This window comes from Impatiens glandulifera, chromosome 1 (assembly GCF_907164915.1).
Source record: "Impatiens glandulifera chromosome 1, dImpGla2.1, whole genome shotgun sequence".
Taxonomy (NCBI): Eukaryota; Viridiplantae; Streptophyta; class Magnoliopsida; order Ericales; family Balsaminaceae; genus Impatiens; species Impatiens glandulifera.
The window spans coordinates 41,647,568-41,791,746 of NC_061862.1; the positions used below are offsets into that span (position 1 = coordinate 41,647,568).

General features: G+C 28.9%; 7 protein-coding genes, 1 long non-coding RNA gene and 2 pseudogenes across 10 annotated transcripts; 5 read left to right on the top strand and 5 right to left on the bottom strand.

The window, feature by feature from the left end:
* The first annotated feature begins 8,122 nt into the window (after positions 1-8,122).
* Positions 8,123-12,195, top strand: LOC124921272 (transcription factor bHLH154-like). 3 transcript variants are annotated; one of them, XM_047461906.1, is made up of 6 exons: positions 8,123-8,237; positions 8,329-8,389; positions 8,547-8,612; positions 9,332-9,385; positions 9,505-9,713; positions 11,865-12,195. In XM_047461906.1, exons 1-5 carry the CDS (start codon positions 8,215-8,217, stop codon positions 9,643-9,645), a joined length of 345 nt encoding a protein of 114 aa, XP_047317862.1. In that variant the 5' UTR covers positions 8,123-8,214; the 3' UTR covers positions 9,646-9,713; positions 11,865-12,195. The 3 variants fall into 3 exon arrangements, with proteins under 3 accessions (XP_047317862.1, XP_047317860.1, XP_047317861.1); XM_047461904.1 differs by having other exon boundaries at positions 8,129-8,237; positions 8,329-8,394; XM_047461905.1 differs by lacking the exon at positions 11,865-12,195 and adding an exon at positions 10,431-10,728 and having other exon boundaries at positions 8,129-8,237; positions 8,329-8,394.
* A 16,300-nt stretch (positions 12,196-28,495) lies between these two features.
* LOC124922502 lies at positions 28,496-29,884 on the bottom strand (annotated as a pseudogene).
* A 5,890-nt stretch (positions 29,885-35,774) lies between these two features.
* On the bottom strand, positions 35,775-37,350 carry LOC124922503 (stearoyl-[acyl-carrier-protein] 9-desaturase, chloroplastic-like). Its single transcript, XM_047463237.1, has 3 exons — positions 37,301-37,350; positions 36,657-37,149; positions 35,775-36,347 (listed from the first exon to the last, which is right to left on the bottom strand). Exons 2-3 carry the CDS (start codon positions 37,140-37,142, stop codon positions 35,775-35,777), a joined length of 1,059 nt encoding a protein of 352 aa, XP_047319193.1. The 5' UTR covers positions 37,143-37,149; positions 37,301-37,350.
* Positions 37,351-43,003: 5,653 nt separating this feature from the next.
* LOC124920344 lies at positions 43,004-44,340 on the bottom strand (annotated as a pseudogene).
* Positions 44,341-55,277: 10,937 nt separating this feature from the next.
* On the top strand, positions 55,278-56,844 carry LOC124925702. The gene is made up of 4 exons (XM_047465778.1): positions 55,278-55,486; positions 55,600-56,036; positions 56,082-56,167; positions 56,305-56,844. The coding sequence occupies exons 1-4, from the start codon at positions 55,278-55,280 to the stop codon at positions 56,842-56,844; spliced, it is 1,272 nt and encodes a 423-aa protein (XP_047321734.1).
* Positions 56,845-84,938: 28,094 nt separating this feature from the next.
* LOC124925711 (pentatricopeptide repeat-containing protein At2g29760, chloroplastic-like) lies at positions 84,939-85,916 on the top strand. Its single transcript, XM_047465790.1, has 2 exons — positions 84,939-85,322; positions 85,476-85,916. The coding sequence occupies exons 1-2, from the start codon at positions 84,939-84,941 to the stop codon at positions 85,914-85,916; spliced, it is 825 nt and encodes a 274-aa protein (XP_047321746.1).
* Positions 85,917-86,833: 917 nt separating this feature from the next.
* LOC124922391 lies at positions 86,834-87,552 on the top strand. Its single transcript, XR_007097802.1, has 3 exons — positions 86,834-86,941; positions 87,014-87,219; positions 87,403-87,552. It is a non-coding gene; the product is annotated as an uncharacterized LOC124922391 (long non-coding RNA).
* A 4,471-nt stretch (positions 87,553-92,023) lies between these two features.
* On the top strand, positions 92,024-92,976 carry LOC124925721. The gene is made up of 3 exons (XM_047465801.1): positions 92,024-92,641; positions 92,786-92,861; positions 92,969-92,976. The coding sequence occupies exons 1-3, from the start codon at positions 92,024-92,026 to the stop codon at positions 92,974-92,976; spliced, it is 702 nt and encodes a 233-aa protein (XP_047321757.1).
* Positions 92,977-116,223: 23,247 nt separating this feature from the next.
* On the bottom strand, positions 116,224-118,730 carry LOC124922508 (stearoyl-[acyl-carrier-protein] 9-desaturase, chloroplastic-like). The gene is made up of 3 exons (XM_047463239.1): positions 118,275-118,730; positions 117,870-117,965; positions 116,224-116,717 (listed from the first exon to the last, which is right to left on the bottom strand). Exons 1-3 carry the CDS (start codon positions 118,716-118,718, stop codon positions 116,247-116,249), a joined length of 1,011 nt encoding a protein of 336 aa, XP_047319195.1. The 5' UTR covers positions 118,719-118,730; the 3' UTR covers positions 116,224-116,246.
* A 22,472-nt stretch (positions 118,731-141,202) lies between these two features.
* Positions 141,203-142,988, bottom strand: LOC124922510 (stearoyl-[acyl-carrier-protein] 9-desaturase, chloroplastic-like). Its single transcript, XM_047463241.1, has 3 exons — positions 142,852-142,988; positions 142,224-142,716; positions 141,203-141,987 (listed from the first exon to the last, which is right to left on the bottom strand). Exons 1-3 carry the CDS (start codon positions 142,962-142,964, stop codon positions 141,415-141,417), a joined length of 1,179 nt encoding a protein of 392 aa, XP_047319197.1. The 5' UTR covers positions 142,965-142,988; the 3' UTR covers positions 141,203-141,414.
* Positions 142,989-144,179: the final 1,191 nt, after the last annotated feature.

The following is a 144,179-nucleotide window of genomic DNA, read 5'->3' on the forward strand; positions in this document are numbered from 1 at the left end:
CATAGCCAAAAAAATATATCCACAGACAAATTGGAGACTTCATCTCCTTCATTGTGAAATCCTAAAATATGTTAGAGAAGAAGATACACAACATCTCTTGTACATGTTAGAATTAGGTTGGGTTCTTCAATACCTCGAATTAGGTTGGGTTCTTCAATACCTCAACTTGATGTAGTTATCCTTTGAAAGAGACCTACAAACACAGTTATAATCTGTGTATTCAGCTGTATGAGAAATAACTGTTTATTGAGAAATTTATATTTTCTAATTTATAGTTTGCAGAATCCTGTTTCAAGGTTCAACAACTTGATGTGGTTGCAGGACTATATGAGTGCATATATTTAATTTCTCAGGCAGAAGATGAGAGTCTTAGTTATATACTGTCAAATAAATCTCTTATTGTTATTGAAGGAAATGTGTCCTTTAATTTAATGTCCAATGACTAAACCTGGATAAGACAATTAACAGTAATAATTTAATCCGATTATGTTAGGAGTCGCAGTGCTTTGCTATAAGCCAACTACGATTAATGAGGTTAACTCATAACTATTATAATTGGGTCCTATGAGGTCACACACTTAGAGTTGGCAGAATAGATTAATGAGAATGAAATTCAATTATGAATAATATATTATATATTATTAATAATTAGAAATAAAATAATTAACCATGGTAAATTAATTATGAAAACATGATACAAATAATATTTTATTTATGAAATAAAACAATATTTTATGAGAAATGATTGGGAGAGAAAATTTGAGGGAGGGAATGATGTGGCTCAATTTGATTAGCCAAATAAATAACAAAATTTCTCTCTCTTCTCTCTCTCCTCACCTTTTATCCTTTTTCCAACCAGTGATGTAGTAACATCTTAAATAGGGATCTGGGAGAGAGAGAAGCGGTAATCGAAAACCTCATTCTTTTCCCAGAAGCAATTAGATTGCTTCTGTTGTTCTCTTGTCCTAGCAGTCGAAGTCAACTGAATCTTGACGAGCTCGTGTGGACCAACTAGAGGAGCAACATGTGGGGTTATCATCATTTATACTACAAGATATACCGAATTCACGCATCAATGGTATCACCTTTTCGATAATACTTTTAATCGCTATATGCATGAACATCCTGAATAGATGTTAAGATATGATCTTATTTTCCGCAACATAAATCTAATGAATTTCAACAGTTATCGCAAAAGAGATACTTACCACGACAAAAATCTTGCACCATACAGTGGGAGCTAAGTACATTGAAGTTGAATCAAATCTTTGTACACTGGTTAACATTATAAAGCATTCCTTTAAAAAAGTTTATGCATTCAAAGCTGTTGTGGAGTATTTGAAGGAGAAACTTCTTGCAATACAAGTCATACTGAATATAAAGTTAATGGATGATTCTCAAATCCCTCATGTTGAATTTGTTGCTGCCACAACCAAAACTATAGGAAATCATGATAGTTCTAAATCTACTCTAATAACTGATTGCTCTAAGGTCACTAATGTTAGCAAAATGGGAAAAGGAAATGAGTTGGTGAGACATGATCAAAGTAGCATTATGAAGAATAAAGAAGATGAAACATTTATCAAGTCTGTGCAAGAAGTTCAATTCAATTCTACTTTGCAGACTGCAACCAGAGCAACTGTTCAAGTTCAGAAGAAACATAGTTATAGCTTTGGAGCAATGTTGAGAATTCCTCAACAAAATGGAAACTTGATTCTTGAAAAAGAAGCTAAAGTGAAATTGTTATGATAAGAGATCAGATTCTAATCGATATGGACACCGATTCGTCAAAGGAGGGAGTAATGTCACAAACTGTACTTGGTCGGACAGAAGAGGACGTGCCACATGGAGCCATATGATCTAGATTGTATCTCTTTTTATTATTACCGTTATATTGATTTTCTATTAGACATTTCTTTTATGTTAACCTCTGAACTCTCTTTTTATTTTGTATTTTGGCCCTATCCTTTTGGCCACCTCGCCAAATGATTTTAACAAAATTACATCATGAGGTTCCATGGAGGTTTATATCTTTAGCTGTATTCATCACTTTGAATTTAGGAAATGTCTAAGTGAACATCTCGTTTTTCTTTTCTCTCATCTAACCCTTGAATATCCTATCGATATTTCTCGTTCATCCCATCGATGTTGTATTCTCTTCTCATCTATTTCTAAAACGTATCAGAATTCAACTAGGTTTCGATTTAAAACTTATATAGTATAGATAAGGATCTCAATGGAAGAAAAATACACCATTGTTCTTGAGCCAAAGCTCAACAACAAGGCCAAACTGAGTTTTTACACTTTTTTGGCCGAAAAACTCAAATTTAGGTAAGCTTCTTTTTGTTTGATCTAACCTACCAAATCTTACTCTAAACTAGCATCTAGGGTGTATCAATCAATAATATGCAACAATAATCAACAAACTAACCAAGAATGGATGGAAAACCTTAAAATTAAACTCAAAACAAACAAAATTCCAAAGTTAAATTGCCAAATGATGATACAATGCCTCTAGGACTTCAAGAACATACCAAATATTACCTAAAAGTGTAGAATAAGAGGATTGAATGCAGAGAAATGAGAAGAACAAGCTCTTGGCCGAAGTTCCTTCGTCGAAAATTGAAATATCTTCCCTCGATTGATCAGAGCACCTAGGGTGAATTCAGGGATGGAACTCTTGGAGCAAGTGGTTATTTCTTCTCCTCCTTTTTTTTTCTCAGTTAGAATTGAAATCCACAATTTATATTGCTCGGTTAAGGGCAATTTTGGAATTGAAGTTTTAAGGGGTAAAATAGTATTTTGACAAATTGGACCGCGTCCCTGACCCATTCGAATTGTTCTTGGCTTTTTGGAAATCCAAATACATGAACTACAACTTTGAAGTTGTAACCTTGGGAATTCGTTCATCTACCAAAAATAGCTTGTTTCGTGTAGCCCCACGGTTTTAGCTCTCCTAATTGACTCAGGATGAATTAGGAGCTCTGGTTGGTACCATTGGAAATGTAATTTATAGGGGTACAACTTTGGTAGAAATCCCATTGACTGAGGTTGGATGTAGGTATGTAAATCTTTAGTTGAACACAAGCTGCCCGTTTCGGCGATACCTCAGTACGGGCGACCTCATGTGGGCTGTAGGTCGAACTAGATGATCTACTTGATGTAGAAAAAATAAAATAAGAGAATAAGATTTCCAATGGTAGGTCATAGACCCAAAATGGTTCAGTAGATCAAAAGTTATGACCAAATAAATCAATACAGCATATCTTAGATTAGTTCCTGGGTTGGCAACCTGAACATGCATCACTTTGTTTTTGATGGTTCGAACCCTTAACCTAAATATGAGATGTTGGCACCGACTCCATTAGAAAGGTATGGGTGTTAGCTTGCACCATGAACTGAAATCACCTATTTTCATCAACTACAGCCTCGATAATCATTTTGGGTCTCAACTATGCAACCTCCACTATTTTTAAATGACGTTCAATTTAAAATTCGAATTGCTGATCCGTTTTCTCAGGGAGATAGAGGACTCCAGATTTTTAAAACACCAAAGAACATCAAATTCCATTAAGTATTGAGTTCTCTAGAGCCATTTGAAGTTGGTGCACTTTCTACACAAATTTTAGAATTTTCAATACCAAAGCAAGAACACCTCTTGTCTCCTTTGAAGATTCCAGAAAAGGCGACTGGCAAGGGTCCGACGAGCGCGAAAATTTGAGTTTCTGCCAAAATTCAAATTATTATTACTTTTATTTTTTGGTCTTGGGAACGTTTTTCTACAAAATAAAAAAATGACATATAGTCAATTTTTATTATCTCAAAGGCTCTTTCCATCGTGCATAATTTTTTATTAGTTTTTACAAATTTTGTGTTTTACAAGTACTTAATTTTAAAGAACGACTTTCGGGGAGACTTTTTCGTCGAAAATGTCCAATAATATTATACTCAAAATTCCACATTTTTCGAGCCGGTCCTCATGGAGGCGTCCGTTCGTCCGAATTTCGAGTATTTTTAAAAATTGCCGTTTAAATTAACCTAAAATAGGCCCGAAAGTATCGATTTGCAAAATAATTAATTATTTAAAATATTCTAGTCTAGTTTTCGCATATATATTGGAATAAATGAGAGCTAACATGACACTCGCACAACCATGACTCCCCGCTTAAACTCAAAATGCTTTTAGATAAAATCGAACCCGTGATAAGTATTCGCGTATAAATATTATACTAGACCAAATATATTTATTTAATTATTTTTTGTGCAAAAATGGGGTATCTACAAAAGTTAATATGTCGAACTTATATTTTATTTTTGAACTGATTTTTTTTATTTAGAAAATTAAAATGCCGAACCGATATTTTAATTTTTAGAATTTTGGAGGTTAACGTTTCAAACCAATATTTATTTTTTAGTTTAGTAAGTTAAAATTATCGAACAACTATTTTTTTCTTAACGAGAAATTACTTCGAAACAAAAATTCTTGACATCCCATCTATTATAATATGTTGTGTCAAACTAATATTTTAATAATATAGATAACATATATTTAAATTATTTTTATTATATATTATTTTCAAACACAAAAATTGTAATGAAATTATAATTACAATTTCAATTTAAATGCCAAATCTAATCTTAATTCTATTCATCTAAACATAGCATTATATACCATTATAGTAATTTACAAATTAATCACTCAACAAACATTTTTTTTTTTTTATAAAACGAAGTTTTTTTTTTTTTTACAAAACTCATTTTTTGTTTTTTTGGTTTTCACCTAAATATCAAATCTCCTATATTTTCATCAATCTAATTAATATATTTCCTTAACAAAATACTAAATTTCCCTTCATTTAATTATTTTTATATTCTTATTACATAAAATAAGAGTATTTATGTAATATATGATTAAAAAATCATTTTTTATAAATATATCAAACCGTGTTTTTTCTTCAAAAAAATAATCTTTATTTCAAAAAACCCAACATCAAACGAGCTTATATAGAACAAGCCCTTGAGGTGTCAATACATGTTATTAATATTGACTATTTTCACACATTTGTTTTTTTATATGTTGATATGTATATCAGTATATGTTAATAAAATGTAAGGTTTGGTTTAGTTTTCTATATTCTATAATCTTTTATAATTGATTTATTATTATTAAATTATTAGAATAGTTTATAGGTAAAAGATCCAAAGTTAAAATATAAAAAAATTGTATTAAATGATATATAAAGTTACATAAATTATGGTATCGGAATAAAATAAGAATATCAACATAATTTAAAAAAATATATATATTATTCAAAAATATATTAATAAAATTTTGAGAATCGTACCGTGAAAACACTAAGAACGGAAAAAAGGCTTTAATACCCTATTATAATTTATAAAATTGTATTAAATGACCTATAAAACTCGATAAATTATGTTTAATATATATATATATATATTATATTATATTAAACTTATAATAAAATTAATAATATAATAATAATATTATAATATTATAATATTATGATAATATCTTATTATATATTATTTTATATTATAACCGATCAACAACTTAAAAAATTATTAACATAAATTTTATTAAAATAAAAATAATAATAAAATAATTGAATTATTGAAATAAAAATATATTTATTAACAAATAAAAGAAATGCAAAGTCATTTATTCTCAAAGAAACATTTCTCTCCCAATTTATTCACATATCTATAACCTTGTAATTAAATTTCAAAATTCATCTACATTTACTTAATTAGATGAAAATATAATTGTTTGCAAAAATAAAAGGTAGGATAATCCATTTACACTTACACATTCATTTTACTAAATTAAAAATTCAGCAAATTCATCTTTGGGATTATAACGTAATTACAAATTTTATAAAGAAAAACATAATTTACAAACATTTAATAAAATTAAAGAATAAATTTGTTTTAATAATTAATTAATACAAAGACAATGAAGCTGTTTACATATCGAATCAAATCGAAATTATTGTATCCTCATGCATTAATTTATTAAATAATTAATACAATAGTAATAGAAAGCGCGTGGGTCCCATATACATGAATCGTATAAAAAAAGGACTTTTTGGCGCACGGTCGGGATTAGTAATATTAATATTTCTAATATAATATAAAATTTCAGTACCGCGTTTGGTTGGGAACTTAAAATACATGTTAATTTCATTTTTACTTTATAAAATCATAACAAATTGTATATTATATTCGTACTGCCAGAAGTAGTAACCAAACAGCACTTAGCAATACGTAACAATGTCTTTATACGTGTTTTGATGCATGCTAGATGGAAAGAGTGGGGTCCACACATGGAAGAAATCGTTATCTGAAAGCAGAAATTGCTTTGACAAACGATCTCGCGCCGTCTCAAACTTATAAAATAATAATATTATTATTTTATTATTTTGAGTGTAGAAAAAAACATATATATCTATATTTTTACTTTTAAAAGATAAAAATATATTATTGAAAACTTATAATCTCACATTAGGCCAATTAATTATTGGGTTATTTTTTTAATAAAATTAATTGATAAAAAAACAAATTATTTGAACTTTAAAGTTAAGTTAAATTATTGTAACTTTTTTATTTAAAATTTAATATATATATATATATTTAGGAAAATAGCACCATCTATTTATTATTATTTTTTTTATTTTATTATTTTTTTTTAGTATTGTTAGAATTTTGTCTAAAAAAATAGTTATTTAAAATTTTAATTTATTAAATTATTATATTAAATATATTTTAGTTAATAAAATAAGTGATTTAGTTATTAGAATAATTATAATGCATAGAGAAAATAATTTATAAGAAATGATTTAAAATCTTAAATAAATTTTAAAAAGAGAAATGACCGGAGAGGAAATTTAGAAGAAGGAATTTGAGAGGGAATGACATGACAATCTTAAGTTGAAACTCTTCTTCTCTCCTTATTTATTTTTTTTTTGGCCAATAATGTAGTGACACATTATTCCTGTAAAATATAATTTTTTTAATACTTTAATTAATAAAGTGAATAATTTATTGTTTAAAAATATTTAAACTTTATATAAAAATTAACAAATAACACATTTTTAATTATTTTTTTTGAATGTTTTTTACATAAGAATAAAATTAATTTTTTAAATATTTGAAACACTTATTTCTACTACTTAAATTATTCTAATTACTCTAATAAGTTACTACAAAAAATTTATAAGTTTATAATGAAATTATGTTAATTAATGTTTTTAAATAAATTTGCTTACAAAATTTTCCATATCAACCAATAATTTACAACTTGTTAAAACTTGTTTAGTTAGGTTTGATTTGAAAGATCCCTATCATCAATTATTATGTTATATTTTTATTATAAAAAATGTCATAAATTTAATTAGAGATTAATAGAGTGGGTGGTTATGTTAACCTAGTATAAATAAATGTGATAAAAAAAACAATATATTTGTTGACAATTAAAATTATAAATATTATTATTTAATATTTTCACACATATATTTAACAAGAAGTCCGCATAAACCACTTTACCTTTTACACTTTCTCTTCTCTTTTTCCTCGATCAGGATTTCTGCAATTCCGTCCGGCGAGCTACTCCGGTAAGATTTCTGCAATTCTTCTTTTCAGACGTTGTTTTCCAACCTTCTAGAAACCTATTCAAGAGTTATTCGTATTGTCAATCTTTCAGCCGAGTTTCCTGCTGCTTCAGGAGGACCGGCAATATCTCAATCGTTTGACTTCTTTGTATAAACATTGAATTCCGCTTTGTTTTTACTGTTTCCAGTCTAGATTCGTATCTTATTTAACAGAGATTGTAATTTCTCCATCACTACTGGCTATTGCTATCATAAACCACCCCTGTGCCCCAACGTGAGGAGAGAAGTTTCGTCTTCGACGCGACATTTGATCCGAGTTTCTAGAAAACCTCTCAAGGATTAAGGCGGTGTTCATGTTTTCGGTACGTATTGGATTATGTTTTTCGTTTTCTTTCATGTTCAAATGATAGGTTAATGCGTAATAAGAAATTTTAATGTTTTTTTTTCCATAGCTTGCATTTATATATACTAACTTTCAATTTCTTTATCTAATAGATAAGTGAGAACAGAATGGAACGAAAGAGGAGTCCCATCTCTATTGAACAAGGTCATTTAGCCTCTTTTGTACCCAAAAGATCAAAGCCAGATGATCTATGCAATTCCTCCAAGGTCTGTCTTAATCCGATTCCTTATAGTTGATTGATTTTAGCTTCATTTTCTTTCTATCTATGAGGGTTTTCTCATACATATTGCTTGACAGGAGAGAAAAGAGAACCTTGGGGCAAAAATTTCAACACTCCAACAACTTGTTTCACCCTTTGGTAAGGTATGTGATCTTAGTAAAATCATGGAATCTATGGAATAATAATAATAATAAACTGGATTCACATTTAACTGCATAGTGAATTTGGCATGAAAAAGAGAAGAAGAATGTTTTGTGCTCACTCATGTAATCATTTGAAACTTTGGTTGTTGCAGACTGATACAGCTTCTGTGCTTCATGAGGCAATGGAATACATTACATTTCTCCATGATCAAGTTAAGGTATATTTTTCCTGCTCATTAGCTCCTCCAATAGCAGCTTTGCTGTTGGCTTATTTAAAAAAAAAAAACTTCTAAACAAAACAATATAAACAAGCCGAACAGATTTAAAGATAAGAAAGGTGACAAGTGGGTCTCTCAAATTTGCTAAATCATGACAAGAAATTAACTGGATGGGTTGAGTCTTTAGTCACTACCCATCCCTCATTCTTTGCACATAAGCCAAATTAACTTGATTGTTCGTATATTTATTCTAGCTTATACTTTAAAAATTGCAGCACGTCACATTCGCTTTCCAGATTTTCCCTTATTTTTCTCTTGCATTTCTTTCAATCCAGATCTCAGATTAATGAAGCAAAAGAAGAACATATATTGATCTTTGAATAAAAAGACTCTTTCCTTTAGCTTTTAGAATGGTCTATTCTTTAACATTGCTCCACAATTTCAATAATTTCTTGATCATAGTGCATTTCATTATTCTCTTCCATATAGATAGATAGAATGAAAATCAAACTAGAGTTGATCATTATTTGTTTTCCTCATTCATACCAAGAGGGCATAAATTATTTATCAATTATCAAATCCTATCCTTATTTAATTTTTGAACTATCCATAATGGGACATCATCTGTTTTTATTGTTCTAAGAAATTTTGTCACTGAACTCAAATTAAATAAAGAAAAAGAAAACATTTTTTATGAATATTTTTTTTAACGTTTTCAGGTGTTAAGCTCCCCATATCTCCAGAGCAATCCAATTCCAATGAATAAGTTACAGGTGCTTCAATTGTTATAACATCTCGTTTGTATGAAGTTGTTTAAATATCTAATGTTACTCGCATATATTGTTAATTTGTAACAAACTTTAGTTTAATGTATGAATGTTATTCTTGTAAGGAAGGAGATGATGAATTGTACAACTTGCGAAGTAAAGGCTTATGTCTTGTACCAATCACATATGCAGCTGGAATTGCTGGGAGCAATGGTGCAGACATCTGGGCACCCATCAAGACTACTACTACTACTTCCAGATATTGAAAAGGCTTCTCGCTCAAACTGCTTGAGACCGACCTGACAAAAAGGGATTTGCAGCTGACAAATTACAGGTAAACAATCCTAAATGTGAGTAAATATTTAGTTATGTCATGAGGATGCTTATCTTATCCCCATGAGTATGAAAGATCAAGCTCAAAAGTCAGTTGGAAGAATATATGCTGATAATTCTTGTTGGAATATATGATTGAGTGACCATTATTGACTCAAATGGTTTTGAAGGGAAGACGAAGATGCCTCACATTATGTACATATGAGGTATCTTTGATCGAGAGGGGTGAAGTTGAGGAACAACAACGAGCCCCCCTCTCAATACCCAATATGTATAGGATCCTTTCATTAAAAAGTTGTGAAAATGGTTTTGACTTTTTGTAGTTTATCACAACAATTTATATTCCTAAGAAGATTCAGTCAAAAGGCATTTTAGCCCAAGCAGTGAGTAACATAATAGAATAGAAGAAAGAAAGTAAACATGGCGTTTTTACTACTTCTAATCTCTGTCTAAGAATAATCAAGAAGAAAGAAAGTAAACAAAGAAGAAGATGAAGACGTTGAATTATTACAGGAGAGTAGATAGAGAATTGGAAAATTTGATTTCCATGCAATCTAATTTTACAATTAGGGTTTGGATCCTATTTATACCCTTTAGTACAAATATATAAATAGATCCTAAAAGCTTATGTTACAATTTAAACTTGAATTTCAAATTAATATTCCCTTTCTCTATATGAATTCTCATGCATATATTTCTTGTTCATCCTGTCAAGCAGTTTGTAATAATGAGAGCCTTCCAAGGATTTGTATAGAAGTCCACCACTTGAATCCCACCTCCATTAATTAGTATCCATATGTTTTGTATTTCATAGAACACTGGATTTTGTGTAATATGTAATTATGTATAACTGTCTTATTGTCGCACCAAAACGAATATAAAGTGACACTCCAATTTCTAGATTCTTCAGTATATAAGATAATTGTTGAAGTTCAGATATTCCAACCGTCAAATTTCTGTGTTGTGTTTCAAGTTTCAACTGTCATCCAGACATTGTGGTCTGCTTCTTTGTCTTCCATGACACTAAGGATGTTCCAATCTTCACATAATATTTTGTAACTGATCTACGAATATCTGCACAAGTGGCATCTGGATATCCTTAAACTCTTGTCTTATTCTTCGAAGAATAAAACAATCCTAGCAAGTTGCATTCCATTGTGTCGATCTTTTTTTCTTGTAAAAAAGTAAAAATAAAAGCAATGTCAGGCATTGTGAAATTAAGATTAATCATTTTACCTATCAACCTTTCAGAATAATAGGTCACAACAACCAACTTCTGGATTCTTCTAGCTAGCTTATAGAACCGTTTCTTGTAGCTAGTATATATATATATGTATACATATTTTGCTATTGAGATGAAATCTGGTAATTCATTCAATTCAATAAAATTCCCTACAATTCTCTCTACTATTATTATCTCTCTTTAAATCTCCTCTAGATCTTCTCTAACTATATGAAAGATATAGAAACATAGTTTGATGAGTTTCTTCTAACAAATAGACAGTTATCATCAAAGATATTTTTAAACCATATTGCAACAGACATTTAAAGAACTTATTGTTCTATTGTCTTGATGCCTAATTACAAATTCTTAAGTAATCTGCAAATCTGTCCACTTTTAGCAATGGGGACTCGTATATCTCTTCTTCTTAGTATCCATGAAAAAACACATAATTTGCATCTTGTTGATTCATTCTTAGTTCTTCCTATAATTTCTCTACTATATGTGCTTTCCTGATTTTGAACAGTTGTCCCATTTTTATTTATGTTTCTTGTTTGGCAAATAAACACATATTCTCATGAAAGACTATATCTACTGTCATGCATTCATTTTATATCCCTTTTGTACCATTGAATATCCTAGCAGTATGCACTTTGAGGCTCTTGATTCAAACTTTGAATTATTTGGAATGTTATTTGAAACATGGCATAGACAACCAAATGTTATGAGGATTGCATAATTGGGATATAAAACAAAATAGGGAGTCTTCCAGTTTAATACCTCGGTTGGTAATATACAATTTATTGGTCATAGAAATTAGAAAATCCTGATTCTAAATGTTACATCACCCTTGATACATATGAGTGCTCATGTTTCATTTAAACATGAACCCCATTATACCTTTATTTAAAAATTGATTCTTTATTGTAGGGACCCCAATATCAACATGAACAATGTCAATCAAGCATCAATTTTTGGATTAAGAATGAAAAAAAGGTAAGATGTTTTGCCCTTGGTACCCTTGTGTTTGGGTATAGAAATCTTGACAAGAGTGGTCTAATCTCCAATGGCAGTTCTCATACTAAGATAAATAGGTAAAAAAACTATTCAAACTAGTTTCATCCAGAAAATACAAATTTTTGAGTTCTAGGATTTCAGTCTCAATAGTTTCTAATTTGTTTTGGTCCTCTACAAGATACATTTGTTTAGCATAAAATATGTATTGATTGTTTCTTGATGCATTAAGAGCTTGTTTAATCTTGTCTGTTTTGGGTTTTGTTAAAAAAAAATTGTTCTATAAAAAAGGAGAAACTAGCTAGGTTATTTTGGTTTTAATTAATTTAATTACTAAATGTCATTTTGTATTTAAAATTTAAATTTAATAAAAATAAAATATAAGTATTTTGGTCAATTTAAATGGTACTAACTGATTCTGAAATAATTTATAAGAAACTGGTAAAAGTTCAATACAAATCTCTAGAATTTCAGAGATGTTGGTTATTGGAATTTTATAAGGTTGTAGAAAAAAAAAGACTTAATTTGATAAAAAAATATGATATATGTATTTAATTAGTTTGTATTTTAAGTTTAAATTTTATAAAAATAAAATGAGAATATTTTAATTGATAAATTGAATTGAAATTTATAAAATAAAAAAAATAAAAAATGAAGTCAAATTTTAATATATATAATATTTAAATTTTATTTTAATTATTTAATAAAATATTATTAATTTTAATTATATATATTATGTTTATAAAATTAAGTAATTATTAAGATTAGGAAGGAAAGGATATAATTAATGGGTTAATTAATAAGATTAGTAAAAGAATATAGGTATTTTAGAAAAATGAATATATAAACATACTGGAAAAGAGTAAGTGAAAGATGGGTGGACAGAGAAATAATTCTCCTTAAGTTGGGCAGCTTTATTTATTTGAATGAAGAATTATTGATTTTTCAAAAAAGTGTAAGCATGCAGTCAGCACGCCTCTTATCACAAACAAACAAAATTTATAAGTTTTTTTTCTTAAATAATTAATAAATTATTTGAAAAAGGTTAGATTGATATTAATTTTGAGAAAATAGTTTTTCTTTTATAATTTTGTTTAGTAAAAATATTAAAATTATATTAATATATAATGATAGATTTTTTTTTCTTCTTCTATTAGCATGGACAAAATATAATAATAATGTTTTTTAATCATAACAGAGTTAATCAAAATAATATTTGATTATATAATTATTGTTTAAAAAAGTTCAACCAAAATGACTCTTATTAAGTGAGAAATCAAATCGACCTTTATAACATAATTTTTTTTTTTTTTGTTGTTGAAGGATTTTTATTGTTAAAATGATAAATAATTGTTATATTCCTTCATTGAGACTAACCAATTTTAAAATAATTAATAATCAATATTAATATAAAAAATACATAAAAAAAATATAAAATTAAAATAATTAATAATGAATGCTTATACATATAAAATAAAATTAAAATAATCAATAATAAATATTCGTATAAAAATAATAATAAATTTATAAAAAAGATAAAAATGGAGGGTTCATTTATTAATGAGAAGGAAGGATTGAGAAAATATATTAATATTTAATCAATAAATATATAAACTTAAAAATAAAAATTAATTTACTAAAAGAAGCTAAATGAGTCAATTTTTTTTTTATAATATATATGCTTAAATGACATTTTATTAGTATATATAAATGACATTTTATTAGTATATACGTTTAAGCGATTTTTTTTCTATATTATATATATATTATAGAAAAGTTAATTACTTATATTTTATTTTGTATTATATAAATATATAATATTAGTATATGTTTTTTTTTATTAGATTTTTTTAAATTGAAAATTTATATATATATGATTTAATAATTAATATATTTTTAAATTACGATTTTATGATTCGATTTTAATTTACAAGTTTACAAACCTTTAACGATTTTACGTAAATTTTCGATTTTATCAGTTTAACCCATTCTAGCCGGTCTGAAAATATACTTTTTATACAATTTATATACTTTAAAAAAGAAGTTAGAATTTCAATTTGATTAGTGAAATCTTACTATTTAAAGGTGTTTAACGATTTGATGAATTTGTGTAATTAATTGATTTTACAATTATAATTTTTATTATTGTCATTTGTTTATGAATAAATATGATTGTTTATTATTGTCATTTTTTAATTATGTAATTAATTATTCATGTAATTATAATTTGATATATATAGATGAATATGATTATTTTTAAATTATTTTTATATTTAATTATATATATATAAAATAATAATAATTTATAATTAATATTATTGTAAAATAAATTATTATGATTTTAATGTAATTTCTCATTTTTATGAATTTACAAATGTCGATATTATTATATCGTTTTTATGAGATTTGCTCCGAAAATACGTCGATCATGAAATTAATTATTTTTCTTAAAACCTAGGAACTTGATAAAATATTGGACAATATGTTTGTATTTTTTTCCTTCTTATTTTCATGTTGTGTGATTCTCAATTTACCATTTTTATTTTTGTTTTAATTGTATATGAACCATTTAAAAAAGTTAATAAAATAAAAATATAATTTATTTAACATGAATTTCTATAAAAATTGAAATTGTTAGCAAAAAGTAACTTTACAATTATAAACCGTCCTTTAGGAGCAAAATTTTTTCGAAACAAACGGGATGATATTTGTGTTCTCCGTCCAATCTTACCTCATTTCTAGCCCGATCACTAATAAACATAATTAAGTATATAACATTATAAATATATTTATTTATTATTCATTTTTTATAAGAATTTTAAGTTTATTTTTTATAATAATATAAATTAGTAAATATGGTTGTTCACCGTCGCTAAAGTTCAACAACTACGGAAAAGTGACCCGTCGCTAATTGTTGCTATTTGTCCGTTGCTAAATTATGGCTACGATAATAAGTCTCGTCGCTAAAGGGTGCCCGCATGAATAAAATACTGTCGCTAATAACTGGAATAAATTACATTCGGTATTACTATTTTTTTTATTTACAAAATCTAAAATTTCAAATTAATAATACAAAAAAATAAATCTTAATTTTGTCAAACCCATACAATAAAAAATATTTTATTTCTATAATATACAAATATTGATTGTATAAAATACTTCTAATAAAAATTTGATCTTTTATAACATGTTAAAAACTAAATAGGAGAAATTTGTGAAAACTGATCAACTCTATTAAAAAAAATACAAAATATAAAAATATGCTAATATTAAAAAAAGATTAATACAAATTATAGAACAAGTTTTCACATATTTTCTTAAGCATCCGCATCTCCTCTTCTTGCTCCAAAGTTTGCATCTTTTTGTCGTCTTCAAAAATGATATATATTCACCTAAAATGTTTTAAACCAACTATAGAAAGAAATAGTAAAAATATTAACAACAATTAGAATGAATTGCAAAGTATACTTAGTAGAGGAGACAAGTTGAACAACAATGGATCATATTTTTTGAACCATGAATCTATCTATGTAAACTTTTTAACACACATCCCAAACTTTAATGAAAATATGAATCCATTATGAGTTTAAGACATGTGAATAAGATTGAACAATTAATAAACGAATTTATATTTACTGATTTGTCGTAGTAAAATTTTTCAGATTAAAAATAATTACTTTCCTGTCCACTAGCTATAAGAATTCTGCTATCCATGAAAATATATATAGATAGTCATGAAATATGAGACCAAGAGTTAAATATGATGGAGATTTCTCTATAGACATCTCATACATTTATGTTTTTGCATTGACAAATGTCGCAAAGTTTTTAAACATTTTAACTGCTGTAACAATTGTGAGGTCAATATATAATTATTAATGGCACAAAAATTGTGTGAAGAAAATAAAATCATTCTCCAAATGGTAATTCCCTGTGAAAAGTTTTGTAGTCTCCTTTGGGCCACTAAAAAAGTGTAAATAATTCATCACATCTGAAAATTACATCTGAAAGAAAAAAAGAAAAAAAAAGAGGAGAGTATATGAACTGAAAGTATATTATCTGAATATTTTGTTAGAATTTTTAAACTAATTTTATAAATTTTATTAATAAATGGAAATTAGAATGTGTGTAATGAAATCAAATCAAATTCACATTAAATTCAAACGTGAATTAAATGGTGAAATTGGATCCAAATGTATAATTTGAATCAATTAATTTAAATTAATTGATTTAAAATGACTTGATGACCAATTAACAAAATGTTGTTAATTTGTAATTTAACTTATATGAGTTTGTTATTATTATTATTATCTGTTATGATAATTAATATTATTATTAACAAATTGAAAAACCATGTAAGTGTTATTATTGAATTGTAAATACCTTAATTATTTTGGTAAACAATTACTCTATAATGAAGAGAAAAACGTTGGATCAAATAATGATTTTATTAATGGTTTAACTTTTCAACAAATAAAATCTCTCAACTCTAATTCAAAAAACTCACTTCATCTTCTTATATTTTCTCACTCTAGAATTTCAAAAGATCTTTTCTTGTTTTGTGAGCGTTCTTCGAGTTCTTTGCTCGATATTTTCTGTTGAAATTCGGTGATAGTTCAGGTAATTGATCAAGTTCGATGCGTAGTGATTCTAGTGCAAAATCACTACTAGATTTGTTGTACCCTGAGAGACAGTCATATGTGATAAACTCAAGTACAAACGGGAGACGGTGTAACTGTTTTAAGGGAAATGTGTTAAGCAAATGCTCAAATCAACATCTCAATCGGTGATTTTGTTCTTCATATATTTTATTTATTTGTACATCATTTTATATATATTTCTGTAATTTATTTCAAAACAATATTTTTAACCTATTTAACCATACATCTGCCTTTCCTCTTCAAAGGTTTTGATTATTCCATACAAACAAAACCATAAATTTAATAAATAAATTGGACAATCAACAAGATTAACTTTATATTATCTTCTCCATTGAAATTTTAACCTTATATAACAATTATTTTTTTTCACAACTTTTTTCGTCCAATACATATATCAAATGTTACAAAAATAAATAAATAAATAAAAGTTTGATCCTAAGAATAATCACGTACATCAAATAATGTTCTAAATTCACACATTTTCAAGCTGGTGGAGATAATCAAACACCATTTGATAAAAGGCTTTGAGTCCATCAATATTAAATTACCCCAAAAATAAATAAATGAAATTAAACAAGCATAATTACAAAATTTTGTTTATCCAAATACATTTCTTAACTAATTTATTTAGACAGATTGACTACCATCAACTTCTTATTGTGCAGAACTCTCCTCGACTCGCTTGACTTGTTCTATAACACAGAAACTTCAAATTCAAAATTGAATGTAAATGTATAGATGTTTATAATGATTAATGCGATATTAAAAAAAATATAGATTAATGAAAATAATTTTACTCTTTAGAAAAGGTCATCATCACACCAAGCACAATTTGTATCTCTCTTGTCGTTAGTTTGAGTTCGGAAATAATGGATATGCTCGTCTTCACAATCTCTCGAAAAATTTGAATAGGATTAATGTCAGAAGAAGCCGCATCCCGCATTAATCTAAAATAGTGACATTAGTTTTGCTTAGAATTTGGATTACATAACGAAGATAATGTAAATATTTGAAAATTTAATCAAATGAAAATGATTAGCATTCATTTTTTTCATATTCATACATTCTCAAATTAGACCTCTTGCAAATATGACTGATTTTGTAAATCCATACCTCCAAGATCATTTACTTTTGAAAATGGTTCATATAATTACAAAATTGTTTAAGTATAACGATAAAAACATAGCATAAAAAAGTTAGGTATAAATTAAATATAATAAAATAATTAATTGACTTGAATATTTTAAAAAAAGCAATAAGATCTCTAAGATTTTTTTTTGCTGCAAGTAATCTCATTATTCCAAAACAAAAATAAGATAATAATAAATTTTCAACTCACATCTATGTATTATTGCCACAAACAAATAACAATTTAAGTTAATTAAAAAGATAAATAGGGGTGCTTGGTACGTGGTTTTTGTACTCAGGATTACAATGTTTTAAAATACGCGGTTCGACCGGTGGTCTAACCGATCCAACCGCGAAACGGTTGATTGGGCGGTCTGGATTTTAACTTCAATACGGTTACCTTTCAAACCGGTCAAAATCCGGTCCGACCGGACGGTTCAACCGGAAAATCAAACCGGATATTTCCGGTTCGTAAGGTTTTATTTTTCCTCTAGAAGGGGCTCTGATCTACCAGTTAAGGATGTTGAAATCTTCTCAAGCCAGACAGATTGACTATGAATACGTGTGCCTTCGTGTCTCCTTCCAGTTGATCTTGCATTGGGGAACGAGAAGAGGTCTTAAGGACAGAGGATGCAATATTATTGATTTGTGAACGGGGGAGAAACTAGAAAGGGAAACCTCGAAGATGTCATAGAGTGGAAAATGAGTCGAAGATGTTTCTTGCCGCTGAAAATGCTTGATATTAGCATTAATGTATTGGATTCGTTTGGATGATGGCAAGTAATGTGTTCAAATGTTGATAACCCATTAGAGAGATAAGGATTAGAGAGATAAGGAGCTGGTAGATAGTTCTAGAGCTTTTTATTATTATAATTTATTATAATCTTATTATAATCGGCATAACCCTATATTATACGTGTCCCTTTATTATATATTAAAACTTGATTTTTTTTTTTTATAATTTTCTAACACTTCCTATTTCATTTTATTGATCATCATTTAATTTTAAATTTTGTCAAATTTTATAAAATTCCCATAAAGATTGCTTCAGATAAAGAGAGATAAAGAGTTATGAATATGATTAATTATTAAGTTTAATTAGTATTTATTTAATTATTTTTCATATGTTGATTATATAATTTGTGTACTAATATATTTAAATTTATTTAAATAAAATTAAAATTCGGTTCAACCGGTCGGACCGAAGTACGCTCGAAAAACCGGGTTGATGACCGAAACGGTTTTCAAAACCTTGCTCAGGAATGGGAAAAAGTTTGGTTTATGGTTTCATTCCAGAACATTGATTTAATTCCCCAGATACTCAAGAATCATCCACTCCTCACTAAATTGGGAGGAATGAATCTCATTCCCTTGTAATGTATTTTCTCTCCCAAGATGTCCACTCTCCCACGTTTTCTTTCATAATTATAATTATATTTTTTCTTTTATAATTATATATATTAGACGTTCTTTTATAATTAAATTAATAATAATTTTTTTTAATTTATTTATTGAAATAAATTATTTTAATTATTTAAATAATATCAATAAATTATTTAAAATAAAATATAATTAATAAAATAAAATAATTTTTTTAATAATTATAATAACCAATAATAATAAAATTATTTTATATAATTAATTTATATATTAATAATAAAATTATAATAAATTAATTAAAATATAAAAACTTAAAAATAAAATAACAATTTTATATAAAATAAATATTTAAAAAATATTAGAAAAAATAAATATGAAATATTTTAATAAAAAATGTTATTAAAAATATTATTTATTGTTATAGTATATATTATTAGGTACAATATTATATTATATTTAATTTGATTAATTATTAATATATAATATTCTAAAGATTTTATCTTGTTTGATTTATTTATAAATAAATAAAATGAATTATTCAATTAGTTTTTTTTACAAGTATTTTAAAAATTATATATATAATTAATATAATAAAATATTAGATGTTTATACTTTATTAAACTAGAATACACTTCAATATTTTATATATTTTAAACAATTATAATATAAAAAAATAATATTTTGTATTTTCAATTAAATAAAATATAATAATAAAAAAATAAAAGTATTAATTTAATTTCAATTAGAAAATAATATTAATAATTTTTCTCTAATAAATCTAAACATTATCAAATGGAATGGAAATATTCAAACGTTATCAATGGGATTGAGAATGATTAATACTCATAACCAAACACTACACTTCTATAAATCATACCCATTTCCATTTCCATTTCACACATTTATCAATCCCATTTCTATTCTGATTCTCTTATAATAGGAAAATAATCTAAAACAATATGATACAATTATCAACATTCGTTAACTTAATACTCAAAATAACATATAGATTCTTCAAGATTTTTTTTTTAAATTTCTCATACTCAAAACTAACAAAGATATTTTGGACAACTAATTATTTATACGAAAGAAATTAAACAAACATATATTGCACAATCTCATAATTTATATATCTCAATTAGGTTATCAAAATATAGTAGTTTCATCTAGTGGCTTTTCTTTGAGTATCAAGGATGAATCTTGATCATCAAAGTCAAGTTCTACATCGAGTATAATTGTACTTCTAGTTTCAAAATTATTCTACAAAGCAAGAATCGATTGATATAACCATTATTTATTGTTCCTTGTTAGATTAATAGGTCTTCACAATAAAAAAGATAAAAATAATCTCAATTTATCTTTCCCATAAATTTTGTCCATAAACACCATTAACATAAGTAAATTAACTCAAACTAGATAGTTGAACATCAATAATAATAACTTTTTTTAAAGTATAGAAATTGAAAGGATATGACATCAAAATAAGTAATTGCTTATTCATGAAATAGACATGTATTTCAATCAAATTGATGAGAAGCAGAGAAATTCAAACCTGTTGTTTAGTGTAGGCAAGAATTTTCCTTTATGCTGACTTTCTTCAAGTATTCATAATACTGACTTCTACCAGATGATCTGTTTTGCTAGCTTGTATTGAACCAGATGATCTGTCTTGTCTTGATATGCAAATAGAAAAAAGTTATTAATTACTTGAAATGATTGGAACAATTAATTATAATTTCTATAGTTATAGATTTGAAAAAAAGATCACACAATAATACACCTTTTCTCGAAGATTGACAATATACTTCAGTGTTTCGCACATTTTACATCTCCCGAACATGAGATTTGATGATAGAGGAAGCTGTTACGACTTGTTTCGTAAATAGTGTTTTTGGGTTCTTGATTTCAAGAATCGAGTTCTTGATCTCTAGAACCGGGTGAAAATCTATAATCAAAGTGCAGCGGAAGGATTTTGTAATGAAGAATTTGGGATGAGGGGAAAGAAGAATCAATGATGAGAAGAAAATACTGCTGGTCTATACCAAACAGTCTAAAATAAATAATCAAAACATAAAATACAATGGGGGTGAAGAACTTTCACAAGTAATTTCATATATTCATTATTCAATTCATGAGTCCTTGAAGAAAAAGGATCAACCTTTTATAGGTGATGTCTTGCCCCAGAATATTCAGTTACAAAAACTACTAGAAGTAACATGATTCAGTTTGAAAAACAGAAAGGAAAAAGCAAAACAAAATTATTAAAACAAAAATTAGAAATTTAGCCCAAGTGCACATTAGGACCATGAAGGGTGCTGAAATTATTTTGGGACCGCAACCTTTATTTCTAGACCGTAGCAGAAGCTTATTACCACATCGAACGCTAGACGACACTGGTAAGTCGTCTTTATGTTCTTCAATCTACTACTAAAATTTGATGATAACGAGAGGTTAAATGCGTCTTTCTGTTCTTCATGCTAGAGTAGAAAACTTCTTCAACTTCATGTCTCTCTAAAAAATATCGTCTCTTCAACTTAAAAGGGATATAAACTCAAAAGGGATATAGAATAGAAATTGGTATTAGGTTAGAAAATACATTTTGAATATTGTGAATATGAAATATAGTGAAACTATGTAAGTAAGTCAAAGTCTAGGTTAAATAACACTAGAGAAAAATAATCCTAGGTTAAATAGCGACAGTTCAATTATAATGTCTCTGTTGGCGGATATATAATGTAGCTTTATTTATTTTATTAATTAATAACGACCGACTAAATTATACTGTCGCTGTTGACCCAACTTTTACTAATGAATTATATAATTTTATAAAATATTTTATTTTTTAGATAATATATATAGTAATAATAATGCTTAATTTCAAAGTTTCCGGATTGCCAGGGTTAAGAGTTGTGGTTAATTTGGATATATATGTGAGAGTAAATGAATACTTGAGTCGGATTTTGGGTTAACCCGTGCATAAATTTAAAACGGTTAAAAATATAATTAAAAATATTATATGCATGTTTCGAATTTGCAACATAACAAAAACAAGTACAAATTTTAACAAACATTTTAATTTATATATATATATATATATATATATATATATATATATATATATATATATATATATATATATATATATATATATATATATAAAATAAACCTTAATAGTAAAAAAGAGAGTTTAGTTAATTATAAAAGAAATTATCACATTTCTTAATTTTTATTTTAATATTAATTTAAATAAATAAAATGAATAATTCAAAATTTATTTGACACAATAATAAAAATTCAACATTAATAGTAGGATAATAATTCATTTATATATATATATATATATATATATATATATATATATATATATATATATATATATATATATATATATATATATATATATATATATACGATAAATCTCAGTGAAAATAATAATAAATTTTAAAAATACAAACTTAATACAAATATTATATATATATATATATATATATATATATATATATATATATATATTTATTTATTTTTTAATTGTTAGTCATATAAATTATATATGCATATACAAAATTATAAATATAAATTAACAAATTTAAATGGTATAATGGTTGAAGTGTTAATACTACATAATAGAGACCATGATTTAAATTTTGTTAGGCATAATTTTTAAACTATTAAAAAATATTGATGGTTAATATGTGAATAAAAACTTTAATTTATCGAAGTAAGAAGATGGTTGTATGCAGATGATATTAGTTAAAATTTGTGATGAAATTGGTAGGTGAGTAAATGATATTAAAAAAATTAGAGGTCAATTGGGATGGATGGTTAAAATATGCGATGAAATTGGTGATTGAGTAAATGACATTTACGATATGGAAGAAAATTGTTTGTTGTTTGTTGATTTGACCGAAGTGAAAGTGGAATGTTACAAGATTAGAGGTCAATTGAAGTGGATAAAAATATGGAATGAGATGGTTGGTTAGTAAAAGTGAGTATGCCACAGGATGAGAGATCGATTGGAGATTGGTGGGCCAAAGTGAGGGTAAAAAAGATTTGATAATGTACAAAAGTGAAAGTTTAAGGTCATGGTATAAATGTCCGATTAGGGTGGATAAATGTGAATGAGATGTGGGTTGGTCAGTCGAAGTGAGGTTAAGTAAGTTGAGTTGTTTATTGTAAAATATATGAGTTGTTGGATTGTTTGACCGAAATGAAAGTAAGGCTCGAGAGGAGAGGTCGATTGAGATTAGTGGGAAAAAAATGTGAAATGATTGTTTTGGTTAATTGAAGTAAGTAAGGTAACGCTATGAGAGGTCGATTGGGGAATTGATAGATCAAAGTGATGGTAAAAGAGATTGGTAACATTGAAGATGATTGATTTAACCGAAATAAAATTGTGTAAGGTCACATAATATGAGAGATTGATTAGAGTGTGGATAATGTGGAATGAGATGATTAGTTATACGAATTGAGCATAGAAAACTCAGGTTGTATATTATAAAATATGTGAGTAGATGGGTCACGAGATAAGAGACCAGTTGGGGATTGGAGACCAAAATGAAGAGTAAAAGAGATTGGTGATGTTGGAGATGGTTGATTTGACCGAGTGAAAGTGTAAGGTCATATATGAGAGGTCGATTATTGTGGTGGATAAATGTGGAATGAGATGGATGGTTAGCCGAATTGAGAATAAAGAATGTTGGATTGTATATTGTAAAATATGTTAGGAGATGAGTTGTTTGACAAAGTGAAAACAAGGTCTCCAGATGAGAGATCGATTGTGAATTAGAGGATAAATGTGTAATGAGATGGTTAATTAGTTAAAGTGAAAGTAAGGTAACGAGATGATAATTCAATGGAGTTGGATAAATTTGGAATGAGGTGTATAGTTAGCCGAAATGAGGATATGTCGGGTTGATTATAAAATATGTGAGAATATGAGTTGTTTGATGAAGTGAAAAAATGTCTTCGAGAGAATAGAAGTCAATTTTGATTGATGGATAAATATTGAATGAGTTGATTTTTGATTAGTCAAAGTGAAATTATTGTAAAAAGATAGAGGTTGATTAGGAAAGAAATTTTTGTGATGAGAATTGGATTTTGAAATGAATTAAATGTGATTTAATTCAAATCACTTCTATGGTATGACTCCTAGAAAATTAGTATAGTATAACGATGTACGGAGTACTTTTCAAAATCGAACGGGATGATAATAAAATATTTCCAAAATAAAATGAACGAAATGACACATTGTTCACCCCGATTTGACCGTTGAGATCTTATTAAATGAATGTTTTCCTATAGTGACACTTCAAACTCAGGGGCATGTTTTCTACGTTAATTGTCCAATTAATATTATTTATTACACATCTTAATTAGGAAATCTCTCTTCCCCATATTTTCGTTTTGTAACTATTTAATTTCCTAAAATACACATTTTATAATATGTAATATTTTTAACTATATTTTTTAATTCTTCTTTTTGTTAGTTAATATTTAAATAAAAATATTCTTTTATATTTAAATTAAATATTTCACATAATTTATTTAAGTTATAAATTAAATATTTCACTAAATATAATTAAATTTTAAATTAATAAAAGTTTAAACTATTATTTTTTTTTAAAATTTATAATTATTAAATCAATTTGCATTGACTTGCCAATTTTATTTTTGCACTATATTATAATATTCAACATTTTAATATTTCATATAAATTTTATTTTATTGTTAATTCAAATTATTAATCATATGGTGTCAATTTTTCTATAAATAACTTTCCAAAATTGAGAATTCAAACAAACTCAATTAATTTAGATTTTTTAATTTTTTTTCTGCAAATGTAATGTATATTACAATTTATCATTAACAAATGTAAAAGATAAAACAATTTTTTATTCATTTATTTATATATAATTTTTTAAAATAATTGTTTATTGCACCACACCACACCACACACCCTTATTTTATTAAAGTAAACGATTAAAAATATAACTTTTTAACCAACTAAACTAATAAAATTTTATATCTTAAAATTAACATAGTGTTTCATAAACTTGTAACATTACATTTATATATTTAAAAAATTTGTATTAATTTTTTATAAAAAATATTAAGATCTAAACTGTCTTTTATGAGTTAAATAATCTATATATTATATATATATATATATATATATATATATATATATATATATATATATATATATATTTTAGTAACGAGTGTATGTAAATAAATTTGTATAACATGAATATTTTAAATTAGTTGGTCAAAATATTACCCACAATAAATAAATATATATATTTTGATCAATATACTTATTAACTAATTGGTAAAATTTAAAATACTTTATGATTTAATAGTTGGTCAATACTTTTTGATATAAATACTTATATATTAAATTAAATAAATAAATATGTAATATTATATAATTATTATATATTGACAAATAGATTTGGAGATAATAATTTTTTAATTAGAATAATATATATATATATATATATATATAAAAGAAAAACAAATAAAAATAAAAAATATTTTTATTAAAATATTTATATAATATATTGAGAAAACTTAGAATATTATAATAAAAAATGAGAATGTAATACAAACATTGGTAAGAAAACATAAAAGTCTACTGAAGGTGATTCAGGTCTAACATCATGCTGAAAGGTCAAATGTTGTGAATGTCGACTTGAGTTAAACATTTTAATAAATACTTGTAAATTCACGTGGAATATACAAGAAAAAGATAAAAACCATTTACAATAATTTTAAATATGTATTTAATATGTCTTATATTTAATAAATAAAATTAGAATAAAAAATGTAATTATTTTTATTATAGATAATGTTATATATATATATATATCATTATATATATATATATATATATATATATATATATATATATATATATATATATATATATATATATATATATATATCATTATCAACATAATTTTTATTTAATATTATGATAAGATATAATTATTTTTATTATATTCTTTTGGTATTAGTATGAAAATTTTATAAAATATATATAGTTATTAAAAATATAAAATTATAAAATATACCTACATACACAAAATTATAAAATTATTTCAACAATCATAAATGGTCGTATTTAGAGCTTAAGTCATGCTAAAAAGTTTAATCAAATATTAAGAATGTCGTCTTTAGTAAAGCAAATATTGGTAAGAAAACCTAAAAGTTTGTCAACAAAGGGTGATTTAGGGCCTAAAATAATGCCGAAAGGTGTAATCCACTGTTTAACAACGTCAACGTGACCGTAAAGTTCTTTCAGGGTGAGTCAAAGCCAAAAAGAATAGTCGAATGAGTATGAGTATATATATATAATTCATAAAATAAAATAAAATAAATATTTGTTATTTTAATTTATAATGTTCAAGTATATATAAAAAAAAGATATGAATTAAAAAAAATTAATAATATATTTAATTAAATATTTTAAGTTTTTAAATTTATTGTTTTTTTTAATATTTTTATTATTATAAAAATAAAATAAGTAAATATATTTAATTAATTTAAAAATAAAATATATTTAATTGAATATGTTAAGTTTTAAATTTATTGAGAAATGTATTTAAGGATGCTTGGTTAAATAAAGGAATGTGAATAAGATTATGATTGATAGATGTGTGGAATAAGAATGAGTATGATTGATAGAAGTGTAGTGTTAAGAGAAAAATTATAAATATAATTTTGTTATTAAAATTATGATTAATTTTAATTTTTTTTATTAAATTAAAAATATAAAATATTATTATTTTTATAATATAATTGTTTAAAATATTTAAAATATTTAAGTGACATAATTTAATAAAATATAAACATCTATTTTTTTTTCATATTAATTATATTTTTTCAAAAAATGTTGATTGTTTTAATTTTTTACTAATTATAAATAAATAATTATTTATTAAATATAAATAATATAAGATAAAATCTTTCAAATATTATATATTAATATTAGATAAATACATTTAAATTAAATATAATATTTTATTTAATAATATATTATAACATGGTATAATTTTTTTAATAATAACTTTTATTAAAATATTTTATATTTAACTTTTTAAATATTTTTTTATATAAAATTGCTATTTTATTTTTAGTTTAATATTTTTATATTTTAATTAATTTATTTTAATTTTATTATTAATATATAATATTTAAACTTAATTATATAAAATTAATTATATTATTATTAATTATTGTAATTATTATTAAAATTTTATTTTAAATGATTCTTTAATATTATTTAAATAATTTAATTATTTAATTATAAATAAATAAAAATTTATTATTATTTTAATTATAAAATAACGTATAATATAATTATAAAATATATATGATATTATAATTATAATTATGAGAGAGAAAATAAGAGAGTGAAGATAATATGAGAGAAACTGAGAAAGTGTATCGCTTCGGAATGAAATTCATTCCTCCCAACTTAGAGAGGATTGGATTATTCCTGAGTATCCGAGAATCAAATCAATATCCTGGAATCAAAACCACCAACCAAACATCTCATTTCATTCCTTTTCTCATTACTGAGTACAAAAATCACTTATAAAAAATAAATTAAGTTACCTCAAATAATAATTTTTTTATTACATATCTTTTTAATTAATTAATTTTATATATTAATTTTAAATTATTTTAATAATTTATTATTATTAAAAAGGCATTATATACAACCATTTTTTTTATCAAATATTTTTTAAAAATTTATTTATATATATATATGTATATATTAATTTCAAATATTTTAGATATTTTTTAATTATCTATTATAATAATTTATTTATTTTTAATAATTTATTTATATTTAATTTTTTATTTGCTTTTTTTTTTTTTTAAAAATGTCAATACTTATTAAATTTGGTTATTAAATAATCAAAATTATTATAAATATAAAATATAAAAAATTAAATGATCCGTAAATTAAATTTTTAAATAAGTATATAATAATAAATAATATTTAGACACAATAGAACTTTATATAATTTGATCCATAATTTCATTCAAAATTTAATTTTTGATTAATTTTTCTAAACTATTTTTTTCTGACGTGGATGGTTAATTTATATAATTGGTGTATACATTATATATATATTTTTAAATTTTTTTTAAAATTTTATATACTCGATAAGTTTAAAATTATAAGTTTAAAACGCAAATATATGATAATTTTATATTTGTGCATCCCAAATCAAATATATAAATTAAGTGATTGCTGATAACTAAAATTGAAGAAGAAATAATAAAAGGTTTGATATTTTAGAAAATTAAACACAAAGATAGGTTACTTTAATAGAAAAAAACTGAAACATGGAAAGATATAGGGAATTCTATTGATTACCCTCAAACCACTACTTCCCTTTTGAATATCCAACTAAAAGGAAAGGCTATTGTTGTTCCCGATCTTGATTTGGATTTGGATTCTGCTCTTTCAGCTAACCTTCTAAACCTTGGTCCTAATCCACAAACAAATTCTTGAGCTTCCCTTCCTTCACTAGAAAGCCCACAAAGCTTCTCCACCTCCCATTTCTTCACCAAAAACTCCAATATATCAGCATAGTCCTTAGCAGTGTACACTCCTAATCGCTGAGCCACAGCCGAAAAGCGGTTAAAGAGTTCTTCATCGTACCCATCGTACATCAAATGAGCAGGCATCGTGACTTTCTTCTTCATCATGGCAGCGAAAGCCAAGATCGTTTCATCTGGATCAATCTCAAACAACTTTCCCACAATCTTCGTGTATGCGGTTTCGTGTCGCTTTTCGTCTGAAGATATGAACCGCATATTTTAGCTAGGTTTGAATCACCATACCCATGGGCTAACTTGGCTGTGTTGGAATGAGATATGAAGGTGGCCCTTTCTTGGAATGATGTGTAAATAAATCCCAAGTAAGGGTTGTTCTCCGTTTGGATATCCTTGTACGACATCATTCATAATAAAAATAAGATTAGTAATCTTAATTAAATTGTTCGGCATTGCACATTTTCCTTTTCTCCCTATAGTTGGTTATCACGACGTCACTATAGTCTATGATGTCCACTTCAATCAAATGTTTTAAGTGACCATCAAATCTCTTTAAAATAAATGTATAAAGTATCACGGAACTCATTTAAATCGGAACATTTGTAGTGAAAATGGAATATAAAATATTAATTAATCTCAAAGCTTAAAAATGTTTCATTTGATCTATCTGAATTGGTGAAAAATGTGTAATATATACGTACCATTCCAGAGCCGATAAGATACTGAATAGTCTTTTCGACACTCTTCATGTCGACACGACCGGAGAGGTAAAGATACTTGTGGAGAAGATCTCCATGTCGGTTTTCCTCAGCTGACCATGCCCTAATCCAGACGGCCCACGAGTTTTGGCTTGAGCCAGTGTCATCGCGTATACCTTCGTAGCCATTGAGCATAGATTGGTAAGTGGGGAGAGCCTCTTCGGTGATCATATCACCGACCAAAACCACGAAATAGTCATCTGGAATCTCTCGAGCCATCTGTCTAAGATCATGGACATGGGCTAGGAAATCATCCGACGAAGGTTGGGGCAAGAGGTCTTGTGGTTGCCAACATGTTTCAACCGGTTTGAGGAGGGTTAGGACATTGGTCTTAGCCCAACTTTCCATAGATTTGAAGATTTCTTTCTTATGGGGTGGAAGTGGCATCGAATGAGTTATACCCACACTCAAAGATTTTTGCACATCCATACGAGCCCTATATTTTAACTTAGAAAGTTACATAACAAATTATGTAAAATTGATGACATGATGAAATTACTTTTTGTAGTGACAAATAATTTATTGGAGAAAAAAATTGTCAATTACAACCAACATTCATTATGAAGATGATGAGATTCATTACTTACTTGATATTGTAGCTTGGGGAAGAATTTGATTCAAATAATTTAAGATTTGATTTTGCTGAAGATTGTCCAAATGAACCACTAATACTTCCATGGTTGAAGTATCTACAAGTAATGAGATCCATATTTATGTATAATAGTTACAAACAAAATCAATCAATCAATCATGCTCTAAGACTGAATGAGGTGTTTGATTTATAGTAGGTTTTCAGATTTTAGTAATTAATGATAATAGCAATGAGCTTTCATTTAATTATGAACTTAAATATTTTTTAAAAATTTGAAGATAGGAATGACATCCACTTAATGACTCGTTATAAATTAAATTGTTATAATTTATAATCTAACTCTTAAGAAATAAGTTCTATTAGTCCCCTACATATTAATCCCCATTGAATTATGAATTCATTACATCAATATATGGTTAGGTTGAGAATTGAAATGGGACAACTGGTAATGAATGCATTTATTTAAATGGGTGGAAGAATATCTTTAAAATTTACAATAATTATGATAGTTAACATATAATAATAATAATAATTATTATAATAATAATAATAGTGTGTTAGGAGGGTTTTTTTTAAAATATAAACATGTATTCATTTAAGTTTTAAAAAAAATTATGATAGTTAATATATGATAATAACAATAATAATAGCATCCACCTAAGGACTCGTTATAAATTATAATCGTACTCTTAAGAAATAAGTTCTATTAGCCCCCTCACATTGAATTATAAGTTCTATTAGCCCCCTCACATTGAATTATGAATTCATTACATCAATATAAGGACTCGTTATAAATTATAATCGTACTCTTAAGAAATAAGTTCTATTAGCCCCCTCACATTGAATTATAAGTTCTATTAGCCCCCTCACATTGAATTATGAATTCATTACATCAATATATGTGGTTGAGAATTGAAATGGCGGATAACTAATAACTAATAATGAATGCATTTATCTAAATTAAAACATCTTTAAATTAAAAAAATAAAAATAAAAATAAAAATAAAAATAAAATAATAGTGTGTTAGTTTTTTTAATATAAGATGCTAGCATGACCATATATAGTCACGACACTTACTTAAACTTAAGACGTTCTAAGTAGGAATCGATCCCATGAACTTTGGTTTCCTAATAAACAGTTTTGTTACTTAAGTTACTTTAGTGGATTAATAATAATGTGTTCGGAAGATTTTTGTTCCGAACATGGTCTTGTGCATAAGAGATATTTGTTTTTTCTTTTTTTTTTTTCCGGGAAAATGGCAATGTTCATGAGATTTTGTTACGAACATGACAATGTTCGGGAAATTTTTATTATTATTTATCTCTTCTACACAAGTGAGAAACAATGTATTCCTACTTTCATGCACCTAAATCAAGGCAATTTCGGACATATATGCAGAAACGCTAGGGTGCCTATCTGACCCGATCATTGAAAAGGTTGATAGAAAATACGGTCCTACGGTCTCGGTCCCTCCTTCCACACACATCTCCAACACCACGCTTCCGCTCCAAATCTTCCTTCACCTGTCATAAAATCCGCTGGCTGGATTCCTACACCACACAAGCATAGTGAGTCTAAGGACCCAGCAAGCATTTATAAGAAAACCATTTAAGTCATTGCATCCATGAGGGTTTTTAAGGGTATCTCATCAATCAATCATGTATAGTTACATACTGAGCACATATTCGGGTCCTTAGCCCGGAGAGCTGATCCTCCGGGATGGGCATCCCTTCGTCAATTCCTCCAGCCATATTTGAGAGCATCGGACCACCAGAGCTCATCCTGCGTGGCCATCGTAGTTTTGCTTTCGTTCCAAAATTGTTGCCCTATCACTATTAATTTAAGCAAATTGCTTTTTCCACCCCTGTCCCACTCCTTAATTAACTAAAAAAAATTACTTATTTATCTATATCATTTTTATATATTTACCTTTCTTATCTTATTTATTTTATTTATTTTATTTTATTTAATTATTAAATTTTTATCATTAAATATAATTAATTAATTTTTAATATTTTTCTATTTTATTTATTTAATTAAAATTCAAAATATTATTATTTTTATATTATAATCATTTAAAATATATAAAATATTAAAGTGTGTCTTGATTTAATAAAATATAAATATTTAATATTTTATTATATTAATTATATATATATATATATTAAAATACTTATAAATTTTGAATGATTCAATTTTTTTTTATAAATAAAATTATCTATTAAATAATAATTTGTCTAATCATAATATTTTAATTAATAATATTATATATTAATAATTAGTCAAATTAATATTTTTAACCAACTAAACAAATAAAATTTTATATCTTAAAATTAACATAGTGTTTCATAAACTTGTAACATTACATTTATATATTTAAAAAATTTGTATTAATTTTTTATAAAAAATATTAAGATCTAAACTGTCTTTTATGAGTTAAATAATCTATAATATATATATATATATATATATATATATATATATATATATATATATATATATATATATATATATATATATATATATATATATATTAGTAACGAGTGTATGTAAATAAATTTGTATAACATGGATATTTTAAATTAGTTGGTCAAAATATTACCCACAATAAATAAATATATATATTTTGATCAATATACTTATTAACTAATTGGTAAAATTTAAAATACTTTATGATTTAATAGTTGGTCAATACTTTTTTGATATAAATACTTATATATTAAATTAAATAAATAAATATGTAATATTATATAATTATTATATATTGACAAATAGATTTGGAGATAATAATTTTTTAATTAGAATAATATTTATATATATATATATATATATATATATATATATATATATATATATAAAAGAAAAACAAATAAAAATAAAAAATATTTTTATTAAAATATTTATATAATATATTGAGAAAACTTAGAATATTATAATAAAAAATGAGAATGTAATGCAAACATTGGTAAGACAACATAAAAGTCTACTGAAGGTGAGGTGATTCAGGGTTTAATATCATGCTGAAAGGTCAAATGTTGTGAATATCGACTTAAGTTAAACATTTTAATAAATACTTGTAAATTCACATGGAATATACAAGAAAAAAGATAAAAAACATTTACAATAATTTTAAATATGTATTTAATATGTCTTATATTTAATAAATAAAATTAGAATAAAAAATATAATTATTTTTATTATAGATAATGTTATATATATATATATATATCATTATATATATATCATTATATATATATATATATCATTATCAACATAATTTTTATTTAATCTTATGATAAGATATAATTATTTTTATTATATTCTTTTAATATTAGTATGAAAATTTTATAAAATATATATAGTTATTAAAATATAACTTTCAAAATATACCTACATACACAAAATTATAAAATTATTTCAACAATCATTATAAATGGTAGTATTTAGAGCTTAAGTCATGCTAAAAAGTTTAATCAAATATTAAGAATGTCGTCTTTAGTAAAGCAAATATTGGTAAGAAAACCTAAAAGTTTGTCAACAAAGGGTGATTTAGGGCCTAAAATAATGCCGAAAGGTGTAATCCACTGTTTAACAACGTCAACGTACCTTGAAGACCGTAAAGTTCTTTCAGGGTGAGTCAAAGCCAAAAAGAATAGTCGAATGAGTATGGGTATATATATATAATTCATAAAATAAAATAAAATAAATATTTGTTATTTTAATTTATAATGTTCAAGTATATTTTAAAAAAATATATGAATTAAAAAAAATTAATAATATATTTAATTAAATATTTTAAGTTTTTAAATTTATTGTTTTTTTAATATTTTTATTATTATAAAAATAAAATAAGTAAATATATTTAATTAATTTAAAAATAAAATATATTTAATTGAATATGTTAAGTTTTAAATTTATTGAGAAATGTATTTAAGGGTGCTCGGTTAAATAAAGGAATGTGAATAAGATTATGATTGATAGATGTGTGGAATGAGAATGAGTATGATTGATAGAAGTGTAGTGTTAGGAGAAAAATTATAAATATAATTTTGTTATTAAAATTATGATTAATTTTAATCTTTTTTATTAAATTAAAAATATAAAATATTATTATTTTTATAATATAATTGTTTAAAATATTTAAAATATTTAAGTGACATAATTTAATAAAATATAAACATCTAATTTTTTTTCATATTAATTATATTTTTTCAAAATAAAAATAAAAATACTTATAACAAAAAAATGTTGATTGTTTTAATTTTTTACTAATTATAAATAAATAATTATTTATTAAATATAAATAATATAAGATAAAATCTTTCAAATATTATATATTAATATTAGATAAATACATTTAAATTAAATATAATATTTTATTTAATAATATATTATAACATGGTATAATTTTTTTAATAATAACTTTTATTAAAATATTTTATATTTAACTTTTTAAATATTTTTTTATATAAAATTGCTATTTTATTTTTAGTTTAATATTTTTATATTTTAATTAATTTATTTTAATTTTATTATTAATATATAATATTTAAACTTAATTATATAAAATTAATTATATTATTATTAATTATTGTAATTATTATTAAATTTTATTTTAAATGATTCTTTAATATTATTTAAATAATTTAATTATTTAATTATAAATAAATAAAAATTTATTATTATTTTAATTATAAAATAAAGTATAATATAATTATAAAATATATATGATATTATAATTATAATTATGAGAGAGAAAATAAGAGAGTGAAGATAATATGAGAGAAACTGAGAAAGTGTATCGTTTCGGAATGAAATTCATTCCTCCCATTCAGAGGATTGGATTATTCCTGAGTATTCGAGAATCAAATCAATATCTTGGAATCAAAACCACCAACCAAACATATCATTTCATTCCTTTTCTCATTAATGAGTACAAAAATCACTTATAAAAAATAAATTAAGTTACCTCAAATAATAATTTTTTTATTACATATATTTTTAATTAATTAATTTTATATATTAATTTTAAATTATTTTAATAATTTATTATTATTAAAAAGGCATTATATACAACCATTTTTTTATCAAATATTTTTTAAAAATTTATTTATATATATATGTATATATTAATTTCAAATATTTTAGATATTTTTTAATTATCTATTATAATAATTTATTTATTTTTAATAATTTTTTTATATTTAATATTTTTTTGTTTTTTTTAGAAATGTCAATACTTATTAAATTTGGTTATTAAATAATCAAAATTATTATAAATATAAAATATAAAAAATTAAATGATCCGTAAATTAATTTTTTAAATAAGTATATAATAATAAATAATATTTAGACACAATAGAACTCTATATAATTTGATCCATAATTTCATTCAAAATTTAATTTTTGATTATTTTTTTCTAAACTATTTTTTTCTGACGTGGATGGTTAATTTATATAATTGGTGTATACATTATATATATATTTTTAAAATTTTTTAAAAATTTTATATACTCGATAAGTTTAAAAATATAAGTTTAAAACGCAAATATATGATAAATTTATATTTGTGCATCCCAAATCAAATATATAAATTAAGTGATTGCTGATAATTAAAATTGAAGAAGAAATAATAAAAGGTTTGATATTTTAGAAAATTAAACACAAAGATAGGTTACTTTAATAGAAAAAAACTGAAACATGGAAAGATATAGGGAATTCTATTGATTACCCTCAAACCACTACTTCCCTTTTGAATATCCAACTAAAAGGAAAGGCTATTGTTGTTCCCGATCTTGATTTGGATTTGGATTCTGCTCTTTCAGCTAACCTTCTAAACCTTGGTCCTAATCCACAAACAAATTCTTGAGCTTCCCTTCCTTCACTAGAAAGCCCACAAAGCTTCTCCACCTCCCATTTCTTCACCAAAAACTCCAATATATCAGCATAGTCCTTAGCAGTGTACACTCCTAATCGCTGAGCCACAGCCGAAAAGCGGTTAAAGAGTTCTTCATCGTACCCATCGTACATCAAATGAGCAGGCATCGTGACTTTCTTCTTCATCATGGCAGCGAAAGCCAAGATCGTTTCATCTGGATCAATCTCAAACAACTTTCCCACAATCTTCGTGTATGCGGTTTCGTGTCGCTTTTCGTCTGAAGATATGAAACCGCATATTTTAGCTAGGTTTGAATCACCATACCCATGGGCTAACTTGGCTGTGTTGGAATGAGATATGAAGGTGGCCCTTTCTTGGAATGATGTGTAAATAAATCCCAAGTAAGGGTTGTTCTCCGTTTGGATATCCTTGTACGACATCATTCATAATAAAAATATTATTAGTAATCTTAAATAAATTGTTTGGCATTGCACATTTTCCTTTTCTCCCTATAGTTGGTTATCACGACGTCACTATAGTCTATGATGTCCACTTCAATCAAATGTTTTAAGTGACCGTCAAATCTCTTTAAAATAAATGTATAAAGTATCACGGAACTCATTTAAATCGGAACATTTGTAGTGAAAATGGAATATAAAATATTAATTAATCTCAAAGCTTAAAAATGTTTCATTTGATCTATCTGAATTGGTGAAAAATGTGTAAATTATATGTACCATTCCAGAGCCGATAAGATACTGAATAGTCTTTTCGACACTCTTCATGTCGACACGACCGGAGAGGTAAAGATACTCGTGGAGAAGATCTCCATGTCGGTTCTCCTCAGCTGACCATGCCCTAATCCAGACGGCCCACGAGTTTTGGCTTGAGCCAGTGTCATCGCGTATACCTTCGTAGCCATTGAGCATAGATTGGTAAGTGGGGAGAGCCTCTTCGGTGATCATATCACCGACCAAAACCACGAAATAGTCATCTGGAATCTCTCGAGCCATCTGTCTAAGATCATGGACATGGGCTAGGAAATCATCCGACGAAGGTTGGGGCAAGAGGTCTTGTGGTTGCCAACATGTTTCAACCGGTTTGAGGAGGGTTAGGACATTGGTCTTAGCCCAACTTTCCATAGATTTGAAGATTTCTTTCTTATGGGGTGGAAGTGGCATCGAATGAGTTATACCCACACTCAAAGATTTTTGCACATCCATACGAGCCCTATATTTTAACTTAGAAAGTTACATAACAAATTATGTAAAATTGATGACATGATGAAATTACTTTTTGTAGTGACAAATAATTTATTGGAGAAAAAAATTGTCAATTACAACCAACATTCATTATGAAGATGATGAGATTCATTACTTACTTGATATTGTAGCTTGGGGAAGAATTTGATTCAAATAATTTAAGATTTGATTTTGCTGAAGATTGTCCAAATGAACCACTAATACTTCCATGGTTGAAGTATCTACAAGTAATGAGATCCATATTTATGTATAATAGTTACAAACAAAATCAATCAATCAATCATGCTCTAAGACTGAATGAGGTGTTTGATTTATAGTAGGTTTTCAGATTTTAGTAATTAATGATAATAGCAATGAGCTTTCATTTAATTATGAACTTAAATATTTTTTAAAAATTTGAAGATAGGAATGACATCCACTTAATGACTCGTTATAAATTAAATTGTTATAATTTATAATCTAACTCTTAAGAAATAAGTTCTATTAGTCCCCTACATATTAATCCCCATTGAATTATGAATTCATTACATCAATATATGGTTAGGTTGAGAATTGAAATGGGACAACTGGTAATGAATGCATTTATTTAAATGGGTGGAAGAATATCTTTAAAATTTACAATAATTATGATAGTTAACCTATAATAATAATAATAATTATTATAATAATAATAATAGTGTGTTAGGAGGGTTTTTTTAAAATATAAACATGTATTCATTTAAGTTTTAAAAAAAATTATGATAGTTAATATATGATAATAACAATAATAATAGCATCCACCTAAGGACTCGTTATAAATTATAATCGTACTCTTAAGAAATAAGTTCTATTAGCCCCCTCACATTGAATTATAAGTTCTATTAGCCCCCTCAAATTGAATTATGAATTCATTACATCAATATAAGGACTCGTTATAAATTATAATCGTACTCTTAAGAAATAAGTTCTATTAGCCCCCTCACATTGAATTATAAGTTCTATTAGCCCCCTCACATTGAATTATGAATTCATTACATCAATATATGTGGTTGAGAATTGAAATGGCGGATAACTAATAACTAATAATGAATGCATTTATCTAAATTAAAACATATTTAAATTAAAAAAATAAAAATAAAAATAAAAATAAAAATAAAATAAAACATCTTTAAATTAAAAAAATAAAAATAAAAATAAAAATAAAAATAAAATAATAGTGTGTTAGTTTTTTTAATATAAGATGCTAGCATGACCATATATAGTCACGACACTTACTTAAACTTAAGACGTTCTAAGTAGGAATCGATCCCATGAACTTTGGTTTCCTAATAAACAGTTTTGTTACTTAAGTTACTTTAGTGGATTAATAATAATGTGTTCGGAAGATTTTTGTTCCGAACATGGTCTTGTGCATAAGAGATATTTGTTTTTTCTTTTTTTTTTTCCGGGAAAATGGCAATGTTCATGAGATTTTGTTACGAACATGACAATGTTCGGGAAATTTTTATTATTATTTATTTCTTCTACACAAGTGAGAAACAATGTATTCCTACTTTCATGCACCTAAATCAAGGCAATTTCGGACATATATGCAGAAACGCTAGGGTGCCTATCTGACCCGATCATTGAAAAGGTTGATAGAAAATACGGTCCTACGGTCTCGGTCCCTCCTTCCACACACATCTCCAACACCACGCTTCCGCTCCAAATCTTCCTTCACCTGTCATAAAATCCGCTGGCTGGATTCCTACACCACACAAGCATAGTGAGTCTAAGGACCCAGCAAGCATTTATAAGAAAACCATTTAAGTCATTGCATCCATGAGGGTTTTTAAGGGTATCTCATCAATCAATCATGTATAGTTACATACTGAGCACATATTCGGGTCCTTAGCCCGGAGAGCTGATCCTCCGGGATGGGCATCCCTTCGTCAATTCCTCCAGCCATATTTGAGAGCATCGGACCACCAGAGCTCATCCTGCGTGGCCATCGTAGTTTTGCTTTCGTTCCAAAATTGTTGCCCTATCACTATTAATTTAAGCAAATTGCTTTTTCCACCCCTGTCCCACTCCTTAATTAACTAAAAAAAATTACTTATTTATCTATATCATTTTTATATATTTACCTTTCTTATCTTATTTATTTTATTTATTTTATTTTATTTAATTATTAAATTTTTATCATTAAATATAATTAATTAATTTTTAATATTTTTCTATTTTATTTATTTAATTAAAAATACAAAATATTATTATTTTTATATTATAATCATTTAAAATATATAAAATATTAAAGTGTGTCTTGATTTAATAAAATATAAATATTTAATATTTTATTATATTAATTATATATATATATATATATTAAAATACTTATAAATTTTGAATGATTCAATTTTTTTTTATAAATAAAATTATCTATTAAATAATAATTTGTCTAATCATAATATTTTAATTAATAATATTATATATTAATAATTAGTCAAATTAATATTTTTAACCAACTAAACAAATAAAATTTTATATCTTAAAATTAACATAGTGTTTCATAAACTTGTAACATTACATTTATATATTTAAAAAATTTGTATTAATTTTTTATAAAAAATATTAAGATCTAAACTGTCTTTTATGAGTTAAATAATCTATAATATATATATATATATATATATATTTTAGTAACGAGTGTATGTAAATAAATTTGTATAACATGCATATTTTAAATTAGTTGGTCAAAATATTACCCACAATAAATAAATATATATATTTTGATCAATATACTTATTAACTAATTGGTAAAATTTAAAATACTTTATGATTTAATAGTTGGTCAATACTTTTTTGATATAAATACTTATATATTAAATTAAATAAATAAATATGTAATATTATATAATTATTATATATTGACAAATAGATTTGGAGATAATAATTTTTTAATTAGAATAATATTTATATATATATATATATATATATAAAAGAAAAACAAATAAAAATAAAAAATATTTTTATTAAAATATTTATATAATATATTGAGAAAACTTAGAATATTATAATAAAAAATGAGAATGTAATGCAAACATTGGTAAGACAACATAAAAGTCTACTGAAGGTGAGGTGATTCAGGGTCTAATATCATGCTGAAAGGTCAAATGTTGTGAATATCGACTTAAGTTAAACATTTTAATAAATACTTGTAAATTCACATGGAATATACAAGAAAAAAGATAAAAAAACATTTACAATAATTTTAAATATGTATTTAATATGTCTTATATTTAATAAATAAAATTAGAATAAAAAATATAATTATTTTTATTATAGATAATGTTATATATATATATATCATTATATATATATATATATATATATCATTATCAACATAATTTTTATTTAATATTATGATAAGATATAATTATTTTTATTATATTCTTTTGATATTAGTATGAAAATTTTATAAAATATATATAGTTATTAAAATATAACTTTCAAAATATACCTACATACACAAAATTATAAAATTATTTCAACAATCATTATAAATGGTAGTATTTAGAGCTTAAGTCATGCTAAAAAGTTTAATCAAATATTAAGAATGTCGTCTTTAGTAAAGCAAATATTGGTAAGAAAACCTAAAAGTTTGTCAACAAAGGGTGATTTAGGGCCTAAAATAATGCCGAAAGGTGTAATCCACTGTTTAACAACGTCAACGTACCTTGAAGACCGTAAAGTTCTTTCAGGGTGAGTCAAAGCCAAAAAGAATAGTCGAATGAGTATGGGTATATATATATAATTCATAAAATAAAATAAAATAAATATTTGTTATTTTAATTTATAATGTTCAAGTATATTTAAAAAGAAATATATGAATTAAAAAAAATTAATAATATATTTAATTAAATATTTTAAGTTTTTAAATTTATTGTTTTTTTAATATTTTTATTATTATAAAAATAAAATAAGTAAATATATTTAATTAATTTAAAAATAAAATATATTTAATTGAATATGTTAAGTTTTAAATTTATTGAGAAATGTATTTAAGGGTGCTCGGTTAAATAAAGGAATGTGAATAAGATTATGATTGATAGATGTGTGGAATGAGAATGAGTATGATTGATAGAAGTGTAGTGTTAAGAGAAAAATTATAAATATAATTTTGTTATTAAAATTATGATTAATTTTAATCTTTTTATTAAATTAAAAATATAAAATATTATTATTTTTATAATATAATTGTTTAAAATATTTAAAATATTTAAGTGACATAATTTAATAAAATATAAACATCTAATTTTTTTTTCATATTAATTATATTTTTTCAAAATAAAAATAAAAATACTTATAACAAAAAAATGTTGATTGTTTTAATTTTTTACTAATTATAAATAAATAATTATTTATTAAATATAAATAATATAAGATAAAATCTTTCAAATATTATATATTAATATTAGATAAATACATTTAAATTAAATATAATATTTTATTTAATAATATATTATAATATGGTATAATTTTTTTAATAATAACTTTTATTAAAATATTTTATATTTAACTTTTTAAATATTTTTTTATATAAAATTGTTATTTTATTTTTAGTTTTATATTTTTATATTTTAATTAATTTATTTTAATTTTATTATTAATATATAATATTTAAACTTAATTATATAAAATTAATTATATTATTATTAATTATTGTAATTATTATTAAAATTTTATTTTAAATGATTCTTTAATATTATTTAAATAATTTAATTATTTAATTATAAATAAATAAAAATTTATTATTATTTTAATTATAAAATAAAGTATAATATAATTATAAAATATATATGATATTATAATTATAATTATGAGAGAGAAAATAAGAGAGCGAAGATAATATGAGAGAAACTGAGAAAGTGTATCGTTTCGGAATGAAATTCATTCCTCCCATTCAGAGGATTGGATTATTCCTGAGTATTCGAGAATCAAATCAATATCTTGGAATCAAAACCACCAACCAAACATCTCATTTCATTCCTTTTCTCATTACTGAGTACAAAAATCACTTATAAAAAATAAATTAAGTTACCTCAAATAATAATTTTTTTATTACATATATTTTTAATTAATTAATTTTATATATTAATTTTAAATTATTTTAATAATTTATTATTATTAAAAAGGCATTATATACAACCATTTTTTTATCAAATATTTTTTAAAAATTTATTTATATATATATGTATATATTAATTTCAAATATTTTAGATATTTTTTAATTATCTATTATAATAATTTATTTATTTTTAATAATTTTTTTATATTTAATATTTTTTTGTTTTTTTAGAAATGTCAATACTTATTAAATTTGGTTATTAAATAATCAAAATTATTATAAATATAAAATATAAAAAATTAAATGATCCGTAAATTAATTTTTTAAATAAGTATATAATAATAAATAATATTTAGACACAATAGAACTCTATATAATTTGATCCATAATTTCATTCAAAATTTAATTTTTGATTATTTTTTTCTAAACTATTTTTTTCTGACGTGGATGGTTAATTTATATAATTGGTGTATACATTATATATATATTTTTAAAATTTTTAAAAAATTTTATATACTCGATAAGTTTAAAAATATAAGTTTAAAACGCAAATATATGATAAATTTATATTTGTGCATCCCAAATCAAATATATAAATTAAGTGATTGCTGATAATTAAAATTGAAGAAGAAATAATAAAAGGTTTGATATTTTAGAAAATTAAACACAAAGATAGGTTACTTTAATAGAAAAAAACTGAAACATGGAAAGATATAGGGAATTCTATTGATTACCCTCAAACCACTACTTCCCTTTTGAATATCCAACTAAAAGGAAAGGCTATTGTTGTTCCCGATCTTGATTTGGATTTGGATTCTGCTCTTTCAGCTAACCTTCTAAACCTTGGTCCTAATCCACAAACAAATTCTTGAGCTTCCCTTCCTTCACTAGAAAGCCCACAAAGCTTCTCCACCTCCCATTTCTTCACCAAAAACTCCAATATATCAGCATAGTCCTTAGCAGTGTACACTCCTAATCGCTGAGCCACAGCCGAAAAGCGGTTAAGAGTTCTTCATCGTACCCATCGTACATCAAATGAGCAGGCATCGTGACTTTCTTCTTCATCATGGCAGCGAAAGCCAAGATCGTTTCATCTGGATCAATCTCAAAACAACTTTCCCACAATCTTCGTGTATGCGGTTTCGTGTCGCTTTTCGTCTGAAGATATGAAACCGCATATTTTAGCTAGGTTTGAATCACCATACCCATGGGCTAACTTGGCTGTGTTGGAATGAGATATGAAGGTGGCCCTTTCTTGGAATGATGTGTAAATAAATCCCAAGTAAGGGTTGTTCTCCGTTTGGATATCCTTTGTACGACATCATTCATAATAAAAATAAGATTAGTAATCTTAATTAAATTTTCCTTTTCTCCCTATAGTTGGTTATCACGACGTCACTATAGTCTATGATGTCCACTTCAATCAAATGTTTTAAGTGACCGTCAAATCTCTTTAAAATAAATGTATAAAGTATCACAGAACTCATTTAAATTCGGAACATTTGTAGTGAAAATGGAATATAAAATATTAATTAATCTCAAAGCTTAAAAATGTTTCATTTGATCTATCTGAATTGGTGAAAAATGTGTAAATTATATGTACCATTCCAGAGCCGATAAGATACTGAATAGTCTTTTCGACACTCTTCATGTCGACACGACCGGAGAGGTAAAGATACTCGTGGAGAAGATCTCCATGTCGGTTCTCCTCAGCTGACCATGCCCTAATCCAGACGGCCCACGAGTTTTGGCTTGAGCCAGTGTCATCGCGTATACCTTCGTAGCCATTGAGCATAGATTGGTAAGTGGGGAGAGCCTCTTCGGTGATCATATCACCGACCAAACCACGAAATAGTCATCTGGAATCTCTCGAGCCATCTGTCTAAGATCATGGACATGGGCTAGGAAATCATCCGACGAAGGTTGGGGCAAGAGGTCTTGTGGTTGCCAACATGTTTCAACCGGTTTGAGGAGGGTTAGGACATTGGTCTTAGACCAACTTTCCATAGATTTGAAGATTTCTTTCTTATGGGGTGGAAGTGGCATCGAATGAGTTATACCCACACTCAAAGATTTTTGCACATCCATACGAGCCCTATATTTTAACTTAGAAAGTTACATAACAAATTATGTAAAATTGATGACATGATGAAATTACTTTTTGTAGTGACAAATAATTTATTGGAGAAAAAAAATTGTCAATTACAACCAACATTCATTATGAAGATGATGAGATTCATTACTTACTTGATATTGTAGCTTGAGGAAGAATTGATTCAAATAATTTAAGATTTGATTTTGCTGAAGATTGTCCAAATGAACCACTAATACTTCCATGGTTGAAGTATCTACAAGTAATGAGATCCATATTTATGTATAATAGTTACAAACAAAATCAATCAATCAATCATGCTCTAAGACTGAATGAGGTGTTTGATTTATAGTAGGTTTTCAGATTTAGTAATTAATGATAATAGCAATGAGCTTTCATTTAATTATGAACTTAAATATTTTTTAAAAATTGAAGATAGGAATGACATCCACTTAATGACTCGTTATAAATTAAATTGTTATAATTTATAATCTAACTCTTAAGAAATAAGTTCTATTAGTCCCCTACATATTAATCCCCATTGAATATGAATTCATTACATCAATATATGGTTAGGTTGAGAATTGAAATGGGACAACTGGTAATGAATGCATTATTTAAATGGGTGGAAGAATATCTTTAAAATTTACAATAATTATGATAGTTAACATATAATAATAATAATAATTATTATAATAATAATAATAGTGTGTTAGGAGGGTTTTTTTTAAAATATAAACATGTATTCATTTAAGTTTTAAAAAAAATTATGATAGTTAATATATGATAATAACAATAATAATAGCATCCACCTAAGGACTCGTTATAAATTATAATCGTACTCTTAAGAAATAAGTTCTATTAGCCCCCTCACATTGAATTATAAGTTCTATTAGCCCCCTCACATTGAATTATGAATTCATTACATCAATATAAGGACTCGTTATAAATTATAATCGTACTCTTAAGAAATAAGTTCTATTAGCCCCTCACATTGAATTATAAGTTCTATTAGCCCCCTCACATTGAATTATGAATTCATTACATCAATATATGTGGTTGAGAATTGAAATGGCGGACAACTAATAACTAATAATGAATGCATTTATCTAAATTAAAACATCTTTAAATTAAAAAAATAAAAATAAAAATAAAAATAAAATAAAATAATAGTGTGTTAGTTTTTTTAATATAAGATGCTAGCATGACCATATATAGTCACGGCACTTACTTAAACTTAAGACGTTCTAAGTAGGAATCGATCCCATGAACTTTGGTTTCCTAATAAACAGTTTTGTTACTTAAGTTACTTTAGTGGATTAATAATAATGTGTTCGGAAGATTTTTGTTCCGAACATGGTCTTGTGCATAAGAGATATTTGTTTTTTCTTTTTTTTTTTCCGGGAAAATGGCAATGTTCATGAGATTTTGTTACGAACATGGCAATGTTCGGGAAATTTTTATTATTATTTATCTCTTCTACACAAGTGAGAAACCATGTATTCCTACTTTCACGCACCTAAATCAAGGCAATTTCGGACATATATGCAGAAACGCTAGGGTGCCTATCTGACCCGATCATTGAAAAGGTTGATAGAAAATACGGTCCTACGGTCTCGGTCCCTCCTTCCACACACATCTCCAACACCACGCTTCCGCTCCAACTCTTCCTTCACCTGTCATAAAATCCGCTGGCTGGATTCCTACACCACACAAGCATAGTGAGTCTAAGGACCCAACAAGCATTTATAAGAAAACCATTTAAGCCATTGCATCCATGAGGGTTTTTAAGGGTATCTCATCAATCAATCACTTATAGTTACATACTGAGCACATATTCGGGTCCTTAGCCCGGAGAGCTGATCCTCCGGGGTGGGCATCCCTTCGTCAATTCCTCCAGCCATATTTGAGAGCATCAGACCACCAGAGCTCATCCTGCGTGGCCATCGTAGTTTTGCTTTCGTTCCAAAATTGTTGCCCTATCACTATTAATTTAAGCAAATTGCTTTTCCCACCCCTGCCCCACTCCTTAATTAACTAAAAAAAATTACTTATTTATCTATATCATTTTTATATATTACCTTCTTATCTTATTTATTTTATTATTTTATTTTATTTAATTATTAAATTTTATCATTAAATATAATTAATTATTTTTTAAATATTTTTCTATTTTATTTATTTAATTAAAAATACAAAATATTATTATTGGGGAGAATACAATCTTTTGATGGCAATTGGAGCGATACTAGACCCTAGGTTCAAAATGAGGTTGATTGATTTTGCTTTCGGTAACATATATAGTAAGGTTGAAGCACTTACAAATGTGATGAAGGTTCGAGAAGCATTATATAACTTGTTCTTTGAGTATGTTGAAGTTGATCAATCAAGATCCCGAAAGTCTATTACTTCAGTACAATGCTCTTCTATGTGTGCGAACTCCACGTCTAAAGAAAAAATTGTGCCTTCTGGTTTGTCTATGTTTGATCGGTATTTGGATACTGTTGAGGTTCATGATCATCTGAAGTCGGATTTGGATATTTACTTGGAGGAAGGGGTTTTTAGAACTCAAGACGAGGATACAAGTGTACAGTTTGATGCCTTTGCTTAGTGGAAATCTCAAGAATTAAAGTTTAAAATTCTATCCAAGTTAGCTTCTGATGTTCTAGCTATCCCTATTAGTACAGTGGCATCAGAGACTACATTTAGTGCAGGAACACGAGTGTTGGATCCTTATCGATCAAGGTTAACATCTGATATGATACAAGTGTTGATTTGTGGAGCCAAATTGAGTTCGTCAGATTCATGAGATCAAGAAACCCCTTATGACATATGTGAGTTCTCTATTTATTTTATAATTTATTTGAGTTATATGCATGTTTTTATAAATTAATAAATTTTTAATTGATTTTTATTTTTGTTTAGGAGCAAGAACAACCGATCAATATCATGTTGCAAACCACTTGATTTGCAAGCCACGAAGGATTCGAATATTGATTTATAAACCACTTTAATGAAATGTTCTTTTGATAACTATTGTTTATGTTATGTTACGCGGAAGTTTTAATTAATGGCTTGCATTGCATTGTATTGGGAGTTGAATATTGAAATCGTAATTTGAACATTATTATTTAATTTTTATTAGGTAATTTTATTGAATATTGTTATATATTATGTAAAAATATTAATTTTCAAATTTTCGAATAAATTGTATAAAATATGTTTTAAAAAAAATCGAATCGAATCGAATAATACGAATATCAATTTCAAATTGAATACGAATCACATTAATTATTCAAAAAAATTTCGAATACGAATACGAATATTCGAATAGTTTCACGAATACGAATCGAATACAGTAATATTCGTTTCGAATCGATTCGTTTACAACCCTATACACAAGTAACAGACTACGACAGATTCATGACCTTGTTTTCGTTCTTAAATTTGTTGTCCTATCACTCTTAATTTAATATATTTTTATTATAAAATAAAATTGATGAGATATGTGATTATGACAATGAAATATCAAGTTGAGAAAAACAAGTTTTTTATTTGATAAAATTAACCATATGTATGTGTTTAAGAGTAATGATAGAAAATAAAAATATGGTGTAATGAAGGTGTCGGGAATGACGTGGTAACAAATGCGTGAATTTGAAATCTAATATGAGAGAAATTTTATTTTTCAAATCCATTCACGTATTAACACATTATTACCGATACGATTTATGACATCCAATTTTGCATATTCTTGTTTTAACCTGTCAAACATTAAATTTGGATTGCTGACAGCTGTACTTCCCAAAGGTCACAACAATACTATCCTAACTCAAGGACAAATTTACATAATGTAAACTTTATGTTTCAAATTTCTCAAAACAGAATAAATCAAAGGGATACATATCTTATCTATTTTTATTAATTCATTTATGGATTCCATAAATGTAAACATATAATAAGAATTGTTTTATACTCAAATTTGTATTAAGATCTTTGTAATAAAAATAAATTTTCTAATAATACAAATAATATTTATGACAAATTTTGAACATAAGACAAAAACTTTGTTAATTCAATCATTGAGTAACGGTATATTCAAACATTTTTTTTTACTGAAAATCAATTTTCAATAAAATTACTTTAAATATGCATGTTAATGGTGCAAGGCATAATAAATTATAATTAGAAGGTATAAGAGCATATGCATCGCATGATCTGTGCCGACGACAGGTCATTACTTTTTTTAATTTTATGCGTTGTATGTAAAAGTAAAAAGAGGGCCGCGCCGTCTATTGACATGCCCAACTCTGATTTTTTAATTATTATATAATATATTATACTCTATAATATAAATATTAGTTATATATTCAATTAATAAATATATATTTTAAATATATAAATATATTTTTTTATTAACATTATAATATACATATTTTTTTTCCTATTGACCTCAACTTCTCAAATTTTCTTATAATATAGATATACTAGTTATATATTTAATTAATAAATATATATTTTAAATAAATTAATATATTTTTTTATTAATTATATTAACACGTTTTAATTTTAAGAGTTTAAATTCTTAAATAGTTCAGAGAAAATGAGCGGACTGAAACTGTTTTGACCAAGTACAACATGCTCGTTTTCAGATCTGAGGTGAAGATTGATTTCACAAAATAAATTGGCAAAGGTGTGCGCTGGACATGCTCTAATAACTATACCAAAAAATCATTTCATAACAACAACCAACAAGTAGATTTCATGTGCAAATTCCCATATGACATTTGCATAAACATTAATTAGGCAGGCTCTAGCCTAAACATTAGGATTGTAGTTATGATTAAAAATAACACAAACTTTTAAATACTTACATTTTACTTAAATTTTTTTTCTTGCAATATGGTTTTAAAAGAACCATTCTACTGCAACTAATTATAATTTTTTGAAATGTTCCAACTTATTTGATTAAAACACTTAATCGCATCTAAATATTAAAAAACTAATAAAAAATAATTTCTTTTAAATTATGACATTATTTATAATAAATTATCTATAACTAACTCAATCATCTATCCAAAAATCAAATTAACTATATTCAATATATATATATATATATAAATAAAATAACGCTTAAAATATATATAGTTTTTGCAAAATTTTTCTCCAAACCAAAAATCCTAGACCATGGTATGTTTTCAGATCTATTTATACAAAATTTTTATTTTTTAAAATTTTTTATAACGAATTTTTCATATTTAATGTCCAGGAAACCAACAAAGACAACATTGCAGTAAATGAACAATAACAAATCGTGCATTGAGATCGAAATGTACTGATTATTGCCGAAAACCTATTTTAAAGATTTTATTTCGAGATGTTGATGCAAGTCCGGTAATGCTGCAATGTAATATGATGTTTGGGGAGATTTTCGGTTGGAAAAGTCTCGAATTCTACCAATTATGTCCCGAAATGTCCCAAATTATACCAATTCTATCCTAAATTCTACCAATTATGTCCCAAAAATGTACATTTCTAGACAATTCTATCTTGAAAATTTACATTTCGATATGGTTATATGTCTTTTATGTTACTCTAAGACTCTGATGATAAGATGGTTAACCCTGGTTATAGAAACTTGTTGACTCTTTCGTAATCAAACGTTCATTCATTAGGAGCATGTTTGCATGATGTTGATATAATTAAAAAAAATGACGATTGTGTTTGTACATAAATGTGAATTTGTTTCAAAATAGAACTCATAACACGAACAAGCAATTTAATCGAATGCTTGTTCATTCAGGATCTTCTATTCGTTCACCACGACACCTCGAAAAGACCCTTCAACTGGACGGTTCACCAAGTCTACAAGCCCAATTCCCGAGATGGCTAAAACTCCCCATTCGAGTCCCCAACCTCTTACTGCCGCGGAGTCGCAGGACATGCGTGATATGATGAAGATCATGATGCTGGTGGTCACTCGACTCTCCGAGAATGTGGACGTCATCAGCGCTAACTTTCTAAGAACTACAACCGATCCTACTTCAGCCACGGTGGCCCAACCCGTTGCTCCTTCACCTCAGGGTGCACGACGAGACGTTCCCCCCACAAATCCAACCCCACTGGAGGAGCAACCCCATGGTATGCGTCACGACAACACGCGAGCAATGAATCGTGTTCGTCATCCCTCCGTTGTAGGCTATGGTTCCCATTCTGAGGAGGAGAAAGAAGAGGAATCGTCATGGTACGAAGACATTGACAACCATAGTCGTGCCTCGCTGTCCACCAACAAAGAGAGTTTTTCTTGCCATAAAAAACAAACTCGAGTTGCTTCCGCTGTGAATCATACCGCAACTTTTCAATACCCGCCGGAGTACCACGCTATGATGTCCAAGCTCGCCGACAATTAGGAAAAGATGCAGGTGCAACTGAACCAGATTTCTCAAGGGGGTGCCCAAAAGATTGTTCACGACTGGGAGAAAGGTCTCCGCGAGGCCGAGAAGGGGAACGTTCCCCATGACTTACTACTGCCGGACATCAGTAAATTCACTAGAACCGAAGACCCAACCCTGTTCTTCGATAATTACATTGATGCAATGGGTCCTCTACACTTAGACACGCAAACCCTGCTTCGTCTATTCTCTCGATATTTGACCGGGAAGGCATTGAGGTGGTACCTGCGGAACCGAATCTCACACTGCATGACTGTCAAAGAGCTGGGGGACGCCTTTGCGGAAATGTACAAGATGTTTATTTCTCAAGAGATCACAGAAAGGGATCTAATGTACATCAAGAAAGACGAGAAGGAGACGTTTGAATCATTCCTCAATAGGTGGAGGGCAGCGGTGTCCGACATTGACACCCCGCCTTCGGAACAGGCCCAGATCGACTTCATGCTTGAAAACCTAAATGACGTGTACAACAGCGAGCTAGCTTCGCACATCTTCACCAGTATGGTCACTCTTATAAAAACGGGCAATAACATGGACCGATCGAAGGCTTGCTTGAAGAACAAAACCGTCGCTTCCTACCCCCCTTCTCGATCATATCCTGTGCCTAAACCGAGGGCCCCTGCTACCCATTATGTGGCTGGCACTTGGGCTAGCTCAGAAGTGAAGATGGAAGGTCCTAAGTGCGTGTGTCTCCCTACCCCGCCTCGCTATCCCGCGAACACTTCCCGCAACGCGCCTAATCGTACCAATACCTTTCCCCCCTCGCCAATATGATGATTTAGGCATGCCTCTTAGTAAAGCTCTAGAAGTGGTAATGTCCCAGAAACTCGTCACCCCGTTGACTCCTCGGCCCGGAAGGGAAATAGCTGGAAAACACCCGAAAGACTTTTGTGAATACCATCAGGCCTACGGTCACAAAACAAACCATTGTTATGCCCTGAGAGCTAAATTGCAAGACTTAATCGATGCAGGGATCATGGCTAAGCCTAACGTTGTCAAGAACCCTCTTCCTAATCACGGGGTCAATGTCATCGAAACTTTTGAAGACTCATTCTCTGCTGATTTCCTTCTTTCCCTCATTCATGCTGACCCTATGGAAATTGCGACGGTGTCATCTGATGCTAAGCAAAATAAGAAGAAGGTTAGTGCCGCAAGTGTTGTCCCATGGGATTACGCCGCTGAGAAAACTACCCCGGTCATCTCTGCAACGGTAGGGCCTCGTGCATGGGAAGTGGTGCCAAAATTGTCTAATGTCCCTGATGCTATTGCTTCACCCTTGTTTCCTCTATCTGAAAAACAACCCATCCGATCTGATAAAGTCGCCCATCCTTGGGTGATTCTACCAACGAATAACGACTCGTCGAGAGAGGATGCAAGTGTCAACCTCACCAGGTCTGGCGTTGATTACAGAGATCCTTCATGAAAGCCATGGATGCTAACAAACAGAAAGAAGCAGAAAAGGAAGAAGACGTCCGAAAGCCAACAAATGCGACTACACAAGTCCCTCCTCCCAACAACATCTTAGCTCAGCTCAAGAAAACCAATGCTAACATCTCTCTTTGGGAGCTGTTGATGTATTCTATAGATCATCGCCAGGCGTTGTTATCCGAATTAGGTAAGAAGTCTGTATCCTTCGATACCACCCCTGCGGAAGTTGTTACTATGATGTCTGCGCATGCGTCATGCTACACTATCACTTTTGATGACTCTGATCTCCCATCTTGGGGCCCTAGTCATGCTAAAGCCCTATACATTTCCATCTATCTTGAAGGGAATGTTGTACCTATGTCTCTAATTGATAATGGGTCGGCCCTGAATATTTGCCCATGGCGTACCTAGCAAGGATTGGAGTCACACAAGGATCGTCTTCTTCCCTCTGACTTGTGCGTGCGAGGCTTTTGATAGCTCTGAGCGTGAAGTCATGAGAAACCTCAAAACTATCATCAAAGTAGCTAATATCCCGTTCGAGATAGAGTTTGTGGTGCTTAATATACAACCCTTTACAATCTGATCCTCGGAAGGCCCTTGGTTGCACCAAGCCAAGACTGTTGCTTCGACGTTGCATCAAAAGCTGAAATTCATGCATCAGGGGCAAACCATTGTGGTGAATGGGGAGAACTGCACAACCGTCGGAATGACTTCGTCGCATATCACTCAAGAAGTGGAACTCAATGGGTTTTAGGTTAACGTGATCGAGGAATCAGGTACCTTTTTACCTGAACTAGATTATCGCATTTTTGGGCCACCCATTTTAAACATGATGTATAAGATGAACTACTTTCCCGGTATGGGTTTAGGCCCATATGAGACGGGTAGTAAGACCCCTATTTCTGTATGGGGTCAAAATAATAAAATGGGTTTAGGGTACGTCTGTACCCAAAAGCAAAAATCTAAACATAATCATTCACTTGCTTTGTCTAAGACATCTATGAATGGTCGCTTTGTCAAGGCAGGCGAGAATACACCGTTTTTAGGGTTCCCAGAACCTTTCTTTTGCCCTGTGGCACAAAAGTGTTTTCCAGGACTCGAGATATTCTCTGATTGTTTTCTCCAACCTGATGTTTTCATTCTATCTAGTGGACAGTCCAGGAGAGAAGAGCCAGACTACATGGGAGGACTCAAGAAGCTCTTCGAGATCCAGAGATGTCCACGCAAAGTCAAGAGCGATCAAAGGGTACAATAGGGTCTTGCTCGATGGAGGCCAGCCCCAACATACTAATCTTTTCTGACTCGGATGATTCAAGCGATAATGAGGGGGTCGCACCCGCATCCAAGTCGATCTCTAGGTCCACCTGGGCGCGTGTCTTTGATACCGGGAAAACCATAGTTGAGGAAGTTATATCTGAGAAGTTCACTAAGCAAAAGTCTTTTTCTGCTGCTTCATCTTCTCTTTCTACATCCCTTCCAAATCCTGTTAAAACTCTAGTTGATCCTCCTTCTCCTTTCGTTTCCGAGTCGGATGTTGTTGTTGAGGATTTTAATGTTCATTTTAATGCAATGCATGATGTTACTTTGAATTCAAATGATATGTTTGTTCATAGAGATTTTCCGTTTGAAATGAAACGATTTTTAGAAAATGAGAATTAAGTCTCTTCTGCGGAAGAAACTATTGAAATTAATTTGAATTCAGGAGAGGATCCACAAATTGTCTTGATAGGCCAAAGCTTAGATGAAAACGAGCGTCATCATCTAGTTGAGTTGTTGAAGCGTAACAAAGACGTCTTTGCATGGTCCTATAAAGACATGTTGGGAATTGACCCCGAAATTGTCCAACATCGTATTCCGTTGTACCCGGATGCCAAGCCTGTCAAGCAGAAGCTCCGGCGTATGAAACCCGACATGGTCGACAAGATTAGAGAAGAGGTGCAGAAACAATTGGAAGCCGACTTTCTGGATGTTGTCGAATATCCAGAATGGATCGCTAATGTGGGTCCCCCATGGCTAAGAAAGATGGAAAGTCCGTGTGTGCGTGGACTACCGTGATCTCAACAAAGCTAGCCCCAAAGATAATTTCCCACTCACACACATTGACGTGTTGGTTGACCACGCGGCTGGTCATGAGCTCCTATCATTCATGGATGGTTTCTCAGGATATAATCAAGTTTTGATGGCGCCTGAGGACAAAGAAAAGACTACTTTTATCACTAAAGTTGGCACATTCTGCTACCGTGTAATGCCTTTCGGGCTGAAGAACACTGGAGCCACGTATCAGAGGGCGACCACCACTATTCTCCACGACATGATCCACAAAGAAGTCAAAGTCTACGTCGATGATATGATTGTCAAATCCAAGAATCGAGCGGGACATATTGTAAACCTAGAGAAGTTCATTCAAAGGATTCGGAAATACCAACTTCGTTTAAATCCAAAGAAATGCACATTCAGTGTCACTTCCGGTAAGATGCTGGGATTTCTAATTACTCAAAGAGGAATAGAAGTCGACCCTAGCAAAATTGCAGCCATCACGGCCATGCCAACATCCCGGAACGAGCGAGAGGTTCGAGGATTTCTCGGGAAAATCTAGTGTATTAGTCGCTTCATTAGTAAGCTCACTTCCACTTGCGATCCTCTCTTCAAGCTTCTGAAGAAGGATCAAAAATTCGTCTGGAGTGACGCTTGTCAACACGCCTTTGATAAGGTGAAAGCTTATTTACAATCCCCTCCTATCCTCATGTCTCCGAGGCCACGAGTTCCTTTGATTCTTTATCTCACCGTCACCGAGTCATCCATGGGGAGCATGTTGGCCCAAGAGAACGAGAACAAAGAGGATGTAGCCATCTACTACCTCAGCAAAAGGATGACCGGTTACGAGTTGAACTATTTTTCTGTGGAAAAAGTCTGTTGGGCACTAGCCTGGGTAACGAAGAGGTTGCGCCACTACATGCAAGCCCACCCAATCAAGCTAGTGTCAAGACTCGATCCCATTCGTTTCTTGTTTCAAAGAACCGCGTCTTGCTAAATGGATGATGATGATTTCAGAATATGACATCACATATACCGTGCAAAAGTCAATCAAGGAGAGCATAGTGGCTGATTTCCTAGTTGATCAACCAATCACCATTGGAGACGATGACGAAGAGATGATCTTTCCAAATGATGAGATCATGGTTGTTCAATCCGAAAACGTGGAAGTTAATGTTCGATGGCGCGTCGGGCAGACATGGTTACGACATTGGTATCCTTTTGATCGATCCTGCTGGCACGTATAATCCTACTTCTTTTAAGTTGAGTTATAGTGTCACCAACAACGAAGCTGAGTACGAATCAGCATTGATGGGATTAAGTTAGCCAACGAGAGAGGATTAACAGATTGGAGGTTATTGGAGACTCGAAACTTATAATCTTACAAGGCAATGGAGATTGGCAGGTCAAAGACGACAATCTTAAACCTTATAATTCTTTCCTCATGCGTTTAATCGCCAAATTCGAAAGTGTCGTTTTCATCCATGCTCCAAGGAGTCAGAATCGTTTCACTGACGCCCTTGCAACTCTCGCGACAATGACTCAGATTCCCGAAGGAATCAAGATCAAGCCCCTCAAAATCCAACAGAGGTGCAATCGCATCTATGAGAAACTAGTGGTTGCTAACACTAGTATCTCAAGCAAACCTTGGTTCGAGCCCCATTCACTCATATATCGAAAGGAGGAATACCCTTCCCCTTTTCAGAAGAAAGAGCGTCGCGCTCTCCGTCAGTTTGCCACTAGCTATGTGGTTGTGGCAGGATGTCTCTATCGACGATCTTTTGATTGACAAAACATGCTTTGTGTAGATCAGACGGAATCTACTACCATCATGGAAGAATTGCATGCTGGGAATTGCGGTTCCCACATGAATGGCATGGCTCTTGCTAAGAAAGTTCTTCGGCTAGGCTAGTTTTGGCAGAACTTAGAACAGGATTGCATGTGTTCGTCAAGAAGTGTCACCAGTGTCAAATTTATTCTAATCTAAAGCATACTCCCGCTTCTCTCCTCTATAACATGACTTCTCCATAGCCATTTTCTACATGGGGAATTGACATCATTGGGAAAATCCACCCTCACGCGTCCAATGGCTATGAATTCGTATTGGTCGCTATCGATTATTTTACCAAGTGGGTTGAGGCTTCTTCATTCAAAATCCCCAAATCCTCCCACGTGGCAAAGTTCATTCGCAATAATATCATTAGTCGATACGGGGTTCCCCATTCGATGCTTTTTGATAATGGACGGCACTTTCAAGGTAATGTGCTCGAACTTTTAAGAGAATTCAAAATCGAGCATCATAAGTCTTCACCATATCGACCGCAAACCAACGGGGCAGTCGAGACTGCTAACAAGAACGTGATCTCAATCTTGAAGAAAACCACACAAACATATAGGGATTGGCATGAGAAGCTACCCTATGCTCTGTGGGGTTACCGAACCACCGCTCGGACTTCCACAAGAGAAACTCCTTATTCGTTGGTATATGGCATGGAGGCAGTTCAACCCATTGAGTTGGAGTTGCCTACTCTCAGGGTTCTTTTGGAGAGCCACGTCATCGAGGAAGATTGACTGAAGTCTAGATACGATCAACTATCACTCATGGAGGACCGGAGGCTAGATGCCCTATGCAAGACACAAGCTTATCAACAACGCATGGCAAGAGCGTTCAACAAGAAGGTCAAGCCTAGGCATCTTGTTGTAGGAGACCTTGTTCTTAGAAAGACCTGAGAGCAGAGGAAAATTTCAGCCGCCATGGGAGGAACCTTTCATCATCAAGCAGATCTTTTCAGGAGGAGTTGTTCGCCTCGCCACTCTCAATGGCGATGAGTGTTCATCACCCTTTAATCTTGACACGCTCAAGAAATATTGTGCCTGAGATAAAGAAATCAGCGAGATGGTTTTGATTTGTTTCGAAAAAAAAAATCAAGGGGGTTTTCTCATTTCACGTGTTCCGTGATTGTCAAAGATGTTCCAAATGAGGTGAATGCCTAAGCCCATTTTCTTTCTACAAAGGGCATGTTTGGAAAATGCATATCATGAGTTCAACATCTTTTTTCTGCATTTGCATACAAGCATGCATTTCATGTCATTGTCTTCGAACCCCTAGTTTCCATACTAGGGGCATTTTTGCAAATGCATTTAAAAATAAAAACGAAAAAAAACTTTCAACGTGATTTTTAAGGTCAAGTTTCTAAAAAAAACATGTTGAGAACCTGTTAGCAAGCGCTGAGAGAATTTCTTTCATTTTCCTTTCAATCCATTGCACTCAGAATTGAAGGAAGAACTATTGAACTACCTTTGGACCTGATTCCCCATTCTCAGGGGATAGGTAGGCAACCTATCAAATAGGTTCGGTCAAAATCTTTCAAAACATTTTTATCCTTAGTGTGAAGAAGACAGTGATCTCTATTATCATGAACCAACGAGGACATTATGAAATGAGTAAGCGTTAAGACCAATTCTTAACCGAGGACTGTTTCCAAAAGCGATTTCGAAGTCTTTCTAAAAGACTCACGTAGGGAAGTCTTGTCTGTCAACTGCCTTCAAAGATACCTTGCGATTGTTGAAAAATCTTTGTTTTCAAACCCTTTGAGACATAGTAGAACCCGAACCTAACCTGAAAGCTGAGTGGATTAGGAGAATTGTCTGGCTTCGCGAAAAGAGACATGCTCAAAAGAAAGAAATCAAGGAACAAAGTATTCATCAAAAGGTTGAGACCTTGAAATCACCGCTGAGCGATCTTGTTAGGCGTTATCGATTCGGTCAGATATACGATGATGCTAAAAAAAATCAATGAGAAAAGTATTCATCAGAAGGTTGAGATTTGAAATCACCGCCGGGAAACCTTGCTAGGCGTATCGATTCGGTCAAATATACCGATGATACTAAAAAAAATAAATCGATGAGCAAAGTATTTATCAAAAGGTTGAGACTTTGAAATCACCGTTGAGCGACCTCGCTAGGCGTATCGATTCGGTCAGATGCACCGATGATACTAAAAAAAATGTTGTGAGGGAAGTAGATGAAACTCCGAAACACTCGGCTCAAGATGATTCTAAAAAATGAATACCAAAGCCCTACCCCGAGCCAGAAATTCGGTCACTTGATAACCATTTCACAACAAATCGTTTATGCAAAATGCGGGGTTTTATCAGTCAAATCTTTCTGCGTTGAGAGGAAAAGAAAGAAGTCAGATTTCGTCTTAGCTGAGACAGTCCAGAACCTTCCGCAAGTCTTATCCGCTGAAAATGTTTCGGTTCAGAGCTAACCACGCGACATAGAGATTGAAGTCTTCTTTCACTGTTTGTGCATCATTTTAATAAAAGGCCCTAGTCTTCACTAGGGGCATTTTTCTAAAAAAAACAAAAAAAAAAAAACATGCATTCACATTTTCAAAGCCCTGTGCAAGCTGCTTCATTGTATTTGAATCACAAAGGTTAAATGCCCTCGTCTTCACTAGGGGCATTTTTTTTAAAAAAAAAACAACAACATGCATTCATATCTTCAAGCCCCGTGCTGATTGTGTCCTTATCTTTCACATCATGTGGTCAGAATACTCTAGTCTTTGCTGGAGCCATTTTCAAAGTTCCAGGCCAATACTAGTCTTCCGTTTTATGAGTTTCTTTTGTAATCCTTGGTTTAGAACCCAGTCTCCGCGATTCAGATGTTCTAATTCCTTTACTCGAGAAACTCCTATTTCGACTGTTCTTATGGTCATGAGACGTTGCTCTCTTTACCCTTGTCCATGAACTCCATCTTTTGGGTGTTTACGCATTGTTGTCCTTGAGACTCTACCATTAATTGGAGGAGACCCAAACTCCTATCTGCTCTTGCAGTTGGAGGGGCGATTGACTTCCTCATAGCCATTCATTGGAGAAAACCCCTACTCCGATCTGCTCTCGCAGTCGGGAAGGCGATTGTTTTCTTCATCGCCGTTCAACAGAGAAAACCCATGCTCCGGTTTGCTCTCGCAGCCGGGGTGGAGATTGTTTTCTTCGCTTCCATTCATTGGAGAAGACCCAAACTCCGATCTGCTCTTGCAGTCGGAGGGGCGATTGACTTCTTCATTTCCGTTCAACAGAGAAAACCCCTACTCCGATCTGCTTTCGCAGTCAGGGAGGCGATTGTTTTCTTCGCTATCATTAATTGGAGAAGACCCAAACTCCGATTTACTCTTGCAGCCGGAGGGCGATTGACTTCTTCATAGCCATTCATTGGAGAAAACCCCTACTCCGATTTGCTCTCGTAGTCGGGGAGGCGATTGTTCCCTTCATTGCCGTTTAACGGAGAAAACCCCTGCTCCGATCTGCCCTCACAGTCGAGGAGGAGATTGTTTTCTTCGCTACCATTAATTGGAGAAGATCCAAACTCTGATCTGCTATTTCAGTCGGAGGGGCGATTGACTTCTTCATAACCATTCATTGGAGAAAACCCATGCTTCGATCTTCTCTCGCAGTCGGGGAGACGATTATTCTCTTCATTTCCGCTCAACGGAGAAAACCCCTGCTCCAATCTGCTCTCGCAGTCGGGGAGGAGATTGTTTTCTTCGCTACCATTAATTGGAGAAGACCCAAACTCCGATCTGCTCTTTCAGTCGGAGGGGTGATTGACTTCTTCATAGCCATTCATTGGAGAAAACCCCTACTCCGATCTGCTCTCGCAGTCGGGGAGGCGATTGTTCTCTTCATTGCCGTTCAACGGGGAAAAACCCCTGCTCCGATCTACTCTTGCAGTCGGGGAGGAGATTGTTTTCTTCGCTACCATTAATTGGAGAAGACCCAAACTCCGATCTGCTTTTTCAGTCGGAGGGGAGATTGACTTCTTCATAGCCATTCATTGGAGAAAACCCCTACTCCGATCTGCTCTCGCAGTCGGGAAGGCGATTGTTCTCTTCATTGCCGTTCAACGGAGAAAACCCCTGCTCCGATCTGCTCTCGCAGTCGAGGAGGAGATTGTTTTCTTCGCTACCATTAATTGGAGAAGATCCAAACTCCGATCTGCTCTTTCAGTCGGAGGGAGATTGACTTCTTCATAGCCATTCATTGGAGAAAACCCATGCTCCGATCTTCTCTCGCAGTCAGGGAGGCGATTGTTCTCTTCATTTCCGCTCAACGGAGAAAACCCCTGCTCCAATCTGCTCTCGCAGTCGGGGAGGAGATTGTTTTCTTCGCTACCATTAATTGGAGAAGACCCAAACTCCGATCTGCTCTTTCAGTCGGAGGGGCGATTGACTTCTTCATAGCCATTCATTGGAGAAAACCCCTGCTCCGATCTACTCTCGCACTCGGGGAGGCGATTGTTCTCTTCATTGCCGTTCAATGGGGAAAAACCCTGCTCCGATCTGCTTTTGCAGTCGGGGAGGAGATTGTTTTCTTCGCTACCATTAATTGGAGAAGACGCAAACTCCGATCTGCTCTTTCAGTCGGAGGGGCGATTGACTTCTTCATAGCCATTCATTAGAGAAAACCCCTGCTCCGATCTGCTCTCGCAGTCGGGAAGGTGATTGTTCTCTTCATTGTCGTTCAACGGAGAAAACTCCTGCTCCGATCTGCTCTCGCAGTCGGGGAGGAGATTGTTTTCTTCGCTACCATTAATTGGAGAAGAACCAAACTCCGATCTGCTCTTTCAGTCGGAGGGGCGATTGACTTCTTCATAGCCATTCATTGGATAAAACCCTTGCTCCGATCTGCTCTCGCAGTTGGGGAGGCGATTGTTCTCTTCATTGTCGTTCAACGGAGAAAACCCCTGTTCCGATCTGCTCTCGCAGTCGGGGAGGAGATTGTTTTCTTCGCTACAATTAATTGGAGAAGACCCGAACTCCGATCTGCTCTTGCGGCCGGAGGGGCGATTGATTTCTTCATAGCCATTTATTGGAGAAGACCCCTGCTCCGATCTCCTTTCGTAGTCGGAGAGGCGATTGTTTTCTTTATCATCGTTCAATAGAGAAAACTCATGCTCCAGTCTGCTCTCGCAGTCGGAGTGGCGATTGTTTTCTTCGCTTATATTCATCGGAGAAAACCCATGCTCCGGTCTGCTCTCGCAACCGGGGTGGCGACTGTTTTCTTCGCTTCTTTTCATTGGAGAAACCCCTGCTCCGATCTGCTCTTGCAGTTGGGGATGCGATTGTTTTCTCTATCCCTAATCGTCGCGAATGTCATCGTTTCGGTGTTCACGTGAAAAAAAAAATAAATAAAAAAATAAAAAAAAACGAAAAATTTTCTTATGAATGTTTGAAGCCACAAGGATCCTCCACGGATTTTGGCATGTTGCCTTCTTCATCGAGACTATCTAAGACTCGATGATTTCAATCCTTTGAAGACGAAGGGTTGTGTTACTTTGTTGAAAAGTACCCTTAGAGGGGTATATGGTTCTAGAAGGTCTCAACGAACGACTATTTTGTCGATCGGTGAACCTAGGAGATTACGTTTTGAGTCGTAGGGTTCCTTGATGAGGATATATGACAGAGACTTGTTAACTGATTCTTAAACTGACAGCCTATTGGCTTTATCATTGTGTTTCTCTTGTTTTGTAGGTTTTACTTGTGAACTTTCACTCGACAAGAATTCACACGAGATCGGCTGTGAAAAGATGACTCATGACAATCTATTGTTGAATCTGATCATGACAAGATGCTTTCTTCCCAAAATTCCTATGTAAACTTTGATACGAAACTTGTTCTAATGTCTCATTCTCTCTTACAAGTACGCCACGAGGATCGTTACATGGCTCATGCCTCTGGTTTCTTCACATGTGAAAAGGGCTAAATGAGAAAAATCAATGAAGAACACTGTCAGGTTGTATCTTTCTTTTCTCTTTCATTCATTCAGCTCGGGTTAAAAAAAAAATGCGGCGCCTATTTGGTCAGGCTTGGACACACGTTTTATGACAATAAGAATTTTTTCTCCAAACTCTGTCCAAGAGGGGCATTCTGTAGACACCCCATTTTTACACCCTAGATACCTAATAAAAAAAACGGCCCGAAATAATACTCATGTTTGTTTATTGTACCGGGAAAACAAAAATAGAAACACCTCGTGGAAAATCGACCCAGAAAAAACTTAAAAAATAACGATCCAAAGGTCGAATTTCATAACGACTCTGTTTTCTCAACCCGTGACACGTTCATGTTGTACGTTTTGAAAAATCTTAAATTTTGAGTATAATACTACTGTTTGCAAATTTGTGCAGAAAATGCTCAAAAAGAAGGAAAACAAGAGAACGGGTCAACCCGAGTCAACTTGCCAACCGACGAGTCAACCTTGGTCAAAATGGGATCAAGCATGTGTCAAGAAGAAGTGGAAAAGAGTAGACTGGTCTTCTAAAGTGGGAAAATCGGATTATTTGAAAAGTGGGTTATTTGAAAAGGGGATTTTTAGAAAAGAGAATCAAGAATCCTTAAGTTTGAAGTCTCCATTGAGCTTCCATTGGAACCATAGACTTCATAAATTTATCCCGCCTTCAATACTGGATGAAATTCAATGATCTTGGATGTTTTGAAAATAAAAATTAGTCATCTTTCATATGGTGTAGCCCGATCTCCCATTGGTGCCGTATATCTCGACGAAATCCAGTCATGAGTGGAAGGTGTTCCTAAGAGGTTTAAATCAAACACCCTTTTCCTTAAAAATTCGTAACTTGATGGTTTTGAATAATTCAAGTTGGGTTGGAAAGATAACTCGCATATCTTTCCAATGGTACCATCCCCAAACCGTGATTCAAAGGTTAAGGCCCTCATTCGATCTATACAAGGGAAGCAGTACTACCGATTCAAATCCTGGGAGCTAGTTGAAACTATGCCACACTTTTAAGCATCATAACTTTTGAACCAATGATCCATTTAGAATGAATGAGATACTGTTAGAAAGCTCTTTGAATCTTCTATCCAATGATATCAAGTATCTCTCCCAATTCGTTGCATAACTCATCCCAGATCGCCCGTAGTGAAGTTGGTACAAGAACCGAAAGGATAAATAGTTGGAGACTTTGAAAAATCATAACTCGAGATACGAATTACTATTTGAGCTGATTCAAAAAGGAGGTTCATACTTATTATGTTGGAAATTTGTAATAAAAATTTTAGAGCCATTGGATCCATGATGCGATTGGGGTGATTCATTTAGTGTGAAGGTGCAAAGAAATGAAAAGCTGGAAAAGGAAAAACGAAAAGAAAAAAAAATATATATTTTTTTTATTCCGAGCGTGCCCTTGAATTTTTCCAAAAATTCCAAATATGTCCTTGTACAAAAGAAGAAAGAGAGCCGGCAGTTTTTTGGGGGGCGGTTTTTTTTCTTGTTTGGCAGTTTTGGGGGGAGAAAAAGAAAGAGGCTCATTTTGAAGAGAAAGGGGAGAGTCCAATCCAGTTTTTGGAGAGAGGAAAAGATCGGTTACTGGCGAGAGAAGGAGAAGAAGTAATCCGAGCTCACTGCCTGGGAGGATCGGATCGACAAACGCGAAGAACGGCAGAAACTTTGGCTGAAGCTTTTCCGAATCCGGCTGATTCATTTCGTTTCTTCATTCTGTTTCATTTCCCTTTGCTAATCAGGTAATTACTTAACCAATGTAGACTTGTATTCAATGATTGATGCATCGGTTCTGTACACCGATGCCGTTGTTTTGTTTAGTGTTTATCTTGTTTTTGTTTGATGATTAATCTGTTAACTGTTGTTTTCTAGAGATTTGAATTAGAACTGACTTAGTTTAGGATTAGTTTTGATTAGGTTTGTTAGAATCTGGTGAAATTTTAGGGCATGATTAGGATGAGATTTATTCGAAAACTGTAGATGTGTGTCGATGAAACTGTAAAAGTTCATCTGTCGAAAGGAAGAACAGACGAACAGTCTTCTTTCGTTTTCATTTGGCTGAAAAGAAGAATAGGTGGATCGTCTTCTTCCTGTTGTTCTTCAAACGAGATCCTTTCTCCAGTCGTCGGATGATGACCTTGATGTACAGACGAATCGCGTTCGGTCATGGCGATAGCTTCTTCGAGCAGAGATCGGCCGCGGACGCAAGACACGCCGAAAATCGCCCTCGCCGGAGTCGCTTCATCAGCGGGAGGTTTCATTTATTACTTTTCTTTTATTTCAATTCCTTCAACTTCTTGTGAAGTTGCAAAGAGGCCCCTGAGCCTCTTTTATTTTTAAATAAGCTTGAGAACTTTAATTTCGAAATAATTTATTAATTCGAAATTAAAGTAGTCCCTGATCTCCTCCTGATGTTTTAATTGGACCCATAAACTTTCTTTTCCTTTTATTTTAATTTAAAACTTTCAAAAAAAAAAACAAAATTAAAATAAACTTAGGTCCTGTTTGTTTCCCAATTTTAACAAACCACCTTAAAATGATGATTCTAACATTCAAACCACTTTCAAACATTCTCAAATTTTCCCAAAAACTCCAAAATATTATTTTCTTTGAAAATAATTTTTCCCGGAATTTTTAAGGCCCGTTTGGAAAAATGTCTATCTTTGTAGTGTCATATCGAGGGTTCTATAACTCCGAAAATTCCAAACTCAATTCCTATGAGCTTTTAATAATATTTTGAATATCATATGAAATTTTTGGGAATTTTGGGAATTATTTTTGAAAATGACTCATTTTAATGTGTTGTGTTCGGAGTTCTCTTTAACTCTGAAAATTTTAAACTCGTAAACACTTGGGACCTTAAGTTAATCCACTCTCTTCTCTCCTCTGAGCAAAAGAATAAAATTCTATTTATTCAATCGAATTGTTATTCTCCTCATCTATCCTCATTTGATCTTTCTCGGGAATTCTGATTCTCGTTTTTCTTTGACAACGTTGCTCTATGCCTTGCAATGCTCTTTGATGTCTTTCAATGCCTTTTAATACTTTTCAATGCCTTATCCTTGTCAAATACCCCATGAATAGGACTAGCCCCTTGCAAAAATGATTAAGATTTTCTCACACAAGCAAAAGAGTTCTGAACTCAGAACAAAAACGTAATAATCTTTCAAACATCATATGGTCAATTACTTAGGAGTAGAGACTGTCTGTAAAGACAGACGTATAGGACATAGCGCCGTAGGCCCATTCCTAATACGTAACCAAACACCGGACTCTTAAAATGAATCTCTGATTTTTCTTTTCTATAGTTTCTTTGAGAAGTAAACTAAAGTGGCGACTCTAAAGTCAATTAGATCGATACATTTGCGAGTGTATCAATTTAAAACCTGTACGGGCCAATTCAATTCGAAAAAAAGGGAGCGTATGCCAATTAATTAGAAAAAAGGAGGGCACACGCGCCAGAAAATTGAAGGGGACAGTAATGAACGCGTACATAAGGCAATTACAAAGCTTCTACACTCAAAATATATTTAGGTTGGTCCAAGAACAAGTTAGAGGGATATTATTCCGCAACATCTCATTATTGGAAGAGGAAATGACAAATTTAATATTTCAAGCCGAGGAACACATTTTGGGGGTTAATGGAGAACATTTAAGAGATATTTCTTACAAAGTTCACTATACCGAATTGGACTATAATGTTAAATATTAATGTCAAATGTTTAAATTCAGAGGTATTTTGTGTAGGCATATCATGACTGTGTTTAAAAAACTAAGGGTGAATGAGTTACCAATATGTTATATCATGGACTAATGTCGTAAAGATATTAAGCGTGAGTATCAAACTATCACCAATATTTACAATTCAGATATGTCCTTGGAAGAAAAAATCGTTACAATAGTGTAACCCCATTAATGCAAGAGGTTCAACACCTTTGATCAAAATCTTAAAAAAATGTTTTTTTTGCTCAACGACACAAGTATATCAATGAACATTTATGTCTATGGAGCATAATCATGAAGAAAAAGGAGCAAAAGAATCTACAGACAAATGCACATAAGTATCTCTAGACAAAGACACAAAAACATCTCCATCAACTTTGATACACTTTACTGTCAAAGTTGGAGCTCGAAGATGACCACCAACGAAAAGAAAACAATCTTTCATTGAGAAAATCTCGAAGAAGTCATCATTGAGATCACGATAGAAGGTTTTACTAACTGCACTATTCATTGTCCTAATTATTTACTATGTTATTAAAGTTTTGTAATTGTTTTTTATTTCTGTCCATTATAACTTCAACTCTAACATAAGCTCCATAACATCCGAATTTGAGTATGCCTCTTATTTTTTCACCAATTCCTCCTTCAACAACCATTGTGGGTGTTTTTTCACCACTAACCACCACAATTTCTAAAGTATTTTCTACAATTTCTTCAACGTCCAACCACCACAATTTCTTCAACGTCCTTCGATGGTAGTGGAGGTTGAAGGGCCCGTGAAATTTTTGTCTTCTTCTTAAGAAATTTTTCTTATTGGGGTGTTTTCTCACCAAGTTCTTCAACCTCCAATACAAGTGTATTTTCACCAACTTCTTCAACCATTGTGGGTGTTTTGTGGGTATTTATACCACAACTACGGGTGTTTGTACCACCACTTTAGGTGTTTTTGTGAAGAATCTTTGGAGGACAACCCTAATATTTTCATCTTTGCACATAACATCGTATAATACTTTGATGGAGGTCTTATACAATGGCCCTGTGTCCATTTGTTTTTTTTTGTTTTGATGACTCTCTTACATCTTCCAACATTCGTGTGGCTTTTAAAAGATTCCATGTAGAGTTAGCAATGAGTTTGGATGCTTCATTGACAATCTGCCCTAGCTTCTGAGGCACTACCCTAAAGTCAACCTTTTGAGGGTCTTCCTTTTGAGGCTCTGCCATTTTCTCAAGCACCACCCCCATCTCCTACCTCATACTAAGGCACCCCTCAACTCCCCTTACCTCATGCTCCTCCTCATTTAAAGGTGGAAGTAGAATGCGTCCACCATCGCTTCCACATCCAAATTCTCTATTTTCCAACTCTTTGTCCAACATTTGGCAAGAACGGAATGCAAGGGTATATGACAGAACCCGCAGGAGCATTGACGAGTTATGGAAAGATAGTGTATCGGATTGCAGCGCCCTCGCGGGAACGTGGAGAGGAATTCCAAGCACGGAGCAGAACTGGAATATCTGCAGGAACTGGAATTTACCGTTTTTTAAACTCACTAGAATTGAAAGCATTGTAAACAGATAATTCATTTACGTTTTTAGCTTTTATTCAGAATGTTACGACTTCAAAATCATTCTAGGCTTGTCTAGAATGATCTCTTAAACTCGTGGTTTTTTTTCCCGTTTTTGGGAATTTTTAATGAAATGACGCTAAGTCGTTTTCCCAAAAAAAAAAAAAAAAACTCTTTGTCCAACATATTCTTCAACTTATTGTCATTTCAACATGATTGTATCAAAAATGGGCATTCATGAGGTATTTGATGTCCAGGATTGCAGACCCTATACAAGTAGCATAACTGAATACATATATATATATATATATATTCAATATGTTGAAAACATTCACATATGAATAAACCACCAAAAATAAAGTATTGATGACAAAGAATGGGATTAACTCTATACCTAGATTGTTGACCCAAATGCATTATCTAGATAAAATAACTGACAACATATAGTACAAAGTCTATCTTAAAATTATTGTCACATGTTGTGTTCTTCAATATTTTGTCCGACATTCAGGCACTTTAGGATCGACACTTGTATTTCCCCATCGACTCCTAAACTCCGTAAACTTGTAATCAGAGCACCTGGTCTCATTTACTTCGTATTCTACAATATCTATCTCCCATCTAGGGAGAACCAATACATAATAAACATCCAATTCTTCGAGTTTTACTTCCTCGCCACTATGTAGGATGATCATACACGTACTAGTGTCAAACGACTTGACAAGGTATCGAGAGAGTTCGCCGAGTCATTTAGAAAGGGATAGTGACAAAAGACTTCCAAAACCTATGACCTTCACTGCCTCTCTTTATTGATCAAATAGTTATTGAATAAGATGGTAAATTCCATAAGATGAGGTCCTATTGAAGAATATGTTGTGGACAAATTTTTTTTTTGGGGATGGGTTAACTGTACTCTCTATTGTCTCGTTTTTTGGGAGGGTTAGCTATTGCCTTCCTTTTCTTTTTATATACTCTATAAAGGAATGAACCATGAAGATTAGCATGATTTATATACTCTAAATAGATAAACAGTTATACAAATAACAGATAAAATAAGGCAAAAAATCACCCCAAAAATGTTTTTTTTGGGAAAAATCGTGTAGAAATATCAATTTCCAGGAGAATAAAACTCCTCGAAAATGTATATTTTAGGAGTAAAAACTTCCTAAAATGTACATTTTGGGAAAAAATCGTCCCAAAATATTCATTTTCGGGATAAAATGTCTCGAAATATTTATTATCGGGAGAAAATGTCCCGAAAATGAATCTTTTGGAAATAAATCATTCGGAAAGATTCATTTTTAGAAGAAAATGTCACAAAAATGTAACTTTCAGGGGAAAATCGTCCCGAAATATATATCTTTCGGGACAATTTTCTCCCAAAAAATAAAATTTCAGAAAAATGTCGTCCCGAAAACCAAAAAAAACAGATTTATTGTTCGCTTGTTTGATTTCATTTTCTAGGACATTTTAATCAAAAAAATCTTCTTAATCGCAAGACCTTAATCAAGAAACGTTAATCGCAAAACCCTAATAAAAAAACGCTAAACCCTAACATCAAACAAGTATACAAATATATTGGGATCAAAACATCAAACATGCATACAATATTTCGGGATCACAAAATCATAATCAAGAAACGCTAATCGCAAAACCCTAATTTAAAAACGCCAAACCTAAAATCAAATAAGCATACAATATCGGGATTTTACCTTAATGACTTGGTGGATGCAAAAATAATCCTATCATGAAAAGAAGACAAAGAGACATATATTTAGGCACAAAATGAGAAACGAAATCGAATAGTTATGAAAGATACTATATGACTTACCATTTCACTTTAAATCTGAAGAAGAAGGAAGAAGACGCAACAAATAAGAATAGTCGAAATCGCTAACTGAAGAAGAAGAAAGAAGACACCGACTAAGAGGTTTCGCCTGAGAGAGAACTGAATGGGAGAAGAATGAGAGGTTTTGCCGAAAATGAAGAGATAAAAATGGGAAAAAACAAAAATAATATTAAAAATATATAATATATTTCTTTAAAATGGTCGATGTGGGGCGATGTGGCAGACTGTCGTGGCCCCTATTATTTTTCATATATATATATATATATATATGAGAAAAAGAATTTGTAAGAGAAAATGGGTAAGAGAATGACGTTCCCTACAATATGATTGGTTGTAAAAATAATAAATTTTTTCTCTCTACTATCTTTTATACTTTAATTTTTCCGACCAATAACATGATATCACGTCACTTCATCACCCAATTTCCCTCCATCTATCACTCATATATATTCTCTTTCTTCATTTATTTTATTATATATATATATATATATTAATTTATCTTTTTTCATCACATATATATATATATATTCTCTTTCATAATTTATTTATTGTGTTTATATATATATATATATATATATATATATATATATATATATATATATATATATATATATATATATATATATATATATATATATATATATATATTTTCTTTTCTAATGAATTATTTTATTCATGTTTTTAAAAATGCGGGTACCGATGATTTTACTTTGACTTTCTTCAAAAATACGTGGACCTTCCTTAAGGGGATGTTATGGCGATAATTGAACACTTTTATCGTTTCTCCACTTTTGACAAAAGTTGAAATTCTATCTTGATTGTTCTCATCCGCAAAGTTTTAGGTAGAATCAATTAAATATGTTAACCAAATGACGTTTATTAAAGGGCGTCAAATCTTTGATGCGGTGTTGTTTTCCAATGAGTTCATTGATTCATCTAACTCTAATGGTGCTCAATGCACCTTCGTTAAATTCGATATTGAAAAAGATTATGATCATGTTAACTGGGACTTTCTCTTCAATGTCATGGGTATGATGACAATGGGCAAAAAGTGGATCATGTGTATATAATTTTTCATTTCCACAACTAAATTTTCTGTTATAGTGAATGGTAGTTCTCAATGTTTTGTCGAGAGTTCGATGGGATTAGACAAGACGACTAATTCCCCCTTTTTGTTTTTCATCGTCATGGAAGCTCTTTCTAGGATGATGATCTTCGCTAATAATAATGGACTTATCCATGAGGTTGATTATGGATCGAAAAAACCTTTATTTTCCATTTCTCACTTATTTTTTTTGCTGATTATACACTCGGTATGATCCATGCTTTCTATAGAAATGTCAAGCACCTTCGTAATATTTTGTGGTTATTTGTTGCTTTCTCGGGACTTCATGTTAATCTTGACAAGTCTGAAATATTTTTCTCTAATTTTACATCGGCTAGGAGAAGATCTCAATTGGTGTGTATTTTGGGATTTGGAATTGGATGTTTTTCGGCGACGTATCTTGGTCTTCCAGTAGGTGCAAAAGCTCGATCTAAAGTCTCTTGAGATTAAATTATCTTTATGATGAAATAAATTCCCTATTTGGGAAAGCAAGTTGATCTCTAAGGGAGGTCGTGTGGTTCTTATCAAGATCGTGTTGGAATATATGCATACTTACATGATGCTATTATTTGTGATTCTTAAAAGCGTGTTAGTAAAAATGGAGAGATTGATGTGTAAATTTTTATGGGAATATTCTAAGACTTCGTTTTCACATCTTGTTATTTTGGACAAAATAAAAATACCCAAAGATGAAGGAGTTTTGGGTTTTCGTGATCTATGTACTTTTAATAAGGCCTTATCAAATGGGTGCTCATTTTGGTTTGGAACATGGAAATCTCTAGGTAAATATGATCATAAGCAAATATGGGTTAAATTGGTCTGATTGGATTACAAAAATATCCAGTCGCTCTGTGGGATGTAGCCTATGGAGTGACATATCAATCACGTGGAAAATTATTGTGAACATTCTTCATTTACCGTGGGTGACAATTCATCTATTCATTTTTGGGAGGATGCATGGTGTGGGGGTACGAGTTTTGTTGTTCTCTTCTCCGAGCTGACCACTATTACTATTTATAGATATGCTACAATCAAAGATATGTACGACCATCGATCCTAAGGTTTTGCGCATAGTAAATATAAAAGGAGGTTATCATTTGAGGAATGTTATTCTCATGATAGATTAATGCCAACAAAAGGGGCTCTCGGTTGAACCAGGATACAATGCGATGGAGAGATTTGTATAAGTTTGATGTGGGACATTGTTATTATCTCTTTGATAGAGTTGTTCCAACTAAGTTGTGTTAGGAGAAATTCCGGGAGAGTAAGATTCCCACTAAGATCTCTTTTTCGGATGGAGTGTGATCCATAGTGGTATTCTAACTAATGATAGATGTATGCGGAAAAGTCTTATCTAAGTTAGTCGATGTCGTTTGTGTCTTAAGGATTTGGAGACATCCCCTCATCTCCTTTTACATTGTAAATGTGTCGCTAATATTTGGAGTATTCTTTAAAGTATTACTAGTATTCATTGGGTTATGTCGGGAATCATTAGTGCGTGTTAGGAAACGTTGATTGATGTAGTTAGATTTGCGGGCCTGAAACAATGGGGTTATATCTCTATTATTTTATGGTGGGTTATTTAGTTGGAGATAAATCGTAGAACTTTCAACGATCTCAATCGACCATTGTGGATCCTTCACAATGCTATCATCCTAACATTATATGAAGTTAGATGTGAGAAACCGACAAATTCAGGCAGATAGGTCATTGCCCTTTTGAAAGATCTCTGCATATGTTAATTTTGTATTATTTGTGTGATTTTTTACAAATTTAATGCTTTTGTCGTTGTGTTCTTAAATGATTATCCATTTTATAGTATAATTGTATGGATCATTTAAAAAACAATTCTAATAGTTTTTGTAGGGTTGTTTCATTCCAATTAAATTTGAAAAAATGTGTTGCGTTGTTTACCACAGAAGTTGAATACATTGCAATCACTGAGGGTTGCAAAGAAACTTGTGGATGAGAAAATTTCTCAAAGAGTTGGGTTTGAACCAAGATAAATTTGTTGTGCTTAGCGATAGTTAGAGTGCTATCCACTTCTCTAAAAACTCATCATTTCATTTCAGGTTTAAACATATTGATGTGAGATGCCACTGGATTTAATAAATGCTTGAAACAAAGTAATTACACTTTGAATGGGAATGAATTTAACATGTTGACGAAGATTTTGTCGAGTGAAAACCTTGAGGCTTATCGACGAAGTGCGGATTTGTTGGAGCCCACCATATGAGTGGGAGGGGGAGTTTGTTGGGGGTGTTCGTTCCATTGGCTTGAACTAATAATATATTATTATATATTATGTAGTTGATAACAAATATTTTCAAACAGCCAAATACGAAACAAGAAATAGACGAATGTAATTGTTAAGAAGAAAAAAATGTTTTTCTTTAACAACGAGAGAACGCTTCAGATAATTTTCGATTTAGTGAGATGATTACTTTAGGTGTATTTTATTTATATGTACTATCTGATGATGTTGTTTTGAAGGTTTAGGTAATCTAATTAGATTGTAAACCTTGATTTGTAAAAATATTGTGTGACTGATATAATGGATGATTTAAACGACATAAATGTCCGTGAATTTTAATTTTCTTGAGGTTTTCCACGCTAAAGTCGCATGTCTTCCTATTCTATTATTTGATTAATTGATTGAATATTCATAGTTCATAAACGTGGCACAAAAATTTTTATTCTATTCTAGTAATGTGTTTTTTTTTTATCAACTACTACTTCTTCCAGATTTTGAAAAGGTTTCTCGCTCAAACTGCTTGAGACCAACTTTACAAAAAGGGAATTGCAGCTATCAAATTACAGGTAAAAGGTACTAAATATGAGAAAATATTTAGATATGTCTTGAGGATGTTTATCTTATCCCCATGAGTATGAAAGATCAAACTCAAAAGTCAATTGGAAGAATAAATGCTGATCATTCTTGTTGGAATATATGATTGAGTGGCCATTATTGACTCAAATGGTTTTGAAGGGTATTATGAGGTATCTTCTATGGAGAGGGCTGGAGTTGAGGAACAACAATGAGCCCCTCTCAATACCCAATAGGTATAGAATTCTTTCATTAAAAGTTGTTAAAATGGTTTTAAATTTTTGTAGTTTATCACAGCATTTTTGATTCCTAAGAAGATTTAGTCCAAAGGAATTTTAGCCCATGAGTAACAAAATACAATATCAATGTGAAACAAGGCGTTTTTACTACTCCTAATCTCTGTCTAAGAACAATGAAGAAGAAAGAAAGTAAACATAGAAAAAGATGTTGAATTAATCTAATTTTACAATTAGGGCATGGAATAGATCCTCAAAGATTATGTTACAATTTAAATTTGCACTTGAATTTCTAATAATTCAACTATTTCCTTTCTAAATATGAATTCTCATGCATATATTTCTTGTTCATCTTTCAAGCAAATTGTAATAACGAGAGCCTTCCGATTATTTGTATAGTAGTCCACCACTTGAATCCTACCTTCCATTAGTATCCATATGTTTTGTCAATTCAAATAACATTGGATTTTTAAGTAATATGTAATTATGTATAACCGTTTTATTGTCGCACCAAGACAGAATATGATACTCCAATTTCTAGATTCTTTAGTATATAAGATATCTGTTAAAGTTCAGCTATTGTAACCGTCAAATTGTGTTTCAACTGTGATCCAGACATTATAGTCTGCTTCTTTGTCTTCTATGACAATTAAGATGTTCCAATCTTCACAGTTCACATAATATCTTGTAGCTGATCTACGACTTTCTGCACAAGTTGCATCTTGATATATCCTTAATATCTTGTCTTAATCAATCCTAGCAAAGGTGTTCCTTTAAGTATTTGACTACATATAAAGCTGCATTCCATTGTGTCGATCTTTTTACTTCTTTTAAAAAAGTAAAAATAAATGCGAGCTAGCTTATAGAACCGATTATTGTAGCTATATTTTTCTATTGAGTTGAAATCAGGTAATTCATTCGATCAACTCAATACAATTCCCTACAATTCTCTCTACTATTGTTATATCTATTTAAATCTCCTATAAATCTTCTCCAACTATAGGAATGATATAGAAACATAGTTTGATGAGTTTCTTCTAACAAATAAACATGCAGTTATCATCAAAGATTGATTTAAACCATATTGCAACAGATATTTAGAAAACTTAGTGTTCCATTGTCTTGATGCCTATTACAAATTCTTAAGTATCCAGGAAAAAACACATTATTTGCATCTGGTTGATGCAAATGACACTGTCTAGATGCAATTACGGATCGTGATACTTTTGTTCTTGTTTCATTCTGTAATGCATCATTAATTCTTTTTCTTCCTATAATTTCTCTACTATATGTGCTTTCCTGATTATGAACAGTTATCCCATTTTTATTTATGTTTCTTGTTTGGAAAATAAAAACATATTCTCATGAAAGATTATATCTATTGTCATACATTTTATATCCCTTTTGTACCATTGAATATATCCTAGTAGTATGCACTCTAAGACTCTTGATTCAAACTTTGAATCATTCGGAATGTTATTTGAAACATAGAATAGACAACAAAATATTCTATAATTGGGATCTAAAACAAAACAGGGAATTTTTCAGTTTAATACCTCGGTTGGTAATCTATTTATTGGACATAGAAATTAGAAAATTATGATTCTAAATGTTACATTACCCCTGATACGTGCTCATGTTTCATTTCTACATGAACCCCATTATACCTTTATTTAAAAATTGATTCTTTAAACTTACATACGAAGAATTTACCTGGTCAAAAGCGTGGTAATGAGAATCATCGGTTACTGGTCGCAACAACTCGTGCTCCCGAAGAAGATAATAAAAGAACTTGACGCGCTAATGAGAAACTTTATTTGGGGAAGCAGCGGGAGAGGGGGGAAGAAGGTTAAGTGGAACGCACTTTGCAAACCAAAGGAAGAAGGCGACATAGGGCTTAAGATCTGTGTTGAATGGAATAAAGCGTTGATGTAAAAACACCTATGGGTCATCGAGAGCAAACAAGAATCACTCTAGATCAAGTGGGTCCACACCCAGTTTATGAAACACGAATGAAGCGTTTAGACATTCAAAATAAGCGAAGGTATGGGATGGTTATTAAAGAAAATCCTTAAGCTAAGAAACAATATTGCATTACTTTTTGATTTTAGCTGGGGAGACGGCAAAAACACACTGTTTTGACATGATTTCTGGTATGAAGATCAACCGTTAATCAATAAAGAGGAATTTTGAAACGTGAGGATCAGACGGGACTGACTAGTTGCAAAGGTCAGAGACATTAAAGAGGGGATATGAAATTCGCTCCTTAGAAAAATATCGGTGGGGCGGCGCATTCTCGAACATATCAGTAACATCAAATTCAACGAAAGAACAGACGTACACCGATGGAAAGCCGAGAAAATGGGAAGATGATTTCAAGTAAAGTGTGGAACACCATCCGAGAGAAGGAGCAAACAGTAGATTGAGCTAATCTGGTCTGGTTGTCAAAGGTTATCTCGAGACACTAATTCATGCTCTAACTTGTATTTCGGGAAAGGCTAAACACGAGAGATCGCGTCAAGACTACATGGAAATTCCGAATTCAAGTTGTCTTTTGTGTGAAGAGAATGAAGAAACAATTGATCATCTCTTCGGGAATTGTTATTTTGCCTCGAAACTTTGGAACAAATTTGCAAAAAATATGGAGATAATCAGATTTCCGAGAGACTGGAAAGAAATCAAGGAAGTGGCTGTGAAAAAAGCGAATGACATAAAGTTTAAGTCAAAGATTTTCAAATGCGTATTCGGCTCAACAATTTACAACATCTGGTGAGAGAGAAACGTGAGGGCATTCTCGAGGAATCGAAGAAGTCTCAAGCAGACCTGGGATGATATTGTAATTGACTGTAATGTGAACATCCAAACGTGGAGAAGTGCTCCGAAAAACGAACAAAATTGGAGCCTCTGCATGAACTGGAAGGTATCATATCAAGAATTCCCCAAATACGATGTTTTTTAGCGAGATAAACGCAATTTAAGTTTGTTTGTAATTCCGATGATTGTTTGTAATTTATTTGTTTTTAGACCGTAACGAATTTATGTTTCCTACGCTTGTCTAGAAAAACACATAAACTTATTTAATTTTTTTTCCGTTTTAAGGAATTTTTAATAAAATGTGGTTAACTCGTTTTTCCAAAAATAAAATAAAATAAAATTATCAACATGAACAATATTGTCAATCAATCAATTTTTGGATTATGAATGAAAAAAGGTAAGATGTTTTCCCCTTGGTACCCTTGTGTTTGGGTATAGAAAAAATAGACTTCTATGATAAAAAACAATATAAATTTAGTTAGTTTGTATTTAAAATTTAAATTTATAAAACTAAAATGAGAATTTTTTAATATTTTATTTGATAAAAAAATAAAAAATGAAATGAAATTTTAATATATAATATTTGAGTTAAAATTCGTATAATAAAAAAATAAAAAATAAAATCAAATTTTAATATATAATATTTAAATTTTGTTGTAATTATTTAATAAAATATTATTACTTTTATTTATATATATTATGTTTATAAAATTAAATAATTATTAAGTTTACGAAGAGAAATATATAATTAATGACAAATTTTTGGAAAGTGAAATTCTTGCTTGCTGTTTTAGCTTGATTGCGCTGACTTGGTTGATGTAAAAGTTGAGTACTAAAGTTTGGCAGCTTTATTTATTTGAATGAAAAAATTCTTGATTTGTCATCTGCACGCCTCTTATCAATAATTGTAGGCATGATATCACAAACAAACAAAAATCACAAGTTTTTTTTTCTTGAATAATTAATGAATTATTTGAAAAATGTTAGGTTGGTGTTAATTTTAATAAAATAGTTTTTCTTTTTTAATTTTATTTAGTAAAAATATTAAAATGATATTAATATATAATGATAGATTTTTTTTTAAATAAATAAGTTGAATAATCATAAGAGAGTTAATCAAAATGAGGTTTGATTATATAATTATTGTTTAAAAAAGTTCAACCAAACTGACTCTATTAAGTGAGAAATCAAATTGACCTTCCATACAAATTAAACCATGCAAACAAACAGCGTGTGACATCTGAACTATTTCCTGTTCTACTCACCTTTCAAACAATTTTTCTCAAACTACCCACCTTTTCATTCACATTCCCAAACTACCCATCTTTCTCTCTCTAAATCATTAATCAACCTTTTAATTACACATCTTTCACATTAAATTCATTAATTACTTTACTTTATAAATACAAATATATATATATATAAATATATATTTTAATATATATAATTAAAATTAAACATTATAAATATAACTCAAATAAATATTATAAACTAAAATAAAATATTATACACTAAAATAAATTAAATTACATAAAGTTTTAATATTATATTATTTATTAAAATAAAATATATATTATATAAATACTAAAATAATACATATATTACATAAATATTAAAATAATACGTATATTTTAAAGTTTATTGTAATTTATTTTATTTTAAGTTTTTTTAAATTAATACTTTTATAAATATTTTAAGATTTAGGTAATTTATTTTAAGATTTAGTTTATTTTATTTTATTTAAGGTTTATGTTATTTATTTAATTTTAGTTTATAATATTTATTTTGATATTTAATTTAGTATGTTTAGTTTTAATTATATATATTATATTTATAAAATTAAGTAGAAATAAAATATATGTGTTGTTTTAATATTTAATGTAGTATATGTGTTATTTTAATATTTATAAAATATAATATATTTTATTTTAATATATAATATTAAAGGGTTAGGTGATGATTTTTGTTTTAGTTTATAATATTTATTTGTATTATTTAATTTATAATGTTTATTTTTAATTATATATATTATAATTATAAAATTAAGTAAAAGTAAAATATATGTGTTATTTTAATATTTATGTAATATATATTTTATTTAATATATATTATTAATTTTAATTATATATATTTATATTTATAAAATAAAGTAATTAGTGAATTTAATGTGAAAGATGTATAATTAAGAGGTTGATTAATAATTTAGAGAGAGAAAGGTGGGTATTTTGGGTATGTGAATGAAAAGGTGGTTAGTTTGAAAAAAATTGTTTGAAAGGTGGGTAGGAAAAAAAATGATTCGTGACATCTTATCCCTAAACAAAGAAAAAGAGCACAAGTGACATTCAATTGCCATCACTTCAGCATCATTTATTTATTGAATGATACAATTATTTTATTGGTTAAAAGACAAATTCACAGCACAAAAGTCCAATGTGATACTCAATCCAAAATACATGGATTGGGTTGGAATGTGCTTACAAAAAAAATTAACACTTTTTCTTTAAAACAAATAAATAAAGGTAAGTTTATTTTATTTTTTTAATAATTAGATAAACAAATCGTAAATTACATTGATTTTTAAAAAAAAATTAAAGGGTGACTTCAAATTTCTACCGTAATTTTTTTTTCGTGATGGGTTTTAACATACCCGAGCCCTTACATATATTCGTCCCTGAATACAAGTCAAAATTTTAGACATAGAAATCTCTTTTTGCCTCATATTTCAAATTATACTTTTGATACAATTTAAATATACTTTAGGAAAAAAAATAGAATCTCGATTTGATTAGTGAAATTTTACCATTTAAAAAATATAACGATTTTGGTTTTAGATAAAGTTTTAAACTAGTTAAATTTTTAAAATTAATTTGATTTTTTGATTTTATAAAAATAAAGTGAATTTATATTTAAATATTTGAAAAATAATTATTATTTATTCAAATAAATAAAATTATGTAATTATAATATTTTATAATTATAATTTTTATTATTGTCATTTGTTTATGAATAAATATGATTGTTTATTATTGTCATTTTCTAATTATGTAATTAATTATTCATGTAATTATAATTGATATATAGATGAATATGATTGTTTTTAAATTAATTTTATATTTAATTATATATATATATATATAAATAATAATAATTTATAATTAATATTCTCGTAAAATAAATGATTATGATTTCATGTAAACTCTCATTATTATGATTAATTTACAAATGTCATATTACGTAAACTTTTTTAATTTTGAATGTTTTGCTTTGAAATAATATTTATGAGATTTTTAAAACTTTAAATGATCAACAAATCATAACATAACATTGATATAAATAAATTAAGAAAACATAGTCTGTAAGTGGTTACAACAGTATTAAAAAGATTATTATTTGATAAAAAAGATCAAAATATATTATTCTTATCTTCTAAGATTTGAAATATAAACTCAATAACATAAAAATAGTAATAAATAATTGTGTTCATGCTATGTAGATGATTAAGATCGATTTTTTTTTTTTTTCATGTGAGCACAATATTTGTTTTTTTGAAACAATATCATTGTTTTAGAAGAATGATGTGTTGAAATTAAGAGATGGATTAAATTCTTAAACCGGAATCTTTTGCGGACATTTTTCTTATTTGAAAAAAATGGAATGGAGTGGTCTTTACTATCGATATCAATCAATGAGTTGTTTTATTTAGCAATTCATTTTCATTTTACTGTTTTAGGATCATGACTTGTGGGGATGTAAGACCCCGGCGTCTGGGGAATCACATGTCATTATTTTGATTGTGAGAAGGAAGTTGAGTTTGATTATGTCTAGAGGAAGATCGTCCTTGTTTTGATTGTGAAAAGTAAGTTGAGTTGATGTCCTTAGGAAGAGGTTTTCATCGGTTCAGGAGAGGAAATGCATAAAATGAAATAGTGTCCCAAATTAGTCGAGTTAGATATAGAAAAAGATTAAACATTAATAAAACGTTTTTCTTATATCAGAATTTTGCTTCTAGTATGACGCAAACAACTATCCCGTCTGAAATAAATATTATGCGTCTATAAAATATGAATTGTTTTCACGTGAGACATTGTTACAATTTTTACGTAGAGATGATTCATATGATTTTCATTGGGATAAAAGATTTGAGAGCCAAATATTTCATTTAAGATCTCATTTTTTGGACGAAGTGCTATTAAGGTTAACATTTTACAGATGATGTGCATGAAAAAAGTTATATTATGGTAAGTCGTATGTGTCATAAGGATGTGAAACCGGTGACTTGCTTATTTTTGCATTGTCGATGAGTGACTAGTATATATGAATTCTTTTGTAGAGTATGACTGAAATTAATTAGGTGATGCCTAAGGATGACAATTTGAAATCACTCGCACTAACCGAACATAATTGTCCCATTTGGGGAGATTTTTCTCCAGTTTAATCGGTAGTTGACTGGGGATAGGACGATGATGATATTTATGTCCCCGCTCCGATCTCACACCGATTCTACCCGAACACTATAAACACAATTAAATATATAAAATCAACAATATATATTCATTCAATATATTTTATAAGAATTTTAAATTTATTTTCTTTATAATAATATAAATTTTCAATATATTATATTTAAAAAATCGTTTATATAATTTAATAATTTTTTTATAAAGAATATGATTTAAACGGTGCCCTACGGAGATTCCTCAAAACTGAACATGGAGGGATGCTAATAAAATAAAATCCCTGAATTAAAACTTATAATCTATTATTATATCGCTTTCTAAGATTCGTTCCGAAAAATCAATGGAGTCAATCGAGAAATTAATCGTTTTTCTTAAAACCTACGAACTCGATAACGCATTAGGTAATAAGTTTATATTTTTTTCTTCTCAATTTACAATTCTTTTTTGTTAATATATATGAACCATTTAAAATATAATAAATTTATAAAATAATATAATATACTTAACACGAATCTATAAAATTTGAAATTGTTAGCAAAATGTAACGTTACAATTATAGACCGCCCCTTAGGAATGATTTTCCCCCTAAACAAACAGAAATAGTATTTGTGTTTCCCGCCCGAAATTATTAACCCAATTTAAAGTTTTTTTTTAATAATATAAATTTTTAATATATTATAATATATAATATCAAAATATCCGTTTACACCAGTAAAATAGTTGACAACAACCACGGTAAACAGTGTTGCTATTGCTCAGCTCACCGTCATTAAATGCAATAACAACTGTAAAGTGACACGTCGCTAATTTGTTAAAAACTAAATATGTTAAAAACTAAATATGACAAATTTGTTAAAACTGAACTCTACTAAAAAAAAATACAAAATAAAAAAATATGTTAATATTAAAAAAATGATTAATACAATTATAGATCAAATTCTCAAGTCTTTTCTTAAATATCCGCATCTCTTCTTCCTCCAAAGTTTGCATCTTCTTGTTGTCTTCATAAATGAAAGAAATACCAAAAATCAGACACGTTGAACAACAATAGATCATATTTCTTTGAACCATGAATTTATGTAAAATTTTTAACACATACCAAACTTTAATGAAAATATGAATCCATTACATGCATAATGAGTTTAAGACATGTGAATAAGATCGAACCATTAATAAACAAATTTATATTTACTGATTTGTCGTAGTAAAATTTTTCAGATAAAAAATAATTACTTACCTGTCCACTATAAGAATTCTGCTTTCCATGAAAATATATCTAGATAGCCATGAAATATGAGACCAAGGGTTAAATATGATGGAGAATTCTCTATAGACATATATCTCATACATTTATGTTTTTGCATTGACAAATGTGGCAAAGTTTTTAAACATTTTAACGTTTGTAACAATTGTGAGGTCAATATATAATTATTAATGACACAAAAATTGCGTGAAGAAAATAAAATCATTCTCCAAATGGTAATTCCCTGTGAGAAGTTTTGTAGTCCTTTGGACAACAAAAGAAAGGGATATTATCTGAATATTTAAACATATATATATCTGCCTTTCCTCTTCAAAGGTTTTGATTATTCCCTACAAACAAAATCATAAATTTAATAAATAAATTGGACAATCAACAAGATTAACTTTATATTATCTTCTCCATTAAAATTTTAACCTTATATAACAATTTATTTTTTTGCACAACTTTTTCCTTCAAATACATCAAATGTTACAAAAAATAATAATAATAATTTGATGCTACGAATAATCACGTACATCAAATAATGTTCTAAACTCACAAATTTTCAAGCTGTCGGAGATAATCAAACGCCATTTGATCAAAGGCTTTGAGTCCATCAATATTAAATTACCCCAAAAATATACAAATGAAATTAAACAAGCATGCATAATTACAAAAGTTTGTTTATCCAAATACATTTCTTAACTAATTTATTTAGACAGATTGATTACCATAAACTTCTTATTGCACAAAACTCTCCTTCAACTTGCTTGACTTGTTCTATAATACAGAAACTTCAAATTCAAAAGTGAACGTAAAAGTATAGATGTTTATAATGATTAAAGCGATATTAATTTTTTTTTTTTATAGATTAATGAAAATAATTTTACCCTTTACAAAAGGTCATCATCACACCCAGTGGCGGACCCAGAAATATTTTCTCGGGGGGGCCAAATACATAATAACATGCATTTTTTGGCTATCAAATAAATGCATTTTTTAATTAAAATATTTACTCGATAATTACATAAAAATACTAATAAGCACAATTACTAAATTATTCTTGTCCCTGAGTCGGTACAAAAGAAGACAAATATCTTCATTACGTTGCCTATACCAATCAATCAATTCAAGAATTTTTTTTTATTTGATGAACTACTTGACTCATCATGTCCTCGAAAAGGTAATCCTTGCCTCAATAGAAAGCGTGTTACATCAAATATTGTCGTTAAACATGTGTGATAATTTATTTCTATATCACAACCATGTGTACGTAAAACGTTTCTCACGTTATGTCTTTGATCTTAAAATGATTCAAATTGAATTCTAGCTTCATTATGACAACTATTTGAAGTTCTCATATGACGATTGAATCTTTCTAATGCTCTTTTTCAATTCTTGTACTCATCTCCTATAAATGTATCATCTACGTTTTCTCTATTTAAAGGTTTGAAAAGATAACAAAAAAACAAAATGATGCATCTTTTGATATGCTATATTCTAACCATGTATATTTGATCAGTAACATTAGACTCATTATTAGACTCATTAATTGATGTAGAAGTACAAATTCGTTTATAGAACATCTTCATTATTCTATATCCTACATAAAATAAATGATTAAAAATAAATATGTGTCACAACTCTTAAATAAAATCTAACAAATACATTTATTTGTTGAAATAATTTAAAAATAATTTAAAACTAAGAAATATAAAATAATATTTTACCTTTATATTTATATAAATGGTTATTTTACCCTTATATTTATAAGTAATTTGTATTATTAATTATATTAAAATTAATAATATATATATATAAATAAATTATAATATAAATATAGTTTTAAAATAAATAATAATATTATATGATTTTCATTATTTTATATATAATTCTTTATATTTTAACTTATATAAATAAATGTTATTTATATATTAACTAAAATTTATGTATTATTATAAATATTATATTTTAGAAAATATTTTTTTTTGTATAAAATAAAATATTAATAATAATTACTTTAATAAAATTATATTTGAAATTAGAATACTATAATTATGAATTAGTTTTTTTTATTAATTTTTATAAAAGGAAGGGTTAGTTTATTATAAATATTAGAAAATAGTGTTTGTATAAAATACAAATTTTATAAAAAGAAATGTTAGAGGAATTGTTTGATCACCTGACCTCTACTATACATTTCAGCTCCAAAACCATTTGGGCAAAGCCTTATTTAATAAACATATATATATAATATCTTAAAAGTTTTACCCTGGTTGGGGAAGGCCCGGGCCTCCCAAGGCCCCCTTGTAGGTCCGCCACTGATCACACCAAGCACAATTTGTATCTCTAGTCATTTTGAAGGAATTGTGTCCTTTAATTTAATGTGCAATGACTAAACTTGGATAGGACAAATGAACAGATATAATTTATTCCGATTATTTTAGGAGTCGTAGTGCTTTGCTAGAAGTCAACTACGATTAATGAGGTTAAACCTATAACTATTATAATCGGGTCATATGAGGTCACACACTTAGAGTTCACTACAACAAAATATACTTTTCGCAACCCTTATATGCCAACCCATATTAAGCGTCGACAAAAGTTAAAAGAAAACAAACTTTTGCCAACCTTTATATATATTCAACAACATTTATTATTATTATTATTTTTATATACCTACTTGACATCCTTATAATTTAATTATTTTTTTATGTTTTATTTTATAAATATTTTATTTCACTATTTATAAATTTTAAATTAAATTTGACTTAAAATTTTATAAACATTAAAATTTAATTGTTATTTTTTATAACATAATTATTGATTTTGTTTATAACATTATTAATTTTTTTATTTAAATTAATTATCATTTAAATTTAATTAAAATAAAGTAAAAAATTTAATATAAAAAAAATTAAATTATTAAATATTATATTATATTTAAGAATAAAAATTGAATTTATATAATGTTAAAAAAATATTAATCAAAATTATATAAAACTAAAAATAAAAAAAAGAACGAAAAGAGAGAAAAAAAAAGGAAAATGAAGAAGACGAAAAGCTTCCAGTCCTCTAGCTTCGGCCATGAAGTTAACCGTCTATTCTCTACTTCTTCATCTGCTTTATCCATGGCGAAATCTTCTACAAATAATCATCAACCTCAAACTAAACCATATATCCACGAACCAATCTTCAATCCGATTCGTCATTTCATTGATACACTCCTAAAATGCAATAACCTTGAGCAAATCAGACAAGTTCATGCTCATATTACTATCTACGGTTTGTATCATAACCTAATTGTTGTAAACAAGCTCCTTTACTTATACACATATTCAAAATCACTTAAAGACGCTCACGCTCTATTTGGTGTAATGAAAGAAAGAGACGTCGTAACTTGGACTGTCATGATTGGTGGTTTTGCAAAGGTTTGTGATTACTTCAATTGTTTCAAAATATTTAGAGATTACATTAGATCATGATTAGTTCCTGATAATTATACTTTACCTTCTATAATTAGAGCCTGTAGGGATGATAAACATCTTAGATTTGGAAAGTTGATTCATCAAATCACTTTCAAGTTCGGTTTGCAATTGGATGAATTTATAGTAGCTGCACTTGTAGATATGTATGCTAATTGTGATGTTCTTGATGATGCACGCCAACTGTTTGATAAAATTCCAAAGAGAGATTTAACTACTTGGACTGTTATGGTTAGTGCATTTGCTAAGTCTGGAAACCTTAGTGAGTCTCTTGTATTGTTTGATATAATGATAGATGAATGTTTTGTTCTCGATAAGATTTCTATGGTGACGATTGTTAACGCTTGTGCGAAAACCGGGGCTAAGAATAAGGCGAGATTAGTTCATGATTATTTGTTGTGGAGGATTTTTTCGATTGATGTAATTCTTGGCTCGGCGATAATTGATATGTATGCTAAGTGTGGGAATGTTGACTATGCTCGGGTGATATTCGACGAGTTGAGTCGAAAGAATGTGACCTTTTTGATTTATTTAGTATAATCGTACTGATCGGTGTATGAAATCCGTCATTTTTTCTATCATGTACTTTTCCTAGGGATAAATTGAATTGCAGGTTTAACTTCGGTAGAAATTGTGGAAAACATAGAAGTTTTTCTTAATATGCAACTGCAAGTTATAATTAGTGTGCTCATTCGCCTGGATCATAATGATTTATCTAGTGTTCCGATTTAGTGATTATACAGAGTGTTTGCACAATACTAGTATCTGAAGTTTCAAGAAACTATAATAATAAAATCTTACAGTTATAAAATTAAATCTAGTGATTATTCAGCCAGATGATGTATTAATCTTGTGGTTTCAGAGTTGTTTAGCTATGAGATATGAGAGATTGATTTTGCAAGATATTGTGTCCAGCAGTAACCGTTCATTACAATTGTCACAAAAAGAATGAGTTACATTTGCAGGACATTCAATGAAAAAAGGGTTCTACTGCTAAAAAGGTTAGTCCCTTCTTTAGTCTACTTGAAATAAGTTGTTAATCATTTGTTATACTCAAATCAAAATTGAAGAAAAAGTCACAAGTTCATAATATTGTATGTTCTACTTAGACTTAGAATTGACAAAGTCACAAATTCATGTTATAATTGCTGACATATCTAACTGTAATTTTGCCCAACTATTTTGTTATACTCATTATTTGATGCCAGGTTTGATTTCAAATAATGTTATACTCATTTCTTGGTCTGATCTATTGGTGTCGGTAGACTTGACCCTTTTCACAAACCAAAAGAACTTTTGATCTAGTCACATTTTCCTGCAATGCTTAGTATTTATCTGATGATCATGTTATAGGGAAAAAAAGATACTAGCCCTGTTTTAGCCTTTTAAGTTTGATAAAAATATGAACCTATAGGTAAAAATAAATGATCTTTCTGGGTCTTAGCTCATGTTATCTTCTATATTTGCATATTAGAACACACGCTATCAGGAGAGCTCATGAGAATATTGATAAGACATTGAAGGCATCAGAAGTTATATTGTCTCAATTTGATATTTCTCGTCAGGTTAGTTTGATATAAAATAGTAATTGGTTCTGTTTATACAGGTTTGATAGTATGGATATTGTAACAATGCAGGTAGAGTCTAAGATACTTAGAAGTCCGCATGAAGACTTGGAAAGCTACCTTGAAGCGATCTAACAACTAAAGAGCAATATTAGCTTCTTCAGCAACAACAAAAGTTTTAAGAGCAGTGATGGTGTAATTAATCATTCAAATAATTTACTTGCTAAAGCTCTATCAAAGTTAGAACAAGAATTTGAGCAAATCATGTCATCTTATAGGTGTGTTGTTCTCTTCATATACCGTTGCCCTTTCTATCACTGCAATTTCATCCATCGTTATTTCACATAGATATTAAGCAGTTAATTTACCATTTCTTTGATGTTAAAACTGTTGACTGTTTATTCATATTAGTCAATCTACTTCAAGACTTAAATTTTCTTATTATAAATTACCATTTCCAGCAAACCTGTGGAACCTGAACGCCTTTTTGAGTGCCTTCCAAGTTCATTAAGACCATCATCTGAGTCACCAGATAATGAAGGAAATTCAGGTGGCAAACATCATTTTGGTCATGAGCAGCATCACAACGCTGAATTAGAGGATGCAGTTTCCACTCCGCCTGTTCTCATTCCACCAAGAATTTTACCGCTATTGCACAACTTAGCCCAACAAATATTTGATGCCAGGTTTGATTTCAAATAATATCTACCGCCTGATGCCTTCAATGTCTTATCAATATTCTCATGAGCTCTCCTGACAGCGTGTGTTCTAATCTGCAAATATGATAACATGAACTAAGACCCAGAAAGATCATTTATTTTTACCTATAGGTTCATATTTTTATCAAACCTAAAAGGCTAAAACAAGGTTAGTATCTTTTTTCCCCTATAACATGATCATCAGATAAATACTAAGCATTGTAGGAAAATGTGACTAGATCAAAAGTTCTTTTGGTTTGTGAAATGGGTCAAGTCTACCGACACCAATAGATCAGACCAAGAAATGAGTATAACAAACAATGTGTGTGTAGTAGATAGTTTGATGAGTATAACATTATTCGATGCCAGGTTTGATTTCAAATAATGTTTGGTGTGTTATTTAATTCTTTTATTGGTATTTAACCACAACATAAAAAACTATCACGTTGGTGGGCTATGTCATGTGTGTAGTAGATAGTTTAGTTAGTATTAATAGTAGTTAATATGATATGAAGTTAGTATAGTTGGTTAAAATAGTAGTATAAATAGAATACAATGTAATCAATTGGGATATTGAAAAATGATGATGAATAAGTGTAGTGGCATATAGTTCTAGGCGTAGGAACTGACACATTGTCCCTTTAAACACACAATTATTTTTGTTATTAGTCTGATGGTGTATGTTTGTGTAGATTTCTATCAAGAAAATGAAGAGAAAATATAACTCTTAGAAGAATGTCTTAATTTGAGGGAAATTAAGGTATGTAATTGATCGATTTGTTCTTACTTCTTATTTATATTGATGCTTGAATATAATGTTCTCTTAATATTTGTAGTCACTACAAAAAATGAACCATCCGAATAGCGTAAACCTTACACAAGTCATTATAGAGAACGACGTATTGGTAAGATTCTTGAAAAAAATCTTGGTCTCTTAAATAAAAGAAAATAATTAATGAATTGATAAGTGTTTGTTGAATAATTAATGTGTTAACTTATTGCTACTTACTTTTTTTTAGTGTCATGCCTAAAAATAATTCATGTTTACAATAGACCATTTGTAGAGGTGTCTTCAACTTAATAGTGTAAAGAAATACCAATAATTCATGTTTACAATAGGGCATTTGTAGAGGTGTCTTCAACTTAATAGTGTAAAGAAATACCAACAAGTGGTGGTTACAGTTATGCTTAGTTTGTGTTCTTGCAACTTTTTTATACAAATTACAGTGTTGATTAATGACTATGGATGTGTTATCTCACTACACATTTCACAGAAATTACCAATTGAGAAAAAACTAAATAACGTGAAAAGTGAAAAGCTTAGTGAAATATGCTTCTATCATACAATATTTTTCATAGAAAGTTTTCTGGTAGAATCTAATATTTGTCACATACACGTAACAAACCTTAACTCCTTATTTCTGTTTCTTGCTCCTTATTTCTGTTTCTTACACCAGTTTCTATTTTATTTATATCTGTAGGGATACCTTAATTTGGAGTTGAATTATGTTAGGAGAAAGCAAGCTGAGACAGTAACTAGTTTAACAAGATTATTGTCAATACTGAGATTCCATCTTATTAGAACTTGTCTTTTTGAAGGTAGTTAATCGTCTATCCAAGGAGAGTAGAATTTTTGTTGTGTACTCATGTGACTTGAAAATAGCTTTTGTTACAGTTGAAACCATTTCCAACATTTGTGGTTCAAAAGTTGAAAACTTTGCCAACATTTGTGGTTCAAAACTTGAAAACATTGCCAGCATTTGTGGTGCAACAAGGTATGTATGTCACTTTATTTTCTAATAGAACTGTTGAAACCATTTCCAACATTTTTTGTGTATTCATTTGACTTGAAAATGAGAATTGTGGATACATTAATAGAAGTTGAAGTTGAGAAGCAAAATGAGGATATTATGGATGCATTAATAGAAGTTGAGACAACTATATAAGCACTCAAGTAAGCAATTGTGGATGCATTAATAGAATTTGAGACAACTATATAAGTACTCAAGTAAGCAATATTGTGTAAGATTGTTCAAACTGTTGATGCTATAAAAGATGGATAATCGCCTGTTGATGCTGTAAAAGATGGATAATCGCCTGTTGATGCTGTAAAAGATGGATAATCGTCTGTTGATGCTGTAAAAGATGGATAATCGTTTAAGGATTCTGTCTCAAAGTGTAATAGAGAGCAGTAAAGTTCTTTCCATCTCAAGAAAATTAACTATTTGAAAATTAATGCATGTTATTTAAATACATATAATATGTAAGTTAACTTATTAATATTCTTTTATTTTATTATTTAATTTTTTAATTTTTTTTATTATCTATGAAATGTTGGTGTTTTTTTAATTTATAAAAAAAATTAAAATATTAAAACATCTAAAAGAAATGAAAAAATAAAGTAAATAAATAAAATTTTAAAAGAATTGTTAAAAAATAGATTAAAAATAAACTAGACTTTTGGTGACGTTTGAGTTACTATTACCAACGCTTAATAAACGTTGTTAAAGGTCCTACCTTTTAGCAACGCTTAAATTAGTAGTACCGACGCTTAAATAAGCGTTGTTAAAACTTACTCCCACCCTGCTTTCGGCGACGCAAAAATAAGTGTCGGTAACACTTTTGGCGACGCTTTTAAGGGTTGACAGAAGTCTTTTTAAGCGTCGCCGTAGACCTTTTTTGTTGTAGTGGTTGACCGACTAGATAAACGAGAAAGATGGTTAATTATTAATACATATTAGATATTATTAATAATATGAAATATTATTTATTTGTGAAATAAAATAATATATAATTAATGGTTAATTATGAAGTTAAGATTGTGAAATAAAATAATATATAATTAATGATTAATTATGGAGTTAAGATTGTGAAATAAAATAATATATAATTAATACATATTAGATATTATTAATAATAAGAAATATTATTTATTTGTGAAATAAAATAATATATAATTAATGGTTAATTATGAAATTTTATTTAATATAAAAGGATTCACTTATTTGCAAGAAAACGGAAGTGAATAGAGAGAGAATTGTTTCTCTTTTAAAACGGCTTTTCCTATATTACGGTGAGAACTCCAAGAGAAAGAAATCATCTTTTAATCTAGCAATTGGATTGCTTCTCCTTTGTCTTTTTCGTCCTAGCAGTCGAAAGTAAAGAGATCTAGTCGGGCTCGTGTGGACCAAGTAGAGGAGCAACACGTGGGGCTCTCGACTATTCATTACTCTAGATCTGATCCGGTTCACGCATCAAAGGTATATTTCTATAAACTATATATCATGATTCTATCAATTATGCATGATCATATGATTAGATGTTTGGATTAGATCTATAAATTATTCCGCTGCGAACATCTAATTCACCAACAGTGGTATCAGAGCGCAATGTTGCATATATTGAAAGGATCAACAAATTAACTGTTAATTTTGATGCGGATCTATATCCGATGATATAATTTTACATAGATTAAGATGTAAAACTATCTTTAAGAAAATAAAAGAAATATTTATTTTAATTAGATTATATAAATATTTGGATCAAATAAATATGATATATTTGTTTTCTAAAAGTTAGGAAATCCCACTTATTAAAGATTAATATTTTTCTAGTATGGCCCAGAAATACGATTTGAGCATCATTATGTTTTCTTATAACACGATCTACGTATCGTTATGTAATTTGTAATTTATTTTGATAATTAGATTATTATAAATAATTATGTAATACAAATAAGAACCATGAAGTTCAAGGATGGAGATCCATGAAGGGTGCAAGCATGGAGACCAAAGAAGTTTAGTTCTTTATATATTTTTTTTAGGGGTCATACTAGGATCACAATTTTCATTGCATTGTTTTTATTTATAATAATTTTTACTAATAAATAAAAGGCAATCAAAACTTAAGTTCCTAAAGAAAATTGGGGCAATGCCTTTCCGTGTCATGACCCATGAAGTTTATGGTTTTGGTTGGATAGGTTTCGCTAAAGCGAGGGCGTCTTTCCTCAACCTTAGGCTACTGAGGATGAATCTATACGGGGATTCATAAACCTTGATACGGTTGTACCCAACAAGAGACCAAAAGGCAAAGTTTTGGATCTTAAGGCATGGGGATGAATCCTACATTGGATGTGGATCATCAACCAAGAATTATAAGAAGTTATAATTAGTAATTGTTACTTACCTTGAACACACAAGACCTAAGGCAGTGCAAAAGTACGTTGGGGATTGTCTGTAATGAGATCTTGGAATCATTTTATTCATAAGGGACTATAAAAACTTGAATAAAATGTGCATTCACTTATTTTAAATTGTTCAATTATAAGTATTTTGCAAATTTCAAAACATAAACTGATTTGTATGTCATTTATATTCTGTAGAATATGTCGAACGATAATTTGAAATTCTCTCTACGCTCAATTTTTGAGAAAAACAAGCTCAATGAAACGAACTTCCTTGATTGGGAAAGGAATCTGAGAATTATTCTCAGGTCTGAGGGACGTGAGGACGTCCTAACTACTCCTATCCCCACTGTGACTGGAACCTCATCAGATGAGGAGAAGGAAACATCAACTCGGGTGAAAACTGAAGCATTACCTGTTACTTGCCTCATGCTAACTGCAATGGAGCCTGAATTGCAAAAGAGGTTTTTGCATTCTAATGCTTATACTATCATAACTGAACTGAAAACGCTGTTTCAGGATCAGGCAAGGATAGAGCGATATGAGACTCACAAGGCTATACTTGATAGCAAGCTTGTGAAGGGAAAACCAGTGAGTCCTCATGTGATTAGCCTGACTGGGCTTTTCAAGAGGATGGAAAATCTAGGGACCCCATATGACCAAGAGTTGGCCACTGATATTGTTCTTAGATCCTTACATGATGGTTTTGCACCATTTAGAATGCAATACCATATGAATGGTCTAAAGCATGATCTGAATGAGCTCCATAACATGCTTAAAAATGCTGAAGGCAATACTATTGATGACAAGAAGAAGGAAGTTCTAAATGTCAACAATGGGAAGGGGTTTAAGAAGGTGGCTAAGAAAAAGAACAATAACCAAAGGAAAGGCAAGCAAGTTTCCAAACCCAAGGGTGGTGAGAAGCCAAAGATGGCTGCTGATCATGATTGTTTTTACTGCAAGGCCAAGGGACACTGGAAAAGAAATTGTCCCAAGTACCTAGAAGACAAGAAGAACGGGACTGTGAGTTCCACTTCAGGTATTTATGTTATTGAGATTATGTCAACCGATGTTCTCACATTAAATAATGGTCCTACTTGGGTATTAGATACTGCATGTGGTGCTCACATTATTTCATATGTGCAGGGACTTAGAAATAAAAGACAAGTGAAGAAAGGAGAGATAGACCCGCGCGTTGGAAATGGAGAAAGTGTTGCTGCACTTACCGTAGGAGATTTAAGTCTATCTTTTCCTTCTGGTTTAATATTAGAACTGAATAATTGTTATTATGTTCCTTGTATTACTAAGAACCTTGTTTCGGTTGCTGTATTACATTCTGAAGGTTTTGAATTTAGCATTAAAAATGGAAATATTTCTGTTTTTAAGAATGATATTTTCTATGCGACTGCTCCAATGAGTAATGGACTCTTTGTATTGGATCTCAAATCATAATTGTATAACATAAATAAAAAAAACAAAAATTAAATAGTTTGAGTGAGGCCTACCTATGGCATTATCGATTGGGTCACATTAGTGCGAATCGCATGAAGAAGATCCACAACGATGGGCTTCTAAAAGACATGGATTTTAAATCCATTGATACATGTGAATCATGTCTGATGGGCAAGATGACAAGGTCACCTTTCAAGGAAACGTTTGAAAGGGCTACTGAACTATTGGGCGTAATACATACTGATGTATGTGGTCCAATGAGCACTGAAGCTAGAGGTGGCTATAGATACTTCATCACATTTACTGATGACATGAGTAGATATGGGTATATTTACCTTATGTCACATAAATCAGAGTCCTTTGAAAAGTTCAAGGAATTTCAAAACGAAGTAAAGACTCAAAGTGGCAAGAAAATAAAAGCACTTCGATCTGATCGTGGTGGTGAATACTTGAGCCACGAATTTGATCATCATTTGAAAAACTGTGGGATAGTCACACAGTTGTCTACCCCATGAACACCTCAGCTAAATGGTGTGTCTGAAAGGAGAAACATGACTTTGTTAGACATGGTCCGATCAATGATGAGTTTTGTTAATCTTCCGGTATCTTTCTAGGGATATGCCCTCACTACCGCTGTACTTACACTAAATAGGACTCCGTCAAGAACTGTAAACAAAACTCCATATGAGATATGGACTGGAAAGGTTCCAAAGTTGTCTTTTTTTGAAAATATGGGGATGTGAAGCTTATGTAAAGCGTTTACAAACATAGAAGCTTGCCCCAAAATCAGATAAATGCTTTTTTATAGGGTATCCAAAAGGAAGTTTTGGATATTACTTCTACAATCCAACTCAGCAAAAGGTGTTTGTTGCAAGGGATATTGTCTTTTTGGAAAGAGAGTTCCTTTCCAACAAGTCAAGTGGGAGAAATATTCATCTTGAAACAGTTCAAGATGATGAAGAGCAACAAACTCAACAACAAAATGACATGGATGATGTCGATGCAGAGATGATTACTTTTGAAGGCTTAGGGCCTCAGAACATCCAAGAACCAGAACAAGAGGATCTACAAACAGTTGTAGATCATGTTCCGGATTTAGTTGTTGAACAAGTTGAACCCACTCGTAGATCCGAAAGGCCAAGGGTACAACGAAGACGTTATGATGATTTCATCTTAAATGTAAGCCTTGATGTTCTTATGCTAGAACATAGTGAGCCTTCGACCTATAAGCAAGCAGTGACGGGTCCAGACTCCAATAAATTGCTTGACGCCATGAGGTTTGAAATGGATTCGATGTTTGAAAATCAAGTATGGGACTTGATAGATTTGCCAGATGGGGTAAAAGCCATAGGAAGCAAATAGATTTTCAAACTCAAAAATGACAAGGATGGAAATGCATCTGTTTACAAGGCAAGACTAGTTGCCAAAGGTTTTAGACAAATTCATGGCATAGACTATGATGAGACATTTTCACCAGTTGTCATGATTAGATCCATTAAGATAATCCTAGCTATTGCTGCATATTATGACTATGAGATATGGCAAATGGATGTCAAAACCGCTTTTCTAAATGGTTTTTGGAAGAGGATGTGTACATGACACAACTGAAGGTTTTGAAGATCCAAATCATGCTGGGAAGGTATGCAAGCTTAAGAAGTCCATTTATGGACTTAAGCAAGCATCTAGGAGTTGGAACTTTCGATTTGATGAAAAGATCAAAGAGTTTGAATTCATTAGATGCGAAGAGGATCCTTGTGTTTACAAGAAGTTTAGTGGGAGTAAGGTAGCCTTCTTAGTCTTGTATGTGGATGACATACTACTTATTGGGAATGACATTCCGATGCTAGAGTCCGTAAAAGAATGGCTGGAGAAATGTTTCTCAATGAAAGACTCGGGAAAGGCCGAGTACATACTTGGAATTAAGATCTATAGAGATAGATCTAAGAGGCTTCTTGGATTAATTCAAGGAACTTATATTGATAAGATTCTTAATAGATTCAAGATGCAAGATTTCAAGAAGGGACTTTTACCCATTCAACAAGGTGTATATCTCAGCAAGACGCAGTGTCCTAAAACACCTACTGAGCTTGAGAAGATGAACAAGATCCCATATGCTTCTTCTATAGGATCTATCATGTATGCCACGGTATGTACACGTCCAGATGTTGCATATGCTCTGAGCATGTGTAGCAGATACCAATCAAGTCCTGGAGAAGCACACTGGAGTGCAGCTAAAATATCCTGAAGTACTTAAGAAGAACAAAGGATGATTTCTTAGTATATGGGGGAGATGAAAATTGATCGTACAAGGCTATATTGATGCAAGCTTTCAGACTGACCGAGATGGCTTTGAGTCTCAATCGGGTTATGTCTTTATCCTTAACGGAGGAGCTGTGAGTTGGAAGAGCTCCAAGCAAGGTACTATAGCAGATTCTACAATAGAGGCTGAGTACATTGCTGCTAGTGAAGCAGCAAAGGAGGCCGTTTGGATGAGGAAGTTCCTAGATGAACTCAGTGTTGTTCCTAGCATTTCAATGCCCATCGACATCTATTGTGACAACAATGGTGCCATAGCTCAGGCAAAGGAACTGAGTTCGAGCTCCAAATCCAGACACATTATGAGAAAGTATCACCTTATTCAACACATCATCACTATGGGTGATATTAGGATGTGTAAGGTGCATACTGATGACAACATTGCAGATCCATTAACCAAACCTATGCCTAGGCCCAAGCATGAGAGTCACACTAGGTCTAAGGGTCTCAAGCATATTGGAGAATGGCTTTGAGTTTTCTTTTGTATTACATTATGTATTTATGAGTGTTAGACGCCAGTTTTATGTTTGACTTGATGATTTTATGATATATGATATTTCATCCTTATTTATATTGTTTTTATCGATATTGAATAATATGTCCAAATAATTCATTATTAACAAATGTGATCACCTTAAGTGTTCTGGTGAATGAAACCCCATTAAGTGAAATGAAGTTTTGAATTATTAAAAGTCTATAGTTTGAAATCATCAAATGGACATAGATGATTTTATAAGTTACTATATTATAAGCAGACTGATAGCGTCAGGTTTCATGGGCTATAAGGACATGGAGATGTCTAGTCAATTACATATATGTGTATGAATGATACATGTAAGACTGACCCACCTTAAGACTCTCCAAAAGAGATTGTAGAGTTTTAAGTTAAACCATGTTTAGTAGATTCCTCAAACATGAGTATGTTGTGGCCTCACTTGATGATTGGTATTTCTTTGACATTGTTAAACGCTTTCCGTAAAAGGGAGTTATAAAGGCAGTAGTTGGGATTGCTAAAAATTGAGTGGGAGCCATAGTCATACAAGAATGGAGAAGTCCTCCTACTTCATGTATACTGTGATACATTGAACAGGAATGGTGTCTCGGCCACTTGAAGAGCGAGAACTGAAAATGCATGGCCATGCTCGGATGGATTAATATGAATCATCCGTTTAATTGACAGTTCAAACTCAGAATTCAAGAAACATATTTGATAGAAAGGTATGAATGTTACCATATCATCAAATAAGACATTAAGAGACAAAGGTATCTTATATTGCACACTTGTTTAAGGACAAGTGGGAGATTGAAGGAATTGTTTCCTTTAATTTAATGTGCAATGACTAAACTTGGATAGGACAAATTAATAGATATAATTTAATCCGATTATTTTAGGAGTCGTAGTGCTTTGCTAGAAGTCAACTACGATTAATGGGGTTAAACCTATAACTATTATAATCGGGTCCTATGAGGTCACACACTTAGAGTTGACCGACTAGATAAACGAGAAAGATGGTTAATTATTAATACATATTAGATATTATTAATAATAAGAAGTATTATTTATTTGTGAAATAAAATAATATATAATTAATGGTTAATTATTGAGTTAAGATTGTGAAATAAAATAATATATAATTAATGGTTAATTATGGAGTTAAGATTGTGAAATAAAATAATATATAATTAATACATATTAGATATTATTAATAATAAGAAATATTATTTATTTGTGAAATAAAATAATATATAATTAATGGTTAATTATGGAATTTTATTTAATACAAAAGGATTCACTTATTTGCAAGAAAACGGAAGTGAATAAAGAGAGAATTGTTCCTCTTTTAAAATGGCTTTTGCTATATTACGGTGAGAACTCGAAGAAGAAGAAATCATCTTTTAATCTAGCAATTGGATTGCTTCCCCTTTGTCTTTTTCGTCCTAGCAGTCGAAAGTAAAGAGATCTAGTTGGGCTCGTGTGGACCAAGTAGAGGAGCAACACGTGGGGCTCTCGACTATTCATTACTCCAGATCTGCTCCGGTTCACGCATCAAAAGTATATTTCTATAAACTATATATCATGATTCTATCAATTATGCATGATCATATGATCAGATGTTTAGATTAGATCTATAAATTATTTCGCTGCGAACATCTAATTCACCAACAAGTTTGTGTTCGGAAATAAGGGATATGCTCGTCTTCTCAATCTCTTGAAAATTTTGAATAGGATTAATGTCAGAAGCCCCGCATCCCGCAATCTGAAATAGTGACTTTAGTTTTGCTTAGAATTTAAATTACAAATGTAAATATTTGAGAATTTAATCAAATGAAAATGATTAGCATTCCCTTTCTTCATATTCATACATTCTCAAATTAGACCTCTTGCAAATATGACTGATTTTGTAAATTCATATCTCCAAGATCATTTTGTTTTGAAAATGGTTCATTTAATTACAAAATCGTTTAAGTAAAATGATAAAAACATAACATGAAAAAGTTATGAACAAATTGAATACATTAGAATACTTAATTGATTAAAAGATCTTTAATTAAAAAGAACAATAAGATATTTAAGATATATTTTTTTCTGCAACTAATCTCACTAACTTGACTTCAACCTATTTCACTAGATTTTCCAGCTCCGTCATATATTCTAAAACAAAAATAAGATAATAATAAATTTTCAACTCACATCTATGTATTATTTCCACAAATAGAGAACAATTTAAGCTAATTAAAAAGATATTGTTAAGTCTTAATCATTAAATTTAACTAGCTTATAGATTTAGTTAGACTAATAGGAAACAATTATCAACATTATTTAACTTAATACTCAAAACAACAACATTCTTCAAGATAATTTTTTAAATTTCTCATACACAAAACTAAAAGATATTTTGAACAACTAATTATCACCAGTAAAAAAGGTGTTTTTAACGGCGGTATTTAAAAACCGTAGTTAATACCTTATTTTTAAATGTGGTATATAAAACCGCTTTTAAAAGTCTTACATTTAACTACGGTATATAAAACTGCCTTTAAAATGCTTACATTTAACTGTGGTATATAAAAACCGTAGTTAAAAGTCTTATTTTTAACTGCGATTTTTTATACCGTAGTTATAGTCTTATCTCTAACTGTGGTTTTTTGTTTGTTATACCTCAGTTAAAAGTTTTACGTTTAACTGCGATATATAGATCCACATTTAAAAGTCTTATATTATTATAAATCATACAAAAAATATTAATAAATTTTAATTTTTATTATTTTAAAAATTGATTGAGATAAGTTTTAAAAGAGAATAGTAGATAAGTTAATTAAAATATATATACTTGTAAAATATTATTTGATGAAACATTAATTCAATAAAAGACGAAATAATAAAATATTATATGGAGACTTCATATTTATATATAGTTTTATATCGTACACACTTGATTTAGTTTATAAATAATTCTAAAAATTAAATCTTATTAATATTTTTCTCTCTCATAATTAATGATTAATTAAATAATAGACTAATTTATCACTAATTACTTTTATAAAATAATATATATATATATATATATATATATTAAGATAAAATATTTATTATTTTTTAACCTTTATAATTTGGTATGCACTATTATATTTTTTAAATTATATATTTTAAGTCAAATAAATTTTAAAAATATAGAAAACTAGTTTTTTTTATTTACATTATTAAAATATGTTTAATGAAGATATGATATTGTCAAGACTATTTTTTTTCTTAATTAATGGAGATAAATTGTTATCAAATATTTATTTAAAATTTTTGGTGTATTATTTTTTAAACTTATATTCTAATTATATTCATAAAATAATGTAATATATTATATACGATGATGAAAGAGAATGATTTGAAGTTAAAAAATGAAAGAGTGTAAGAATGATTTGAAATTGAAAAAAATGAAAGAGTGTGAGGAAAATAAAAAATAAAAAAGAGAAAGTTATTTAGTTTTTTAACCAATTAACACGTCATTCCCTCCTTAAGTTCCCTCCCAATCCTCCCTCATATGTATATATAATTTTTTTTTATATAGAAGTAAGTTAAAAATAAATATTAATTTAATTTTAAAAAGCTAAATAAGATTATTTCTATGCATTATCTTAGAAATTTAATTAAAATATAAGTTTAAATAAGTGATTGAGTCAATAATTAAATATTATTATAAATAAGTTTATATTTATATATAACAAATGTCTTATACAAATAATTTGTTATGTGAATCACAATTGTATAACAATTATATAAAGATTTTAAATATTCTTTTTATTTAAGATTAGTTAATGTAATTATCACAATTAATAATAAATAATTTAATCACATTTACAAATATTATATCTAAATTTCATATAATATATATATATATTATATATATATTATATTCATTTTAATTGAAGATAAACATTTTATCATTTTAATCAAAATTTATATTTAATTATGTCTTTTACAAAATAATATATAAATATATTAAGATAAACTATTTATCATTTTTGTATAAACCTTTATATAAGTATTCACTATTATATTTTTAAGTGAAATAAATTTTAAAAATATGAATAATTAGTCATTTTTATCTCATTTAGACTCTTAAAATATGTTTAATGGAGATTTTGATATTGTCAAAAAAAAAAAATTATTGATTAATGGAGATAAATTGTTATCAATTATTTACTTAGCATTTTGTTGTATTATTATTTTTAACTTATATTTTAATTAAATTCTTAAAATAATATAATTAATATATATATATATTAATTAACATTATTAAGACTTTAAACCGTAATGAAATTAGTTATAACCTCTATATAGTGATTGAATCAATAATTATATATTATTATAAATTTAAATATTAAATTATTATATCGATAAAAAAAAAATTAGTTTCATAATTTTATATATATTTAGTTTATAAATAATACTAAAAGTAATATTAAATCTTATTAATATTTAATCACTAATTAAATAATAAATTAAATAATAGACTAATTCATCTCAAGTTAATTCATAAAATTAAATTTTAATTAATAACAAAAATCTAATTTATAACTTTATATTTATAAAAACTTGGTAATTTGTACCGTTCATCACAATTACATAAATATTTTTATTTTATTTTTACTTAAGATTAATTTTATATTAAATAATTTAATCATATTTACAAATAATATATCTAAATTTCAAATGATATAATATATATATATATATATATATATATATATATATATATATATATATATATATATTATATATATATATATATATAAATTCTTTATCATTTTTTTTTTTTTGTAAACTTTTATAATTTGATATATATATTATGATAAACTCTTTATTAAATAAATTCTAAAAATATGAAAGACTAGTCATTTTTATCTAATTTACATTCCTAAAATATTTTAATGAAGATTTGATCATTTCAATGACTATTTTCTTATTGATTAATGGAGATAAATTGTCATCAATTATTTATTTAGAATTTTTGTTATATTTGTTTTTAAATTTAGTTTAAACTCAAAGGTATTTGAAATTGTAATTTGTTTAATTATTAATAATTTTTTTTGTATTTTAATTTATAATTTATAAATTATAAAATACAATAAAAATATTTTTGGTTTTTAATTAATGAAAATTAAAAAAATAAAAACTAATTAAGAAAGTGTGTGAAAGTATTTTTTATTTTATTTATAATTTATGTTTAGATAAATATTTAGGATTGTTAATAATCTGGTAATCATAAGTAATAATAAAAGCAACGAAAAAATATAAATTTTTTAATACGAGAATATAAATATTTTTTATAAAAATTATTGTATATAAAATTTATAATTATATATCAGTTTTAATTTGTAATTTATAAAATAAAATAAAATTTTTAATTTTTAAATATGAATAAAAAAAATATAAGAATTTAATTAAAAAAATGAAACGCATATAATATCTTTGAATTATATAATAGGTAAATTTATAAATATAATTGAGAATTATTGTATTTAATATTATGTAATTTTTAATTATATAAAATAATAAAAATATTAAGGAATTAAGGGTTATTTATTCCACTTCACCCAGTACTCCATTTTCTTCTCCACGTTTTCATCTTTTTGTGGAGCTTCAACTTGCGCATTATCTACCTTCCCTATTATCTTTCTAGCGATTCATCTTACTCGGTACATTTTAAGAAGATTTTTTCATAGGTTCACCCGACTCCCTAGTACATTTGAAGAAGATTTCTGATATGTAAGTACAGTACTTTTTTTCGGTAAGTATAGTACTTTTGTTTCATCTTCCTCCATCTTGTAGATAATGATTATTTGTAAGTTTGTAAAGATGCATTTATTAAGTTGTGTTATGGTGTATTAATAGAAGCATGAAAGAAATTTGGTCATTGAATATAATTAACTTTATTTATGAATTTTAGGTTATCAAAATGTGGTTGTCATTGATATAAATTTGAAAAAACTAATTAATGTTTTAAATTAATTTCCTTTTTTCAACATGATTTTATTTAAATGATCTATTTTGGAAAACCAATATAAGACAAGGACAAATAGATGGAACAATAAAATTTCTTTGAGGGAAATTTGCGGCACAGTGCCGCATTAGCATGTTAATATGAATTCTCTCTTCCAATTAATTTATTATATGTAATTTATATCAATTTATTTAATATAGGAAATATTTTACTTAGTTCTTGCTTGTTAAAAGAGAGTAAAAAAGTGTAATTTGTTACTAATTGATAAATTTGTATTTGAATCTTTTATAGGTTCGGAGAAGGAAGAAAAGAGAGAAGGAAGAAAAGGAAGAGAAGTTAGAGAAAAGGAAGAAAAGGAAGAGAAGTTGTTTCAAATTTTAAAATTTGATCATTTTTATTTATATAATAATGTTTATTTTGTATGACTTTAAATACTATATAATTATATTTTGATGTAATTATATTTGGATATAATTATATTTTTATATAATATTATAATATACAAATGGAGTGTTAATTATATAATATTATTTTGAATGATTTTTATTGTTGCCAATGGACTATTAACTACACTTATAACTATCAACTATTTTTATTTTTAAACCGTAATTAGAGACAATTATTTGTGATAAAAATATTGTTTTTATATATAGCCAACTAACTGTTAACTTATGAACACTATTAATTGTGGTTTTTAAACAGAAGTTAAAGACTATTACTTACGGTAAAAATATCACATTTATATATAGCCAACTAAATATTAACTACGGTTTTTGTACCGCCTTTATTATAGCCACTATTAACTGCGGTTTTTAAACCGCAGTTAGAAACTATTACTTGCGGTGAAAATCCGCCTTTATAAGTAAACAATTTACTACGGTTTTAGGAACCGCAGTTAGAGACTATTAACTACGGTCTTATAAACCGCAGTTAAAGACTATTAACTGCAGTTTTATAAACCGCAGTTAAAGACTAGTATCTGCGGTAAATTTACCGCCTTTAATTGTCAAAATCTCTTTAACGGCGGAACTATTAACGGCGGTTGACTACGGTAATTTTACCGCCGTAATTGTCTTTTAGCAGCGGTAAATTATGCAATAACGGCGGTAAAAACCGCCCTTAAATGTTACTTTTTTACTAGTGTATTCATACAAAAGAAAATAAACAAACATATATTGCACAATCTCATAATCTATATATCTTAATTAGGTTATCAAATATAGTAGTTTCATCTGGTGGCTTTTCATTGGGTATCAAGGATGAATCATGATCATCAAAGTCAAATGATATATCGAGTATCAATTGTACTTCTAGTTTCAAAAATATTCTAAATAGAAAGAATAATTGATCTAACAATTATTTATTGTTCCTTTGTTAGATTAATAAGTCTTCACAAAAAAAAAGATAAAAATAATCTCAATTAAGAGAGATTATGTATCTTTCCCATAAATTTGTTCCATAAACATAACACCATTAAAATAAGTAAATTAACTCAAACTAGATAGTTGAACATCAATCATAATAACTTCTTTAAAGTATAGAAATTGAAAGGATATGACATCAAAATAAGTAATTTCTTATTCATGAAATAGACATGTATTTTAATCAAATTGATGTGAAGCAGAGAAATTCAAACCTGTTATTCAGTGTAGGCAAGAATTTTCCTCTATGCTGTCTTTCTTCAAGTATTCATAATACTGACTTCTACAAGATGATCTGTTTCGCTAGCTTGTATTGAACCAGATGATCTGTCTTGATATGCAAATAGAAAAAAAGTCATTAATTACTTGAAATGATTGGAACAATTAATTATAATTTCTATAGTTATAGATTTGAAAAAAAGATCACACAATAATACACCCTTTCTCGAAGATCGACAATATACTTCGGTGTTTCCCACATTTTACATCTCCCAACCATGAGATTTGATGATAGTGGGAAGCTTATTACCACATCGAACACTAGACGACACTGTTAATTTGTCTTTATATTCTTCATTCTACTGCTAAGATTTGATGATAACGAGTAGTTAAATACGTCTTTCTGTTCTTCATGCTAGAGCTGAAAATTATTCTTCATCTTCGACTTCATGTCTCTCAAAAAACATCGTCTCTTCAACTCAAAAGAGGATATATAATAGCAATTGGTATTAGGTTAGAAAATGAATTTTGAATATTGAGAATATGAAATATAGTGAAACAATGTAAGTAAGCCAAAGTCTAGGTTAAATAACACTAGAGAAAAATAATCCTAGGTTAAATAGCAACAGTTCAATTATAATGTCTCTGTTGGCAGATATATAACGCAGCGCTATTTATTTTATTAATTATTAACGACGACTAAACTATACCGCCGCTATTACCCTGCAGTTTTTACTAGTGTTATATAATCTTATAAAAGATTTTTTTTTAGATAATATAATAATAATAATAATGCTTAATTTCAAAGTGTTTGGATTGTCGGGTCGAGAAATGTGGTTAATTTGGATATATATATAAGAGTAAATGAATACTTGAGTGAATTGTGAGTTGATTATGTATAAACTTAAACGGTTAAAAATAAAATTAAAAATGCTATAGTTATGTTTCGAACTTGCAACATAAGGAGAGTTTAGTTAATTACGAAAGAAATTGACACGTTTCTTTAATTTTTATTTTAATATAAATTTAATAAATAAAATGAATAATTCAAAATTTATTTAGCACAATAATAAAAAATCAACATGATAATAATTCATATATATATATATTTATATATATTAAACCTTAGTGAAAAAAATAATAAATTTTAAAAATACAAACTTAAGTTAAATATATTAAAATAATAAATATTTTTGAAATATTTAAAAAATAAAAATATTATATATATATATATATATATAAGTATTTTTTAATTATTAGTTATATAAATTATACATGCATATACAAAATTATAAATATAAATCAGTGGTCTAATGGTTGAAATGTTAATACATAATGGAGACTATGATTCAAATTCTGTTAGGCATAATTTTTAAACTATTAAAAGACATTGATGGTTAATACGTAAATAAAAACGTTGATTTATCGAATTGAGGAGGTTGTATGCGGATGATATTAATTAAAATTTGTGTTGAAATTGATCAGTGGGTAAACGGTATTCAAAAAATTAGAGATCAATTGAGATGGATGGTTAAAATATGCGATGAAATTGGTGATTGAGTAAATGACATTCACGACATGAAAGAAAATGGTTTGTTGTTTATTGATTTGGTCGAAGTGAAAGTGTAGGGTTACAAGATTAGAGATCAATTGAGGTGAAAAAAATATGGAATGAGATGGTTGGTTAATCGAAGTGAGTATGCCATACGATGAGAGATCGATTGGGGATTGGTGGGCCAAAATGAGGGTAAAAGAGATTTGATAATGTACCAAAGTGAAAGTTTAAGGTCACTGTATGAATGTCCGATTAGGGTGGATAAATGTGAAATGAGATGGGTTGGTCAATCGAAGTGAGGTTAAGTAAGTTGAGTTGTTTATTGTAAAATATATGAACCGATGGATTGTTTGACAGTAATGAAAGTAAAGTCTCGAGATGAGAGGTTGATTGAGATTAATGGGATAAAAATGTGAAATGAGATTGTTTCGGTTAATCGAAGTAAGTAATGTAACACAGTAACACTATGAGAGGTCAATTTGGGAATTGATGGATCAAAGTGATGGTAAAAGAGATTGGTAACGTTGAAGATGATTGATTTAACCGAAATAAAATTGTGTAAGGTCACACAATATGAGAGTTTGATTAGGGTGTGTATAATGTGGAATGAGATGATTAGTTATACGAAATGAGGATAAAAAAAGTCAGGTTGTATATTATAAAATATGTGAGTAGATGGATCACGAGATAAGAGGCCAGTTTTGGGGATTGGTGACCAAAATGAAGAGTAAAAGAGATTGGTGATGTTGGAGATGATTGATTTGACCAAGTAAAAGTGTAAGGTCACATATGAGAGATCGATTATTGTGGTGGATAAATGTGGAATGAGATGGATGGTTAGCCGAATTGAGAATAAAGAAGGTTGGATTGTATTTTGTAAAATATGTTAGGAGATGAGTTGTTTGACGAAGTGAAAGCAAGGTCTCGAGATGAGAGGTCGATTGTGAATTGATGGATAAATGTGTAATGAGATGGTTAATTAGTCAAAGTGAAAGTAAGGTAACAAGATGTTAGGTCAATTGTGTTGGATAAATTTGGAATGAGATGCATGGTTAGCCAAAGTGTAGATATGGCGGGTTGATTATAAAATATGTGAGAAGATGAGATGTTTGATAAAGTGAAAAAATGTCTTCGAGAGAATATAAGTAGATTTTGATTGGTGAATAAATATTGAATTAGTTGATTTTTGATTAGTCAAAGTGAAAGTAAGGTAAAAAGATAGAGATCGATTGAGAAAGAAATTGATATTGGTGGTTAAAATATGCGAGAAAATTAGTTGTTTGACCGAAGTGAAAGTTAAGGTCACGAGATGAGAAGTCCGATTTGAATTGGTAGATAAATGTGAAATACAATGGTTGGTCAATCTGAGTGCTTTAATTTAAGGCCACGAGATAATAAGTCGATTGAGCATTGATGAGCTAAAATGAGGATAAAAAAGAGATTGATAATGTTTGAGATTTTGTGATTTGAACAAATTAAAAGTGTAAGTTCACAAGATGAGATGTTCATTCAGAAAAAATATGTGAGAAAATAAGTTGTTTTACCGAAGTGAATAAAATATGGAATGAGAGTATTTTATTTTTTATTTTAATATATTATATGTGATTTATTAAGAATTTTAAACATTAAAATATATATTATTATAAATTTTTTAGTAATTTTTTTGTTTATATTTTTATCCGTTTATATCGTATGGGATTTTAGTAATTATTTTTATAATCGATGAAAAATTACTAGTTTGATATAAGTTGCCTCACTTTGACATTAGTTATTATTACAATGGTGTTTACAAATAAAAATAAAAGAGATTCATACATATGTTGATTTAATAATGAACACGTTAGTGAACACGTGTATATAATTTAATTCAAACTAAAAATTAAGTAACCTTGAAGTTTTATATTTCAGGGATTTGATCATAAAATAAAATAATTTAGAAAAAGTTAAATTAAAGTTAATTATGGAATAAAACGTTAACTTTAATTTGATTAATTGTTGAGAATAAAAAACATCCATTATATTAATGATACGAATAAATACAAATATGAGACCATTCTCCACCTATAAAAACAAGACACCGACCATCTAATTAACATGCAAGACAAAAATTTCACAACAAAAAATTAGAGTAAGCTAACTATTATAATTGATAAATTAATGAAAATACAAATGAAAATAACCACTGCCTTATTTCTTTTCCTTGGAAACACAATATTTATTGATGTTAGTTTTCGCCACAACTTTCCCCACAACTAATGCAGTTCTAATACCAGATTTCATCAAGCTACTTACTCAATTAAAGAGATGCATGACAAAAGCGCTACAAGAATGCGGATATATAATATTTCGAGAGATGTTTTTCAAAGATGGTGCACAAACAAATGCCACGTGTTGCAAAGTGGTGTTACAACTCGGAAAGACATGTCACGAATGTCTACTTTATGTTGGCTTCCTACCCGCATTCCATTCAAACGTCACACAAGCTTCCTTTTAAAATGGAGTCATCTTAAAACGTTGTTTAATTGCCTAGAAAAAAATGATTATAAAGATAGATGAGTAAATAGAAAGCCAACTATAATTAATAATATTATGCATAATAAATGTGTTTTGAATAATGTATGCATGCACACACCCCTTAAGATAAATTGATATCATGATCTAGTTTTATCCTTGTTTAACTTTTTTTATTGAAGTTTTTATACCAATTATGTTCATCCATATGTAAAGAGTGTAATTTAAACAATTAAGTACACAAGCATCGTACACATGTCTGTGTCTAAGCTACCGATTGGATTTGGACAATATTGATCAACAAGTGAGATGTGTTTGGTAAATCTTCGAGGCTTTGATTCACAAAACATTTAACTAGAGACATGTTCACTAACAATAGGAAAAAAATATTTCCAAATATTAGATTTTATGATTGAAAGATTAAGAAGTTTACTCTGAAATTTTAGAATTTTGAAACTTTTATCTATATGTGTTAGAGCGAAGTTTTGAATTATTATAACGATTATGATTGATGGGAGAGGATGATAGTGAATATGGAACAATATTCAATTAAACATATAAACTTTCAAGCTTGGGGATAAAGATCAAAATCAAGATTGCAAAAAATTTAAATATGTAAATAATTGTTAGGGATGGTGTTAGGATGGTTAGAGACAGAGAGAAAACTTGAAAAAATATAAAAGAAAATTTATTTAAAACTGTTTGTTATTGTTCATAAAATTGAGAGCTTAAAATAAATATTAATTATATAATAATATTATATATATATATATATATATATATATATATATATATATATATATAATTATGTAGAAAATTAATTTAAGAATCAATAAACAAATTACATAGAAGTTATAGTAATAAAATTAATTACATGAGTTCATCTATTTAAATGTGTTATTTGTTTTTTAATTTATAAATATAAATTCATTTTATTTTATGTAAAATTTATAATATTGTAAATCAAAATAATTTCCAAACTCTTCAAATCTTAAGTTAATAGATTAAAATCATACAAGTTTATCTAATTAACATTTAACTAATTATTGGAATTGTTATTATTATTTAAAATCAAAATATTTTTAAAAGAAATTAAATATTTTAACTCATTGTTGAGGGTGTTTGTGAGTTGTAAAGAGTAAGTTAAAAAATAATGAAATGTTTTATTATGAGAATTGGATTTTGAAACGAATTAAATGTGATTTAATTCAAATCAATTTTATTGTATGATTACTAAAAAATTAGTATAGTATAATGATGTCTCGCAGGAATTCTCCGAAATCGAACGGGATGATAATAAAAAAATCCCAAAATAAAATAGACTAAATAATGCATTGTCCATCCGGATTCGCCTTGTTGCGATCTTATTAAATGAATGTTTTCCTATTGTCATACTTCTAATACAGGGGTTGTTTTCTACGTTAATTGTCCAATTAATATTATTAATTATACATCTTAATTAGGAAATATTTCTTCCCCATCTTTTCATTTTTGTAACTATTTAATTTCCTAAAATACACATTTTGTAATATGTCATATTGTAACTATATTTTTTAATTCTTCTTTTGTTAGTTAATATTTATATAAAAATATTCTTTTATATTTAAATTAAATATTTCACTTAATTTATTTAAGTTATAAATTAAATATTTCACTAAATATAATTAAATTATAAATTAATAAAACTTTCTACTATTATTTATTTAAAATTTATAATTATTAAATCAATTTGCATTGACTTGCCAATTTTATTTTTGCACTATATTATAATATTCAACATTTTAATAATTCATACAAATTTTATTTTATTGTTAATTCAAATTATTAATCTTATGGTGTCAAATTTTTCTATAAATAGCTTTACAAAAGTGAGAATTTAAACAAACTCAATTAAGTTAGATTTAACTTGTTGCTGCAAATGTAATGTATATTACAATTTATCATTAACAATTATTTTTATATGTAAAAGATAAAATAATTTTTTACTCATTTATATATATATATATATATTCTAAAATAATTGGTTATTGCACCACATCACACAGATTTTATTAGAGTAAACAAGTCAACGTATAACATTTTAACTAACTTTATATTTTAAAATTAACCTAGAGTTTGATAAACGTGTAACATTACATTTATATAATTTAAAATTTTTGTACTAATTTTTTATAAAAAATATTAAGATCTAAATTGTCTTTATAAGTTAAATAACACATTATTTTACATTTATAACATTATAGATTAATCTATATATTTTATATATTGTAGTAACGAGTGTATGTAAATAAATATGTATAACATGTGGTCAATATATTGATAAATTAGTTGGTCAAAATCTTACCCACAATAAATAAATATATATATATATATATATATATATATATATATATTTTGATATATATACTTATTAACTAATTGGTAAAAAATTAAAATACAATAAATAAATAAATATATATATATATATATAATAAATTAAATTTATGATTTAATGGTTTAAATGTTCAAATTTTTATACTTCTGACCAGAGTTCAAATTCTAGAAAATGATAGTTCTCTTGCCTCTCTTGTTGAGACCTAGGGATATATGTGTTTGCAAAATTGAGAAATAAAAGAATGTGTTTGTAGATACAAATTTGAATTTAAGGGGCAATTGCCTTCTCTCACGAGACATAAATCAATATTTATCTTTTTCCAATTTATAATATCCCACCCTCATTTTCGTTACCCTTTTAGCCTCATGTCAAACTAGGACAAACAATTTTTGGAAGAGCAATCACAATTTCACTCTATGTAGTTCGTAACGTTGATGAAATGTTCTATAATGTACTCAGTTGCGAGATCTCTAAGACAAAAGGATTTCGGTTGCGACGTCAACAAATAATTATGAGATTTGTTTTAGAACTTTATAATTTTAAAATAAAAATCATTGTCATCGTGTACACATAATATATATATATATATATATAATATACTTAATTTGAATTTGTCAGGTCGAGAGTTAGGGTTAATTTGGATATATATGTGAGAGTAAATGTATACTTGAGTCGGATCGTAAGTTATTCCGCCCATATATATATATATATATATAATATACTTAATTTGAATTTGTCAGGTCGAGAGTTAGGGTTAATTTGGATATATATGTGAGAGTAAATGTATACTTGAGCCGGATCGTAAGTTGTTTCGCCCATAAAATTGAAACAGTTAAAAATAAAATTAAAAATATTATAAGTATATTTTAAACTTACAACCCAACTAAACAAATTATAGTCTTTAACCAACTAAGCTAATAAGACCTTATATTTTATATTCTACACAAAATTTATGAACGCAACATTCATAATAATATAATGTATATAATAATCTCTATTATCATTAATTTTATATAAAATATTTTCTTCTTTTATTATATTTATATATAAATAAAATCTTAACCTATTAAATCTGAATATTATATATATATATATATATATATAAATTAATATATATATAAAAATTAATATATATATATATATATATATATAACAAAAATACATTGTTTAGTAACTAAAAAAAAGTAGGAAAAATATGATATAAATATAAAATTAAATAAATAAATATGTAGTATTATATAATTATTATATATTGAAAAATAAACGAGGAGATACATTTTTTTAATTAGAATAAGATATTAAAAATAAAAATATATAAAACACAAAAAGTTATTTAGTGTTTTTAAAAAGAAAAAAATTAGTTTGAAAAAATATGATATAAATATTTATATATAAAATTAAATAAATAAATGTGTAACATTATATAATTATTATATATTGACAAATAAATTTGGAGATAAATATTTTTTTTAATTAGAATAATATATATATATATATAAGGAAAATAAATAAAAATAAAAAATATTTTTATTAAAAAATTTATTGGGAATGTCGGTTTGAGTAATGCAAATATTGGTGAGAAAACATAAATTTTTTCCTATCGAGGGTGATTCAGGTTCTAAGATCATGCCAAAATATCGAAATGTTGTGAATGTCGGCTTGAGTTAAACGTTATAATAAATACTGGTAAATTCTTGTGGGATGCACACGGAAAAGATAAAAAAAAATTACACTAATTTTAAAGATATATTCATTGTCTTATACTTAATAAATAAAATTAAGATAAAAAATTAATTATTTTTATTGTAGATAATGTTATATATATATATATATATAATTATATATATATATATATCATTATAACATAAATATTTTTATTTAATATTATGATATGATATAATTATTTTTATTATATTATTTGGTATTAGTATGATAAATTTATATAATATATATAGTTATTATAAATACAACTTACAAAATATACATACATACACAAAATAATAAAATTATTTCAACAATCATAAGTGGTCTAACGGTTAAAATGTTAACATTTCATACTTAAGACCAGGGTTTGTATCATTCTAAAAGTAATTATTATATGTCGGTGCACGAACATTGGTAGATAAATCAGAAGCGAGAACGTGAGCTTGAGTAACGCAAACATTGATGAGAAAACCTAAGGGTCCCTCAACGAAGGGTGATTTAGAGCCTAAGTTCATGCCAAAAAGTGTAATCGAATATTGAGAATGTCGTCTTGTGTAATCAAGTATTGATGAGAAAATCTAAAGGTTTGTCAACGGATTGTGAGTAATTAGGGCCTAAGATAATGTCGAAATGTGTAAGAGAATGTTTAACAACGCAACCTTAAAGACCGCAAAGTTCTTTCACAAAGGGTAGTCAAAGCCAAAAAGCATAATCGAATGCGTGCAAGAGATTTTAAAAATGTATTTTTCTTTTTTTTTTAGTATTAAAATTAATATTTATTTATATATATATACAAAAATCCATAAAATATAATAAATTTTTGTTATTTTAATTTATAATATTCTTATATATTTTTTAAAAAAATATATAAATTAGAAAATAAATTTAAAAATATATTTAACTAAATATGTTTGTCCACGGAGGGTGATTCAGAGCCTAAGTTAATGCCAAAAAGTTTAATCGAAGGTTGGTAATGTCGGCTTGAGTAAATCAAACATTAATCAGAAAATCTAATGGTTTGTCAATGAAGGGTGATTCAGGACCTAAGATCATGCCGAAATGTGTAATCGAATGTTTAAGAACCAATCTTGAAGACCGCAAAGTTTTGAGGGTGAGTCAAAGCTAAAATGCATCATTAAAAGATAATTTAGATATTATATACCGTGCAAGAGATTTTATTAATATATATATATATTATTTAAATTATTAATTATATATATATATATATAATTATATATATATATATATATATATATAAAAATCCATAAAATACTTTGTTATTTTAATTTATAATGTTCCTGTTAAATTTTTAGATTTATTAATTTATTTATTATTATAATAAATAAAATAAGACATTGTATACTTGAAATAATATTTTATAATTGACGAATATTTTAAAAAGAAAAATATTAATATATATTTAATATATTATTAATTAAAAAGACTGAAAAAAAATATTTGTGGAAAATAAAAATAAGTAAATCAAATTAGTAAAAATATCTAATTGATTTTTTTTAAAAATATATTTAATTGAATATGTTAAGTTTAAAATTTATTAAGAAATGTATCTAATATTTATTTATTATTATAAAAAATAAATTAAGTTAATTGATAGAATTATTTTTTATTATCACATATTTGTTTTATTTAATTATTTATATATATTAATTTTAAATTGTTTTAATAATTTATTATTATAAAAAGTCACTTATATAACAATTTTTTCCACATATTTCTTTTAATTAATTGTAGATGTATATATATTAATTTTAAATATTTTTTATATTTTCCAATTATCTATTTTAATAATTTATTTATTTTTAAATAATTTTTATATTCAATTTTTTTATTTTTTTCTTTTTGAGGCATATCACTCTACTTACTAAATTTTATTATTAAATAATCAAAATTAGTATAAATGTAAAATATAAAAAATTAAATAAATAAATTTAATAAACTTAATAATTTTTAAATATTTTATTCTTCAAATAAGTATTTAGACCTAGTAGAACTTTATATAATTTAATCGATAATTTTATTAAAAATTCAAAAAAAAAATTAATGATTTTTTTTTCTAAACTAATTTTCTTCCCATTAGATGGGATTGTTAATTTATATATTTGGTATGTATAAATTACAACCTTTCTTTTAGATTTAGATGTTTTTTAAATTTTATGTTCTCCATAAATTTAAGAATATAAGTAAATATTAAATTTAATGTTATAAATTAAAAATTAATTTAAAGATTTGAATAATATTATTTTTATTTAAAATATTTATATATAAATAATATTTTATTTATATATAATCACGTAGACACTAATAGTGTTTAATTTTTTTTAGAATTAAAAAAGAACTAGTATGACACTCCATAACCATGGTTTCCGTTTAAACTCAAAACGCTTACAGATGGAATCGAACCTGTGAATTTATGGTATTTTAAACCGATTCTTAACACTATTCAACCTATGTAATGTTTAATTATTTTTTTAATTTGAATACATTGATTATAATAATTATTTGTAAAACTTTACCTACTAAAACGCAAATTATAAGATAATTTTATATTTGGGCATCCCAACGCAGGGACATACGGGCTAGGATAGGCTTAGCCCACCCAAGAATTTGGTAATTTTTTTTATATATATAAACCATATAATGTTCTTTAATATATATAGGTTTGAGATATATTATTATTTGGTTGTGATTTAAGGATAGAGATGATTGATACTATCAGAGATTGTTTAATTATTTTATTTGAGTTTTTAGATAAAATATTTATTTGATTTAACTTTTACATTAATTAATTTTTTTAAATTAATTTATTATTTTACTTTTTAAATATATAAGAGTGAAAAATTAGAGAATATATTAAGTAAATTGTTTTTCCCACCCCCCATTCCACTCTTTAATTAATTTAGAAATGACTTATTTATCCTTGTCACCTTTATATATTTATATATTCTTATTTTATTTATTTACTTATTTTATTTTATTTAATTATTAAGTTTTTTTTATTAAATTTAATTAATTAATTTTTAATATTTTTTTAACTTTATTAATTTAATTAAAAATACAAAATATTATTATTTTTATATTATAATTATTTAAAATATATTAAATATTGAAATGTGTATTAATTTAATAAAATATAAATATTTAATATTTTATTATATTAATTATATATATATATATATATTAAAATACTTATAAAAATTATTTATTAAATAATAATTAATAATTAGTCTAATCATAATATTTTAATTAATAATATTATATATTAATAATTAGTCAAACATAATATTTTTAATTTTAATTAATAATATTATATATTAATAATTATTCAAACATAATATTAATAATTATTAATATTTTTATAAATAAAATTATCTATTAAATAATAATTAATAATTATTCTAATCATAATATTTTACTTAATAATATTATATTTAATATATTTTAAATAATTATAATATAAAAATAATAATATTTTATATTTTTAATTAAATAAATAAAGTTAAAAAAAATATTAAAAATTAATTAATTATATTTAATAAAATAAACTTAATAATTAAATAAAATAAAATAAGTAAAATAAATAAAATAACAAATGTAAATATATAAAGGTGACAGGGATAAATATGTCATTTTGGAGTTAATTAAGTAGTGAGGGAGAGGGTGAGAATATGGGAGGGGTGGGAAAAGCAGCTCCCATATATTAAATAAATGATATTTTATTATTTAATTAATAAATTAAATGATGAGATAAATGAAGTGAAATATAAAAAAATATATGTAGTTTTAGATAAAATTATAAAATACCTAATATCAAACCAACTCTAGATGTATTCATTATAATTATTTTTTTATTTAGAATTTATGTGATAGGATTATCATGAGTATTTTATAGTTTGTAGATATTTTTTTTATCTCTCAACTTATGTTTATTTATTTTATGTAAAATAATAGTTTATAATAATTAATTAATTTATTAAAATAATTAATATAACATATTTCAACATTTTAAATATAATAACAATAATATTATTATTCTACTTACTAGTGTAATAATTTTAAAAGCACATTATTGTACCTATTGTTTTATTTTATTTTAGTTTTACGAAATAATTGAATTTTTTTTAAGTCCACACTTACCATAATTTTTGGGTCCGGTCACTGTCCAACAGTTCAGATACTGGTTGAAATTACAATATCAAATTCAATATATAAATTAAGTGATTGTTGATGATTAAAATTGAAGAAGAAATAATAAAAGGTTTGATATTTTAGAAAATTAAACACAAAGATAGATTACTTTAATAGGAAAAAAAACTGAAACATGGAAAGATATAAAGAATTCTATTGATTACCCTCAAACCACTACTTCCCTTTTGAATATCCAACTAAAAGGAAAGGTTATTGTTGTTCTCGATCTTGATTTGGATTCTGCTCTTTCAGCTAACCTTCTAAACCTTGGTCCTAATCCACAAACAAATTCTTGAGCTTCCCTTCCTTCACTAGAAAGCCCACAAAGCTTCTCCACCTCCCATTTCTTCACCAAAAACTCCACTATATCAGCATAGTCCTTAGCCGTGTACACTCCTAATCGTTGAGCCACAGCCGAAAAGCGGTTAAAGAGTTCTTCGTCGTACCCATCGTACATCAAATGAGCAGGCATCGTGACTTTCTTCTTCATCATGGCAGCGAAAGCCAAGATCGTTTCGTCTGGATCAATCTCAAACAACTTTCCCACAATCTTCGTGTATGCGGTTTCGTGTCGCTTTTCGTCTGAAGATATGAAACCGCATATTTTAGCTAGGTTTGAATCACCATACCCATGGGCAGGGGCGGAGCCAGGATGAAAAATTACCTGGGGCTGACTCCAACTTGCATCTCAGATTTAACTTTCTATGTTCCGCTTTTTTTTCAATAAACTTCCACGATTATTAGAAGATGGAAACTCGTCATGCCCTCTCAATGCACACACTTGCAAAGTGAGCCATCGAGTGATTTCAATAGTTGTTGTAAGCCGTAATCTGTTATTTTGTTTTTCATCTGAACTGTGCATTTAGTATTTTGTTAATATGACAAGGATATTCATTAGATTATCAAGATATTCAACTGCCCTATTATGTGGTGAAATATTATATCCTATATGCATAACAAAAGAGCATCTATCCTCATCATTAACTCGCTTTCAATATTTGAATCCATCTATTGTAAATGTAGGTTTTTGGGGTTGCTTATGTTAAAAAAATAAACATGGGAAACAAAAAGCAGCATCTTTCAAAGGAGAGTATTCTAACCAAGTAAATTTCTTAAACCAATGACTTTGGAACCGTCGATTTTGATTTCCAAATTTGGTCGGCGGGTACTCATCCTTAATAGGTTGATATGACCCCATCTTGATATAAGCTCGTCTAATTTCATCCCTTTGATTAAAAGGATATTTCATATCGGAATACGTAATGTTGGATCAAGTTTAAGAGAACTTACATCAACATCAATTCTAGGAGATTTGTTAAGTTCTTGAGTAGGGATATCAAATTCTTTATTTTAACTTGTTTATTAATATTAATTTATATTTTTTTATAAATTTTTGAAATAGTTTAAAATTAAGAAATATAAAACACTATTATTATTATTTTAATTTTTATATTTTACTCTTATAAATAATTTGTATTATTAATTATATTTAAATAAATAAAAAATAATGTATAATTATTATATAAATATAATTTTAAAATAAATAATATTATTATATGATTTACAAAATTTTATATAAATAAATCTTATTATAAAATAAAATATACCAAATTAAAGGTGAGGCCAGGGTTTGATCATCTGACCTCATATTCACATCTCAATAATATAGCCAACTGGGCTAAGACTCACATGTCAAATACATATATAAAAAATTTTCTTTTAGGATTTTAATTTAGGTGGGGCTGGAGCCCACCCTAGCCCATGGGTGGCTCCGCCCCTACCCATGGGCTAACTTGGCTGTGTTGGAATGAGATATGAAGGTGGCCCTTTCTTGGAATGATGTGTAAATAAATCCCAAGTAAGGGTTGTTCTCCGTTTGGATATCCTTGTACGACATCATTCATAATAAAAATAAGATTAGTAATCTTAATTAAATTGTTTGGCATTGCACATTTTCCTTTTCTCCCTATAGTTGGTTATCACGGCGTGACTATAGTCTATGATGTCCACTTCAATCAAATGTTTTAAGTGACCGTCAAATCTCTTTAAAATAAATGTATAAAGTATCACGGAACTCATTTAAATCGGAACATTTGTAGTGAAAATGGAATATAAAATATTAATTAATCTCAAAGCTTAAAAATGTTTCATTTGATCTATCTGAATTGGTGAAAAATGTGTAAATTATATGTACCATTCCAGAGCCGATAAGATACTGAATAGTCTTTTCGACACTCTTCATGTCGACACGACCGGAGAGGTAAAGATACTCGTGGAGAAGATCTCCATGTCGGTTCTCCTCAGCTGACCATGCCCTAATCCAGACGGCCCACGAGTTTTGGCTTGAGCCAGTGTCATCGCGTATACCTTCGTAGCCATTGAGCATAGATTGGTAAGTGGGGAGAGCCTCTTCGGTGATCATATCACCGACCAAAACCACGAAATAGTCATCTGGAATCTCTCGAGCCATCTGTCTAAGATCATGGACATGGGCTAGGAAATCATCCGACGAAGGTTGGGGCAAGAGGTCTTGTGGTTGCCAACATGTTTCAACCGGTTTGAGGAGGGTTAGGACATTGGTCTTAGCCCAACTTTCCATAGATTTGAAGATTTCTTTCTTATGGGGTGGAAGTGGCATCGATTGAGTTATACCCACACTCAAAGATTTTTGCACATCCATACGAGCCCATAATATTTTAACTTAGAAAGTTACATAACAAATTATGTAAATTTGATGACATGATGAAATTACTTTTTGTAGTGACAAATTTATTGGACAAAAAAAATGTCAATTACAACCAACATTCATTATGAAGATTATGAGATTCATTACTTACTTCATATTGTAGCTTGGGGAAGAATATGATTCAAATTGATGACATTTAAGATTTGATTTTGCTGAAGATTGTCCAAATGAACCTCTAATACTTCCATGGTTGAAGTATCTACAAGTAATGAGATCCATATTTATTTTTTTGCTCTCACTAGATATTGAAATCTAATCTCTCTATATATTTATAGATGGTGGTAGTTTTAGTTTGTATAATAGTTACAAACAAAATCAATCAATCAATCATGTTCTAAGACTGAATGAGGTGTTTGATTTATAGTAGGTTTTCAGATTTTAGTAATTAATGATAATAGCAATGAGCTTTCATTTAATTATGAACTTAAATATATATATTTTTTTTTTTAAATTTGAAGATAGGAATGACATCCACTTACAGACTCCTTATAAATTACAATGTTATAAATTATAATCGAACTCTTTGGAATAAGTCCTATTAGTCCCCTCACATTGAATTATGAATTCATTACATCAATATATGGTTGAGAATTGAAATGGGATAACTAGTAATGAATGCATTTATTTAAATGGGTGGAAGAATATCTTTAAATTTAAGAAAAAAATTATGATAGTTAATATATAATAATAATAATAATGTGTTAGTTTTTTATTTTATTTTTAATATAAGATACTAGCATGACTATATAGTCAAACATTCACTTGAAAGGACTTTAAAAAATAAAAATAAGATTTTTTTTCATTCTATATATAAAAGATTATTGGCTTATATCTATGTCAAGGTTTCAGAAAGAAAATAGGATCTTTTATTTTTATCTGAATCCTGTCTAGTAACAATTTTTTGGAAATTCAGTTTCGGATAATTGAGTACCATTATAGGTACATTTAACATACATTTCATTATTCCATTCCTTAAAATCTTCGAACCATTCGGGAATAGTACGTGAGACTTCCGCAACATACGGCTCCGTCCCGAACTTCCCTCGTCGACTAGTGTCTCCGGAGTTTTGAGCGTGAGCTACCATTCATGCAGCGGCAAGGATCCGCAACTCTCGAAGGGGCCACAAACCACCCGAATCACTGTAGCAAACCCTGTTATAAATTATAGTCGAACTCTTAAGAAATAAGTTCTATTAGTCCCCTCACATTAAATTATGAATTAATTACATCAATATATGGTTGAGAATTGAAATGGCGGATAACCAGTAATGAATGCAATTATTTAAATGGGTCTTCAGAGAATATCTTTAAATTTTAAAAAAAATTATGATAGTAAATATATGATAATAATAGTGTGTTAGGTTTTTTTTTTTAAATATAAGATGTTAGCATGTCAGGACACTTACTTCAACTTAATACATGTTAAGTGAGAATCGAATCCGTGAACTTTGGTCTCCTAGTAACCACTCTTGTCACTAGAATTACCTTAGTGGATTAATAATAATGTGTTCGGGAGATTTTTATCCCAAACATGGCCTTGTGCAGAAGAGATATATTTTTTTTTGAGGGGGAAATAGAAATGTTCAGGAGATTTTTGTTCCGAAGATGGCAATGTTCAGGCGATTTTATTTATTTATCTCTCCTACACAAATAACAGAATACGACAGATTCGTGACCTTGCTTTCGTTATTAAATTTGTTGTCCTATCACTCTTAATTTAATATGTTTTTATTATAAATTAAAATTGATGAGATATATGATTATGACAATGGAATATCAAGTTGATAAAAATAAGTTTTTTATTTAATAAAAATAACCATATATATGTATGTGTTTAAGAGTAACCATAGAAAATAAAAATATGGTGTAAGGAAGGTGTCAAGAAATAATGTGGTAACAAATAAGTAACTTGAAATCTAATATGAGAAAAATTTTATTTTTCAAATTCATTAACGTATTAACCCATAATTCTCTACACATTTTAGGACATCAAATTTTGCATATTTAACCCTGCCAAACATTAAATTTGGATTGCTGACAGCTGGACTTCCCAAAGGTCACAACAATACTATCCTAACTCAAGGACAAATTTACATAATGTAAACTTTATGTTTCAAATTTCTCAAAACAGAATAAATCAAAGGGATATATATCTGATCTATTTTTATTAATTCATTTATGAATTCCATAAATGTAAATATATAATAAGAATTGTTTTATGCTCAAATTTGTATTAAGATATTTTTAATAAAAATAAATTTTCTAATAATACAAATAATATTTATGACAAATTTTGAACGTAAGACAAAAACTTTGTTAATTCAATCATTGAGTAACGGTATATTCATACATTATTTTTTATTTTTATTTTTTTTGATTGAAAATCAATTTTCAATATATATATAATATAATGCTTAATTTTGAAAGTGTCCGAATTATCGAGTGGTTAATTTGGATATATATGTCAGAGTAAATGGATATCTGGGTCGGATTCTGGGTTGACCCGCCCATAAACTTAAAACGGTTAAAAATAAACTTAAAATGATATAAGTATGTTTCGAACTCGCAACCTAACAAAACAAGTATAACTTTTTAACCAATTAGACTAATAACACTTTATATTTTAAGTTCAACGTCAAATTTGATAAACGCGAGACATATTTAACTAATATATATATATATATAATTAATGATACTTAATTTTGAAAGTGTCCGGATTGCCGAGTCGAGAGCTGTGGTTAATTTGGATATATATGTGAAAGTAAATGAATATTTGGGTCGGATTCTAGGCTGACTCGAGCTGTGATTAATTTGGATATATATGTGAGAGTAAATGGATATTTAGGTCGAATTAACAATATATTTTTATCCGTGTGCATCGCACGAGAATCTTCCTAGTAACTTTAAATATACATGTTAACCGTGGAAGGCATAATAAATTATAATTAGAAGGTATAATAATTATACCAGAAAAATTAATTCATAACAATAACCAATAAGTTGAATGATTTCATGTGCGAATTCCCATATGACATTTGCATTAACATTAATTAGGCAGGCTCTAGCCTAAACATTAAACTTGTAGTTATGATTAAAAATAACAAACTTTTAAATACTTACATTTTACTTTACAAAAAACTTTTTCTTGCAATATGGTTTTAAAAGAACCATTCTACTGCAACTAATTATAATTTTTTAAATGTTCCAACTTATTTGATTAATACAACTACTCACATCTAAATATTAAAAAACTGATAAAAATTAATTTATTTTAAATTATAACATTATTTATAATAAAAAAAAATTATTTGGTATAATTTTAACCCAAACACAAAAATCATCATAATTCTCAAATTATTTCTTTCTCTCAAATCTCTTCGGCAAAAATTGTCTCCCAACCTAAAACCCTAAATCATGGTATGTTTTCAGATCTAGTTATATAAAATCTTTATTTTTTTAAATTTTATTGATAACGAACTTTTTTTTACTTAATGTTCAGGAAACCAACAAAGACAATATTTGAGTAGATGAAAACAACAAATCGCGCGTTGAGACCGAAATGTACCGATTTCTTTGCCGGAAACCTATTTTAAAGATTTCATTTCAAAATGTTGATGCAAGTCCGGTAACGCTATAATGTAATATGATGTTTGGGGAGATTTTTTGTTAGAAACGTCCCGAAATGTCTCGATATCTACCAATTATGTCCTAAATTCTACCAATTATGTCCCGAAAATGTACATTTCAGGACATTTTGTTCCGAAAATGTACATTTCGGGACATTTTTATCCCGAAAATGTACAATTCGGACATTTTAGAACAATTCTATCCCAAAATTGTTCAAATTGACATATTTTTTTATTTCAAAATGACCAATTTGGAATGGTCTTTCAGAGTCAAATTCCCAATATTGGAATGACATTTTCCTCCGAAGAAGAAGTTCGTAATTTCTACACATCATATGCCTACTCAACTGAATTTAGCGTTAGCAAGTTATGGACCAAAATATATGTGGTAAGAAAAAATACTTTAGCATTGGTTGTGCCAATAGTTGTATGAAAGAATTGAGTGCCAAAATGATGTTTCAACCTAGACCTACAACTAAGACAAAGTGTAAAGCTAAGATTAATGTAGTTGTTCGGAATGAAGGAGAATAAGTGATAACTAGTGTATTCTTGAGCACAACCATACATTAAGTCTTTAGAAGATACGTAATATTATATCCTACAAAGTAATAGACGAAAATGAAAAGAGGAGATTGAATACAAACGATGAAGCTGAAATAACCGTGTTCAAAACATATCAATCCCTTGTAGTGGAATCTAGAGGGTATAATAACATGTCTTTCGATGAGAGAACATGTAGAATTACATTACAGAAGCACGAATGTTGAGGTTAGGGAGTGAGAATATTGAAGCACTCACTAATTATTTTTTAATAATGCAAACCAAGAACTCTAATATTTTCTACTTGATTGATTTGAACGAGAAATCCCGAATTAGAAACGTGTTTTGGCTAGATGGAATGTGCAGAGCTTCCTATGAGTATTTCTATGATGTTATAACTTTTGATACAACATATTTGACAAATCTATATGACATGCCCTTTTCTCCATTTGTCGGGATCAATCATCATGGTCAATCCATTCTACTTGGATGTGGCTTATTTTCAAGTGAATATTCATAGTCTTTTAATTGATTGTTCAAAACTTGGTTGGAATGTATGCTTGATCGACCTCCAAATGTCATCATCAAATTCCAATATCGATACATGACAATTGCAATTGAGAAGGTATTTCCTAAAGCTCATCATCGTTTTTTTTGTGGCATATCATGAAGAAAATTCCTACAAAATTTGGTAGCCATGCTGAATACAAACTAATAAAGAAAAGACTGAAAAAGATTGTATACAACTTTATTACTATTGAACAATGCGAAGACGATTGGATGAAACTAATAGATGATTATCAGTTGTAAGATAATGACTAGATGCATTTCTTTATTTTTAGAAAGATTTAAATGGATACCTATTTATGTGAAAGAGTAGTTTTGGGCAGGGATGTTCACATCTCAAAGGAGTGAATGTATGAACGCATTCTTTGATGACTACGTGCAGTCTAAAACATCTATAAAACAATTCGTCGAGCAATATGATAGGGCTCTGTTGAGGAAAATTTTAAGAAACAAAAGAAACTAGATTTTCAATCGATTAATTCTATCATACCAACTATTAGTTGCCTCATTGGACACGACATTCCCCCCTTGGTTATGCGTTTGAAAGGCAATTATTATGCTTTTGAAAGGAAATTACAAAGCTTCTACACTAAAAATATATTTATGTTGGTCCAAGAACAAGTTAGAAGGATGTTGTTCTACAATATCTCAGTATTGAAAGAGGAAATGACAACTTTAATATTTCAAGTTGAGGAACACATTTTGGGGGTTAATGGAGAACATTTAAGAGATATTTCTTACAATGTTCATTGTACCGAACTGAACTGCAATGTTAAATATTAATGTCAAATGTTAAAATTCAGAGGTATTTTGTGTAGGCATATCATGATTGTGTTTAAAAAACTGAGGGTGAATGAGTTACCAATGTGTTATATCATGGTCTGGTGATGTAAATATATTAAGCGTGAGTATCAAACTATCACCAACATTTACGATTCAGATATGTTTGTGGAAGAAAAAAACGTTACAATAGTCTAACCTCATTAATGCAAGAGGTTCAACACCTTTGAACAACCTCTAAAAAAATGTTTTTTTTTGCTCAACGACATAAAAGATATTAAGGAACATAATAATGAAGACAAAGGCACAAAAGCATCTACAGACAAAGGCACATAAACATCTCCATACAAAGACACAAAAGCATATACATCAACTTTGATACACTCTCCTATCAAAGTTAGAGCTCGAGGACGACCACCAACGAAGAGAAAACAATCTTTCATTGAGAAAATCTCGAAAAAGTCGTCCTCGAGATCATGAATGAAGGTTTGACTAAATGTATTATTCATTGTACTAATTATTTACTATATTATTAAAGTTTTGTAATTGTTTTTTTTCTTTCTACTACAACTTCAACTCCAATATCAGCTCCACAACATCCAAATTGGAGTACGCCTCTTGTTTTTTCACCAACTCCTCCTTCAACCACCACTATGGGTGTTTTTTCATCACTAACCACCAAAATTTGTAAAGTATTTTCTACAATTTCTTCAACCTCGTTCGATGGTACTGGAGGTTGAAGGGCCCGTGAAAGTTTCGTCTTCTTCTTAAGCATTTTTTCACCAAGTTCTTCAACCTCACTACAGGTGTACTTTCAACAACTTCTTCAACCACTGCGGGTGTTTGTACCACCATTACGGATGTTTGTACCACCACTTTAGGTATTTTTGTGAAGAACATTTGGAGAGAAACCCTAATATTTTTATCTTCGCACATAACATCGTATAATACTTTGATGGAGGTCTTATACAATGACCATGTGTCCCATTTGTTTTGTTTTGCTGACTCACTTATATCTGCCAACATTCATGTGACTTTTGAAAGATTTCGTGTAAAGTTAGCAATGAGATTAAATGTTTCATTGACAACCTGCCCTAGCTTTTGAGGCGCTACCCTAGAGTCAACCTTTTGAGGGTATGCTTTCTGAGGCTCTGCCACTGTCTCAAGCACCACCCCATCCCCTGTCTCATGTTGAGTCACCCCTCAACTCCCCCTATCTCATGCTCCTCCTCATTTGGAGGTTGAAGTGGAAGGCGTCCACCATCGCTTCCACATCTGAATCCTCTTTTTTCCAACTCTTTGTCCAACACATTCTTTAATTTATTGTCATTCCAAAATGACCGTATAAGAAATGGGCATTCATGAGGTATTTAAAGTTCAGGGTTACAGACCCTATAGAAGTAGCACAACTAAAAACACATATATATATTCAAAATGTTTAAAATGTTTACATTTGAATAAACCACCAAAATAAAGTACTGATGAAAAAGATTACTTACGAGGAGAAATATATGCGGTCATAGGAAATGACGACTTTGGGAAGAACGTTCTCCTTCCATTTATCGCATTATTCAACTAATCCGTCAAGTGTGAATTTGCACCAATTCAACTTTTAGATATTATGAACATCTAAAATAGATTTCAGAATTGTAATCTTGCATGCACAAAAATAGATTTTTGTATTATTAACAATGCATAAAAGTGTATATAAATGACTAGAATGGGATTAACTCTATACCTAGATTGTTGACCCAAATGCATTGTCTAGAGAAAAGAACCGACAACATATAGTACAAAGTCTGTCTTAAAATTATTGTCAGATGTTGTATTCTCTAATATTTTGTTCGGTATTTCAGACACTTTAGAACCGACACTTGTATTTCCCCATCGACTCCTAAACTCCGTCAACTTGTAGTCGGGGCATATTGTCTCGTTTACTTCGTATTCTACAATATCTATCTCCCATCTAGGGAGACTCAATACGTATTAAACATCCTATTCTTCAATTTTTACTCCTTGCCATTATGTAGGATGATCACACACGTACTAGTGTCAAACGACTTGACAAGTTATCGAGAGAGTTTGCCGAGTCATTTAGAATGGGATAGTGACATAAGACTTTCAAAGCCTATGGCCTTCATTGCCTCTCTTTGTTGATTAGATAATTGTTGAATAGGGGATAGTGACATAAGACTTTCAAAGCCTATGGCCTTCATTGCCTCTCTTTGTTGATTTATTAATTGTTGAATAGGATGGTAAAGGCCATAGGATGAGGTCCTAGTCAAAAATATGTTGTGGACAACTTTTATTTTTTTTGGGATGGATTAACTGTACTCTCTACTGTCTCTCTTTGGGGAGGGTTAGTTGTTGCTTTTCTTTTCCTTTTATATACTCTAAGAAAAATAAATAAATGAACCATGAATATCAACATGGTTTATATACTCTAAACAGATAAATAGTCATACAGATAACAAATAAAATAAAGCAATAAATCACCACAAAAATGAATTTTTGGGAAAAAGTCGTTTAAAAAAATTCTATTTTCGGGAGAAAAAACTTCCCAAAAATGTACATTTTAGGAAAAAATCGTCCATAAATATTCATTTTCGGGAGAAAAATGTCCCGAAAATGTAACTTTCAGGGGAAATCGTCCCGAAAGATATATATTTTAGGACATTTTTCTCCCAAAAAAGAAACTTTCGGGAAAATGTCGTCCCGAAAATCAAAAACAGATTTATTGTTTGCTTGTTTGATTTCATTTTCTGGAACGTTTTAATCAAAAAATCTTCCTAATCGCAAGACCCTACTCAAGAAATGATAATCGTAAAACCCTAATCGAAAAACGCTAAACCCTAACATCAAACAAGTATACAAATATATTGGGATCAAAACATAAAAAAAAGCATACAATATTTTGAGATCACAAAACCATAACCAAGAAATGCTAATCGTAAAACCCTAATAAAAAAACGCCAAATCCTAACATCAAACAAGCATACAATATTATGATTTTACCTTGGTGACTTGGTGGATTCAAAAATAATCTTATCCTGAAAAGAAGACAAAGAGACATGTTTATGCACAAAATGGGAAACGAAATTGAAGAGTAGCCGAAAGATACTATAAGACTTATTATTTCGAACTTTTAAGCTGAAGAAGAATGAATAAGAAATCGCAAATAAGAATAGTTGGAAACGCTGACTGAAGAAGAAGGTAGAAGACACCGAATAACGGGTTTGGCCTGATAGAGAACTGAATGGGAGAAGAATATATATATATATATATATGATGAAAAAAAGATAAATTAATATATATATATATAATAAAATAAATGAAGAAAGAGAATATAATAAGATAAATGAACAAAAGTTGGAATTCTACCTTGATGGTTCTCATCCGCAAAGCTTCAGGACTATAGACCTAAAAAATATTTTAGGCCTATTAGTTTAGTCACGTTTTTTTAAATGATTAATTCAAAAAATTTGGCAATCAAATTGCGTGTGGTGTTAGAATTAATTATATCTGTTAACTAAATGACGTTTATTAAAGGGATCAAATCTTTGATGCGGTGTTGTTTGCCAATGAGTGCATTAATTCATTTAGCTCTAATGGTGTTCAATGCGCCTTCGTCAAACTTGATATTGAAAAAGCTTATAATCATGTTAACTAGGACTTTCTCTTCGATGTCATGGTTATGATGGGAATGGGCGAAAAGTGGATCCAATGGATACAATTTTGCATTTCCACAACTAATTTTTTTGTTATAGTGAATGGTAGTTCTCAAGGTGTTTTCGAGAGTTCGGGGGGATTAGACAAGATTACTCATTGTCCCCATTTTTGTTTTTCATCGGCATGGAAGCTCTTTCTAGGATGATGATCTTCGCTGATAATAACAGACTTATCCATGGGGTTGATTGTGGATCGAGAAGATCTCTATTTTCCATTCCTCACTTGTTTTTTTGCTGATGATACACTCTGTATGATCTAGGCTTCCCGTAGAAATGTCAAGCATCTTCGTGATATTTTGTGGTTATTTATTGCTCCTTCGGGACTTCATGTTAATCTTGACAAGTTTGAAATATTTTTCTATAATTCTGTGTCTCTTAGGAGAAGATCTTATTTGACGTGTATTTTGGGATTTGGCATTGGATATTTTTTAGCCACATATCTTGGTATTCCACTAGGTGCAAAAGCTCGATCTAAAATCTCTTGAGATTCGATTATCTTTATAATAAAATAAACTCCCTATTTGGAAAGCAAGTTAATCTCTAAGAGATGTCGTATGGTTCTTATCAAGAGCGTATTAAAATCTATGCATACTTACATGATGTCATTATTTGTGATTCCTAAAAGCGTGTTAGTAAAAATGGAGAGATTGTTGTGTACATTTTTATGGGGGTCTTCTGAGATTTCATTTTGACATCTTATTATTTGGGACAAAATAAAAATGCCCAAAGATGAAGGAGTTTTGAGTTTTCATGATTTATGTGATTTTAATAAGGCCTTATTGTCAAAGTGGTGTGCTCATTTTGGTTTGGAACTGGGAAGTCTCTAGTTAAATATGATCAGAAGCAAATATGGGTTGAATTGGCCTGGTTGGATTATAAAAATATTTGGTCTCCCCGTGGGATGTATCATATGGAGTGACATATCAATCACATGGAAAAGTTATTGTGAACCTTCTTTATTTATCGTGGGTGACGGTTCATCTATCCATTTTTGAGAGGATTCATGGTGTGGGGGTAAGAGTTTTGTTGTTCTCTTCCCCGTGTTGACCTCTATTACTATTTGTAGAGATGCCACAATCAAAGATATGTACGACCATTAATCCCAATGTTTTACACGTCGTATCAAATATAGAAGGATGTTATCATTTGAGGAAAGTTATTCTCATGATAGATTAATTCCAACAAAGGGGGGGTCTCGGTTGAACGAGGATGCAGTGGGATGCAAAATTTGTATAAGTTTGATGTGGGACATTGTTATTATCTCTTTCATAGAGTCGTTTCAACTAAGTTGTGTTGGGAGAAATTATAAGAGTCTATGATTCTCACAAAGATCTCTTTTTTAAATGGAGTGCGATCCACAGTGGTATTCTAACTAATGATAAATATTTGCGGAAGAGTCTTATCTTAGTGAATCGATGTTGTATGTGTATTAAGGATGTGGAGACAGACCCTCATCTCCTTTTATATTGTAAATGTATCGCTAATATTTGGAGTATTCTTTGGAGTATTACTGATATTCATTGGGTTATGTCGGGAACTATTGGTGCGTGTTAAAAAACGTGGATTGATGTAATTAGATTTGCGGGCCTAAAATAATGGGGTTATATCTCCATTATTTTCTGGTGGATAATTTAGTTGGAGATAAATCATTTAACTTTCAACAATCTCAAACGACCGTTGCGGATCCTTCAAAATGCTATCATCCTAACATTTTATGAGGTTCGATGTGGGAAACCGACAAATTCAATCAGAGAGCTCAATGCCCTTTTAGAAGATCTCCGCACACGTTAATTTTGTATTATTTGTGTGACGCAACTGCGTGACGCAACCAACTTGAGAGTCCATCAACACCTGCATTCAAAGAATCAAGGCGAATCAACGAACCAATGTCGTTCTATAAACGAAATAAACACAAACATTCATCTATAAACGCAATAAACATAAAACATGGATCTATAAACGAATATAGTGGAAATTTTATCTTTTGCCGTCGTCGTTCGTCGTTGGAGCTTCGCAGTTCTCCGTTGGAAGTTCTTCGCCACTCTACGCCATTGAATATAGTGGAATAGTGTTATTCGATGTGTTCTTCGCCGATAAAAAGAAGAGAAAATCTTCTCCGCCATTAGGGTTTACAGCGGAGAAGACCGAGATGAGAGAGAAAATGAAGCAACAAATGAAAAAAAAAGGATTTTATAGGGTTCCGGTTGAGAGACGCACTTGGAGTTGCATCTCGCGAAAGGGTATAATTGTCCAAAAAAATAAAAGCGGTCACCAACGCTATTTATTTTATGCGCTGACACTTTTCGCATTTAAGGACGTTTTTAGGGTCATTTCGTCAAATTTCCCAACAAAACAAGTACAACCCTTTAACCAACTAGGCTAATAATATTTTATATTTTAAATTCAATACCAAATTAGATAAACGTGAGACATTTTAACCATATAAGTTTAACTTTTTAACTAACTAATATATATATATATATATATATATATATATATATATATATATATATAACTAATTAGATAAGAGCGTTTTGTTTTAATTTTAATATATTTTTCGTTATTTATTAAAAATTTAAACATTGAATTTATTAATGATTTATTAAAAATTTAAACATTGAATAAATATTATTATTTTTTATTTTATTTATATTTTTATCCATGTACAATTGAACATGGATCCTTCTAGTTCTTAAGTAATATATCTATCCACTTTTAGCATTGGGGAGTTGGTGCAGATCTATTCTTCTTAATTAGTATCCATGAAAAAACACATAATTTGCATCTTGTTGATGCAAATGACACTGTCTAAACACAATTACGGATCGTGATAATTTATTCTTGTTTCATTCCGAAATGCATCATTCATTCATTCTTAGTTCTTCCTATAATTTCCTGATTTTGAACAGTTTTCTCATTTTTATTTATGTTTCTTGTTTGGAAAATAAAAACATACTCATGAAACATAACATAGACACCCAAATTTTATAAGGATTGCATAATTGGGATCTAAAACAAAATAGGGAATTTTCCAGTTTAATACCTTGGTTGGTAATCTACAATTTATTGGGCATAGAAATTAGAAATTCCTGATTCTAAATGTTACACTACCCTTGATACATGTGAGTGCCCATGTTTCATTTAAACATGAACCCCATTATACATTTGTTTAAAAATTGATTCTTTATTGTAGGGACCCAATATCAACATGAACAATGTCAATCAAACATCTTTCTGGATTAAGAATGAAAAAAGGTAAGGTGTTTTGCTCTTGGAATCCTTGTATTTGGGTATAGAAGTCTAATCTCCAATAGCAGTTCTCATACACAGATTAATAGATAGAACTACAAATTTTCTTACAGGATTTCAGTCTCAACGGTCTCTAAACTGATTTGGTCCTCTACAAGATACATTTATTTAGTATCAAATATGTTCTTAGATTTTGTTTAATCTTTTGATAGTTTTGGGTTTTGGTCAAAAACATTTGTTCTTTATAAAAAAAAAAAAATTAAAAATAGGTTAGTTGTTTTGTATTTAACATTAAATTTAATAAAAATAAAGTAAGAATATTTGATCAATAAAATGAATAATTTGATGATTAAAATGTTAATACTTAAAGCAAAATAATTGGTAAGAAATTGGTAAAATTTTAATACAAATCTAAAAAAATTTAGAGAATATTGGGATTTGTATTAGGTTTTAGAAATAAAAAAAAAATTGATTGATGAAAAATACATGATATATGCATTTAGTTAGTTTATATTTAAAATTTAAATTTTGTAAAAATAAAATAAAAATATTTTAATATTTTGATTAATAAATTAAGTAAAAATTAATAAATAAATAAAAATTCAAAAATAGAAAATAAAATCTTATTAAAATTATCGCGATTATAACATAATATTTCAATTTAACTTTTTTTTTCTAGCTTATTCACGCATTTAAAAGTCCCGTTTAGGTTGGGTTAAGCTTTATTTATTTGATTAAGTGAATAATTCTTGATTTGTCAGTGTAACCATATAATCAGCACGCCACTTCTCAATAATGGTAGGCATGGTCATAAACAAAGGAAAATTCAACCTTTGTTTGGTATAAAGGTTAGATTGGTGTTGATTTTGAAAAAAAAAAAATTATTTATTTTGTTTAATAAATATTTAAATTATATTAATATATAATGATAAAAAAAATTGTAATCATTAGTAGGTTAGCCGTATTCTGAAACACATAAAATAATCATTTTGAGTAGAATAGTGCGATAAATAATAAATTTGATGAAATGATATTTAATTTATAGTTATTGTTTAAAAATATTCAAATCAAACTGACTCAGTGAGAAATCAAAACAACCATCCCTACAAATTAAACCATGTAAACAACATGTAACAATAATATAATGCTTCCTAAAACAAAGACAAAAAAAAAAAGCATGAATGATATTCCAAATACAATTATTTTAGTGAGTTAAAAAACAAGTAAAATTAGAGACATATCAAATACAAATTAAAAGTTTACATACAAATCTCTTTCTGCCTTGAATTTCAGATTTAGGTTTCGATTTAATTCGTAAAATTTTACTATTCTAAATGAAATTCACGATTCTGATTTTAGATAAATTTTTATGGTTTTAAATTGATGAGGTTAAGATTTTACAATTTTATAAATTTATAAATTTAAAAATTGTTTTTTATATTACGATTTTACAAAATAAATTGAATTTATATTTAATATTTAAATAATATATATATATATATAAATAAATGAACTTATGTAATTATAATTTTTATTAATGTCATTTGTTTATAATTATTTTTTAAATTAATTTTATATAAATATTAATAATATCTATCTAATACTATTTAGCAGTAAACTAAACTCTCGATTTTACAATTTATAAATATTTAACAAATTTTATGTAAATTCTCGTTTTTATCCACCTATCCTTTTAAGATCAAGATCTAAACTCATATAATAAGAATAGTAGTAAATAATCACGTTCGACGTTCAAACTAAACTTTAAGACAAATGAGAAAAATATTTCGTATGTGGGCGCAAGAAAAATTGCGAGACAATTATTTTAGAAGATTGATGCATTGAAATTAAGAGATAGATTAAATTCTTAAGCACATAATCTTTTAATGGATACTTTCCAAGCAAAAATGGAATATGAGTGGTCTTGACTATTATCTAGCCATTCCTTTACATTGTATTATTGAGGATCATGAATTTCAGGGCATATGGGATATAAGCAGATCCGTCTACAAGGACAAGGCTATTTATACAATTGCACAGGCCCTCCATTTCTTAATTTGGTCTAATTTTATAAAATTTCTTATATATTATTAATTATTTATTTAATTAATTAATAAATATATATTATAAATCAATTAATATATCTATCTCTCATGTTTTATAATATTGAATAAAAATTTATTTCAATTTAAATAATTTTGAGTGAAAACATTTGTTCATATTAAAAAATAAAAATATTATAAACTCATTTTTGATAAGAATATATATAAAATATTTAAAAAATACACCAAATATGAAATAGAGAAATATAAATTATATATATATATATATATATATATATATATATATATATATATATATATATATATATATATATATATATATATATATATATATATATATATATATATATATATATATATATATATATATATATAAAAGAAAAGTTGACAGAGTTAATTTTTAATATTTATATATTTAAATGAGCGGGACAATACAAGATTTATTACATTAATTTATGTATATATTTTAATTTTGTTAAAATTATGATTAGTATTTTTTATTTTGTGGGTCACAATTTTTTATTTTTTATTTTTGTAATGGGTTATAATTGCCAAGACTGCTCTGATACAGGTCATTATTTTCATTGTGAAAAAAGTTGAATTTGATATTGATGTCCCTAGAAATATATTTTAATCTGTTCATAAGGAAGAAATACATGAAATCGTTGTCAAATATGCTCAACACATTAATTAGTCAACTCATGACACTAAATTAAGAAAAAGAGAAAATAATAAAGAAATAATACTAATATAATATATTTCTAATATATGAATTTAAAAAAAAAAAAATTGTCAACAAAAATAACCTAAATGGTACCTTTTATTCAGCAAGCACGTTTTCTACCTTAATTGTCCAATTAATATTATACATCTTAATTAGAAATTCCTTCTTCCCCAATTTTTTTTTTTATTAATTTTTTTTAAAGAAAAAGGATAGAAATAGGAATTTGAGAGAGAATATATAAATGAATGGCCGCTTGACTCATTGGCCTAAATATAAATAAATAAAATTTTATCTTCTTTATTCTCACACTTCCTTATTTTTTTCAACTAATTTTTGTACTACTCATTTCTCTCAATTCTTTTCCACAAATTTCTTTCCCTTCCATTTAAATACTCAATATTTATATTTCTTACATTCATCTAACTATATTTTTTTTCATTATTAATATTTATATATATATTTTTTGTTATATTTTAAATTAAATATTTCAATAAATATAATTAAATTTTAAATTAAATAATTAATTTTAAATCTATAAATTATTTTAAAATTATTTCAGTTTACATATTATAATTAATAAAATTTAAACATATAATTATTAAATCAATTTACATCTCAATTTTAATTTTGCACTATATTATAAAATTTAATATTTATTTTTTTTAAGGTTCCATGTATATTAAAAATAAAAATAAAAATCTTTTAAACACAATAATAAATCATGACATGAAAAAAAAAGAAAAAAAAAGAAAAAAAAGAAAAAACAGTACTTAATAAGTTATCAAGCTCGTAAATCCTCGAGAAGAACGATTAACACTCCCGACAGACTCTACTAACTTTTCTTGAACGAATCTCAAAAAGCGTCATAATAATAACATTATGAACGATAGAAATCGGACGACTACGATCATTGAATGTTCGACGATTTCTCTCCAACCAAATTGTTCATCAAAAAACAATTTGGATGATAACTCAAATATGTAGGTCTGTCATATCAGTCGCATCAATCCAAACTTCTCAGTAACTATCCAAAGACTCGGGCATCACCCAATGAATCTCGATAATACTCCACAAAAGACTCCAAACACTAGTCACCCCTCGACAATACAAAAGTAAGTGAGTTGTCAATTCAACCTCTTCGTGACACATACAATAACGACTAACATACAACATTTTTCATGCACACATATCATCCATAAGAATTCCACAATAAATAACACTTCATCCAAAGAACGAGATTTTGGATAGAATCTTTGCCTCCCAAAGTTTTTCTCAACAAAAATTATATGGAATCATCTTAGCGAACAACTTGTAGCAATGCCCTACATGAAAACTATCAATATTTTATCAACACATTACGTCTTGTTCAAACAGGGACACTTGCTTGCGTCCTACCAAAAGTAAACTCTATTATATGATGAATTCTCTATAATGTTTAATCTTCTTCTATATCTAATTCGGTTTAGGAAACCACTAGATCGATGATCAAACATGTCATTAATTGTGAAATTTCTACATATAGCAATTGAAGCAAGCTCATGATATGTCGTAATTAGACTTTTAACACTACACCATATATCGTCCCAAAAACTAATCGAAGAAGAATCCCCCATAATTAATTTAGACTGCTCACAAAAACTTTTCCACATAGAATAAGTTCGTCTCTAAATGCTACACTCGCTAGATAATTAGACATTTTGGTGAATCAACCAGGCCAATCATGACTATTCAGCTCCGTTGTAAATCTACTACATCATTTTGATAGAAGAACCGTATTAAAAGAAATAAGATCGTAAATATCCAGACCTCTTTGATCTTTATAACATTTAACCTTATCACTACTAACTAAATGATAAAACGCTGAGTTAGAAGATCCCCATATAAATTTACACATTATTCTCTCCATTTTCACTGCCACACTCTTAGGAAGAATGAATAACGATATCATATATGTGGGTATAAATGACAACACACTCTTATTGAGGATTAATTGACCCATTTCAAGATTATTTTATTTTTTCATCTAGATAGTTTATATTCCATTTTAGTGATAATCGGGTTCCAAAAGACCTTATTTCTTTTAATAAGGATCTTCTATATTAACGAAAGACCACCAATTTTGAACCCTAACACATTTTTCAACATCATCCTTCTTGTATTCGAAACAAAATCTGAAAAAAAAAGATATTTGACTTATTATGATTAACTCGAAGACTACAATATGTACCGGATAACCATAAAAGATCATGAATGTGTTTAAAATTCCTATAGGTAGCTTGAACCGTATAGAATTTTTCATCAGCGAAAAACAAATGTGATATGGAAAAATGAAATTTTCTTCACCCACAACTTACTCCACTAATGAGTGTCGAGTTTTTACAAAAACTATAATTTTTTAAAGAGCTTCCATAACAATATCGAACAAAAAATGAGAAAGTGGATCACCCTATCTGATCCCTCTAAAGCTCTCGAAAATATCTGAGAACTCCCATTAATAATATGTTACGGTCTGCTCACCAAAGCCTCGGTCCTAAAATATTTGCAGCACCCGTTTCTCGGCCTTAGTGTGCATATGGGCCAGTTTATGTTTTTGTTGAATAATTCTATTTTGTTTCCTTTCTCTCTTATTTCTCTTAAACCGAATTCTGTTATTTTGAAAGTTGTTGTAACAAGTGGTAACCGAATACTCTTGGGTAACTCAGCCTCTATAAATGTTGATTCCCACCCCACTTTTTGGGCTATGAATTGAAGTTTGTGAACTTGGTGCTCTAAGTTATTCTCTCGGACCTTAACCTATTTCTTGGACTACTAGGTGTATTCTAGTGGTATTCTCTTCTCACCCCGGTTTCTTCTCTCTTTAACCTCAAATTCTCTCCTCACTCTATGTCTGCTGTGTTTGAGTATTGAATTTCATCCTTGGTCCCAACAATCAAGAACCCGTTTCTTGAATTAAAGAACTCGAAAGGCTCGGTTATAGTTTAAAGTGTAACATAATGATATAAAACTTAATCGTCGAGAGACAAAATCTAATCAAACCAATTCATTTCGCACTCATTCTCATTTTGTCTATTACATCAAACAAAGAATTTTTTATGTCTAACTTTACAAAAGCACATTTTCACCTCTTGAATTAGTTCAGTCAATGCACTCATTAACTATTAATATAGCATCATACATTTGACAACATTTGATAAACGTCATCTGATTACTAGATATGTTTGTCTATAACACCCTCTGCAACCTGTTAGTAAAACCATTTTGCAACAATTTTATAGAAAGACAAAACGAGACTGATAGGCCTAAAGTTCTTCATATCAATAGTTCCTAGATCTTTACGAATGAGATATATCAAAGTAGAGTTCCAACTCTTATCATATGATGAAAATCAATAAAAATAATCAATTTCTTATATAATTCTAATCTTAAGGAAATGTCACACCTTTTTAAAAAAAAACAAAGTAAACCCATCGCATCCCAATGCTTTATCATTTCCACATCCCTTAATGGCATCATCAACCTCCTCCAACGTAAAACGAGTCTCCGACATATTTTTTTTTTGCGTTGTACTAATTGAATCAAAAGTTATACCATTTAATTTAGGTCTAACTTTAAATGACTATTTAAACAAACTCTTATAAAATTTGACAGTACTCAAAAAGATTGCAGGTTCATTATCACGAACTTCCACCTTTATCGAGATTAAATTAATTAAATTATTTCTTGCTTGCGCGTTAGCGTTAAAGATCCAATGGAAAAACTTGGTATTTCTATCTTCGACTCTTCACCATGTAGCTCTATTTCGCTAGCGTGCCCCCAATTTCTTCTTCCTTACACATATTGAGTAACTTGCTAACAATATGAATCTGAGAACTAACCTCCTCAACAGAATGTTCATGAATCTCCTTATCCCCGTCAATGACATTAATTTCATTACACAAGTCATTGATTTTAGCACAAAATAAAACACGGTCTCCCATGAATCAACTTTTAAAAAGTTTACACAGATTTCTTAAGTTCACAAAGAGGTTACTCGGCGAAGAACCAACAGATGTCTGATTTACCCACCATGATTGCACGCGGGTATAAGTCTTCTTTGATCAACCGTTTATTTTCGAATTTAATTGGTTTACATGTTCTCTCAATCTTTCGGCGTTCCATCTAGATCGGTCGATGATCTGAATAACTCCATGTAAGGACCTTTTGAAATATATTAAAATACCCTCGAAAGATTGATTCACTAATTAGAAATTTGTCAATACGAGAATGAGTGTGACCCCCATTGTCATTATCTCTCTTAAAGGTGAATTGAACACATTCTAATGGAAAATCTATAAGTTCAAGTTCTTTCAATTGTCTTTGAGAACTCACACATTATGCTACTATGTCTATTGGCCCTCTTTTTAGAGGAGAATCTAACTTCGTTCATGTCGCCAAAAACAATTGGTAAGTCTCATAGACTAGCCACGGTCTTCATCTCATTAAAGAACTCTATTTTAAATTGTGAAAGAATCTGTCCATAGACCGTAGAAATTACCCATCGAAAATTATCCTCATGTTTTCTTAATTGAACGTTAATAGAATATCTACCCAAATTAACATTCATTTTCTCATACATGTCTTCATTCCATGCAACAATAACTCACTCGACGCCACTATAGAATCAATAGCCTCCCAACCACACAACTGTTAATTACATAGTTCTCTAACAATCCATTAATCAATCTTTCAAATTTTAGTCTCACTAAAATAATATATGACACAACCAAGGGTTCCCATTAATGACTTAATGATACCTCTTTTCACACTATCATTTAACTTATAAACCTTTCAAGCAATAATCTTTTCAATCATTGATAAAATCTAGTCGTAATAATCCTTTCCCGGCTTCGAGACATGCTTTTATACTTGCATATAACCCTGTGGTAGATTTTTTAGCTTCTTTAGTTGACAATGTTGGTAGTTTTCCGATGAAGAATGACTTGAGTGGAAAGTACACGGGAAGAGTGGAATCTCGTGCACACAGGCCACACTTCAATCTCTAATTCAAGAACCTTCTTCATGGGGTATTTATTTTTTTTCCATCGTCATAATATGTCGAGAATTCTACTTGGATATTCTCGTTGACATCATAATCTAGCTCAAAAATTACCATTTCCTCATTGGGCACATCATAAATGAAAACTGGTGATTCAAGAACATTAATCTCACGATAAAATGTTCTAATAGGATTGGCTTGGATTATATATTTTACAAGAGACCATAATTTATTTTCTACCTCGTCAATTGTTTCTTTCTTAGAAAACAAATCTGAAATAGGACAAGGAGTTAATGAACTCATCTCTTGATATAACATGCACCTCCTGCCTATTCTCCATATTTTTGACATTTGAGAAATTATCGCAATCCGAGGTGTGTGAAGACAGATGTTCCATCTTAGCCTTATGAGAAACTATTGACTCATTTAATCCATCCTCGTCCTACTCAACCTCCCTCCCGACCATATTAAATCCCTCCAAATTTGTCATCTCAACAACTAGTCTTTCAACATCAGCAAGGCTAGCCATACGAATTTGATCAACATAAAATGGTGTAATCACTAACTCTTGCGTTAGTCCAAAAGAAAACGACGCCTCCGATACAAACAATCGAATCCATGTACCCTCTCTATATACGTGAGTTCTTATGTTGTGTTTAGTCGCAACAATGTATATTTTCAATATTAACTGACCGACCATCAATGAGTCGTCGAATTCCTTCATCGACTAAAGGTATAATACACTTATCAATTGTCATAATAAATATTGTTTAAAATTCTTTCCATAGAGTAACATATCTTCCACGAGAATGAATCCATACCAAAAGATGCTCTCATTAGGTCTGATCCCAAGACGCCCTCGATTCCACGTCGACGTCTAAAGGGCCCAACGTAACAACTTTAATTGAATCAAATCAATCCCAATCACTCTTTTTTTCATCCTTAATTTTCGATATAACCACAACTCCAAGACACGCCTCTAACGTGTGAAATTCAAAAGATTTAGATCTGATATGAACTGCCTTTGTCCTATCAACCCAAATAGACTATTTCCTAGTACCTACCACTCATAGGTTTGAGCTCCAACCTTACGAGGATCTAGTTGGACCGTTCTGAGCCTAGTTTGATGCATATGTTGTGTATTAACTAGAGACATCTCATTCCTTTGATTGTTAACACGAAGTCTAGTCGATGACCGACCCTTTTCTAAAATCCTCCATGTACCACCAATAACATTCATGGTATAACGCATAGCCTCCCCGGACACAAATGCGAGAGACGCCTTTAAGGTTTGCTAAGAAAGCTAATTGAAGACCCATGTCTGATTTGACCATTTGACTTCTCCTGATCCTCTCACGATATTCTGTTTCGCTTTACCCTGAATACGCACCTAAGGTAGTCCGTCTACCAAGTAGACCGCATTACCACACCTACTAACCAAGAACCATTTTTCTAAGGAATATTAAGTGCATTGGAGATATCTTCATAAAAAAAAGTAATTCTAGAAAGAAAGTTAAAAATACTCCAACAAATCCTTACTTTTTTTTAGGAACTAAAGAACTAAATAATCAATATTTTAATTAATTATATACTTTTTAGTCCAATTCAAATTATTAACAGCATAGTAACACTATTTTCTTTAAATAACTTTCATATAATTGAGAATTTAAACAAAACTCAAAATAAGGTTATATTTTTTAATTTTTATTCTTTCGAATTTATTGTATTTTACAATTTATCATTAACAATTATTTTTATTTGTAAAAAATGATCAATTCTTTTATTTTCAATGAAATTACAATATTATATGCAATTTAAGAGATATTGATTATTAAAATTAGGGCATACAAATGCCAGAAAGATGTAATTAAGATGCTAACTAATGTTTACTGTTTAGTAATGTATTTTATTTTATTTTTTATTTAGTAATACTTTAATCTTTATGTAATTAACACATAATATTTAATTGAAATTTTAATTTATTTTAAAATTTTAATTTGATATGGTTCAAATAATTTTATGTACATACTGTAAATAAAAAAAATATTTAAATATAATTAAATTTATAAAAGTAAGAATAATTTGTAATAACTTCTTTTGTTTGACTCATTACAAGAATAAGGAGATGATAGCAATATGCTTACATGCAAGTAGAAAGTATAAAAACTTTGATATTTTAGAAAATTAAACAGAAAGGATATATAAAGGTGTGTACTTTACGAAAATAAAAATAAACTGAAAACATGGAAATATGATAAAAATTCTATTAATTACCCTCAAACCTCTACTTCCCTTTTGAATATCCAACTAAAAGGAAAGGTTATTGTAGCTCTCGATCTTGATTTGGATCTGGATTCTGCTCTTTCAGCTAACCTTCTAAACCTTGGCCCTAACCCACAAACAAATTCTTGAGCTTCCCTTCCTTCACTAGAAAGCCCACAAAGCTTCTCCACCTCCCATTTCTTCACCAAAAACTCCACTATATCAGCATAGTCCTTTGCCGTGTACACACCTAATCGTTGAGCCACAGCCGAAAAGTGGTTAAAAAGTTCTTGGTCGTGTCCATCGTACATCAAATGAGCAGGCATCGTGATTTTCTTCTTCATCATGGCAGCGAAAGCCAAGATTGTTTCGTCTGGATCAATCTCGAACAACTTTCCCACAATCTTCGTGTATGCGGTTTCGTGTCGCTTCTCGTCTGACGATATGAAACCGCATATTTTAGCTAGCTTTGTATCACCATACCCATGAGCTAACTTTGCTGTGTTTGAATGAGATATGAAGGTGGCCCTTTCTTGGAATGATGTGTAAATAAATCCTAAGTAAGGATTGTTCTCCGTTTGGATATCCTATATGACATCATTAATAATAAAAATAAGATTAATTAATTAGCTTAATTAAATTGTTGGCCATTACCCATTGTTTTTTTTTTTTTGTTTTTTTTTTCTCTATAGTTGGTTATCACAATATGTCATTTGGGTTAAACAAGTTTCCTATAGTTAGTTATCACAACGTCATTTCCTAGAGTTAAACAAGTTTCATTTGAGCTACCTAACTATGTGAAAAATGTATAAGTCATACTTACCATTCCAGAGCCGATAAGATACTGAACAGTCTTCTCTACACTCTTCATATCGACACGACCGGAGAGGTAAAGATACTTGTGGAGAAGATCTCCATGTCGGTTCTCCTCAGCTGACCATGCCCTAATCCAGACAGCCCATGAGTTTTGACTAGAACCGGTGTCATCGCGTATACCTTCATAGCCATTGAGCATGGATTGGTAAGTGGGGAGCGCCTCTTCGGTGATCATATCGCCGACCAAAACCACGAAATAGTCATCTGGAATCTCTCGAGCCATCTGTCTAAGATCATGGACTTGAGCTAGGAAATCATCCGACGAAGGATGGGGCAAGAGGTCTTGCGGTTGCCAAGATGTTTCAACCGGTTTGAGGAGGGTTAGGACATTGGTCTTAGCCCAACTCTCCATAGATTTGAAGATTTCTTTCTTATGGGTTGGAAGTGGCATTGAATGGGTTATACCCACCCCGAGAGATTTACCTATGTCCATCCGAGCCCTATAATTTACCTTACTTAGAAAGTTTTCTAACAAATTATGTAAAAATAATGACATGACCAAATTACTTTTGGTTAGAAAAAGATGTCAATTACAACCAACATTCATTATAGAGATTATGAGATTCATTACTTACTTGATATTGAAGCTGGGGGACCAATCATCAAATTGATGACATTTAAGATTTGCTTTTGCTGAAGATTCTCCAAATGAACTATGGTTGAAGTATCTACACGTAATGAGATCCATATTTTATATTTTCTCTCACTAGATATTGAAATCTAATCTCTTTATATATATATTTATAGGCTTTAGATTGGGGGTAGTTGTAGTTTGTATAATAGTTAAAAACAAAATCAATCAAACATGTTCTAAGACTTGTCAATGTGAAGATAAAGAAAGACATTTCAAGATATTAAGATACAGAATGATGTGTTTGATTTATAGTAGGTTTCAGATTTTATGAATTAATGATAATAGAAATTTGAAATTATGAATTTATTTAAATAGAAAAATAGTAATGACATTAATTTCAATTTTAGACATTATAAATTAAAATAGGAAAAATATCATATTTACCTAATTTATTTAAAAAAGAATTACACGTCTATATTTATTATTAATTTATTTTAATTATACATTTATACAATATTTAATTCAAACATATCTTATCCATCTCTCATCCCTCATTTCTCACTCTTCACTAAGTAAAGTAGGCCCTAAGATAAGACAGTTCATTTTTTTAATATTTAATATTATTATATTATTAATTTTATTTTTTTATTTTTTAATATTAAATATATATTATACAATATATATATATATAATTTTTTTTTAAGTCTTATTTTTGTATTATAATATATTAATCATTTAATTATATCTCATTTTATATTATTAAAATAAAAATAAAAACCAAAATTTAAATTTGTATGAAGCCGACTCAAAAACCAGTCCTGCTTCACTTCTTCATTTAATTTTTTTTTCCCAAATATATATCATTTAACTTTTCACAAACTCTCTATGTTATCTTCAACATTTCATTTTTCTCTATTATTTTTAATTTTTCCTTTTCCATATCTCTTCTTTTCAGCTCTGAATTAGTTAATTGATTTTTGTTGTGTTAAGAAACAGAATGAGGATTAGAATTAGTAGAACAGTCATTAACCTGTATTATTATTTTTTTGTATGATTAATTAAATTTTAAAATTTGAGAATATAAAATATATAGTGGTAATATAATATGCATTAATAGATAAATTCCCCTAAAATAATCAATTTAATTGTGAAATATCTCTTTTAAAAATATATATATTATAAGTGATTTTATTTCCATATATATAATATAAGTAATTTTTATTTTCATATATAGTCTTATAATTAATTTTTATTACTTAAAAATTACTAATTAGTATTTTTTACTGTGTTATATACAGAGCTGGCCCAGTAGAAAAAAAATCGATATAT

Bases quoted from the DNA above. Each gene is read 5' to 3' on its own strand.
- LOC124921272 (XM_047461904.1), top strand. From the start codon at position 8,139: ATGGAACGAAAGAGGAGTCCCATCTCTATTGAACAAGGTCATTTAGCC. The intron at 8,613-9,331 runs GTATATTTTTCC...TAACGTTTTCAG, and splicing joins TTCTCCATGATCAAGTTAAG to GTGTTAAGCTCCCCATATCT. The intron at 9,386-9,504 runs GTGCTTCAATTG...TATTCTTGTAAG, and splicing joins TTCCAATGAATAAGTTACAG to GAAGGAGATGATGAATTGTA.
- LOC124922503 (XM_047463237.1), bottom strand. From the start codon at position 37,142: ATGGATGTGCAAAAATCTTTGAGTGTGGGTATAACTCATTCGATGCCA. The intron at 36,348-36,656 runs GTACATATAATT...ATGTCGTACAAG, and splicing joins ATCTTATCGGCTCTGGAATG to GATATCCAAACGGAGAACAA.
- LOC124925702 (XM_047465778.1), top strand. From the start codon at position 55,278: ATGATGATTTCAGAATATGACATCACATATACCGTGCAAAAGTCAATC. The intron at 55,487-55,599 runs GTATCCTTTTGA...GGATTAAGTTAG, and splicing joins CAGACATGGTTACGACATTG to CCAACGAGAGAGGATTAACA. The intron at 56,168-56,304 runs GTTCTTCGGCTA...ACTTCTCCATAG, and splicing joins GCATGGCTCTTGCTAAGAAA to CCATTTTCTACATGGGGAAT.
- LOC124925711 (XM_047465790.1), top strand. From the start codon at position 84,939: ATGAAGAAGACGAAAAGCTTCCAGTCCTCTAGCTTCGGCCATGAAGTT. The intron at 85,323-85,475 runs GTTTGTGATTAC...ATCACTTTCAAG, and splicing joins TGATTGGTGGTTTTGCAAAG to TTCGGTTTGCAATTGGATGA.
- LOC124925721 (XM_047465801.1), top strand. From the start codon at position 92,024: ATGTCGAACGATAATTTGAAATTCTCTCTACGCTCAATTTTTGAGAAA. The intron at 92,642-92,785 runs GTTCTAAATGTC...TTTTACTGCAAG, and splicing joins TTGATGACAAGAAGAAGGAA to GCCAAGGGACACTGGAAAAG.
- LOC124922508 (XM_047463239.1), bottom strand. From the start codon at position 118,718: ATGCCACTTCCACCCCATAAGAAAGAAATCTTCAAATCTATGGAAAGT. The intron at 117,966-118,274 runs GTACATATAATT...ATGTCGTACAAG, and splicing joins ATCTTATCGGCTCTGGAATG to GATATCCAAACGGAGAACAA. The intron at 116,718-117,869 runs GCCCATGGGTAG...GGCTCCGCCCCT, and splicing joins ATTCCAACACAGCCAAGTTA to GCCCATGGGTATGGTGATTC.
- LOC124922510 (XM_047463241.1), bottom strand. From the start codon at position 142,964: ATGGATCTCATTACGTGTAGATACTTCAACCATAGTTCATTTGGAGAA. The intron at 142,717-142,851 runs GTAAGTAATGAA...GGTAAATTATAG, and splicing joins TCCCCCAGCTTCAATATCAA to GGCTCGGATGGACATAGGTA. The intron at 141,988-142,223 runs GTAAGTATGACT...GATGTCATATAG, and splicing joins ATCTTATCGGCTCTGGAATG to GATATCCAAACGGAGAACAA.